The 144,179-nt window shown below is 40.4% G+C and overlaps 2 protein-coding genes across 7 annotated transcripts; one reads left to right on the forward strand and one right to left on the reverse strand.

Annotated features, from left to right (window-relative positions):
- Positions 1–23,166: 23,166 nt before the first annotated feature.
- On the forward strand, positions 23,167–111,072 carry RHOBTB3 (Rho related BTB domain containing 3). Of its 2 annotated transcripts, XM_025387002.1 has the most exons (13): positions 23,167–23,280; positions 45,815–46,040; positions 51,166–51,352; positions 62,386–62,540; positions 66,284–66,395; positions 69,098–69,463; positions 77,525–77,637; positions 82,380–82,500; positions 94,878–95,051; positions 98,370–98,536; positions 103,407–103,503; positions 107,773–107,884; positions 108,736–111,072. In XM_025387002.1, exons 1-13 carry the CDS (start codon positions 23,183–23,185, stop codon positions 108,752–108,754), a joined length of 1,947 nt encoding a protein of 648 aa, XP_025242787.1. In that variant the 5' UTR covers positions 23,167–23,182; the 3' UTR covers positions 108,755–111,072. The 2 variants fall into 2 exon arrangements, with proteins under 2 accessions (XP_025242787.1, XP_025242788.1); XM_025387003.1 differs by lacking the exon at positions 23,167–23,280 and adding an exon at positions 45,098–45,638 and having other exon boundaries at positions 107,773–111,065.
- Positions 111,073–129,114: 18,042 nt separating this feature from the next.
- GLRX (glutaredoxin) lies at positions 129,115–138,167 on the reverse strand. 5 transcript variants are annotated; one of them, XM_025387008.1, is made up of 3 exons: positions 137,618–138,167; positions 131,792–131,911; positions 129,115–129,656 (listed from the first exon to the last, which is right to left on the reverse strand). In XM_025387008.1, the coding sequence occupies exons 1-2, from the start codon at positions 137,822–137,824 to the stop codon at positions 131,798–131,800; spliced, it is 321 nt and encodes a 106-aa protein (XP_025242793.1). In that variant the 5' UTR covers positions 137,825–138,167; the 3' UTR covers positions 129,115–129,656; positions 131,792–131,797. The 5 variants fall into 5 exon arrangements, with proteins under 5 accessions (XP_025242793.1, XP_025242792.1, XP_025242789.1 ...); XM_025387007.1 differs by having other exon boundaries at positions 129,115–130,074; positions 137,618–138,035; XM_025387004.1 differs by having other exon boundaries at positions 129,115–130,227; positions 137,618–138,035.
- Between the last annotated feature and the right edge of the window lie 6,012 nt (positions 138,168–144,179).

The following is a 144,179-nucleotide window of genomic DNA, read 5'->3' on the forward strand; positions in this document are numbered from 1 at the left end:
TTTCCTGGATCAAATATGGGAAGAACTTGATACCATGCAGACTTGATTGACTGCCTAGTTATATATATACACACACATATATATTATACATATATATTTAATTTAACTTAATTTAATTTAATTTTTTTGAGACGGAGTCTCGCTCTGTCACCCAGGCTGGAGTACAGTGGCGCGATCTCGGCTCACTGCAACCTTCACCTCCTGGGTTCACACCATTCTCTTGCCTCAGCCTCCAGAGTAGCTGGGACTACAGGCACCCGCCACCACGCCCAGCTAAGTTTTTGTATTTTTAGTAGAGACGGGGTTTCACCGTGTTAGCCAGGATGGTCTCCATCTCCTGACCTCGTGATCCACCAGCCTCGGCCTCCCAAAGTGCTGGGATTACAGGCGTGAGCCACCGTGCCCAGCCGACAGCCTAGTTATATTTTAGTGTGAATGAAATAGTTGGCTAATCTGAATCCCATTCTAATTTGAAGCCCTCATATTTAATTGCAGCTAGACCACTTTCTTCAGCAAGCATAAAGCCATGGCTGCTGAAAGTTTCTTCATGGGAACAGTTTGGGAAAGAGAAATCTTCATCCCAGGATTCCTCTAGCATGGGAAGCCTGTCAAATCCCCAGCTCTCATGGTGTTCTTAGTCCACCATCTACCTTAGAACACCCTCCACCATACCATATCCACCTCTCCTAACCAAAATAGAACCTGCTTGCCTCTCATGACTCTCATGCTTAAGATAACTATGCCCTTAACATTTGGAAAGTGCAATCCGTTGGTAGAAAGAAAATCATATTAGGCAATGATGAATACACACGCTGGGAGTCTATGAGATAATGAAATACTTTATCTGTCCTAGCAAGATAGTTGGTCATCATTGTCCACTGCAGCGGAACACCTGGCAGATTCTTCTCTTTCTGGTCTTCTTCCCTGTTCTCCATTCTCCTCCCTTCCACCATCCCCTAGTTCTTTTTATCCACTGATTCTGATGTCCTTGCCCAACTGGTTTTACCCAATTTTCTTCTCTTTTCATCAGTCCTCTCCCTCCTAGGCATCCTACAAAATTAACAAATCTAGAGGAAGAGCATTTCTCAGGCTAATGTTTACCACACTTAAAGCATAACCAACTCTTTGTGTTTGCTAACAACGTCGTTTTTGTCTTTTCTTACTTAAGAGCCCTCTCCCCGGAACTAGAGTGGTGAAAAATGACAGAGGGTGATGGAATAAGAAAATCTCACCCTGCAACACTTATATTATGATCTTAAAATATTTTGGTTTGTGTTTAATTGTCTTCTTATGCCAATAACCTTATGCATCTTACGCTATTTCAGATAATAAACTTAGACAAAATAAATAAGTGTCTGTTTTTTCCTTGTTAATTCTTCATTATGTTATTCTTTAGAGTTCATAAAAGAGTACCCCATAATTATAAAATAAATTAGGAAACAATTAAAAGTATCTCCAAATAATTTTTATAACAGCTCTACAGATTTATCTGTATTTAAAAGGCGTTAATACAGAAGAACAGAACTTTTGTGTTTTGCACACAGCTTTGAGGAAAATGAACATTTTACATAATTCACATAAAGACAGTATAAACTTAGTGATAGAAATATAGAAATCTAGGGGTCAGTCAGACCTGGGTTTGAATTCCAATTCTATCACTTACCAGGTTTCATTAAATATGCACTGACCTTTTGGTTTTGGAAATTTTGCAAAACTTGGGTAACAGTCAATGCTGGGTTTGCCCGATTCACCTGGGTTTCAGCATTTTGATTTGCACCAAACTGGCTGGAACCCTGAACACCTTCCTAATTGGATCCTTCCCTCAAACCTACTTCAAATTCAACAGAGATGAAGTCATACTCCTCACTTCATGTATTACCTACCAATCCTCAAAACCCATCTGCCATATGAGACTTCTTTAAGAATTGTTGTTGGCCCTAGATCAAGGATTTGGACTCGAAGTAACCCCCTTTGGATGTCAACCCGATAAACGGAGCAGTTCTATTGGTCCCAGTACTATGTCCTCCAGCTCACAGCATGCTTTGTGACTATGCACATCTAAATGAGTGGCAAATGTTTAAAAATGTCAAAGTAATTTTAAAACTTATTATCTGGAGTAAGAGAACCGATATAGATTAAGGTCCAACTGAGTTCTAGTAACTGTGCTGGGGCTAAGTTAACATCATTTATGTTTTTTAATTCACTTAACAACCCTATGAGGTAGGAATGTTTTGAAAGCAATCTAAAAGTATCAATACAAACACTTTAGTATTACCAATATCAATTGTCAATCCTCAATAATAGTTTCTTCATTTGTTTGTTTGTTTCTTTTGAGATGGAGTCTTGCTCTGTCACCCAAGCCTGAGTGCAGTGGTGCAATATTGGCTCACTGCAACCTCTGCCTCCCAGGTTCAAGCGATTCTCCTGCCTCAGCCTCCTGAGTAGCTGGGACTAAAGGCATCTGCTACCATACCCGGCTAATTTTTGTATTTTTAGTAGAGGTGGGTCACCATGTTGGCCAGGCTGTTCTTGAACTCCTGACCTCAGGTGATCCACCCACTTCAGCCTCCCAAAGTGCTGGTATTACAGATGTGAGTCACCGTGCCCGGCCAATAATAGTTTTTATAGTGATAGCTATGTCATTACATGATACATGCAGGGCTATTCTGAATGGTATAGAATGGAAATAATTCAAATACCCAACATTCATTAAATGATTGCTACCTCAAGACTATGGAAAAGTTTCTGTTCATTTGTTTGTAAAATGTGGATTCTATATTTAACTATGTAGGTAAAACAAATTTACAAAACATTATGTAAAACAATATAGTTTATAACCATCCAAAATTATATGTACACAAACGAGACTTAGAAAGGAATCTAGTAGTAAAAAGTCCCCAAAACCTCCAAGTTAAAAAAAAACTAGGAAATATTAATTCCATAGGATTGTTCACTTATGTTTAATTAATTAATTACCAAGTTTATGACATGAATTGAAAGTATGATTGTGTATCACCTTGCTTAGAGACTAGTGAAAAGTTTTATATAAATCGAGTGTGCAGAAGAAGTCTCAACATCTACTATTGAAGGCTCAAACAGGTCCTGATGTTGGAGAACTGATGTGGCAACCTGATGAAATCCTACATGCATGAGACTACAGGACCCTCCTGGGGGGTAACTCCAATTCAGTAAGGCATCCTACTCTGACAAATCCAATCTGGTAGCAATGCCTTAATAATCAGGGGAGAGGTGTAATTCTGAGCACAGCCTGGGGTATGTCCTTCAGAGCTATCCTTGATCTCAACATTCCATAGGGATTAGGAGTAGATGGGATGAAAAGATAAGCCTTAAGTAGTCTTCCTAAACTTTCTAAGGCAGTGGACACAAATTAGCTATACAACTAGGCTATTCCTTTCACAGAGAGCAAAACAAAAAAGGGAAAAGAGGCATTCTCTCAGGCTTTGCCAAAGATCTCTGGCTCTTTGAAAGTGTGGTACCTATTGTGTCCAGAAAATAGCCAAAACCAAAGCAGATCCCAAAGGAAACATGATGGTACTCATAGAAATACATAGAAATACATCAGTAGTGGTACCTATTGTGTCCAGAAAATAGCCAAAACCAAAGCAGATCCCAAAGGAAACATGATGGTATTCATAGAAATAGTTGAAAGGGCCAAGCAGATGCCACTTGCCAGGCTGCTTACCAGATTGGTTCCTGATAATTAGACACCCCGTGGGAATTCCCAAAAATACTTAGGGAGGAGACAGCAGATTCAGGCCTTTGGAGAGACTTGAAGTTTTGCAGATGGGGTAAGGCCAATGAAATCCAGGTTATCATTATTCTTGTGATCCCACTTTCAATCATAGGTTAGCCAAGCTTGGGAAATCCTGGGTCACAAGAGAAAATGTATAGACCTTCTTATTCCATTAAGAATTTGAAGACTTGTGTGTGTAAATAGGAAGTTTGTAAATTGAATCATTTAAAATGTATTAGGGGAGTGTATTCTTTAAAAGTAGCCCTAGATAAAATTCTCCTGTAAGGCACATAATCATTTTAATAGCAAAAATAAATACCTGCTACATAGCTCGTAAATATGTTTCAAAACAGATATATTGATAACATTTTGTTTCTTCTTAAAAACTCTTTACTTACGATATTTTACAATTCCAGTTGGGTACCATTAATAAGGAGCAAGCGATGGGAAAGACTAATGGATGTCTTCAAATAGTTATAGTAAAGTAACAGGCTACATAGAAGAGAGAATCGACAACATTAGCATTGTTACCCATGTTTGGGAGTTGCCTAGGGTTGGTTAGATGTTAGGATGGCCAGATTTATTTGTTGTCTGCTTCCCCTATCAGAATATAAATTCCCTAAGTTCTGGGTCTTTGTTTTGTTCAAGGGTGTATTCCCAATACCTAGACAGTAGTTTTACATGATAGGCACTCAATAAATCTTTCAGATGTTGGTGAGAATGCAGAGAAAATGGAACACTTATATATGGTTGGTGATAATGTAAATTAATGCAGCTATGGACAACAGTATGGAGATTTCGCAAAGAACTAAAAATAGAACTACTACTCGATCTGGCAATCCCACTACCGTGTGTCCACCCAAAGAAAAAGAAATTATTATATCAGAAAGACACCTGCATTCTTACATTTATTGCAGCACTTTTTTACAATAGCAAAGACATCATCCTAAGTGTGCATCAATGTGTAATTGAATAAAGAAAATATGATGTGTATATACCATGGAATACTATTCAGTCATAAAAAAAGAATGAAATCTTGTCTCTTTTTGTGAGACAGTATCTCTCTCTGTCACCCAAGCTGGAGTGCAGCGGTGTGATCAAAACTCACTGCAGCCCCAAACTCCTGCTTTCAAATGATCTTCCCACCTCAGCCTCCTAAGTAGCTAACTACAGGCATGTGCCCTCATGCCTGGCTAATTTTCTAAAATTTTTATAGAGATGGGGTCTGGCTATGTTGCCCAGGCTGGTGTTGAACTCCTGACCTCAAGCAGTCCTCCCACCTTCGTCTCCTAATGTGCTTAGATTATAGGTATTAGCCACCACACCTGGCCAGAAATCATGTATTTTTATGCAATGTAGATGGAACTGGAGGCCATTATATTAAGTGTAATAACTCAGAAGCAGAAAGTCAATTACTGCATGTTCTCACTTGTAAGTGGGAGCTAAATAATGCATAAACATGGACATAGAGAGTGGAATAATAGACACTGGAAACTCAGAAAGGTGAGAAGGTAGAAGGGAATGAGGGATGAGAAATTACCTAATGGGTACAATGTACCCATTATTACATTATTACAATGTACAATGATTGCACCCATAGCTTAATCTTCACCACTTCACAATATATCCATATAACAAAACTGTACTTGTACTCCCTAAATATATAAAAATAATAATTTAAAAAATCTTCCTGAATGAATACAATAAAATCTGTTAGTTATATCTCAGCCAAGCTGAAAATTTTTGTCATTAAAAAATTCATTAGGGAGTCAACTAACATATATGTAAATGCAAGCACCTAAGACCCATAAGACACACATATAAATACACATAGACACACATGTTTTATCAAACATTATAGAAAGAAAACTTTTCCCCCACAAAGCACTATGTTTGAAAAACTGTAGCCCGTTTTAGTGAATACTGGCTCATGTGACACATCCCAACAAGACAATATGAGCTCCATAAGACCAGAAAACAGACACAATAAGAACATTTCCCTTTCTGCTGTTTTCTGGTAAATAATACTGAGTACATTAATTGGGAACTGTCCATTATTATATATAATTAATTGCAGACAGTCTATTATTGTATATCTCTGAGACTAGAAAATAAAAGTATAGCAGGTTTATGGGGGTAGTATTGATAAATATATGAGTAAGGTAAATGTAGATATGTAATGCAGTAGAGATCAAAAGAATATACATGTAAACAATTTCAAAATACTTATTTTTAAAAAACAATCCCTAAAATGTTTTTAAAACTGTATATCAAATTGGTTACATAATAACACCATGAAAGGATTTATTTGGAGTGAATTTAAAACACAGTACAACACATTCCAAGGACAATAAACCAAAAAGACATGTTAAGTCTCATTCAGTCATTTTCTTGTTAGTATTAATATTGGTTTCGTTATTTGAAATTATTTTTCTTATAGTACAGGACAAACACATTATTAGGTTAATAATGTTAGGGATCAACAATTTCAGTGTAAGAGAAGAAAAGACCCAATTAGAAGACATACTTGCAGCCACGAAGCCTATGAAAGTCTGTTCAACATCACTAATAATTAGAGAAATGCAAATCAAAAACACAATGAGGTACCAGATAAAGGAAATGTGGTATATACCCACCATGGAATACTATGCAGCCATAAAAAAAGAATGAGATCATGTTTTTTGCAGCAGCATGGATAGAGCTGAAGGCCATTATCCTAAGCAAAATAATGCAGGAACAGAAAACCAAATTCTACATGTTCTTACTTATAAATGGGCACTAAACAACGAGAATACATAGACACAAAGAGGGGAACAACAGACACTGGAGCTTTCTTGAGGGTGAAAGTTGGAAGGAGGGAGAGGATGAGAAAAAATATTGGGTACTATGCTTAATACCTGGATAATGAAATAATCTGTACACGGAACCCCCATGACATGGGTTTATCTATATAACAATCCTACACATAAACAGCTAAAATAAAAGTTTTTTAAAAAAAGAAAGAAAATCAAAGAACAATGTAAAATGCTGTAATGTTAAATAGAATTGGAAATATCATCGTCAACTCATGATTTTTAAGAATATATTTTTCCTAGATGTACAGGCTGAAATGGCTAGAATCATGGCCAACCCAGTAGAAAAGAGCACCCTGGTATCTAAATTCTGGGCTCTGATACCATTTCTTAGTACAATGAACCAGGACTCCTTAAAGAAATATGTGATACCAAGTCTGGGGCAGGGGAAGCACAAGGTAAGCCAGGGAGATCTCATGCCAAAAAGTTAGAATAATTTTTAAGATCAATGAAGTCCTTTTTAAAGGAAACTCAGGCCAGCTTGAACTGGTTCCTGCTGGTCTTAGTTGTGATGATTTGGGCTTTGCAATGGAAGAATCAGGCCATCATCATGCTAATCTAGTGGTCAATATTGACATCACTAATATGAGACAGATATTATGGGTTTCCTAATGTAATGCAATATGAAGTATGTACCATCTATGATATATTCCAGTCAAAAAAGTTCCAGCATGATCTAACTTTTAGATTTATCTTCCAGTTTCCCAGAAATAGAGGAGATAGATGAACAGCCTAAATAAGAACTTCTCAAACTATAGTAAAGCCAAAACTTTTATAGATTAAAAGCAAATTACCTTTCAAAAAACACATTTTTAAAAGACAAACAATATTTCTGGTTTATTTTTAAATCTGTATATAGTCAAATAAAACTGTCTTTTCTTTTTAAAGCTTCTGATTTTCCTTTTAAGAAGTTTTTTCGTAGGCCCTCAGTTATACATGTAGTCTCTCTAATTTTCTTCTGTTGCTTTTCTTTAAAAATTCATTTATTATTTAAACATTTCCATGCATTAGCGCTTTATTTTTAATAAGCTGTTACTTTCATCTATCTGAATATCCAATTGTTTTAGTATCACAGATTAAATAAACTATTGTTTTCTCATTGATATGAAATACCACTTTTGTCATATATGTGTATATATAAACACATACCCATATATGTTGGGAACTGTTTCTGGGATTTCTATGCTATCTCACTGATCCATTTGTCTCCTTCTATGTCATTAAAATACTGATTTGACTACAGTGGCTTAATAGTATGTTTTACTTTCTGTTAAGGCAAGATTCTCACTCTTTCATTCTTTGTAGTAGTGTTTTTTTTTCCTTATGCTAATCTCAGTTTTTCTGGTAATCTCTCAGATGTTCTACATATTCAGTATCTTCAAGGGGTTAAAAAAGATAATTTTATCTCTTCTTTTTCCATGTTAATGTCAATTACTTTATTATCCTATTTGATTGTGTTTGCTAGAACTTCTAAAACAATTCTGAATAATTATTACAGCAGGATCACCTATGTTGTTCCTGTTTTCAATTCAAATGTCTTCAATATTATACTGTTTACTGAAGCTAACACCAAACGTTATTCTAAATAATCTTTATCATATTTAGTTTCTGTCTATGCCCATTTTGGTTTTGTTTGTTTCTGCTGGGAATGATAGAATTTCATCAACTTCCATTCCATAATCTATGGATATGATCACTTTTTCCCCTCAATTTGTTGACATAGCAAAGTATGTATTGGCTTTCCTGATATTTAAACTATCTTTACATTTTTGGAAAAAAGAATTTGTAAGTGATTACAGTGTATTCCTTTGATATCTTGCTAAATTTCATTTGCTAAGATTTCATTTATAATTTTTGCCACTATATTCATAAGTGAGATTGGTCTATGGCTTTTTTTTTGTACTTAACAGATTGGTACTAAATTTTTGTGAATATGAATGGAAGAGGTCTGCATCTTTCAGTGGTGCCTGAAACAATAACATCAGAATATTTCAAATTTCTTTTTCTTTCTTAAAAACAGAGGCATAATTTATATATTTTTAAAAAATATTAGTTAGAACTCAGCTGTAGAAATATTTGGTCCTGATATCTTTTTAGAAGCTAGCATCACCAACTTTCAAATTTTCATACGTGGCAATTTGTAGATTACAATTTTCTTCTTTGGGGACCGGTTTTGGTGATTTATGTCTTACTAAGAAATACTCATGCAAAAATTTCAACTATGTTGCCACAGAACTGCATTTAATTTTTAGTTTTCTGGATCTATATTATTTATAATCTTGTATATTTTTTCCTTTTTCTTTAATCTATGCTCAGGAAGAATTTAAGGTTAAGTATAAAGTTCCCTTACTTTTAGTTTTTCTTCTTTAATAATGAAAGTACTCTAAATATGCCTTTCACTATATCCCATTCAACTCTTTGAAATAAGAGTTCTTTTCAATGCTTCCTTTGATTTCTTTTTGCTCCAAGGACTATCTTAATTACATTTTATAACTTCCCAGTAATTAAGGTTTAATATTATATTATTATTTCTTTCTACTTGATTGGCTTTTAGATCTGAGAATATGGTCTATAAAATCTCCAGTTTTTCTGATTTTAAGGTTTTCTTTGTGGCCAACTACATACCAGTTTTTTCATAAATGTTCTAAATCATACAAAGGAGACTTATTACTCTAGTCAAATAATGCAAGAATACAATACGTTGAATTTATTGATTGTACTATCCAATTCTTTTATAGCCCACTAATTTTTGCCTACTAGACATGTTACTGAAAAGGAAATGTTAAAATCTTCCACAAATTGTATTTTCATCAAGTTTTCCTTGCATTCTTCATTTTCTTCATTGTTTTTGTATTACACTAAGGGCTAGCAATAATGGAGAGCTCAGGAATTCTCATGCACTGGTAGTGAGAATGTAAATTGGCATGCTTACTTTAAAAAACAATTAGTATCATCAAGTACAACTGAAGATACCCATAGCTGTGATCACTGCTTCCAAACATAGAAATATCCCCGCCAGCACCAGGAGACCTAGATACGAGAATGTTCACTGCTACAATTGAAATATTAATAAGTTTAAGCAACCCAAATATTCATCAACTGTAGAATTAATAAAGCATAATACATGCATAATAGCTGCCATACAGCAATAAAAATGAATGAATTATAACTACATGCAACATAATGAATAAATTTCAGGGATGTAATAATTTTGAATGAGAAAAAGCAAGGTACAGAAAAAAAGCACAACAGGATTTTATTTATATGAAGTTCAAAAACATTTTAAACTAAACAGCATATTAGGAGTACACACACATGTTGTAAAACTATAAAGAAAACCTTGAAAAACCATTTCTTTCATTAGTAACTTGTTCACATTTTGAGATGAATGTTGGATACCTGCATTCTATAACACTTGAAAAAGTTAACTATATATAATATTAAATATTCCCCTGATTAAAATATAGGTCTTATTTTAGCCTTAGAAAACTTTGTGTTATAAACATATTTTGAACTGACATCTTTCTCTTTTTTGGATCTTAACAATCTGTAGTCATTACCATCCAGCTGAGTATCTCCTGATAGAATCTTCCATTTAGGAAATAGGCAAACTATAATTGAAGCATTTCAAGAAAAGCAAAGTCCAGACCAGGTGGCTCGCACCTGTAAATTCCAGAACTTTGGGAGGCCAAGGGAGAAGGATTGCTTGAGCCCAGGATTCTGAGACCAGCCTGGGTAACACAGCAAGACCCCGTCTCTTCAAAACATAAAAAAATTGGCCTGGTGTGGTGTCACACACCTGTAGTCCTAGCTACTCTGGAGGCTGAGGTGGGAGGAACACTTGAGCCCAGGAGGTCAAGGCTGCAGTGACCCAGGCTCACACCACTACACTCCAGCCTGGGAAAGACAGCAAGACTTTGTCTCAAAAAAGGGCAAATAAATAAGTATTACATACATTTTAAGTACATATAGTCCATATATATGGTGTGTGTGTATATATATGTATATGTATATATAAGCGCCATATATTGTTATGATCTTTAGTTAGAAGTCTACTAAGATGGTAACCTCTGCAGAGCATGACTTAAAGTATAGATTTTGTATTTTAATCCCTTCAGCTATGGTCATAGAGTATATTACTTAATTACCTAACTACTTAAGCAAATTTCCTTGGTCAAACCAACAATGTTCAAACATAATGAAAAAGAAAACTGGTCATTTTATGTAACTCTACGTAACTATAGAAAAGTGTCATGTTCACTCAGCAGTGCTAAAAATAAAAATGAAAAAGGATGCATCCCACCCTTTGTTTTAAACCCAACACTGCCAGCAAGTTGATGATGATACCTCTTTAGGAGGGAGCCCGGACATGACATAATTCACTATGTGTGAATTTATCTAAATTTTCCATGAAACTAAATTTATTTTCAGCCAATACCAACAAATCATCTTAGAGACTTCTAAATTACTTTGTACAAAAATAATTCTTATATGCGAAAGATTGAAGAATACACCACTTCAAAATATGCCACTTTGACATAATTATTTTGAGCTGAAGTCAATTAAAAAGAAATACACACAAGAACAGCTCTCTGCCCTCCCCTTTCTACCAGGGAGGGCAGGATAATTCTTATTTGTCCAAGACAACTCTAGATGTAGCCCAGAGATGGCACCAGAGGAAGCTACATAACACACCAATCCAACAAAATAATAAAATAATAAAATCACAAATTATTGAATGCTACCAATCTAAGTATTTAATATATGGAATAGGCATCATTTTTAAAAATTTAAATGATGTGTTTTCAAATGTGAAAAAATATACAGTTCATACAGTATGAAGTCTTCATACCACATCTACTGTATACATGCCTGTGACATAGGCTACTATATTTCAATATGAATTTCTATATCTCATAGTGCTATTATAAATACTGCTTTGTAAGTAAGGGTTTATAGTTATGAATAATAATAAAAGTAAGGCATATATTATCAACTCCTGAATAATGTCCTGCAGCTTTACCATGTCAAGTCAATATTTGTATTTCTAAAGCAGTAGTTCTCAAACTTTTTAGTATTAAAAACATGTTTGGCCAGGCATGGTGGCTCACGCCTGTAATCCCAGCACTTGGGGAGGCTGAGGCGAGCAGATCACTTGAGGTCAGGAGTTTCAGACCAGCCTGGCCAGCGTGGTGAAACCCTATCTCTACTACAAATGCAAACGTTAGCTGGGTGTGGTGGCATGCACCTGTACTCCCAGCTACTTGAGAGGTGGAGGCAGGAGAATCGCTTGGACCCGGGAGGTGGAGGTTACAGTGAGCCGAGATCACGCCACTGCACTCCAGCCTAGGCGATAAGAGTGAAACCCTGACTCAAAAACAAACAAACAAACCCGTTTACACTCTTATGTATTGTTGAGAACTCCCTAATAGCTTCTGTTTATGTGAGTTATATCTATTACAATTATCTTATTAGAAACAAACACTGAGAAATGTAAGAAATATTTGTTAAATCATATGATATACAGCTTCTTAGGTGGCCACTGATCCCTGCCTCCTGGTCTTCATGCCCTGGTGTAATCCACTTCCCTTATTAATTCCCTTGAATAGAGCAGAAGCAATGGAATGTTACTTCAGATAACAGGTTACAAAAAGGCCATGGCTTCTGTCTTGCTTGCTCTTTCTCTCTCTGAATCCCCATCTCTCTCTGAGGAAAACCAGCTACCATGTTGAGAGTTGTCCTATGGAAAGATCCATGTGGCAAGGAACCAATGTCTCTGGCCAACAGCAATGAGGACCTGGGTCCTGTCAATAGCCATATAGTGAGCTTAAAAACAGATCCTCACTCAGTCAAGCCTTAAGATGACTGTCACCCCACTAACACTTAATTATAGCTTTGTGAGAGATCCTGAGCCAGAGATACCCAACTAAGCACCTGGACTCCTGACCCATAGAAACAATAAGATAATAAATATCAACTGTTTTAAGCTGCTAAATCTTGTGGTAATTTTTTGTTGTTGTTGTTTTGAGATCGAGTATCGCTCTGTCGCCCAGACTGGAGTGCAGTGGCATGATCTTGACTCACTGCAACCTCCACCTCCCGGGTTCATGCCAGTCTCCTGCCTCAGCCTCCTGAGTAGCTGGGACTAAAGGTGCCCGCCACCGCTCCTGGCTAATTTTTGTATTTTTAGTAGAGACGGGATTTCACTGTGTTAGCCAGGATGGTCTCGATCTCCTGACCTCGTGATCCACCCACCTTAGCCTCCCAAAGTGCTGAGGTTACAGGCGTGAGCCACCGCACCCGGTCATATCATGGTAATTTTTACATAGCAAAATAAAACTAATACAATTCATTTAAAAACTAGCAAAATAATAACATTTTCTATGAAAAATAACTATTTTCTAAAATAAAAAATGCAGTAAGCTGACTGGTACTGTTTGCATTTTTACAAATCTCTTCAAAGTCTAGTACCATAGAAAACATTTGTTTCTCCTATCTGCTTCTGAATTTAAGCTGTTGCAGTACGTTGTTTTTGGTGAAATACATAAAGAAAATCCTGCTTCACACTGATATGTAATTGTAAAAGAAAGGAGTATTGTAATAGTTTTTCCAGATAACAGTGGGCATTACTCTTTGATCCTACAGCAGCACTCAACAAATGATGCCTTGGCACGGTGGCTCATGCCTGTAATCCCAGCACTTTGGTAGATCGAGGCAAGAGGACTGCTTGGGGTCAGGAGTTCCAGACCACCCTGAGCAACATAGCGAGACCCTGTCTTTACAACAAATTTTAAAAATTAGTCTGTTGTGCAGGTGGCTGAGATGGGAGCAGCACTGAGTCTAGGAGTTCAAAGTTGCAGTAAACTCACAGCTAGGATTGCACCACTGCACTCCAAGTCAGGGGACAGAGTAAGACCCTGTCTCCAAACAAAACAAAACAAAACAAAATGGTAATTTCTTAAAGATTAGGTGCAACCTAAATACCATATCAATGAACTTTTTATGCTCTGTTACATTAAAATTTATAGATCTATCCTCCACTTTGAGTGGCTCATTTACTAATGCATAATTTTATAACATCATGCATTGATTATTTGAATAATATTGGTTCTCTCAAGATCTTTTATTGACATGTTTAATTTTATAATAAGCGCCCCCAAAAAAGTCCCAAAACAAAAGATAAATCTTTGCTAACATCACCACTGCTCTTATCAGAAAAGCTTTAAATATTAGAAACCTGTTGTATTAATTATCTATTGCTGCATAGCAAATTACCCCAACTCAGCAACTTAAAACAATAAGGTTTTATTATCTCACAGTTTCTCCGGGTAAGGAATTTAAGAGTGGCTTAGCTAGGTGGTTCTGGCTTGAAATCACTCGAGAGGTTACAGTCAAGCTGTTGGCTGGGCTGTGGTCATCTTAGGACTCAACTGAGGGATGGTCCAATTCCAAGCTCACTCATGTACCTTTTGGCTGCTTCAGAAGATCTACTCCCAAGTTCATTCCCATGGTTGCTGGGAACCTTCAGTTCCTTACCATGTGGCCTCTCCATAGGCTGCTTGAGTCTGTTCTCAGCTGGCTTCCCTCTCTCAGGGCCACCTCACAACGTGGCGGATTGTCCCATGGTGAGCAGTGCAAAAGAAAGAGGAGTGGCAAGGAGAGAGAGAGACACAGAGAGAGAACAAGACAGTCTGCTCAAGATGGGAGCCACAGTCATTTTATAACTAATCTCAATATGATAGCTCATCACTAGAAACAATCAACTCCACAATCAAGGGGAGGGAAGGTAACCTCTGCCTCTTGAAGGGCACAGTATTGAAGAATGTGTAGCCACAGCTACAAAACCACCACAAATTGTCAAGCTCATCATTCTGGATGCAAGTTTTCCCAAGTTCTAATTTTTGCTTTAAAGCTCAATTTATTATTGGCAATAAACACTGTCAATTGTTTTCCTTCAAATGACAGACATGCTTCTTTTACATTCGAGAAAATACCTGCCAAATACCCAGCTCCCTATAACCATAGTTGGGTGTTTTTGTCTGTCATTCTTTCAAGTGAAAATGACATTCCAAGAAAAAAAAAAAAAGCAGCTCACAGCTCAAACAATTATACAAGTGCATTTCTTTGAGGCAATCATGTGTTTCAGTAAGCAGCAGAAGTGCCTATGCTTACTTCATATTTAATTACATGGAATGTTAAAAATGATGTGTACCCTGGGGTCCATATTTAATATATGTACTCAAGCTTCTTAAGTAAAACTGATTTCTTCTTTTTTCTTTTGGTACAGACTAGAGAGCTTGGGACTTTCGTCCGGGAAAATCACTGTGGGAAGGAATAAATAAGGAAATACTTCATGGAAAAAGGTATGCACTGCGATTAGATGGGAATTACATTGAGATTGGCAGAGAGGAGGAAACGTGGGAGAGGAAAGTAAGCAGACAGTGGGGCTGGAATGAAATGAACATGTTGTGGTCTAGAGTAAAGAGAGAGAAGGCTAAGTTCACAGCAAGCTGTGGACTTGATGCAAGCATAAGTGAAGGGAGCCAGTCTGAAATTCTCACAGCAGGCTCCATCTGAAGAGGCAGTGTCAGGCCGACTCCTAGATGCTCAGGGACTAGATTGTTATCTGGCCAGAAATGCTGTAGAGGCTCCCAGAAGGCTTCCAAGAGACAAAATCTTGGGTTATTTGCCACTCCTAAGGGCACTAATGTCAGTCATAACTATGCAGTTAAGTAAGAACTTTTCCCATCTTACCTTTTCTCCTTCCCTCTTGCAGCTTTGAAGAGGCCAAAAACAGAAACCGATGAGGGAGAAGGGGAGCTGAGGAGAGGAAAAGCAGCTGACCAAAGTTCCCTCACTTCTCCACTGTAGACTTCCAAGCCTGGAGCAAAACTCAACTGGGAATGGGAAGAAGTTTTAAATGAAATGAGATTAACATTTGGTTTATTACACCGAACTGGATTCAGTTACAAAAATCAAAAGACTACTCATTTATTACCTGAGAGCAACAACAAAATTATTATTATTTATTTATTTATTACAGCAAACTCAACTCAATTACTTTAAAAAAGACTATTCATTTATTACCTGAGGGCAACAACAATAACTATAAAATCTCCCCGAGATTTGAAAGGGGTGGGAGTGGGGCACTGTGAGCTGGAACAAATGGAAGGTGCAGGCTTGAAGGTCAGTGGGAGCTTTCAGCATGCACCCTGCTCAGTTCAACTCATTTAATAAAGTGCTTTCAATACCTGCGATTCATTGAGCTTCTATTTTTGCCAGGTTGAGGTTCTGCTGGGTATATTTTAATGAAGGAACAAAATGTATTTATATTTAGGAGAATGGTGTTTCATAATGATTGTAAACAGGCTAACTTGAGTTCATATCCTGGCTCTGCTACTTAAACAATGTGGCACATTTGTAAATCTCTTGGACCCTCAGTTTTCTCATTTATAAAATGGGGATAAATGATGCCTGCTTCACAGGGCTGTCATAAAGAGTAAATGAGATAATATATGTACAGTAAGTATCACAGTGCCTGGTATACAGTGAGCACTCTATAGGTAGCATCAAGGATTATGATCACACTCTTAGTGTGGTGACCTGGCCAATGGGAAACATTTACCAGAAGTTAGTATACCAAATAGACTAAAGAGGAATCACGACTAAGAGCAGGGAGAAAAATGAGAAACATTTAGCAACAACAACAAAAACACAGTAGCCATAGAAATGAAATAGAAGGGACGAATATAAAGGATATTTGAGAGGAAAACGGACACAAGAGATAACTGCTTAGACATATATGGTAAATAAAAGTGAAGGAAGAGTCCGAGGCAGCTTACATTTTAAAGGCTTGGTTGGATTAGAAAATAGTAGAAATGGGAGAAATACGGAAATTGCCAGAGTGAGCAAGTTTGGTGGGTGAGCTTAGTGGGAAGAAATTCTGGTTTTGTTTTGCTATATTTTGAATTTAGAAGACTGTGAGACTTTCAAGTATAAATATCGTATAGCTATTTGAAAAGTTATTTATTCATTCATTCATTCATTCATCTAATATTTCTTGAAAGCCTACTGTTTGTGTCAGACACCATGCAAAGATATAGCAAGAGCAATCTAGTAAAGAGTTGGAGTTTGAATGGGACTTCTGGGCCAGACAGAAAGATCTGGGGACTTCAACATGGAGCTGGCCCCTGAAACCATGGATATTAATCAGTTTTCTATGAAGAGCGTCAAGAAGAAAAAACTTGTGAAAATATTAACAGTTAGGGAGTCATGAGGAATGATCAAAGGGGTGAAAGCTAAAGCAGTATCTCATGTGGTAATTATTTTTATATTAAATTCTAACCACCTATAGTTTATAAATATTTAATCGTGTCAAAAAAGCAATTTCATAGTAGCTATCTATATTTTTTAATTTTTGTTTTAGTTAGCAGTGAGTTCCTGTTTGCCCTTCATGCAGTTTCCCCCAATAACTACATTTAAATTTTTTTTTTAGACGGAGTCTTGCTCCATCACCCAGGCTGGAGTGCAGTGGTGCAATCTCAGCTCAATGCAACCTCTACCTCCCAGGTTCAAGTGATTCTTCTGCCTCAGGCTCCAGAGCAGCTGGGATTACAGGCGTGTGCCACCATGGCTGGCTAATTTTTGTATTTTTAGAAGAGACGGGGTTCCACCATGTTGGTCAGGCTGGTCTCGATCTCCTGACCCCTTGATCTGCCTGCCTCAGCCTCTCAAAGTGCTGGGATTACAGACTTGAGCCACCGCGCCTGGCCAAAAATTTTTTTTAGAGATGGGATTTCACCATGTTGGCCAGGCTGCTCTCAAATTCCTGGCCTCAGTGATCTGCCCAGCTCGGTCTCCCAAAATGCTGGGATTACAGGCCTGAGCCACCGTGCCCAGCCCCAGTACTACATCTTATATAACTGTAGTACAATATCAAAACCAGGAACTTGACATTGTTCTAAACCACTGACTTGATTCAGATTTCACCAGTTTTATATGTACTAGTGTATGGTATGAGTATAGTTCTAAGCCATGTTATCACATATATGGATTCATATAATTTTCATCTTTATTTCTTAAAGTATTTTCCTTTTTATCACTTCAGTTACTTAGATGAGGTGAAGAATCCACACCACAAGAATTTGAAAAAACAATTTTTGTAGTTTACTGATACTCCCTAATGTTCAAACAGCCAAATATAGCAAAGGCCACAAAGATTCTTAAAATAGTTAATTAACAAGTAACATGTATGTATTTTACACTATTTAACAGTGCTTTATCTGTAAAATGTGAGTTATGATTTCTAAAGTCCTTTATAACTCTGAAATTCTATAATTCTAGAATTCTAATTCCTAGGTCACTTAACCTCTTGATATAAAGCAGAAAATTGTGGCAACTGCAATAATTCTTTGGAGGCAGGGTTAGTCTCTTACCTTATCAGGCCAGTGCCCAGTGGGACACAATTAATCACTGTCTTATTGTAGTACAAACACTCTGCTAGCTTGGGAGATTTAACCACATTCCCACAGGAACCTGCTTCTCCAAGAGGGCTTTGTAAACCTTTGATAAGGAGAGAATAAACTAATCAATAGTTGTTCTAACAAAAAAAATCTACTATTTTTTGTAATAAAAATATTTTTATCATTATTGTTTTAATAATATTTTAACTAAAACATCTATACTGGTAGCATACAGTATATTAGTATTGAGCTTCATTCCCACTCACTTAAATCCAAATCTATAGTATTCTGATCTTGGCTAGACAAAGAGAAAGCATCTTCAGTTTAGGAAGAAAATAGTATTAAGCTAGTTGTCAAGAAAATCATTTGTAAACTAGATCCCCCCAACAGGTCTATAATTAATTTCATGAAAATAGTGAAAGCTTTTGTGCTTAGACAAAATGTTAGAAGATTCCTATAAGTGAGAGCAGTGTCAGAACAAATATTTGCAGGCTGAGAAGACACCACTTTGTGAAAGTTGCCATGAGATGTAGACTTTGTACAACGGTTACATTTGAGAGCTTGACAGACTTCATATGTTTTACAGATTGATGACAATACACAGCAATCATAAAGCTAGATTTCTAATTCAGTGATGTTCTAGAAAAATACAGTAACAACAATAGTGGATTACACCATTTGATGATATTACTTTTACTGAACAAAAGTTAATGGAGTATATTTAAATCCTGAAAGGATTGTTCAGTAGCTTTTTCCATTTTAAACTGTACTAGTACTTCCATTTCATGATACCAAAATTCTCTCAAGGGGAAACTTAAGAGCACATAGTACTTGCTTTCAGTCAACAGAGTCAGTAGAGGAAAAAAACCAAAAACCTTCTCACTAAGAGGAGTAAAACATGACACCATAAAACCCAGGTGTTAAAAAAAATTATGGCAAAACCAAAACACACATACACACGCACAATTTTTCATGTTATCTTCAAGTTTTTGGCAGAGAACCACAGCACATCCTGGGGTTCAAAAAGTAGTTTGTCCTCATATTTAAACATATGTATCCAATTTGGAAATATTCATCAAGGGATAGAATTCACACAGAGACAGAGACCATTTGCAGAGCACTTCCAGGCACAACTCTGGGAGAGAGGCCTGAGCGTCCCCAATTTACAGATGCTCAGAGGCATCAAGTGACTCTACCCTATCACTCAGCTGCCCAGGGGCAGAAATAAAATAAGAACCAATTTGTCTAACTCAAAAATTTGCTGCTCTTAGATATATTCTACATTACCATCTATGAGTCATTCCTGTATCTTTATTTAAATAGTCAGAGGCCAGACACAGTGGCTCACACCTGTAATCCCAGCACTTTCAGAGGCCAAGGCAGGACCACCACTTGAGACCAGAAGTTCCAGACAAGCCTGGGCAACATAGTATGACCCCATTCCTACAAAAAAAAAGTTTTATAAATGAACTGGGCATGTTGGCACACACCTATAGTCTAGCTACTTTGGAAGTTTAAGAAGGAGGTTTGCTTGAGCCCATGAGTTTGAGGCTGCAGTGAGCAATTATTGCACCACTACACTCCAGCCTGGGTGATAGAGGAAGACTCAACTTCAAAAAAATAAAAAGAAAAAAAGAAATAGAGCAAAAATTCTACTGAGGAACATTCAGCACTTCGCTCGTGTACTTTGCATTTACTTCATTTATTTCTTTAAAATTTCCTATAAAGTACCATTTGCATTAAATCTGACGTCTTTTTCATTTGACTAAGTCTAACTATATGTTTGAGTATTATTTTCTGTTCTTTTGGTAAAGAAAAGTTTAAGTATAAGCAAGGGAAAACAGTATTTGGAACATATTTAGCAAAGGGCTAAAATCCTCACTTCATGTGGAATTCATAAATAAGTACAAAAATATTCGAAATTAGGGAAAATGGCAAAGAACTTATACAGATGATCACAAAGTATTTCTCTATTTCTTTAACAGATACTTTCTGAATGTCTACCATGTACTCTATGCTGTGCTATGTATTAGGGATAGAGTGAAAAAGTATTTATTGACTTCTTGCTACATTGTTTAAAAAATGGTTTATTTAGGGCCAGGCACGGTGGTTCATGCCTGTAATCCCAGCACTTTTCGAGGCCGAGCCAGGTGGATCCCTTGAGGTCATGAGTTCGAGACCAGCCTGGCCAACATGGTGAAACCTCATCTCCACTAAAAATACAGAAATTAGCTGGACCTGGTGGCACATGACAGTAGTCCCAGCTACTTGGGAGGGTGAGGCAGAAGAATTGCTTTAATCCAGGAGGTGGAGGCTGCAGTGGGCCGAGACTGCACCACTGCACTCCAGCCTGGGCAACCAGAGTGAGAGCCCATCTCAAAAAAAAAAAAAAAAACAGTAAAAAAAAAAATTTTCATTTTTCAAAAATATGTATGCATAATTCATAAAAATGTCTGGAAGGATATATATCATATATTCACAAAAATATCTGGAAAGGTATATATCAAGTGATTATCAATGGTTGGTTGGATTTGTTTATTTGAAACAAAATAATAAACATTTATTTTGTAATAAAATAGCTTCATAAAAATTAAAAACCTATAGACATTAAATCACTCAATTATTTCACATATTGTTCAGAGTTTTTGGTAATAAAAACATATTCTTTTTTCTTATACAATGGAAGATAGACTCCAATAGAAATGGACTTTCTTCCTTTTATAACATTATCATCCCACTTCCTGTATTCTACGTTCAAGACCCAACAGACACACAAACACTGACAAATATGCATGCAGATACACAAATACACAGACAGAAGAAGATTGTCTCCCTCACAGTGCATACACACACACACACACTCACAGAGACAGAGAGAGACAAAGTCTCACTTTGATGTAAGTGAAAAAAGAGTTTGGCAGAGATCTGATGGTCTTGACCTTGGAAATACTTTTTATTATTCTCTACATTTCTCTAGACTTTTCTTTCATTTGCAACCCCTGAATGCAGTATTTTTCATGTTTGTGTATTATAAAATGTATAAATTCTTTCATTGGAAAAATAGCTCTCTGTCTGACCCCTCTGTTTGTTTTTGTGCCTAAATAATCCATTCTATTAGCTCTGAGTATTAGACAGTCTAAGGACATGTGGCAGACACATGACTATAGCAGCTGCTAGTCTAAGGAGGTGGCAAATCTTTCTGTGGAATCAAAACAGATTAATATGAAATAGTTGATAGGAGGAAGCAATTTTTTCCACTTAACTTTTAAAATTATTTTATTTAGACTCATGTATAAAATGTTACATGTCAATCTATAAAAATAGTTTTAAATAAAATATAGGTCTCCTTTAAATGATTAATAAAATAAAGTCTTAATTAAAGAGTTAAAACCAGCCCCATAATATGTTCCTTATAAATATATTGCCTTAAAAAATAAATAAATATATATATATATATATTGCCTTAGTCCATCTGTGCTGCTATAACATAGTACCTGAGACTGGGTAATTCATAAAGAACAGAAATTTATTTCTCACGGTTTTAGAGGCTGGGAAGTCTAAGACTGAGGCACGGACATTTGGTGAGGATCAGTCTCCATTTCCAAGATGGTGCCTTATTGCTGCATCCTCTGGAAGGGAAGAATGCTGCATCCTTACATGGTGGAAGGGACAGAGGGTCAAGACAGTGTACCCTTCAAACTTGAGCCCTTTTATAGGGGTATTAATCCCATACATGAGGATAGAGTACTTTTTTTTTTTTTTTTTTTGAGACAGAGTCTCCCTCTGTCACCCAGACTGGAGTGCAATGGCAAGATCTCAGCTCACTGCAGCCTCAACCTCCCAGGCTCAAGTGATCCTCCCACCTTCGCTTCCTGAGTAGCTAGGACTACAGGCACATACCACCGCACCTGGCTATTTTATTCATTTATTTATTTTTATTTTTTGTATTTTTTGCAGAGATGGGTTTTGCCATGTTGCCCAAGCTGGTCTCGAACTCCTGGACTCAAGTATTCGCCCACCTCAGCCTCCTAAAGTGCTGGGATTACAGGTGTGAGCCACCAAGCCCAGCCAGGATGGAGTATTTATGACTTAATCACCTGCCAAAGGCCATATCCCTTAATATGGTTGCATTGGGGATAAACTTTCAACATGAATTTTGGAAGGGACACCATAATTTCAACCATAGCATATATAATTAAGTATTTCATTCAAGAAATTCAAGAATTCCATGTTACTAGCAGGTCAATGACCATTTAAAAATACATTAATGGTTTAATCACAATGAAAGGTTATCTGATTTTCAACTTTTTCAGTTTTATGTACAGAGCTCAGTGACTAAAATTTTTCTTTAAAAATACAATAAAGTTCAGCTGGTAATAATGTGTATGAAGTACACTCCTCTAATATAACTTTGTAAAAAGAAAATGAATTGAGTGTTTGTGGGGAGCTCGCTTTAAACCCAACTCTATGATGATTATAAACTAGATTAAATTTTTTCTGTAATCTAATAGTTACCCAGTTTTTTACTTCATTGTGAGAAGTCTTTTCATTTTCAATGATTATTTTCCAGCTAACAACTGTCAAGAAACACACAAACATTAATTGACATCTCAACAAGAGTTGGTCAAAATCTATCTCAATAGAATTATATCTCTAGTGTTTTTCCATGGGTTTTTATTACTCAGAAACATTCCCAGATTTTCTTTTTTGATATTCCAAAAGGAAGTTAGCTATCTCTTTACTTTTCCTCCCTCTCCCAGCAGCGAAACAAAAACCCATGTCGCAGACCTTCTTTTAGACTGATTAGTAACAGATCCTTTAATGGCCCACTTGATTCTATTAGGCTGTGAAGTCTTCCTGAATAAGGAGAGGATTCACTCACTTCCTAGAGGAACTGCCCAGTTGATATGGTTAGGATTTGTGTCCCCACCCAAATCTCATGTCGAATTGTAATTCCCGGTGTTGGAGGAGGGGCGGGCAGGAAGTGATTGGATCATGGGGGCGGATTTCCCCCTTGCTGATCTTCTGATAGTGAGTGAGTTCTCACGAGATCTGGTTGGTTAAAAGTGTGCAGTACCTCCCACTTCCCTCCCTTCCTCCTACCCCAGCCACTAATGGGTGGAGACGTGCCTGCTTCCCTTTCACCTTCTGCCATGCTTGGAAATTTCCTGAGGCTTCCCCAGAAGCAGAATCCTGTACAGCCTGCAGAATTGTGAGCCAATTAAATCTCTTTTCTTTATAAATTACCTAGTCTCAGGTATGTCTTTATAGTGTGTGAGAACAGACTAATACACCAGTAGATAATCTAAGATAGATCTCCTTTACATCAGACAGGTAAATTAAGTTGTTTCTCTCCCTTCTCATTCCTTTCATCATTTATGTAAATTCTTACATTCTAATGTTTTTTTTCTTCAGTAACTAGAAAAGAGGACAATTTCTCCCCTTCTCAGTCTTATCTAAACAGAAACTCTGAATACATTATCCAAACCTTCAACAATATTTATTTGTTTTAAAGTCACACAAATACACATGTGCATATATATACATAATTTTTATGCAAAGTATACCTTTATTAATATTTGTTTAATATTTCTGCTTTAATGTTAAAGAGACAATAAGATCCCTGCTATCAGAAACAAGTCTTATCAAGTCACTTGTATAATATAACAGGGCAATGTAGAGTTTGATTTTGCCATTTTGACCCTACTGTTTTTGACCCTGAGGGTATTTTGATGCGAAAGTATTTTTTAATAAAAATATGTAAATCAGAAGCTAACATTAGTGAATCTTAGAATTCTATAGTCAGCTAAATTATCATTCAAGAAAAAAAGTTAAATGAAAGCTTATTTTCAGACAGAAATCAGAAGAATTTACCATGAATAGGCCCTAGCTGTGAAAGAACTACTAAAGGAGGAATTTTAGGAACAAGGAAATCCTGGAGGAAGAACGAATGTGAGAAGGAAAGATAAGAAAAGAGAGTGATTAACACATGGATTCGTTCAAACAGACACGGACCTTTAGAACAAGAATAATGACTAAGTTTTACAGTTAAAAAAAAAAGAATGCTGAAGTATTGGACAACAATTACATGTAAGTTGGGCATGGGGACATTCACATAAAATTTATATATTAACTAATTAAGAATTGAGATTCAAATGATGGCATCCAAGAACATGTATCTCAGATTACATTTTCCAAAGATGCTGCACCAGTATTTCCCATCCCACAATGTGACCTTGACACTCCTCTCATCAAGAAATGGGGTCTACGTCCTCGCCCCTTTAACCTGAGCTATCTTGTCTCTGAGTTGTAACCAGTAGAATGCAGCTGAAGTGACACTGTGTGAATTCTAAGACTAGGTTATAAAAAGTGATGTAATTTTCTCCTTGTTCACTGGCACACCCACTTCTGTACCCTGGCGCCACCACTTCTGTACCCCGGCGCCACCATGTAAGATGTCCAACTACCCTGAAGCCTCTATGCTGTGAGGAATGCAAGGGCAGGGTACATGTCGGGCAACTGGTTATCAGCCCCAGCTGAAGTCCTAGCCAACAACAAGCATCACCTGTCAGACATGAAAGTGAAGGTGCCTCCGGATGATTCCAGCCTCGAGTCACTGGGCCACTTAAGGATGTTAAATCACCGCAAGTCATTTGAGTTTTCCCACCTGAGGCCCCAGACATCATGGAGCAGATACAAGCCATTCCTATTGTGTTCTGTCTAACCTCTGACCCACGGAATTTGTCAGTAAAATGAAATGGCTGTTTTAAGCCCCTAAACTCTAGGATAATTTTATTTGTTATCCTAATAGTAACTAGAGCAAACAGGGAAAGGCTTTTCCATGTTGTTTTTTTAATTGCTTTTCTTATTAATGTTTAAAGTTTTCTTCATATAGATCTCATGCATTTCCAGTTAGTTGCATTCCAAGAGATTTTATCCTTTTTGTTATTACTGTCAGTGAAATATTTTCTCCTATTAAGTTTATAAGTGGGTGTTGTTTACATATATAGATTATGCATGCATACATTTGTTCCCAGACAATTTACTTAATTTTTCAATTTGTTTTAGTTCGTTTTCTTGTTGATTCTCTTGGGACTTCCAGGCATACAATCGTATCATCTGAAAATGATGACTTTATCCCTTTTCTCTAATTTTTTATATCTCTATTTTATTTTTCTTTTATATTTGCCTTGGGTAATTTAAATTCTATACATGTTGAGTTTGCATAGATATATTATTTTAGATAAAGTTAGTGAATTTTTATTATTAAGCTTGCTGGGGAAGATCAACTGGGGATGACTAGGCAATTGGATATACAGGCTCAAGGCCCAAGAGAGTAATATGGGATCTGAGAATTTGAAATCTGAGAATCATCAATGTAGGGGCAATCACTGAAGTCATGAGAGCAGATGAAAGGGCTCCAGGAGGAACAATGTATAGCAAGAGGAGAGAAAAGAATCTAGAACAGAACCCTAAGAAACATCAACATGTAAGAGACTGACTGAACAAGTAATCCTACAGCAGAGAAGTTGGAAAAACAAGAGCATTTTGCAATAGAAGGAAAAAAAGATGGCATTTCAAAAAGGGGGAAAGGTCTGTAAGCTCTTGAGAAAGCTAAGGATGTCCTTCGGATTGGGCAATTTGAGGGCTGTTGGTGACCTTGAAATAGCAGTGTGACTGGAGTGGTGGAGGAGGAAACAGTTTGTAGTGAGTTGAGAAATGAATGGCATGTAAGAAAGAGAGAATCATTTTTAACAAACTTTGAGGAAGTTTGTCTTAATTATTAGAATTAATAATGGGACTTAGCAGAGTTATGAAGGCAAATCAATTTCAAAAAATCAACGGTATTTTTATATACCAGTAAGAAAGAGGTAGATGATGAAACAGGAAATGATTCCCTTTATATTCACTTTATAATAACATCTAAAAATATCCAGTATGTAGGAATAAAACATTACTGAAAAACATTAAAGAAGACTTAAATAAGTGAAGAGATACATACTATGTTTATAAATTGGAAAACTGAATCCCATATTAATTCATAAACTTAATACAATCCCAATTAAAATCTTAACTTCTTTCCTTTGTGTAACTTGATAGTCTGATTATAAAATTTATGTAAGATTATGGCCCGGTGTGGTGGCTAATACCTGTAATCCCAGCACTTTGGGAGGCCAAGGCAGGTAGTTCACAAGGTCAGGAGATCAAGACCATCCTGGCCAACACGGTAAAACCCTGTCTCTACTGAAAATACAAAAATTAGCTGGGCGTGGTGGTGCGTGCCTGTAGCCTCAGCTACTCGGGAGGCTGAGGCAGGAGAATGGCATGAACCTGGGAGGCAGAGGTGGTAGTGAGCCGAGATCGCGCCACTGCACTCCAGCCTGGGGAACAGAGAGAGATTCCATCTCAAAAAAAAAAAAAAAATATGTAAGATTGCAAAGGGCCAAGACGAGACATATTTTTCAAAGGTGAAATAATTAAGGCAGCATAGTATTGACAGGATAACCAAGTAGACGAATAGAAAAGCACAGACATATGAAGTAGATGGCACTGCAGAGCAATAGGGAAAGGAAACTTCAAAAAATGAAATTCAAACAATAGAATATCTATATGGAGAAAAAGAAAATTGTTTTCCTGTTTTGTGTTATGTATAAAAATTATTTGCAGGTAGCTTAAATACCTACATGTGAGAGGCAAAATATAACACTACTAAAAATAATATAGAAAAAATTTTACGATCTCAGGGTAGGGAAGAATTTCTTCAACAAGACAGAAAAAAATCCTACTTATAAAGGAAAATATTGATAAATTTGATTTCATTAAACTAAAGAACTTCAGTTCAGCAAAACAAAGAAAAGATAAACTACAGAATGAGAAGCCATAAGTAACAGATATAGCTAACAAAAACTAAAATCTAGAATACAGAAAGAATTTGTTCAGATCTAGAACAAAAACCACTCAATGTAAAATATGGACAAGAGTTCAACAGATACCACATAAAAAGACAAACCCAAATGGCTAATAAAGTCAATCTTATTGTTGTCAAGGAAATGCAAATGAAAATCACGATGACTCACTGCCCACCAGAACTGGCAAAAATACAAAAGTGTGAAAATAACAGGATGGTTACTTTGGTGAGGATAGAGAGTAACAGAATCGCTGTGTACTATGGGTGCAGTGTAAATTGAAGCTACCACTTTGGAAAATTGTCTGGCATTCTCTCATAAAATTAAATATATGTATATTTTATGATGTGGTAATTCCAATCCTACATATATACCATAGAGAAAAATGTGTATATAGATGCATATATCAAAATGTTCCTAGATGCACTGTTTATGATAGCTTAAATCAGGAAACAACACACATAGTCATCAACACTAGAATGGATACATAAACCATGGTATATTCATGTATTAGAATTCCATACAGCAACAAAGATGAAAGAACTGTTATATACAACAATATGGATGAAGCTTCTATAAATAACACGGAACAAAGGGAGCACAACACAGGAAAATATACACCATGACTCCATTTATATCAAATTCAAAAGCAGGTAATTATATGATTTAGGATTGCATGCTTGGAAAGTGTATTGGCATACTTAAGCTGAATAATTAAGGACTGTTTAATAAAAGGTGTGGGCAGAGTTTAGGAAAAACTGCACGCCCTCGGGCTCATAACAGCCAGAGCCATAACCAATCCTAGGCCTGAGAGAGGTGCATGGAAAGGTAAGTCTCATAAAAAATGTGGCCTTTTGGGCTGAGCGCAGTGGCTCATGCCTGTAATCCCAAATAGCAAACAACCACAAATAAATAATAGTTGTAATGTCAAAATACTTGAATAAGGGGTCCAGATATTAGCTACTTTAAGCCATTTTAGTTAGGGAGAAGATTTGTAAAAAATGCAAAGCTCTCAGGACCCTAAATTAGGAGTGAGTGTGTGTGTGTGTGTGTGTGTGTGTATTTTTAAAATAAAAGGCAGAATTCTCTATTTCTAAAAAGGCCTATTAAATTTTTAATTGGGCCAGGTGTGGTGGCTCATGCCTGTAATCCCAACACTTTGGGCGGCTGAGGCAGGCAGATCACCTGAGGTCAAGAGTTCAAGACAAGCCTGCCCAACATGGCAAAACCCCATCTCTACTAAAAATACAAAAAAAAAAAAAAAAATTAGCTGGGCATGGTGATGATGTACTCCAGTAGTCTGAGTTACTTGGGAGGCTGAGGCAGGAGAATTGGTTGAACCCGGGAGGCAGAGGTTGCAGAGAGCTGAGATCGCACCACTGCACTCCAGCCTGGGCAACAGAGCGAGGCTCCATCTCAAAAAAATAGAAATGTGGCCTTTGTTTGGTGTGACAGTTAATTTTATGTGTCAGCTTGGCTGGTGATATGGTTTGGCTATGTCCCCACCCAAATCTCACCTTGAATTGTAGCTCCCATAATCCCCATGTGTCATGGGAGGGACCTGGTGGAAGGTAATTGACTCATGGGGGCAGGTTTTTCCTGGGCTGTTCTCATGATAGTGAATGAGACTCATGAGATCTGATGGTTTTATAAAAGGCAGTTCCCCGTGTATGTTCTCTTGTCTGCTGCCATGTAAGACATGCCTTTGCTCCTCCTTGCCTTCTGCCATGATTGTGAGGCCTCCCCAGCCATGTGAAACTGTGTGTCCATTAAACATCTTTTTATTTATACATTACACAGTCTCAGGTATGTCTTTATTAGCAGTCTAAGAACAGACTAATACAATAAATTGGTACCAGTAGAGCAGGGTGCTGCTGTAAAGATACATGAAAATGTGGAAGCGACTTTGCAACTGAGTAACAAGCAGAGGTTGAAACAGTTTGGAGGGCTCAGAAGAAGACAGGAAGATGTGGGGAAGTTTAGAACTTCCAAGAAACTTGTTGAATGGCTTTGACCAAAATGCTGATAATGATATGGACAGTAAAGTTCAGGCTGAGGTGGTCTCAGATGGAGATGAGGAACTTGTTGGGAACTGGAGTAAAAGTCACTCTTGCTATGCTGAGACTGACAGCATTTTGCCTCTGCCCTAGAGATCTGTGGAACATTGAACTTGAGAGAGATGATTTAGGGTATCTGGCAAAAGAAATTTCTAAGCAGCAAAGTGTTCAAGAGGAAGCAGAGCATAAAAGTTTGAAAAATTTGCAGTCTAACAATGCAACAGAAAAGAAAAACCCATTTTCTGGGGAGAAATTCAAGCCAGCTGCAGAAAATTGCATAAGTAAGGAGGAGTCAAATGTTAATCTGGTGATTAGCAAAGACAATGGGCAAAATGTCTCCAGGGCACGTCAGAGACCTTGCAGCATCCCCTCCCATCACAGGCGCAAGGACTAGAAGGGAAAAATGGTTTCCTGGGCCAGGCCCAGGGCCCCCCTGCTGTGTGCAGCCTATGGACTTGGTGCCCTGCATCCCAGCTGCTCCAGCCGTGGCTAAAAGGGGCCAAAGCTCAGGCCGTGGCTTAGAGTGTGCAAGCCCCAACCCCTGGCAGCTTCCATGTGGTGCTGAGCCTGCAGGTGCACAGAAGACAAGAATTGAGGTTTGGGAACCTCTACCTAGATTTCAGAGGATGTATGGAAATGCCTAGATGTCCAGGCAAAAGTTTACTGCAGGGGCAGAGCACTCATGGAGAACCTCTGCTAGGGCAGTGCAGAGGGAAATGTGGGGTGGGAGCCCCCACACAGAGTCCCCACTGGGGCACTGCCTAGTGGAGGTGTGAGAAGAGGGCTGCCGTCCTCCAAACCCCAGAATGGTAGATTCACCTACAGCTTGCACTGTGCACCTGGAAAAGCCGCAGACACTCAATACCAGCCCATGAAAGCAGCCAGGAGGGGAGGTTATACCCTGCAAAGCCATATGGGCAGAGCCATGAGAGCCCACCTCTTGCATCAGTGTGACCTGCATGTGAGACATGGAGTCAAAAGAGATGATTTTAGAGTTTTAAGATTTGACTGCCCCACGGGATTTAGGACTTGCATGGAGCCTGTAGTCCCTTCATTTTGGCCAATTTCTCCCATTTGGAATAGTATATTTACCCAATGTCTGTACCCCCATTGTATCTAGGAAGTAACTAACTTGCTTTTGATTTTACAGGCTCCTAGGTGGAAGGTACTTGCCTTATCTCAGATGAGACTTTGGACTGGTGGACTTTTGAGTTAATGCTAAAATGAGTGAAGACTTTGGGGAACTGTTGGGAAGGCATGATTGGTGCTGAAGTGTGAGGACATGGGATTTGGGAGGTGCCAGGGGTGGAATGATATGATTTGGCTATGTCCTCATGAAAATTTCATCTTGAATTGCAGCTCCCATAATCCCCACGTGTCATGAGAGGGACCCAGTGGGAGGTAACTGAATCATGGGGGTGAGTTTTTCCCATGCTGTTCTCATGATAGTGAATGTCTTATGAGATCCGATGGTTTTATAAAGGGCAATTCTCCTGCACACGTTCTCTTGCCTGCCACCATGTAAGACATGCCTTTGCTCCTCCTTCACCTTCTGCCATGATCGTGAGTCCATTAAACCTCTTTCCTTTATAAATTATGCAGTCTCAGGTATGTCTTTATTAGCAGTGTGAGAACAGACTAATACGGCTGGGTCATGGGGTCCATATACTTGGTTGCTTCTGTGAAGGTATTTTTTGGATGAGATTGACATTTAAATTGTTGGACTTTGAATAAAGCAGATTACCCTCTGTAATGTGGATGGGACTTATCAAATCACTCGAAGGCCTTAATAGAAAAAAGATTGTCCTCCCTCAACCAAGAAGGATTTCAGCCAGCAGACTGCCTTTGAACTCAAACTGCAACTTTTCCCTAGGTCTCCAGCCTGCCAGCCTACCCTGTAGATTGTGGATTTATTTGAGTCTCCACAATTGCATGAGCCAATTCCTTAAAATAAACATCTCTCTCTCTCTCTCTCAATATATAGATATGTGTGTGTATATGTGTGCATATGTGTGTGGGTACACATTATATACATATATGTATATGTTTGTATATACAAACACACACAACACACACATATATATACAAACATCATGTTGGTTCTATTACTCCAGATAACTCAACTAATACAGTGGTGACAAAGGAGACTCTGCAGGGGAGGAGCCAGGGGAAGGAAATATCCTGTCTCATTCTGCTCCCTCTGATCTCTGCATTGACTAAACCTAACTAGAAGCCAGAGGCCAAAGGAATCTGTTGATATACAAGTTAGCTTCCCAGTGGATGGAGCAGGATGGAGAAGGGGAAGAATGGGCCTGGAGGGACAAAGAAAGGGTTAAATCCATAAAGAGTGGAATCATTATAATAAAATTCAGGATGGTGGTTATCTCTAGAAGGGTGAGATCAATTTAGAAGGGACATATAGGATGGGGTTATTTCCTTGATCTAAATGACAGTTAAGTGGGTATTTGTTTTATAGTTATTCATTAAACTATACATTTATGTTTTATACCTTTTGTATATTTTGTAATTTAAAAGTTTAAAGAAGAAAACAATACTGAGCAATTAAGAACTTATAAAATATTTGAATTCTAAGTGGTAAATAATTTTCCAGGTGAGCAATTTTGTAGCATTTAAAACCAGTTTGCTTTAAACACTAGAAAATATGTTATAGACCATTATACGAGTCATAACAAGCAAAAAAGTTAAATAACCCTAAAGTAAAAGATACTTTCTTGGCCGGGCGCGGTGGCTCAAGCCTGTAATCCCAGCACTTTGGGAGGCCGAGACAGGCGGATCACGAGGTCAGGAGATCGAGACCATCCTGGCTAACACGGTGAAACCCCGTCTCTACTAAAAAAATACAAGAAACTAGGCGGGCGAGGTGGCGGGCGCCTGTAGTCCCAGCTACTCGGGAGGCTGAGGCAGGAGAATGGCAGGAACCCGGGAGGCGGAGCTTGCAGTGAGCTGAGACCTGGCCACAGCACTCCAGCCTGGGCGACAGAGCGAGACTCCGTCTCAAAAAAAAAAAAAAAGATACTTTCTCTCTTTTTTTTTCTTTAAAAAAAAATGTTGCTTCTAGTCATATGGGGAAGAAAGAATAATAGCTAGAGACTTGCATATGTTTAAACTCTAACAGCGAAGAGCAGTAGAGAGATAAAAGTTGAAGGCGGGGGAGAAGAAAAGGGAAATAGATGCCGTGCAGTCCCTCCAAGTTAAAAGGTCTACACACAGCACTATCAGAGGGATCAGCCTGAGATCAGATAACGCATTCTTATTGCATTTTGACTGGAGGAAAAAGTAAAGGACGGATGTGGCTACATGCACATTTGTTAGCTAATTGTGGGAAGCTGAGGGAAGTTCCCCAGTTGATGCCTCCGTTTTCTCTGTGACAGAAAACATGAGACTGAGGGAAGAGATATCAAAGTTACAGACAGGGGAAAGTGAGAAGACTTGAACCACTTTGGAGAGCCAGGCAATACCAAATGCTCAATTGAAGTTGGAGGCCATGAATTTATAATGCCATCAATATGCACTATTTTGAGATTTTCTATAGCAATATTTTACAACCCAGATATGGGTATTGAAAAATCACACACTAAGGTTGATCCAGGGTTTGGGTTTTAGACTAAAAAACAATAGAAAGAAGCTATGAGAACAGAGACAAGAGATGCAGCATGAAATCTCAGTCGGATAGGGAAGAAAATGAAGACAGAAGAGGACTAGCAGAGAGGAAGAAAGCAGGAGGATCAAGAGTTAGCAGGTCCCAGGAGAGCAAAAGCGGGGAGCAACTGGATGATGGAAACAGGGTAGAAGGCTGCTTGTCCAAGTTGTTGGATAACTGAATGTGTTGTTTTAGATGTGGAGCTGTTGCAGGCAGTGACATTATTTAGGGTCTGGCCATGGTAAGGAGGTATAAAGTGGAAGGGAGGTGAAGGTCATCATGGAAAAAGAGGCTGAGATGTTGAAAAGGAGTTCATGAGGCCATTGAGATCATAGAGGACCACGGACATATCTGGGGTCGAGAGAAAGACAGAGGCTAGATACTGAGCATTTAATGAACAATGTGTGTGTTGAGGGGAATGAGGTTAGGTGGTTGACTGGGAGGTTGCTAAATGACAGCAACAGGAGAGAAAGACGGGAGTATAGTAAATGTCTTCCTTGAATCTCAGAAGAACAGAAGTGGTTCAGCAGGATGAAAGAGTAATTAACTGGTTCTCCCTCTCTACCCAGATTGGAATTCCAGAAGGTGAACTAGAAAGACTCGACAGGAAGCAAAGCATGGGTAAACCTAGATGGGTAAACCTAGATGGCCAAGATAAATTACAGCTGGGCCTGTAATAAGGCTATCAGGGAATAGGGCAAGTTAGGTTAAACTGGCTATAAAATTTTCAAGAATTCATTTTAGTAATACCCTGATACTGGGTAGTGAGCAGTATTGGTCTAGCTCTGGAGATTCCAAGTTTTTACATCACTACTTGATACGAGAATCTAATAGTAAAACACATATATGCATTACATGCAATTATTTGCATACCTGTTCAGTTATAAGATTTCTTTGAGGAACCATATTCAGAGACTGGCTTTGTGACTGTGGCTCTTGGATGATCTTTGTAGTTAATGCCATCATGCAGAAAGGTCACCGGTCTTTCCTAAATGGCTGAACCTGCCAATCAGAAGAGAAAATTTTAGAAAATTGGTCAAGGCATAAATTGACTTAATGCAGTTTGCTCTGGAAATGGTATCTCTCTGTGATAACTCGGTGTTGGTATAGTTCTAATAAAAGTGTTTATAGACACAAAACATCCTTGGGATAAAATGTACAGGTCATATTGATCCAGGTGCTTAAAAAATGTCTGTTGAACTGAAAAGATAATGATAATGATGGGCTTCCCATGTAGACTTTCCTATAAGGGAAGACAGTATTTGCTACCTATTATAAGTTTCTACCCCTTTAATAGTCGAGAGTCCCATTACAAATGAGCAAATAAGTATTCTAGTTTACACATTGGCCTCTGTGCTTTGGATTGGGACAAACCTAGTCCCCTGAGTGTGATCAACCCTGGGCACCTTGACAAAATAAAGTTTGTGGACTTGCAAAACTGAAGAATGAGCCTTGGACAATGTGACTTAACAGGCAATGTCATCCTGAGGCCAGCCTGAGCAGCCCAGCTGGCCTCTCCCCATGACATTTCTAGCTCAGTTGTTTAGAATAGTGACTCTATTTAGATCAGTTTCACTTCCTGCAATAAAAATCTTTGAGATCATGATGGGGATCATTAGCAAAACATTGTTGTAATCATAGTTAATGCAAAAGGACTGAGGAATTTATATTAGATCATAGTGAGTTAATAAAATGCACTGGCTGAAAATGTCTCCTAATTCTAGAGTCTAGCATGGAGAGTTACTAATAGTGTACAATTTGTGGCTGTTTGTGGGTGGTGGCCTAGTAACAGACTGTTCCATTTCAAGGCTACAGCTAGTGAGCACTAAAATGCTTGTGCTGAAACAAAACAAAGCAAAGTAAACTCTGCTTTTTTTTTTTTGTCTGTTTTGTTTTGTTTGTATTACATTATACTTCACTGCTGCTTATGTTATACCAGGGCTGCACATTTCTGAGTGTCTCATTCTTTTTATTCATAGATAGACTCATAGACTTTTCCCATGATTCTGAAGAGTTAGATATAATGATCAGTAAAAACAGATTTTTGCCAATATGACAAACATTCTAGTAACAATGACTGATTATTCTTTTGTTTTTGTTCACCTACAAAAAGAATTGTGCACTAATTTGTTCAACAAAATGTCATTTGTTGCCATGTTTTACTGAAGAAAAGGATTTTCTGGCTCCTTAGAATTTAATAGGTTCTTCTTATGATTTGTCAATTTCTATGGTGGTAAACAAAACTATCTAAAAGAAAAGTCAGTCTAAACATGGCACATCCCTTAATTTTACCTGGTGGTTAAGTAATCCTTATTTTTATATTAAATCAATAAGGATACACTATGACTTAAAGGCAAAAAAAACTCTGGGAAGACTTTGAAGAAATCAGGGCCTGCACTGCACTATTTACGTTGCAGCCTGAATGAGAGTTTAGGGATGGGAATAGTGGAGGCTCTGCTCGGGTATCTCTAACTTAGTGGAGAAGTTTGAAAAGCTCTGCTTGCCACTGAGATTAGTCCAGAAGGACCTTTGCTTGGCTATCCATATTTATCACATCACTGAGAAAGGTCTAAATGCCTTTTAATGTAATTGGAGAGTGCCCTTGTCCTACCCAGGTCCTAGAACTGGAGGGAGCTGGTAACACAAGAACATGTTGAAGATGAACACTGAAAACACTCCTTCATTAGCAGAAACAGAACGGGCCTTGTCGGAGTTGTGACAGTTACTGACGGGGCAGGGGGTTTGGATCTGGCTAAATATAGCCAGGGGAAAGAAACTAGTAGTATAACTGGAAGGATGGGAATGATTACACGAGTGCATATGTTTTAATTTGAAGGTGAAAGAGGAGAGAATATCAATCAGAGATATTACTGAAGTCCCAGCTTAATATTTTAAATATTTAAGGAGCTCTAAAGAGGAATATCTGATTCTGCTTGAGAGACAGCATTTGAAAAAAAAAAAAAAGGAACATGAAGATCAAAATAAGTAAGAATGTGTCCAAGGGAATCTCAGGAAAGAGTAAATGAGCAGGAAAAAAAAAAAAAAAAGTGAAAAAATGTCTGTAAGATAAGCCAAAATTGTTAAATGTTTCAGCTAGGTGATCTATTAGAATGCCAAAAGGACTATTCATGAGGGGTAGAGCTGCCAACCTAATATATAATGGCATTAGCAGGACTTTTCTCAAACAAAGAAAAATCTCTAAGAAAATTTTAATTACTATTAACTGTAAAATCAAATTTTTAACTGCAGACAGGATTATAGAGTGAGAAGTGAAAAGTTATAAACAAGTTGAGAAAAATGAGGACCAAATGTATTGTGTGAGGGCAGACGAAGTCAGGGGAAATGATCTGTGACAGCTTCTGAATAAAAAAGGAGAACATTTCAAAGCATGTTTGTAAAATGTGCCAGCTGGGATAGTACCCAATGGATGGCCATAGCAGAGATGCATGTAAACAACACAGCAAGCAAAGGGAGTGCAGGAGATGGGAAAGGCTTTTAGTACAGTTAAAACATGAGCCAAATTATAGCAATACTGAACAAAATCTATTTTTTAACATATTAGAGTTCATTGAAAAGAAGACATGCCAGCAAAGTATTATACCACTTAACTCTAACATACTATATTTCTGTATGACTACAAATGGAAAACTTCAAAAAAATTATGCATAACTACATAATACACAATCAATGGTGCTTGATAACAATACTTATATTTATTTATATACATCCCTGGGGGTGGTATTTTATAATTTAAAAGAGGTTTTTTTTTTTTTTTGAGATGGAGTCTCGCTCTGTCACCCAGGCTTCAGTTCAGTGGTGCGATCTCAGCTCACTGCCACCTCTGCCTCCCAAGTTCAAGCGATTCTCCTGCCTCAGCCTCCCAAGTAAGTGGGACTACAGACTCCCGCCACCACGCCCGGCTATTTTTTGTATTTGCAGTAGAGGTGGGGTTTCACCTTGTTGGCCAGGCTGGTCTTGAAATCCTGTTGATCCTCCCACCTCGGCTTCCCAAAGTGCTGGGATTATAGGAGTGAGCCACTGTGCCTGGCCTAAAAGAGTCTTATCACTTTTCAAGAGCTAAATAACAGAGCAGGCATATTAAAGGCCAGATTACCAGACTTCTTTGGAGTTCAACCCTTTGAAAAATGCTAGTAGAAAAAGGGAGCTCTGATTCAAAGAAACGTATGTTCTGCTATTTTTAAGTAATATTTTAACTGTAAAACCAAACAGTTGTTTTAAAAACATCACTGAGCACAATGATAGAGGTGGGTAGATAACCGAAGTTCAAACAAAGAAACAAACATCGACATTTTCTGAAAGAGTTTAGGATAGCTGGATTTCACATGTACATAACATTCTAGATCAGGGCTTCCCTGGGCCACACTGGAAGAAGAAGAATTGTCTTGAGCCACACATAAAATACACTAACACTAATGATAGCTGGTGAACTTAAAAAAAAAAAAAAAAAAGATAGCAAAAAAAAAAAAAAGAAAATCTCATAATGTTTTAAGAAAGTTTAAAAATTTGTGTTGAGCCACATTCAAAGCCATCCTGGGCCACATGCGGCCCTTAGGCCGCAGGTTGGACAAGCTTGTTCTAGATTCTCACTTTGACTTTTCCAAACACAACTGAGATTACAGCCTCACAATTTAAAAGAAATCGACAATTTAGAAGAAGACTGTAGGCTCGTTCTCTGGGAAGAATGACCCAGGGAATAAAATAAGTAAAGTCAACTTTGCTGAAGACTGACTAAATGGTCATTGGTCTTGGTGAATTACTTTGCTTAAGTTACTGTCATGAAGTACATGCAAACTCTTGTTGTTGTTGTTGTTTTTAAAAAAAGCCAATCTTGAATTTTATAAATTTTGTGTAAATTTGCACACTTTATCTCTCATTAGTTAAAACAATACAAATACATTTTTCGCGGAGCTGATTGCTAGGCAAATGGGTCTGCAGTTTATCTGTGTTGCTTTTCCCTATCTCTCCTTTACTTCCTGTGTCGCAGCCTCCCTTACCACAGTAGCCAGCCCCAGTGCTGTGTTCTGCATCCTGGCAGGCCCAGCTTCACTGTGGTATCTCTAAGCTTGTCCTTCAGAGCACAGCCCAAAACACCAGCCAGGAGTCTCCAAACTTTTTTGACCGAGCACCCCATCAGAAAACAATGTGAGCACACTCCCAAGGGCTATAAATTACATGCATATATTACTATGAATACAATATAACACAAACAGAAAATTTTTAATAGATGAGATGAAGATCAAGTCAATCGTAGTTTAATGTATTGTGATACATTATTTGATAATGATACATACATTATGAAATTTTCCTCTCAAAAGTTATTGTGAATAAAGCTTTACAGGGAGAAGGACAATTGAATATGTCTCATTTTAAAATCTTGGTTTACATTTTATGACACAGCAATACAGTTATCTGGTTTTATGTTCAGTTTATTTAAAGGCTCTCTGAAAAGAACTTAAAAAGATCTGTGGAATTTATCAATGAAGAACTGCTTCATGATTCTCATTTTTCAGTCCCATTATGCAAAAGTTTTAGTTGATATTTGATGAATATATTTCTTGCTTGCAAAATGTTACTCATCTGTTTCTGAAACTAATCAGAAGTGTAATACGTTTTTACATGTTTAACACATAGTTTCAGAACTGATTGAAATTATATTTGGAAAACGTTTAGGGAGTTACAAAATTCTATAATATGGAAGAGTTTTTATAGGTTACCTGCCTTGTTTTCAATCACAAACATTACATAATGAAGGAGGCAGTTTCAAACACTGGGTAAGGGCACAGACCCTGGGGCCAATTGTCTGAATTGGAATCCCAGCTCCTCTGCCCCCTACTTGGGTAACTGGGATTACTTGCCTTAGCCTCCCAAGTAGCTGGGACTACAGGCTCCCGCCACCATGCCCAACTAACTTTTGTAATTTTAGTAGAGATGGGGTTTCAACACGTTGGCCAGGCTGGTTTCTATCACCTGACCACAGGTGATCCACAAGTTTCTTGCCTCTTTTTTTCATGTGGCCAAGTTTCTTAACCTCTTTGTGCCCCATTTTCTCTCCAGTAAATTAGGATAATAATAGAACCTACTCCATAAGGTGGCTGTGAGAATTAAATGAGTCAGTATTTGCAAAGCACTTAATGTAATGCCTGGTACATGGTAAGTATATTTAAGTGTATAAAGAATTATGGAGCTGGGCATGGTGGCATGCACCTGTAGTCCCAGCTACTTGGGAGGCTGAGGTGGGAGAATCAATTGAGTCTAGCCTGGTCAACAAAGTGAAACCCCATGTCTTAAAAAACAAAATTATGTGTAGAACCCTGGACATACACATGCCATGTGACCTAGCACACCCACAAATATACTATATTTTGAAGCAAAAGTGATCCTAGCAACTTTGTTTATAATAGGCAGAAACTGGAAATAGCCCACGAGTCTATCTACAATGGGATGGATAAATAAATGGTGGCATATATTTGCATTGGATGCTATTCAGCAATGAAAAGGAGAAAAACAAACCACAGCTACAGCAACACCATTTAATCTTACAAATGATGATGAATAAAAGAATCAAGGCACAAATACATACAGTGTGATCCCACTTAGAAAGCGTTCAAAAGGAAGCAAAACCAAAATATCTGTTTAGGAATGCACATAGAGGTAGTAAAAGTCTAACGAAAAATGAATAATCATTACAAAAGCCAGGCTTATTATAATCTCTGAGGGAAAGAAGAAGAGGGCTGTAGCTGAAGAGGGGCGCCGTGCGTGCACACACACAAGCACACGCCTTTCCGTGAGCACTGAGACTGCTCTCACTTTTGACCTGAGAGATTTTAGGAATGTTTATTTTATAATTATTTATTAAATCATGCGCATAGCTTTTCTGCACTTTTCTTTATGTGTGTTGTATTGCACAACAAAAACTTTTTCAAGCTGCTATAAAATTCTTGTTTCTACAAAATTAACTACTTGTATAACCTCTTACAGTGTTGTGTATTCTGGCTCCAGCTTCTTTGTTAGAATAAATTGCATAGGAGATATGCTGTGAATGAATTTCATGTGGTTGCTCTCATTGTAATGTTAGCTTGGAATTCTTCTTTTCTATTCTTTTTTTTTTTTTTAATATTTAGTCAAAACAACTAATCTGTCAGTGGTTACATGTAAAGAAGTTTTGCATAAAACACAGTTTTTATTTTTAAACAGTCAATTATTGTTTACAGTATTGTCAAAAGATGTAGAAGAGAAAATATGTCTTCTCTACTACAGCTTTTCTTTAGTGGATCACAAAAAAAGTTATTTCAAAATGTATTTCATTTGTTGGAACACAATGTAGTAAATACTAAACTGAAACAGAATTTCTCAAATACCATAAAGTGGAACATATTAAAAACATCTGTCCTTTCAGTTTAACCTTATAGTAAACTTTCCACATTGTTTAACTTGTTCAGATACTTATGACTGGATGTTTAGCAAAACTTCAGGTGAAGATTCTCAAGGTATTTGCTAACAAAGGAATGCAGTTGTTTTTTTCCATTTGTGTTCTATGTATTATTTTAGATATTTTTATCTTGGCAAGAAGAAAACTATTTCCCCAAGAGTGTGCTGCTTTTTGACTTTCATTTTTAAGAAAGCTCAGAAGAGACTTTGTAGCATTTATTCTTGGTGACTTTTCTTGAAAGTATTGACTTGTATATAGTACACTACTTAAACATGCTAGAAACTTTATTGAGTTTGCCTTCAATACTTTGATGTTTAGTTTTTAAGTTGCTAGCGAATTGTAATCAGTTTAGAATATCATTATCTATTAACTATAATATGCACTTAGGGTGAAATCAATGTTCCCAAAAATGGCTGTAAATTCATACTTAAAACAGTGTTTTTTATAATCTATTATTACGGTCAACTTCTTGGCAAATCTGATTAGTCGTTGGTTTTTTACCTTGCAATGTGGCTCCCAAAGAGTGTCAGAAACATCAGCTTGGCTGGGTGTTTTTGCTTCTTCTTGCATTTTTAACACTGTCTCCCTTGGTTCCTGCTGTAACATTAGTTTATTTAAATATCATTCATAAGTCCCCTTAGAAACAGAAACTGCAACATGTGGCAGTACGTTGAAAGTGAACATACAGCCCTCCTGCTACCCCTCACTGTGCATCCTATTGCTGCCGTGCCCCCAACACTCCTTGTGTCTGCCCACTTACTGGTCAGCCTGGGGTACCAGCAACAATCCTGACATTAACTAGTAGTAAAGCTTAATTTTTTTCTCCTCCCTTTTTTTTTCGGTAGAAAAACAATGGGTGTGATTAGAAGTTTATTCTGGAATTTCAGGGATCATCTTCTGTACCCCACCTTGAAGACTCAGGCTCTAGATAAGTGGTCTTAAAAATTGTGTTGGTTTTTAACCTTGCAAAACCCATCTTTTTAATGAAAATGAATACGAAACTTTTTTTTATAAAGATAGCAATAAGACCGCCCTGATTGACTTTAAGATGCAGTGTCAGAGTTCAGATCTCACTGCTTACTCTTTTTCTGCCACCTCCTCAAGCTGATTTGAAGATTCTTCTATGGAAACCTAGTTTTCCTTGAAACATAGTTGGAAAAAATCTTCTGCCAAGCCTAGATCTCTAGGCCGGACCTCACCAATGCTTACTTCCTCTCCAGCTGTTAAGGAACCAACATGTTTTTCAAAAACCAGTATATGAATATTCACAATTTGGGGACTAGTAATAGCCCACCCAATTACTTTACATGTCCTCACTGTACCTTATGCTACATCTTCTTTAGGGATAAGAACATCTAATAGAGTAAATATGAAATGGTGGCATTTCAGCCACTAAAATAGGAAAAAAATATTGTTTGGGTTGGAAGCCCTTCCTGTGTGTTCCCCAGTGACCTTGAGGTTGGAGGACATGTGATATCTGTTCTGTTAACACTGGTAAAATAAAATTTTTTAAATGTGCTAATGAGAGAAACTACAAATACATAAAACAAATAAAAATTTGAAATAAACGGGAAATAACTTTTAAAAAGTGATCATAAGAAAATTATGAAAAGATCTTTAAGATACCAGGAAATGGACCATCTGTGATATTCTTTTAGCCAAGATAAATAACACTTGCTGCTGTAATAATTGACCTCAAAATGTCTGGCTCAACTCACTGAAGATCTATTTATCACTCAAATCACAGTACAATGCATGCTGTGAGGAAGCTCTGCTCTAACTAGTCATTCAAGGACTGGTTCCACACTGCAGTCCCAATAGCTTCAAACACCTGGCTTCAAGGTTGACCTGACTTCATGTGGTTGAGACAGGAAGATAAAAGAGAATGGAGAGACACACTTCTCTACTGCTCAGCAGGGATCATATTCCGTTGATGAGAACTAATCATGTAGCTCTACCTATATGCACAAAATTTGAGAAATGTCATTTAGCTGTCTTGGAAGAGAAAACAGGTTTGGTGAGTATGTAGCCAGGCTTTGTACCAGATACTCAATTTGTAGCTTGAGTATCACCAGGTATGACTCCAGAAATCTCTTGGGAAGCCTCCACCATTCTTTTTTCTGCCTGCTTTAATATAGAAATCTTCATGCTAGCACTAACTTCATCTCTTGCTGTTCCTAGGACGAGTCATGATCTTCCATTTTTTTATACCTTTGCATGTGATGTCTGTCCAGATCTTTGAAATACTCCTTCCCTTCTAACCTCCTCTTCCTCCAAAGCTAACAAACTCTTAATCTTTTAAGATCTAAGACAATGTTTACTTCCTTTATGAACTTCTATCTGACACAGAAAGCACAGATCTCTTCCTAACATTCACTGAACTTATCTTTTACTTTGTACTTATCTCTTTTACTGACTGCCTAATCACTTAAGGAACTAGAATGTTTTCAAAAGGATTAAGTGTGCTAATATTCACAAACTAATTAATATGTCAGAGGCGTTTGAACCAGAGCAACTCCATCTTGAGTAGGGGCTGGGTACACCAAGGCTGAAACCTACTGGGCTGCATTCCTAGAAGGTTAGGCATTCTTAGCCACAGGATGAGATAGAAGGTCAGCGGAAGATACAGGTCACAAAGACCTTGCTGATAAAACAGAATGCGGTAAAGAAGCCGGCCCAAACCCACCAAAACCAAGATGGTGGTGACAGGGACCTCTGGTCAACCTCACTGCTCATTATATGCTAATTATAATGCGCTAGCATGCTAAAAGACACTCCACCAGCACAATGACAGTTTACAAATGTCATGGCAACGTCAGGAAGTTACCCTATATGGTCTAAAAAGCGGAGGAACTCTCAGTTCTGGGAATTGCCCACCCTTTCCAGAAAAACTCATGAATAATCCACCCCTTGTTTAGCATATAATCAAGAAATAACTATAAGTATACTCAGCTGAGCAGCCTATGACACTGCTCTGCCTACGGAGTAGGCATTATTTTATTCCTTTATTTTCTTAATCAACTTGCTTTCACTTTATGGACTCCCTGAATTCCTCACTGGAGGTCCAAGAACTCTCTTTTGGAGTCGGCATTGGGACCCCTTTCTGGTAACAAATTGCCTTAGCTTCTTAAGGTCAATGACCAAGTCTTATGTATCTTGGGATCTCCCATGCCTACCCAGCACAGGCTTGGCTCACATATTCAGTAACGAAGGAAAAAATGAATACTTTCCCCCTTTCTGACACTTCCCAGTTGTCAGCAACTTTGGTGTCTTTTTTTGTTTCATTTTTGTATTAATATTTTTATATTGTCATAAAATATAACAATATTTACCACGTTAATCATGTTCTAGTGTTTAGTTAATAATGTTCTAGTGTTCAGTCCTATAGTTCAGTATAGTATGAACTAAAGATGCACCTCATGCAACAGATATCTATAACTTTTTCTTCCTGCAAACCTGAAACACTATACCTGTTGAACAACGATTCCTTTTCCCCTCTCCCCAGCCCCTGGTAACCATTATTCTACTTTCTGTTTCTAAGAGTTTGACTACTTTAGATACTTCCTATAAATGGAATCACTTTTTGTGATTTGCAACTGGCTAATTCCACTTAGCCCAAGGTCCTCAAGGTTCATCCATGTTGTAGTTTATGAAGGAATTTTCTGCTTTTTTAAAGGCTAATCGTCCATTACATGTGTATACCACATTTTCTCTATCCATTCATCCATTCTAGTGTCTTTGTTTTTGACTTATGGGTTTCTGGAAGAGACTGATGAGAAAATATATTTTCCATTAACCCAAGAGAAAAAGTGATCCTGAATGCTGGAATTTTTAAGGATGGTTTAGGTTCCAGAGACTAAAAGAGAAATCATAGAAAATGCAAAGGGAAATTAGATTTAAAAAAATTAGTGACCACATAAAGAATGTCTCCTATGAGATCTTCTCTGAGCACCAGAAACTACTAAACTACTTTCAACCGAGCAAGAAGGGCCCATAATAAAAAGCTGTTACCCTAGTTTTTTACTACCCTACTCAATACCCCCTCTTTTATACCCTCAAAATAGCTCAGTTGAGAAAAGAAACAGTCCAATTTTACAGAAGGGAAAAATAAATAGATAAAAGGATAAGCAAGAACTCTTTTTAACACGGAGTAAGGTACTGGTTAGAATTTTAATACTGTATGGAGGAGTCTAACCCCAGAGTAATCCCTGGCCCATTTTGGTGTTAGTAAGTGGATCCCAGTGTTCGTTTGTATTGAGGTAGTTTGAAGCACGCTAGGGATATTCATAGCCTTTACTTCAGTGCATTATTATGAAAGAATCTAAAGTATCTTTGCATTTACATGATTATGTTTTCAGTTGGTCTGCGGAGCTATTATTAAATATGTGTCCATAATGTGTACAGAAAAATCTCCAAGTAAACTAGCATTTAACTCACCAACACATTAAACCCCCATACATAACTTCCTTTAAAAACGATCACACTAAAAAGCCCAGCATTTAAAATCCTGAAGTTTTCGCTAAAATACGCTAAATATAGCTCGAAATAGTAAATAATCCCCCCAAGGCGACATTAGCAAATTAATTGGTGTGCGAACAAAGAACCCTTTCTGCAGCGGCATGAATGTTGCCTTTATTTTTTCTCACAAGTATGATTTTAGAAAACAGCTGTAGCGCATGTTGACAAATGACAAAGCGGCAGTCGTGGTAAAGCACTTTCGGTCAAAGCCAAGAGGGGGGAAAAGCGGGTTGCTGGGGCGGCACTCGTGCTGGAATCCCTAGCTTCCCTAACCTCCTTTTTCCAGTCCGGAGCGAGCGGGGGCCCCATCGCCCCACCCCCCTTTCCTGGCTCTGGTTACGGCCTTGCGAGTTGAACAAACTTGCTGCAGGCGGATTGGCGGTCGGGAGCTCTCGGGCTGGGGCGTTGTATTTATTAATTTATATTCCGCGGCGCCTCGCGCGGGCCACTCCTTTGTGTCCGGCCGCCGCCGCGGGAGCTCCAGGGCCTCGGCGGGGAGCGCGTTCCCCGTGTCCGCTCGACCCCCGGGGCCAGCACGTGCTGCGCCCGGTCCGCCGAGGGGGCGGAGGCCCCGATCTCCCTGACCCCCCTTCTCTGCCTAGAGGAGGAGGAGGAGCAGCGGGAGCAGCAGCAGGAGGCGATAGCTGCCAGCCGAGGAGGCGCGGCGGAGAGGGGACTGCGGTCAGCTGCGTCCACTCGGGGCTGCGCGGCGGTCCCGCGCCCGGCGATGTTCCCGGGCAGTCTCTGAGTAGCAGCAGCTTGCCCCCCGCCCGCTAGCCCGCCCTGGTGTCCGGCTCGCTCGCTGGCTGGCGCGGCCCCGGCCCCGCTCTGCGTCGGCCCCGCCGCGGTGGAGGCGCGCGAGAGGGACGCGGCCGGGGATGAGCGGATTGCGGGTGAACTCGCCGCCCGGGAGCCCCGTGAGGCCGTAAGCCGCTGCTTTTCTCCGAGTCGCCGCCCTGCCCTTGGATTTGAGATCATGTACGTACGCGCCGCCGTCCTGCCATTGTCTCTCTCCAGCGCGTGCCGTGCGCCCCAGGGACGGGGGCTGGTACCCATCCTAGTAGCGCGCTGTCCCCTGCACTTCCTGTTCCGAGGAGAGACCCGCGCGCTGACCGTGCTTCCCTTCTCCCCTCGCCCCCTCTCTGTCCGTGCAGGTCCATCCACATCGTGGCGCTGGGGAACGAGGGGGACGCGTTCCACCAGGACAACCGGCCGTCGGGGCTCATCCGCACTTACCTGGGGAGAAGCCCTCTGGTCTCGGGGGATGAGAGCAGCTTGTTGCTGAACGCGGCCAGCACGGTCGCGCGTCCAGTGTTCACCGAGTATCAGGCCAGTGCGTTTGGGAATGTCAAGCTGGTGGTCCACGACTGTCCCGTCTGGGTAAGGAACAGCAGCTGCTCCACGCCAAGGCTGAAGAAGCTTTTCTTTCCTTTTTTGCCCCCTCCCCCTTCTGCCCACTTCCGTGAGTGTGGAGTGTCCGCGTTACATGGGTCAAATTTTTAAACATTTTTGAGAAAATATTCGGTCCTTTGTTTCACTGGGCAGGGCACAGCCCCGTCAGAGAAGACTCTTAGGAAGATAGAAGGCCCCAGTGGGAATGTGGAGCACTTACTGGTACACTTCACGACTGTGGGTTGTCCCTTGGTAGGCAGCTGACAGTTGAATGTGCCAACTCCAAGGGACGGGGTCACTAAGTTTCACCAGCAGAAAGCAGTGTTTTTTTATGCCTACCCTATGGGTGATAGTGTAATATTGGTGTTCTAAAAATACAGCCTTCTCAAAGCTCAACACAGGCAAAAATACTTTTCACTGGGACAGTTCAGAAATAGTTCCTCTGGAAAGCGGAGGAAAAGACAGGGACTGGGAGTTAATTTTAAATGACTCATTTATAGCACTATTAATTGATCTCTGAAAACTTTTAATTTTAATAATGCAAATACTCTTTATGTATTAGCCATTTGTCTTAGTGACTCAAATCAGAAATAATATTACTAATGTTGCTTGGAAAACTTAAAAAATTAAAATTTGTAATAATTGAACAAAATTGTAGTGAAGTGGATAAATTGTAGCCCGATTCTTGAGTGTTTGATTAAGGGAGAAAGGAATTTACTTTCTGACACATGTATTTTCAGTATACAATAACATCACGTTTGAATGTTTTCCTTTAGTCTTATTTGAAAATCTCTGATTCTTTACTGATATTGGAGTTACGTATGTTTCAGCTAAGTTTACATTTAATAACAAGAAAGTTTAGTGCCTGAAAAAATATGAATTGTCATTGTGTGAGATTTCACATTTAAACAGCAATTTTAAAAACTGAATCAGGGCTATAGGAAACTATCATGCCTTTCTAAAAAATGTGTAGAGTGTACTTGGAAAAATTTTTTATGCAAAATTCCATGTAACAGAAAGAAAAGATCACTTACTTGTGTAAGTTTTCAGTTAAAGAAGAAAGTTATGTTAATTTGGTAAAATAAAAAACAGGCCTTTTCAATTAAGAGATGCTATTAAACCCCTAGTTATGACAGTGATGACGCTGTTCATAAGAAGTATGATGGAGAGCTTACTGACCAGAGTCTATGCAGGCAAATGAAACACTTCTTTTACTTGGACTCTTTCATCGTGAAAGATCTTACAGCCTAAAAACATAACGGTTCAACATGCAGTTGAACAAATGTTTGGTGAATAGAGTAAACGTAGGGAAAATAAAATTAGCTACATTAGGATGTTAGGATTGCTTTCCCTATATTTAATTTGAGCTGTTAACACTTTCCTGTTTATATTGTTAATTTTGCAAACAGCAATGCTTGTGATCCCATACACTTTGTCTAGTAAAATGAAATCTTCCAAATGGAGAAAATCAGCCTCTATAGTACGGATTTTTCCCATATGCTGATTGTTATGGTTTATTTTGCTAATCACTTTTTGTTTGGTTAGACTCTGGCCCTATTTAAGGCACCAAGTTTGTAACCCGGTACAATTTGCTGGGTTATAATGATCTTCAGATATGAGATTCCATTTCTAGAGTTGCTTTTTATAAGGTGCTTTTCTTCACTTGGTGAAGAGATACTAAAGCTGATTGCATTAATCAACTGTTATTTGACATATTACGGAATCAGAATATTACATATAGCAGAGCAGATAAAGCACAGCCTTTGATATCAAAAGGATCTGATTTCAGATTCTCACATTGCCATTTCAGGTCTGCGTGTCCTTGTTAAATCACTTACCTTCTCAGCCTTATTTTCCCTATCTATAAAATAATCTGCCTCCTAGAGCTGTGCTGAGAAGTGAATGAGAAACTAGCACGCATCACGTTCTAAGTATAGAGGCTGACATTTAGTAGCTGCTCTATAAGTGGTAGCTAATATAAAAATAAAGTGTTTGTTATAACTTTAGTATAGTTATGTATCACTTGTATTAATACTAAGCAAAAGTAAGATTTTCGCAGGTTATTCAAGATGTATACAACTACAGTACCAGTACACTGGGGCAGCGATGTTCATTCTTCATACATGCAGCCCCACATTCAAGTAAAATAAAATAGTTTCACTGTAGAAATTCAGATTTTTTTTAAAAGATGAGTTCAATTCTCCAAATGTGGCTCCAAGCCTTGTGTTGCATAACCCCCTAGAGGAAATCCTGGAACTGATTTACAAGTGGTAGGAGAATTTGATTTCCTTCATAATTCTAGAAATCTTTGGAGTATTTTCTCTTTGACATAGTTTGAGAAGAGATGTGTTTTTGTTGCCTTGAAGTTTAAATGAGATATCTGTGTTTCTCTTCCTTAGTTCTCTTCTATGGATCCTTAGCCTTACCCTGGATCCTTGCCTTAAATACTTGGAACTTTTAAAACAAATGTGCTGCAGATTCATTAGACGTAGCACATTATTTAGTGTGTCTTTCTCTCTTTCCCATCCGTTTTTTTGGTGTGGTACGTTATTATTTCATTTCACGTTTCTATATCTTTTGCTATTTGTTAAAAATATTCCACAAAAAGCAGTGAGGTAGTTTAATAGATTTACAGTTTTCTTTGCAGGGTTTGAAGCTCTGTTTTGGATTACAAATAAAAGTATGTATAGTCTTCACATCCTCAATCCCACAGAGTTAAAGATGCCCAGACCCATTTTTTCATAACGTTTTCCCTTAAAGGTCCTCCTCTTGCCCGGATACTTCTCCAGTAACTCTGGAATTTTGAACTATTTGGAATTCGAAAAGCAGCTACTTTTGATTTATTCTCTCAGTTAAATGGCTGCTTAATATTGGCCCCACTTTTGTTTAGCTTTTTATCTCGTTTGTCTTCCTTGTTATACTAATGCACTCTGTTATACTTGTATACTTTGAACTTGAATGCTATAACAGATGCATTTGGAACTGAATAGGCTGTGTGGTTTGGGATTTGGCAGTTTGAGAGTTCTGCTGGGAAGCTTTCCCATTTTCTTGCACTGTGTCCCTCTTCCCTTCTTCCCCCTTGCACCCTCTACCAAGTTCCAGCCTTGCCTTTGTTGTTTATAGTCCATAGTTTGCCTTTTTTTTTTTTTTTAGTCCTTTTACCTTCCTTCAAAGATACTGTACGCATCTCAGTTTTGATAGGGTATTCATGACAAAAAATTCTGCAGTTCTTGTTACTCTGAGTGTACTTGTGGGAAATGAGTGGCTGGGAGGGTATGGGGAACTGGGGGAGGCACTGATGAGAAGAAGCTTTCTCTGCAGAAGGGCATTGCTGTGTGATACTCCTCCAGAATGTTCCATTGTAGGATAAAAGCTCTGTCACGTAGACCTTGGTTGGCTGATTCAAACACTGTTAACCCTGTTTTAGATTCATTATTTCAAAGTTTGAACTTTCTTAGCTCAACAGATTTTGGACCCGTTCGTCACACCTAGCTATTTTCTTAATCTAGCTTTATTACATCCTAGAAATATGTACCAAAGGCCACATAAAAGGACAAATGATTAATAGTTAACTAGAATGTGAGAAGAAAACTACTTGTACTTATTTGGTAGTGGAATTAAGATACCTAAAGATATTTTCCTTACATCACTATTCATACAAAAACTTTGAAAAATTATATTTAAAATATCAACCCAGGCCAGGCGTGGTGGCTCATGCCTGTAATCCTACCACTTTGGGAGATCGAAGTGGGCAGATTGCCTGAGCTCAGAAGTTCAAGACCAGCCTGAGCATCATGGTTGAAACCCCATCTCTGCTAAAGTACAAAAAATTAGCTGGAATGGTGGTGCACACCTGTAGTCCCAGCTACTCGGGAGGCTGAGGCACAGGAATTGCTTGAACCTGGGAGGCGGAGGCTGCAGTGAGCCAAGATCATGTCACTGAACTCCATCCTGGGTGACAGAGTGTAAGACCCTGTCTCCAAGAAAAAAAAAAAAAATCAAAACATTATATTTTTAAGGAATAGTGTTTGTCGTAAATTAGTTATGGCCCCAGTTCTAAATAAATATAAATGTTATTAGCTGTAGCACAAAAGTAAATATTTCAGAACTAGAAGGGTTTATCCTGAATTTTTAATTTATGTAAGCAAAATACATGAATTGAAAATATATTCCTTGGCCGGGCGCGGTGGCTCAAGCCTGTAATCCCAGCACTTTGGGAGGCCGAGAGGGGCGGATCACGAGGTCAGGAGATCGAGACCATCCTGGCTAACACGGTGAAACCCCGTCTCTATTAAGAAATACAAAAAACTAGCCGGGTGAGTTGGCGGCGCCTATAGTCCCAGCTACTCGGGAGGCTGAGGCAGGAGAATGGCGTGAACCCGGGAGGCGGAGCTTGCAGTGAGCTGAGATCCCGCCACTGCACTCCAGCCTGGGCGACAGAGCGAGACTCCGTCTCAAAAAAAAAAAAAAAAAAAAAAAAAAGAAAATATATTCCTTACCATGTTAACACCTTGTAATACACAGTATTTCTATTTTTATAAAGGAATTTCTCCCTCACCCCACATTCATACACTATATATACAGTACTGTCCAAAGGATGGATGAAGTTGAAAAGTATACATGAATTTTGAAAATACGAATAAAGTATATGGAACTTCACAGAATTTAAAATGTATTGCAGTTCAAAACACTGAAAATCCTGCAGTGTCTAACTGGGTCACAGGAAAACCTTTGAGGCTTCGTTACTCATACTGTTGCTCTTCCATCTAATGCCATAATGTTACACTCTTGAATTTATGAGGTGATAAAAATATAGTGTAATTTTAAAACAAAAGGCTTATTTTTAAGTGCAAATAGTGAAAGAGGTTGCTTATTTCATCTGACTCTCAAGAATTCTCAGGTTCTCCTGTTTAACCATTACATAATTGTCCAGGCTACATGAGTAAGTAAACATTTTCAAAAAGAGGGTTGGCAGACTGCAACACTTTTAATTTTATGTAGTTACTTATTTTAAAATAATTTTTTATGAATTCCAAAAATTAATGTCATAAATTATTTCAGCATTGATTGGAAGATAAGTAGACTAAAGATTGCTGTTTGCATTTTGGTTTAGGACATATTTGACAGTGATTGGTACACTTCTCGAAATCTAATTGGGGGCGCTGACATCATTGTGATCAAATACAACGTTAATGACAAGTTTTCATTCCATGAAGTAAAGGATAATTATATTCCAGTGATAAAAAGAGCATTAAATTCAGTTCCAGTAATTATTGCTGCTGTTGGTACCAGACAAAATGGTAAGTATTTAATATTCTCTTTTATAATGAGCATGCAAATATTGTATATTTTAAATAGTGCTAACTTTATTAATGAATAATAGGGTTTGTTTTTGAAAACCAGAGTGACTTTGGTTCAATGCCAGCTGCTATCACCTCATCATTTGATACAATAAAAAGGCAACAAAGGAGAGGATTATGAACTTCTGCTGTGATTCCACTGGGTGCAAATCCGTCTTCTAAATGTCTCTTCTACAGTAGTGATGGAAGTCAGCAATTGTGTTATTTTGACATATGAGAGGTATTAGGCTGATGCTGAGCCCTAGAAAACTCTTTTTGATGATCTGAAGGTCTACCCAATTGGGAAGAATAGATTGTTCACATGAAAATGTGGACTTGGGAGCAGGATTTTTAGGTAGATAATAATGAGTGAGCTGGAAACAGTGATAGTGCTGCCTAAGAGAAAGGATTGCTTATTCCATGACTGGTAGATTCACTGGGTTTGGGCTGCTTCAGCCATTACTGCTGTGCATATTATTGTCAGATACCTTTGGGCCAACTCAGGATTCAGTTTGATTTGGTGGTATTTTACAGATCTTCTTAGTGGAATTTCCTTAGTAAAGCTATTTTAAAATTTTTACTTTTACACATTATTCTAAAAACTTTGAAATTGAGATATTGCAAAGTAAAGGACATAAAATTTGGTTATCTTAGAGTGCAGCTAAATGCATTTTTACCTATGTATACAGCCACACAACCCACACAGATCAAGGCATGGAACATTTGCAGCACTTGAGAAGGATCCCTCATGCTCTTCCCAGTTAATACCTCTCCTCCTCAGAGGTAACTGCTATTCTGACTTCTAACAACATAGATTAGTTTTACCTATTTCTGAACTTGAGACCAATGAAATTATACAGTATGTGGTGGTGTCTTAGTTCAGGCTAATTTCAGTTGGCGTAATACTTTTGAGATTTGTCCATGTCGTGTTTATCTGTAGTTCGTTCTTTTTATTACTGTATATTATTCCATTGTATGAATATGCCATAATGTATCCATTCTTTTGAGGATGCTTAGGTGGTTACCCAGGAGTGGGATTGTTGGGTCAGAGGGCGGGTATCTATTTAGCATTAGTAGATACAAATAAGGCAGGCATGACCCACCCATGACCCCATATCCTCTCTAGTTCCTTATCTTTCTTTTTATTTCTGGTCATGATTCATAAAAGAGGTATCCACACTTCCCGAGTCCATTTCCTATTCAGTCCACTACAGTCTGACTCTGACTTTCACAAGTGCACCAAGTTTGTTCTCACTCAGAGTCTCCAGTTGCTGTGGTCTGAATGTGTTCCCCCAAGTTCATGTGATGGACACAGTGTTGGGCAGTGGGACTTTAGGAGGTAATTAGGGCAAGAGAACTCTGCCCTCGTAAATGGATTGATGCTATTATCTCTAGAGTGGGTTAATTATCACAGGAGTGGGCTCCTGATAAAAGGATGAGTTTGGCCCCCTTCTGCCCTCTGTCTTGTGAGCTCTCTTGGACTTCTGCCTTCCACCATGGGACGTTGCTGCAGGAAGGCCTCACCAGATGCTGGCACCTTGATATTGGACATCTCAGCCTCCAGAACTGTGAGAAATAAATTTTTTTTCTTTAGAAATTACCCAGTCTGTGGTGTTCCATTTTAGCAGCACAAAATGAACTAAGACACCATTTATATCCTCGTTAGCCAAATTTAATACACTTTAATAACAATTATCTCTTACTGAAGAGATAAGAGATAATAATAGTTATCTCTTATTGAAATTATTGAAACATACTTCTCCCTCCATTTAATAAAGCTACTGTTTCTTTCCTGGTTCTTCTAACTCTCTGTCTCCTTTACCTTTCTCCCATCTCCCACACACACAGCGGCACCAACATATCGTGGAATTGCTTCTCAGGGTTCCATCCTTTGACCTCACCTGTTCTTACTCTTCAACCAAACCATTAACCTGCTAATCTGTTACCCTGGCTTCTCCTGTATAAACACTGATGACTGTTCAGTCTGTCTCTCTGGCTTTAGTCTCACTCCTGACACATATCTCCATAGACATCATCTTCCTCTGGCCAAATTCCCTGTCTTAGTGAATGATGCCAATCCTATCCATTCACCCAAACAAGAATCATCCTAGACGCAGCCCAATTCCCCATATCCAGTTGATTAAGAAGCCCTTTTGCTTTTATATTTTAAATAAATCTCAAACTCATTACTTTCTCTTCATCTCCATTGGATTTCATATTTTGGTCATTTAATTATTTGTCATGGTGGCCTTATTTTTGGTCTCTTTAAGGGATGGTTTCAGATTTTGTAGGGCCTCAAACTTATACAATTTGGGAGGTCCTTTGTAAGGAAAAAACCCCACAAAATAACAGATACATACATGTACAAAAGTAAATATTTAGAATGATAAGTGAAAGCACAGCAAATTACAACTAAAAAAGCTGTTAAATACTATAAACATTTTAAAATACATATATATATTTTTGAGATAGGGTCTCGCTCTGTTGCCCAGGCTGGAGTGCAGTGGCGTGATCATAGCTCACTGCAGCCTCGACCTCCTGGGCTCGAATGATCCCCTCACCTCAGCCTCCTGAGTAGCAGGGACTATAGGCACATGCCACCACACCTGGCCGATTTTTTTGCAGAGACAGAATTCTGCCATGTTGCTCAGGCTAGTCTCCATCTCCTAGGCTCAAGCCATCTGCCCCCTTCAGCCTCCCAAAGTGCTGGGGTTATAGGCATGAGCCATCACATCTGGCAACACATCTTTTTAACAGCCTGATACTTCTTCAACTTTTCTTATATTTTTTGGGTGACCATAGTCTTTGGTCATCTCTTCGTATGATAACCACTGATAGGTTATGGCTGTGTCCCCACACAAATCTCACACTGAATTGTCATAATCCCTATATGTCATGGGAGGGACCTGGTGGGAGGTAGTTGAATCGTGGGAGCAGGTTTTTCCCGTGCTGTTCTTGTGATAGTTAATAAGTCTTGTGAGATCTGATGGTTTTATAAAAGGGCAGTTCTGCTCATGCTCTTTTGCCTGCTGCCATGTAAGATGTGATTTTGCCCCTCCTTCACTTTCCACCATGATCGTGAGACCTCCCCAGCCATATGGAACTATGAGTCCGTTAAACCTCTTTTTCTTTATAAATTAGCCAGTCTCTGGTATGTCTTTACTAGCAGCATGAGAACGGACTAATACAACCACTTTGTGATATTTTCTATAGAGAGAAGAGAATGATAATCAGTTTTTCTTTCTGCATGTTTCTTCTCTTTCCACATCTTTCTGGTCCTGGGCACCAGAGTTTGTGTTGTATTCCTATTTCAGCTCAGGATTCTTGTCGTAACACCAAATAAGTGTGCACTGTGGGTGGCAGAAGCATTTCTGAAAGTCATACGTGTATTAGGATAGTTATCACTCAACTATACATGGACACGACTATAAACCACAAACAGCTAACTAAGCCTAAAGTTAAATTCCCCTTAGCAGCATCCCCAAAATGCCCATAGTTACTCCAGAGCTGCCTGATACAAGATGAAGTGATTTGGAGTGGAGACAGTAGTCTTGACTAAATATCTTATTTTGCAAATTTTACAAAAGAATATGACCATGTGAAGATATATTGCTTAGGTTCTTCCTGGGGCTTGGAAAGGATCCATAAGAAAAGAGCCTTGAAGCTTGAGCTTCATCAGTTTCATGGTAAATTGGCCTCTGGTGTGCTATTCCTGGTTTGTCTCTTTCTGAAATAAATTCTCTCAGAATAGTCATCCTAGAATACAAGTCAGATCATGGTGCTCAATGCTTTGAATTATTTAGGAACTTTCTTCTTTGCCTCTTATTTTGCAAAATTTCAAACCTAAGAAAGTTGACAAGAATGAGACATTGAACCCTAGATTTTATAAGCAAGCACGCGCGACACACACACACACTATTTTTGGCTGAACTATTTGAGAGTAAATTGTAAACATTATGAGATTTCTTTATTCCTATTTACTTTAGCATGTATTATCTCATCATCAATCAAGAAATCTAACATACTATTATATTTTTACTATTATTTAAGATATAATCCATATTTACATTTCCCCAGTTGTTTGTTTATAATGTGCGTTAGAGCTGGGGTTTATTGTTGTTGTTGTTTAACCAATCCAGGATGCAGTTAAAAATTACACATTGCATTTAGTTGTTACATGTCTCTATTCTCTTTTTTTTCTTTTTTTTTTTTTTTTTTTGAGACGGAGTCTCGCTCTGTCGCCCAGGCTGGAGTGCAGTGGCCGGATCTCAGCTCACAGCAAGCTCCGCCTCCCGGGTTCACTCCATTCTCCTGCCTCAGCCTCCCGAGTGACTGGGACTACAGGCACCCGCCACTAGCCCGGCTAGTTTTTTGTATCTTTTAGTAGAGACGGGGTTTCCCAGGATGATCTCAATCTCCTGACCTCGTGATCCACCCATCTCGGCCTCCCAAAGTGCTGGGATTACAGGCTTGAGCCACCGCGCCCGGCCTATTCTCTTTTTTTTCTTTCTTTCTTTCTTTTTTTTTAGAGACAAGATCTTGCTGTGTTGCCTAGGCTGGTCTGGAACTCCAGCTTAAGCAGTTCACCTGCCGCAGACTGCCAAGTAGCTAAGATTATCGGCATACATTACCACATCTGCCTTCTAATCTCTTTTAATCTGGAGCAGTACTCCCAATGGTTTTTGAGGGGGAGGGACCGTGTCTTTTGTAAGGTTAACATTTTTAATGAACCCAGGCCCTTTAGTTTCATAATTCCTTCATTTATGATAAATGTGCTTGGAAAATAGTGATGTTTCTATCATTCCTCCACACTTATTAGTTGATACTCTTCTGTAAATGGAGCTTTCCTTTTTCTGTGCTCCCAGATTTTTCTCTTAGAATTATCATGATTCACGGATTTGTATATTAAATTCAGTATTTTATAATCTGTTCTGATTATTCTTTTGGATGCTCGCATTGTTCCATATTTGCCTAGAGGTAATCATTTCAAGCTACCTCTAATCAGTTTTTAGCCCCTTCCTTATTTTCTGCCACAAGATATTCCAGGCTCAGACTTCGCCTGTCCCAGTCCTAGAATCAGCCATTTCTTTAGGGAATTCTGGTTCCTTCTAGGGGGCAATGATATTTAGAAACCAAGGTCTGGACTCTTAGATGCTCATGACTTTAGGTGTCTTTACTTCTAAGCCCTTTAATTGGCTAGAGCCAGGGATTATACCTTTTCTTTAAATTATGGGCACCGATACCCTTATTTCAGTCCAGTATTTGTATCTCATTTCAATGACTTTTGCTTATAAAATCATTACCTAAAATGCAAGATCCTTCATGATGTAGCCTCTGACTGTTTCTAGAATCTTGCAAGGCACAATTCCCTGTCTTATGTAACAGTCACACTGAACTACTTGAAAAACTTTATGTTTTTATTTAGGTCTGGGAAAGTCTTAACTTTGTGACTTCAGATATTACCATCCCTCCATTTTCTCTATTCTCTTCTTTTGGAACTCTTGTTAGACTGATGTTGAAACTTCTGGATCTCTTCTCTGATTCTTTTATCTTTCTTTTATATTTCTTAATGCTTTGTTTCTTTGTGTTGCATTATGGTAGATTTCCTTGGCCTTTTCTTCTGGTTCACACATTAATTCTGCTGGGTCTGTTCTGCTATTCTGCCTTATTACATTTTTTGTTTCAAAAGCTTTTCATACAAGATCTGTAATGGCTGTTTTCATAATTTCTTGTTCCAGTCTTAAGGATGCAAACTTTTGCTTAAAAAAACTCTCAGGGTAATTAATGATACTTAATAATTTGATTTTGATTTGTCTATTAAGTTTGGTTTTAAGACGGCATTGTAAGTCATTCTACTTGATGAGATTTTATTTTATGGTATGGATGCTTCTTAAACATTGGGTAATTCTTAATTTGCCTACCTTTGCAGTTGACTTTCCTTGTTGGATTGATGCCTTCCTCTTTCTCTGCCCAGCTGCTGTCTGGGGATGGGGGTGTAAGTAGGAAAACACCCAGGATCAACAGACCTAGCTGTTTCCACAGGGGTTCTCCCACTCATCCCCAGTCGTTTGCCTTTGGGCCTCCTCCTCCTTCTTGCTCCCCGCATTGTTGAGCAGGGAGCGCTCTGGATGTGGCTGCAGTGTGAACCTGTACTCAGAGCTTCAGGAGGCCTCTTTTGTCCTGTGCTGCCTGCCTTCATTCTCTCAGGCACTGCTAGTTTCTGAGCTGATGAGGTTTCCCCTCTAGTTTTTGAGTGTTGCTGTCTATTCAGTCCTTCCTGCTTCCCTCCCTCTCTTTCTCCTTCCCTCCCTTCCTTCTTTCCTCCCCTCTTCCCTCCTTCCCTCACTTCTTCCCCTCCCCCCCCCTTTTTATTTTTGAGACAGAGTGTCACTCTGTCACCCAGGCTGGAGTGCAGTGGCACGATCTCAGCTCACTGCAACCTCCACCTCTCAGGTTCAAGTGATTTTCCTGCCTCAGCCTCCTAAGTAACTGCAATTATAGGTATGATCCACCATGCCTGGGTAATTTCTGTATTTTTAGTAGAGATGGAGTTTCATCATATTGCCCAGGCTGGTCTCAAACTCCTGACCTCAAGTTATCCACCTGCCTCAGCCTCCCAAAGTGCTGTGATTACAGGCGTGAGACAATGCACCTATCCTCTCTCCCCCTTCCTTCTTTCCTTCCTTCCTCCCTTCTTCCTTTCCCCCCTCCCTCTCTCCTTCTTCTCTCCCTCCTTCCCCCTTTATTTCACCATCTCTGTGATTTGGCAGGGAGGGAAGATCACAGTGTGAGCTTAGCTTTCCATCTTGAAACTGAAAATGAATGTTTTCCTTTCTTCTCACACCCCGTCCTCTGTATATGCTGTATTCTTAACTGTAGTACCCCTCTACACAGTCCCTGTCATATCAGCATAGCAAATTCACACTTAACCTTTTAAATCATTACACTTTCTGTGAAGCCTTCCGTAATCCGCCCCCAGACAGTTAACTTTCTTTCCTCTGTTCTGTGGTGGCTTTGGACACCTTTATTTCAGTGCTTATTACGTTATGTTATAACTTTTCTGTCATGTCTATCTTGTCTCAGTTGACTATGAGTTTTTTTATCATTTCATTTTTATATCCTTGGTACTTGATGTGTGGTAGGTGCTCACTAAACGTTTATTCAGTGAGTGAATGGTTTTATGGATGATCTAAGTAAACGAAAAAATCAGTTTCACTAACGATGAAATTAATTTGCCATACAAGATGTAATTATAGAGTAATTACAAAGCTAAATCTGGCTATTCAACTCAAGGACCTTTATTGGCTTCCCCCCATCCGTCCCTTGGAATACATGAAGCTGTGCTGGGTGCTCTCCTTATAATTCCCTTGGAATCCTTTTTACCTTCTTGTTTGTTTGTTTTTTGTGTTAAATAGAGATGGGGCTGGCCATGGTGACTCATACCTGCAGTCCCAGCACTTTGGGAGGCTGAGGTGGGAGGATCACTTGCGATCAAGAGTTCAGGACCAGCCTGGGCAACATGGTGAAACCCCATCTCTAGTAAAAATACGAAAATTAGCCAGGTGTGGTGATGCACACCAGTAGTTCCAGCTACTAGGTAGACTGAGGTGGGAGGATCACTTGAGCCAGAGATCATACCACTGCACTCCAGCCTGGGGACAGAGTGAGACCCTGTCTCAACATAAATAAATAAATACATAAAAATTTAAAAAATAAAAAAAATGGAGATGGGATTTCATAATGTCGACCAGGCTGGCCCCCAACTCCTGAGCTCAAGGGATCCTCCTACCTCAGCCTCCCAAGTAGCTGGAATTAAGCACATGCCATCATGCTCAGCTTCTTGAAATTCTTTTTAAAATTAAAAAGAATTCAGCAAATATAGTCCACTCTCATATCTTTCCTTTGTTACCCATGTTTTTGACAACCTTGACCCTATGGATATCTTCAACATATTTGGCTCGGAATAAATTTTCAGCTTGTACGAAATATTGAATCTATCTTGAAAAGAGATTTTTTTTTTCAGAATGTGCTTAGAATGTATGCATAGCTTTAAGCTCCCAAAGACAGTCATACTTTCAGTTATTTTTGAAACTCCAGTAGAGCCTGGTCCTTTACTAGGTTAGAATTTTTGAAAAGAATTTCTAAAACTTCCGAACAGTGGCAGTGTTGTAAGAATTAACTTACAGGTTCCCAAAGCCACTGCTTTTCAAAGAGATGTTACCCATTTGAATGTCAGAGTTACATTGTGCTTGCTTTAAAAAAAAAAAAATAGACAGCATTTTATGATAACATCTTAAACATGTAAGGGAAAAAAAGACTATAACGTTAGCTAGAAGTGTAGCACTGATTCAGTCACGTGACCATGTGGCACCACAGTTTAAAATTAGTTTGAGTCCTAACCATTAAATGGTTAATGTAAATTAATTTAATTCAGAATTGGTTCTCCTGCTATAACCAATGCAAGTCAGACTTCTACTTGGAATCTTAGATCATATAGCTGATTGATATTGAAGAATATAGGAATGGTTCAAAAGAGAACCACAAAGTAATTATTTAGAAACAAAAGCCTATGGAGAAGGTTTTAAGAAGTAAGATTTTAGAATCCAGATAAAGGGTAGGTAGCTAAGTTTCAACATAGTTACAGCATAATATGGTGTAGAATGACTAGACCTTTTTTTCCTTTCTGGTGAGTGAACGAAAACAAATGTCTTCAGTGACGTAGAAGAGTTACAGGGTGCTTTCTAGGAACCTGTGTAGGTAAGTTGCTTACCACCATGCACAGTGGAAAACCCAGCCCACTAGCATAAACCTGAAATTAGTTGTATTTTCTCCCTCAAATCAAGATTGTTAAAAATTATTTTATGTTATGTTCACTTCATTTTTCCACTTGAAACACTCCTGTCTCTGCTTGATTTCTGTCCAGAAATAAAGTTTAATAAGATGATCTGCCTACCCACTCCATTCCATCAACATAAGGAGACCTTTGTAAATATAAGAAGGCCTCTGTTTTCAGAAAACCAAAGGCACTGTTTAGGAAGGCTTTGTAAAGAATGTTAAACACCAACATATTATTTTTCAAGATAGGCTAAATTCTGTATGAAAGCTTTATTTGTTCCAAACTTAAAATGATCTTAGAAAAAGTAAAAGTAAAATCTCAAATTAGAACTTACGGCATAATTTAGAGAACTCAAGTTTAACGTTTAAATCACTGTATCTTTGGAATCAGTAATTCTTTACTAAAAGTATATCTTTATTTTTTCTTTTAGTGTCACTTTTCTTTTTAGGCGGAGCAAGTAGCAGTGTTATGTTGTTTATCTCTAACCCACAAAGAGACTTGGAAAAGTCACATAACCTCTCTGAGCCTCAGTTTCTTCCTCTGCAAAATGAGAATATGAATATATGGCTTCTGAGCTCCAAAATGCTTTCAGTGAAGCTAAAATTATCTAAGCCATGTGTGTCTGTGTGCATGTGTGTGTGCCTGTTTATGTGCATTTTTACATGTTATGCATATGCACTAAATATAATTCGCATATACCCAATATTTACATGTATCTGCTCCATCTGTATGCAGTTCATTCGCAGGGAAGTTGCTGCATATGTGATGGGGAGCTGCTCAAATGTCCTTTCAGGGCCAATGTACTTACTCCCTCAGTTATTGGGGCTTGCTGGCTGCTGGTGGTGCACATGTGAGCCACTTTCCATGCATTAGTCTGTGCCGATGGGAGCTGCCATGCCCAAGTTATGCCTGCTCCAGGGGTTTAGTCCTTGTGTGATTACTGGTCAATTTAGGGATAGGGTACAGCTCAGCGACCTCCTTTCCCCAAATGAGGAACAACTCTAAAAGGCCATCTAAGCTCCAGAGCCCCCTGTAGGATCAGCTTTGGTCCCTGTTCCAACAGGACTGCCATTCCGATTTTCCCTCTACCCAGTCCTGCATTCCTCACCCCTGAGAAGGGTTATTCCCAAGATCGCTCCCCAATTAACCTTCTCCACACCACTCTTCATATTAGAGTCTTCCTCCCCACGGGAAGCCAATCTACAACAACATGCATTTCTGGAAATGAATTTACCCTCTTTTGATCTGGCAGCCTTTTTGAATGGTGACACATCTGATGTGGTCATGACACATAACAAATCTGGCTGAGAAATACGGAGTTAAACATATATTTTTAGCCTTACTAGGGATGTTCTTAATAGATAGATTCTTCTCCCACCTTTCTAGCCATAGATCTATACATGATACAACTGTGAATCTTGGGACATTTCATTTTTTGAGTTAATACTTTTTATTCCTTCAGTTTTTAATCTTAAAGGAAAAGATAAAAAATGATTGAGTTAATACTTTTTATTTTTTGAGTTAATACTTTTTATTCCTTCAGTTTTTAATCTTAAAGGAAAAGATAAAGTTGAATGCTTTAGAGTTTAATGATTGAAATGTCTGAATTAATAGGAATGTACTTCATATGAAGTTTACAAATAGAGTGACAATTTTGTTGCCTGGAAAATCAGGTCAAATTGAAGGTTCTGTTACAATAGAAGTATAAGGTTTACTCAAACTTCGTAAATAGATTTAAAGTTTATTATATTAAAAAAGCAAATCCACTGTTTTCCATGCTCTCCATGGCAATTAAGTTGTTACATTTATCTTCTTTTCTACTGGCCTAGAAATATATTCAGGATGTCAAGGTTGTGTAAAAAGAAGCAGACCCACGAGTACTGGTTGTTTGTTAATATCCATTCACCTACTCTAAATTCTTCTATTTTCTAAAATGCTATTTTTTATTATTGCAGTGACTGCTTGTTTATTTAGGGACCTTTCTATGGTCATTGACGCTTTTTATTCAGGGTTTAGTGGGTAGTGGATATACTGAAGGCTTTTGAACTGTGGCTCTGGTATGAACTCTTAGTTTGTTGTTTAATGTTCAGATTGTCTGTGTACCATTTTTTTCCCTGTTTAATTCCAAAACTCTTGGTTTTAAAATTTGTTTTCTCAGAAGAATTACCTTGTACATGCCCACTATGTACGTCAGACAGAGGGAGCTGTGTTAGTACAACCGAAGGGATCCAACTTGCAAAAGAACTAGGAGCGACCTATCTTGAACTCCACAGCCTTGATGACTTCTACATAGGAAAGTATTTTGGAGGAGTGGTAAGTGGAAATTCCTATTAAGTATAAAGTTACTTGTCAGGTTGGCTCATTAGGTATTTTCTAGAACATCAGTTAGAACTTCAGATTTAAAAGCATGGTTTGTCTTACTTAACCTGGAGAAATAAAATGAGAGTGAGTGCAGAGGTTTTATCAGAATAAAATTATAATTTTATTTTTCTCTCCAAATGAAACCTTTTCTATTATCTGATATTTTGGAATTTTTCATTTGATGATCTTTAGTAGTCTTTATTGCATGTATCAAAAGCGTGTTTGCTTACCCAAACCTGTGATGCCAGTTTTAATAGTCATCTTTATACAGCTGAATGAGCCTGGCAGCCTGAGCCAGCAGGCCCTGAAAGTTCTCTTTCATTTCCATCTACTAGTTGAAAAAAATAATTTTTCTTCCTCTATGTGTGCTTTGGCAAAATTTTATGTACTCCTAATTTTGTTGTAGCTCAAACAGATTCAGAGGAGCTACTTATACAAATAGCTGCTTGTTGGATATGTGGGAGCAAGTCTGCTTGCTTGGTTGCAGTGGCGCATATTGGGTTCTGCAGTCATTTTGATACTGATCTTAACACACAGCACTTCCCATATAGTATTAGGACTGTAACGTCCTTGGAGAATACTGTGGAGTTGTATCATTTAAGAATTTGCTGACATAGAAACTACATTTCCAAACCTCTAAGAAGCAACTCCTCTCAACAGACAAATCTGATATACATGGATGAGAAGTTAAAAGCAAAGAAAACCTGCTTTACGCAGGAGCATCTTGGCATCCCTCATCGGTTCCCTAGCTCTTCACTATGTACTCTTTCCAATATGCCCCAGTATCATTATGTAAATTCACGTTGAAATGTTGAGGTTCCACAGATGACTACAGAAGTGTCATTTGTGTAAATGGGTAAAATAAAGACCAAATATAAATGCTGCTAATTTCCATCAAATATAAATGGCTTTTATTTACCCAATAATATAAAGAAACATTAATATTACAATGTTAAGGAAGATATACTCACAATATTGATATTATCGATGACTTTGAGATACTTTTGTTGCATTCATTTATACTGATGAGCAGTGAGTAGAAAGGTGGATAAGAGAGATTTAATCTTCCTGTCAAGCAGATTATATTCTAGTGGCTTTTTAAAAATCTTAATTTGGCGAAGAATGGTACGTTTCCTAAAATACCTGGGGAGCTGGAGAGCAAAACGATGGTTTGGTTTTGCTTGTTGTGAAGGTTCATTTGTCAGATAGTTTCATGCATTAGATTTGGTTTATTTGTTGAGGGGAGGCCGTTCCCGTGGAAGCCACAGGACTCCTTGCTCCCCGTTCCAGGATCCTGAACCTGAAATTCCCAGGATCACTCTTCCCACCTTCCCACTCCCATTTTCTCTCCTCTCTTTCTCTTCTTCTGGCTCCTTTTTTCTCTTTCTTCCTGATATCTAATGTTGCAATTAGGGTTAGAGGCATGATGAGGATTGATGTGGCCAAGGTTGGGAGAAAGACATGGCAGTTTCGTTTTTCCTTAACTTAAGACCTGATGAGAATATGGAAACAAGATCAGAATGATCTCTCTTTAGATGCTTTACTTTCTAGTAAAGTACAACTGGGATCTCAGGTGTAAAATAGAATGGCATTGGCAAGCATATGGATGGAGATGATAATGTTAGAATAAAAGGAGCATTGAAAATCTGCATTTAAGGGTCAGGGTTGAAGAGCTGTGCAGTACTACCGTTAGACCTAGGCCAGAGAGAAAGCCGCCTGCCTTCCAGCTTTAGAGAGCTCCATCTGTCCGTCCTCCAGTTGCACCCCTCCCCACAGGGTACAAGTCAGTGGAGCCAAGGGTTGTACCCACCTGGGGCTGGTGGACTTCATTCCTTTCTAGACCTGCGCTGTCCAGTATGGCAGCCACTGGCTACATGTGGCTATTTATATTTAAGTGAATTGAAATAAAACCAAGTAAAATTCAGTTCTTCAAGCATATGAACCATATTTTAGGTGCTCTAGGGCTACATGTGGCTAGTGGCTACTGTATTATATAATGCATATATTACAGAACATTTCCATCCACACAGAAGGGTCTGTGGAGTAGTGCTAGGACTATGCTCCCAAACCCAGTACCCCAGAATTCTCTGGCCACTGGTCTTAGGCCTGTTTCGACCTGTGCCAGCCGTTTTCCTGGGACAGTCCTCCTGATGGTGGACCACATGGCTGGTATATGCACCCCTAGGCCTGCCCGGTGACCCAAGGGTGAGTCTTTGTGGGGAATGGGGGAGGGGGCGGTGGACAGAGCTTGGATGTCCACTTCTGTGCACAGAGCTCTTTAAAGCATGAGTTAGAGCAGGAGGTGAGAAGAGAATGGGTGGTCTTAGGGCTCAGGAATTAGGGACCAGCTCTCCCTTTGCTGTATGAACCTCTGAAGAATCTGAGAATTTAAATATAAATCTTGCCTGTGAGGCTTTTATGATGATGTATTTGTCAAAGCAGAAGTATAGAATACCTTTTATATGTAACTGTTTGTTTTCTTTATTTACAGCATTTAAATATTTAGGTATGTGGTGGGTGGGCCTCCTTTTGGACTTTTGCCCCAGGCCTTGCAAGCTAGGGCACAGGCCTGAAGCTATGTAAATGCACCTGAGTGAGATTTTTAATTTGTAAAGGACAGATTTTAAAGAAATTTGTTCAAGAGAAGAAAGTGAAGTTTCCTGGCTCATAGGAACATCTGTAGACACAGAGGTAGATCTGTTCCTGCTTTGAATTTCACTAATATTAACTGTGGTGGTTGCCCACTGAGAAAATTATTAGCAGCGTCACAATTGTAGAGATTGACTTTCTTGAGTATTCAAGAGAGTAGCTGCGTGGGGTGGCATGTGCTTGTAATCCCAGTGACTTGGAAGGCTGAGGCGGGAGGATCCCTTGAGTCCAGGAGTTTGAGTCTAGCTTGCGCAACATAGCGATACTCCATTTCTAAAATTAAAATATATATATGTGTGTGTATATATACATATAAAATTTAAAAAAGAACCAACAATTCCTTCTTTTAAGAAAAAAAAAACTTTTAGAGTCAGGGGCACATGTTTGTTATATAGGTAAATTATGTGTCACAGGGGTTTGGTGTTCAGATTATTTCACCAACTAGGTAATAAGCATAGTACCTGGTAGGTAGTTTTCTGATCCTCACCCTCCTCCCTCCCACCACCCTCTCAAGTAGGCCTGGTGTCTGCTCGTCACTTCTTTGTGCCCATAGGTACTCAATGTTTAGCTCCCACTCACAAGTGAGAACATGTGGTATTTGGTTTCTTGTTCCTGTTAGTTCGTTTAGGATAATGGCCTCTGGCTCCATCCATTTTGCTGCAAAGGACATCGTTTCATTCTTTTTATGTCTGTGTAGTATTCCATCATGTGTATGCACCATGTTTTCTTTATCCAGTCTATCGTTGATGGACATTTAGGTTGATTCTATGTCTTTGCTGCTGTGAATAGTGCGTGTGTCTTTGTGGTAGAATGATTAATAACAACTCCTTCTTGAGTAGATAGTTTATTTATGTTCAGAGAAGGCACAGTCTGCTCCACTAGATTCATTTTTTTTAATAAAAAATTGTTTATATGTGTTTGCTAATGCATACATATAAATGGTACTGACATTTAAAACGTTTGACAGTTGTGACTTCGGATACAAATTTTCATGTTGGATATATAGTTTTGTTGGATCTTCAATTAAAATTCGATTCCTGTTTTAGTTGGAGTATTTTATGATTCAAGCCTTAAATCAGAAGACAAGTGAAAAAATGAAGAAAAGAAAAATGAGCAACTCGTTTCATGGAATTAGACCACCTCAACTTGAACAACCAGGTGCATTTCTTAGCCAATGTGTAGAGATTCATTAGACATTCATTACAGATCCTTTCTCACAGGTCTTAGAGCAGTTGTTCTCAAACTTGAGCATGCTCAGAGCTTACCTGACATTCTGATTCAGTCAACCTTGGATAGGGCCTAGAATCTGCGTTAATCAACTTCCCAGATGATGCAGAAGCAGATTGGTACTTGAATCACATTTTGAGAAATACTGCTTTAAAAATTGAGCCTATAGATTCTAAAAGTAATATGTGTCGTGGGTGGAGAGCTGTTCTAGATTAAAGTCTAATGCTAAATAACTACTAAATGCAATGCATGAACCTTGATTGGATACTGGTTTAATAAAAATATCTCGATGTTCCTGCAACATGGGTTAATTTTAATACAGACTGGAAATTAGATTATATCACGTAATTACTGTTAATTTTCTTATGTATCATAATGGTATTGTGATGAATAGGAGAATGTTCCTATTCCCAGGAGATGAAGGTGAAAGTATTTTAAAGCCGAAGCATCCTGATGACTGCAACTTTTAAATATTTCAGCTGTGTAGCTGTGTGTGTGTATGTGTTTGCGTGTGTGTGTGTCTTTCTGTCTTTCTAGAGATAAGGGGAAAATAAAATGTTAATAATTGCAAAATCCAGGTGACGGATATATGTGAAGGGTATATGTGTGTTCATTGCATCATTCTTTCAACTTTTTTGAATGTTTGAAAGTATTTTTAATACAAAGTTCAGGGCAAATAAACTTAAAAGTAAGTTATATCAACTGTTATCAGAATTTTCTGCATGATTTTGTAATAGAAATAGCGTAGCACTTTATTGGATCAATATCCTTTGGAATTTAAGAGACCCCATCTCTTTAAAAAAGTGCAGATATATAGACCACATATAAATCTAAATGATACACATTTGGCTTTGAATTTCCTGGTGTGCAAAGGGAAAGGGGAGACATGGTCTATTAGGTTGCAAACCCTTGGGCATTAAATCCTTTCTGGATTAGAAAATGAGTGGGAAATGACCAGATAAATAATGTAGATAGTTCTTAGTTCTCATTAATGAAGAAGACAAAACATACTACATCCTCAGAGAAAGCAAAACATTACATGTCATTTAGCTCTAAAAGAAATATCTGGGCCCAGGCGTGGTGGCTCATGCCTATAATCCCAGCACTTTGGGAGGCCAAAGTGGACAGATCAGCAGGGGTCAGGAGTTCCAGACCAGCCTGGCCAACATAGTGAAACCCTGTTTCTACTAAAAATACAAAAATTAGCGGGGCATGATGGTGATGCCTGTAGTCCCAGCTACTCACGAGGCTGAGGCAGGAGAACTGCGTGAACTGGGGAGGCAGAGGTTACAGTGAGCCGAGATCATACCACTGCACTCCGGTGAGACTCTGTCTCAAAAAAAAAAAACAAAAAAGAGAAAAAAGAAATCTCTTGTGTGGGTCTTCATGTGGGGGCACTAAGTGATATAGTGGACAGGGCCTTCAAAAGTGTCTCTTCAGGAAATGCAGCCTCAGCGTTCACAGAGCTGTTTCTTGTACTCTTCTGTTAGGACAGCTGTGTGTAAAACACTAAAGATATCCCAGGGGTTCAGAATAATACAGTCTGGGTACATATTTAGGGCTGATTTGTTCCAAGGACGGATCCTGGGCTCTGGGGCACATTGCATTTAGGGTTTTGTGAGGGCGCCACAGGCAGTGGAAGGGAGGAGGGTGGACTGGAATATAGTGCAGGGAGAGCCTGGCCTCCAAAGGACTTTGTTATTATCTGTTTTATAGGCTGGGGTTTGCTTTGGAAGCAAGGATTTTTATTGCTAAAGAAGTTTGAATTTCACTGATTTAGATGGTTCCTTATCCTTCAACACTGCACAAATATTACTTTCCTTAGCTCCTCTTTGGATAAAAATGAGATGGCAGATGTTTTACAGTTAGGGTCGGTGGAGAGGGCCTGGAGTGTAGGTATTCTGAGTTGATTGAGGGCTCATCTCTCTTTATTGGTGATCAAACTAGTAGACTGAAGGTTATATCCTCTATTAGAAATTAGGGAGCTGAGTCAGCACTTTCGCTGAAGCATTTTACTAGGAGGAAAAGTACTAGTTTTGGAATCCAAATAAAGGGTTCAAAATGTTTTCCAACAATAGCATTCAAGACAGTGAGCCTTGACTTTGAGAAGTTGCAGAATTTTAACAGCTCAGCCCTTTACCTCTGCTTCTGGTCCCAAGAGGAAAGGGACTTCAGATGTGAGGTTGGGTTCTTCGGAACTTACTCAGTACTCTGAACTTTTAAAATCGGGTAGAAGTAAAGAATGATGACTATGAAATACTAAAGTGCGGTATTTGGCGGGTTGTTCTATTTTGGGACACACAAGTAAGAAGAAATGTTATTTTATTGCTCTGTACGTAATTAGTAAGTTCTTCATTTGCTCTATAAAATGTAAATAAACATAGTATTTGTGTGTCTTGTTATAAAATTCTGTAGTCCCTGAATAATTAGTTTATATATGTTTGTAAATTAGGTTAAGCTGTACAAAATTGCTGTTTTTGTGCATCAAAAAATGGTTAAATATTGGCTGTTTCTTATGGTTTAACCTAATAATCTTTTAAAATATTATACAATTGTATTTAAAGTAAACATGAAATTATTGGGTCTGTAAACCTGAAAGGAGTTTATTATTTTTATTTTCTTTTTCAAAACAGAAAAAATGCCTGTCTTAAAGGCCGAAGCGTCACATTATAACTCTGACTTAAATAACTTGCTGTTCTGCTGCCAGTGTGTGGACGTGGTATTTTACAACCCCAATTTAAAGGAAGTTGTAGAGGCCCACAAGATCGTTCTCTGCGCTGTAAGCCATGTTTTCATGCTGCTTTTCAATGTGAAGAGTCCCACTGACATTCAGGATTCCAGTATCATCCGAACTACCCAGGATCTCTTTGCTATAAACAGAGATACTGCATTTCCAGGTGCTAGCCAGGAATCTTCAGGCAACCCACCATTACGAGTCATTGTTAAAGACGCCGTCTTCTGTTCTTGTTTATCAGACATCCTTCGCTTCATTTATTCAGGTATCTTGTCAAGTGGTTCTGGTTACTTACAATCTCATAAACTTTGCAAATGAAACGTGCCTGTGGTGCTCAAGGGTACTGGTTAGTTTTACAATGATCTTTTCCTACCATCTGGGATGAAGATTATACATGAAATATTATTTGCTTTATATATAGGAATTGGTCCAAGCTTTCTGTTTTCCTTAGAAACGTACTTGCCTCATCTTTTTCCTATCAATTTCATTTTACTGTGGTAAAATATATGGAACATAAATTTTACTATCTTAGCCATTTTTAAGAACACAGTTCAGTGGAATTAAACACATTCATAATGTTATGTAACTATCACCACCCTCCGTGTCCATAATTCTTTTCATCTTATAAAACTGAAACTCTCTACCCATTAAACAATGATTCCCCATTCCACCCTCTTTCCAGCCACTGACAGCCACCATTCTACTTTCTGTCTCTGTGATTTTAACTCTCCTAAGTGCCTCATGTAAGTGGAATTATACAGTATTTGTCATTTTGTGATTGACTTATTTTACTTAGCATAATGTCTTAAAGGTTCATCCAAGTTGTGGTGTGTATCAGGATTTTCTTCCTTTGAAGGTTGATCATATTCTGTAGTACCTATAGACCACATTTTGTTAACCCATTCATTCATCCATGGACACGTGGGTTGCTTCTGCTGTTGCAGCGATTGTGAATAATGCTGCTGTGAACATAGTGTACAAATACCTCTTTTGAGACTCTGCTTTTATTTTTTGTTTGCATATATACACAGAAGTGGAATTGCTGGATCACATGGTAATTCTATTTTTGATTTTTTACAGAACTGTCATACTGTTTTCCACAGTAGCTATACCACTTCACATGCCTGCAAACTGTGCACAAGGGTTCCGATTTCTCCACATCCTTGCCAACACTTGCTATTTATTTTTTTTAATGGTAGCCATCTTAATGGGTATGACGTGGTATCTAATTTTGGTATTGATTTGCATTTCCCTAGTGATTAGTGATATCAAGCATCTTTTCATATGTTTTTGTATTTGCCTTGGTTTTAAATCTACTTGTAAAAACAATAATCTACCAAACAGATATGTTAATATTTTATTTCCTTAACATCCAAAATATGAAATATGAGAATTTATTGTCCAATTTCGTTTTAAAGACATAAAATATTCCAAGAGTAAGTGAAATCAAATGTCTATACCTTAAAACCTAGCTATTCACTCTTCAGTTCGACTCTTAGATTTTGTAGGCCGTCAAAGAGAGAGTTGCATTCAGCTTAGGAACTGGAAATCAATATCCAGTGTTAGTTGAGGTCTGATTAACTTTGGCCATGACTATCATAGACGTTACTTTCTTTTTTCTTTACTGTGCCCTTTCTTTTTAAGATTCAGCTTATCAAGTATTTTTCTCTTTGCCCTTTTAAAAACTCAGCAGCAACTATATTTTAAAGATAGAAGTTCTATCTGAGTCATTTTAGCAAATGAATCGAAGGTCTTACATCTAAGTGTCCTGTGTAAGAATGGAAAAGAACAGATGTAAAATGAATTTTAATGTAAGCATCTACATATAAGTTTTCTGAGAACTCCTGTCTTTAATTTTCTTTACCCACTTCAAATCATGTACCGACGACCTGTTAGGCTAAGGTCACTCCTGCCCTGCAATGTGTCTGGAGAAACATTTATAATTAATTTGTTTTTAGGCTTCCAATAAAGCCTAATTGGGAACAGATAAAAAGTTTAAGGTTTGCAAAACAAGTATTTCCTACAGGTAGGGAAATTTGGGGCAGCCTTTATTTAAGTAATTGATTATAAAAATAAGGTATTACTTTGTTCATGTGGGTTGTGATCATGTAATTTTATAAGTTAAAACTTAAATTATGATTTTGAAAAGTACAATTGCAGCATGCAGATTTATGTGGATAAAAGATACATATTGGAGTAGAATGTGGTGCTAGGTTAGTGAAATAATGGCTTGGAAAAGGCATAAATTAAGCACCTGTACAGCACACACCCAGCACATTGCCTTCAACGGGTTCTCTCTAAGTTTTAGTTGAATTACGGGGAAGGCTACAGTAGCCAGGCATCATCATATCAGTAAGCCAAACTACTTAAAGACTTCATTTAGTACTATAGATTTTAACGTTTAAACTTAGAATGTCACAGTTCAGAATTTAAGATTTTGAAAAACTAACATGTTTACATGTTAAGAGAAAAAAAATATTTTTAATCGTATGTCTAAGGAACTGTGAGGGACATGACTTTTTTATGATAATTTTCTGTTGAAATTAAGTGAATTATTCAGCAGGTTTCCAAAATTACTACTGACTACTTTCAAAGACACATGAGCACTCTGAAGTCTTATATCCTTTTTAATACAGTAGCAGTAAAATAGCTAGATGTATCTCCAGTGGTTGATCCTGCCAGCTTTCTCCTAGGGGGAGTGCTTTATTTAATTGCAAAATTAATACAGGCAGATGGAAAAAAAGGGAAAGAAAAGAAAAAAGTTATCCTTTTAACCCAGACCCTTTCCCCAGAGTCATTTACCTGTTGTAAATTTTTTGTGCATTCATTCTGATACTGTTTGAAAGAGATTAATATACGGGGGACATTTGCATTAGTAAAAATGTAATCCTAGGTAGCTGCTGCTTTCCAGGGATCACAGGCCATTTCCCATGACTGAAGCATAGAGTGAAAGGTGATGGCTGGTGGGTGATGAGGTGGGCAAGGTCTGTGGAAGCTGTTCCTGCTGCTCTTAGACTTGTGTTAGAGTTTTAAGCATGATCAGTCTGGGCTTTAGAAAGCTCATCTCTGGTGATGGTTGGAGGGTGGAACAGTGCAGCCAAGACAGGCATTCAATCAGGAGGTCCCATTACTCTGGCGATCAGCCTCAGGAAGGCCAACATTCAGACAATGGATGGCCCTGCCCTTGGCCCTTCATCATCTAGACCAGTGCTTTTCAAACCTTCAAGTGTATGCAGATCATCTGAGGATCTTGTTCCTGTGGAGATTCTGATTCAGTTGCCTGGAGTGGGGCATGAGTTTCTGTGTTTCCAGTAGTCAGTCTCCCAGGTGGTGCTGGATCTCTGGACTACCAGAAGCAGCTGGAATACCTGCTTTTGGAAGAACTGGGAACCAGCCAAAGCCAGCACACTAGGGCCTAGAATTCAGTGCAGAGGCCTGAGAAGGCTACCAAGTTATCAGCTTAGGATTCAAAGTAAAAATGGGGTGAGCTGCAAGGCTGACTGAGGCAGGGCTATTTGGAACTGGGGCTCTCAGTGCCCTGTGTGTCCCCTGCCTGACATGAGGAAAAGTGGATGCCTAGTGGTTGGGTGGAAATTAAGTAAGGCTGGAATAGGGATCGGAGGGCAGGCAGGCATGATGGTGTGAAGAGCCTGCTGAGCTACAGGTCTTCAACCAGTTCAGAGTCCTGGCTTCTTAACCTGACACTCACCTGTTCCATTTCGGCTGTGATCTCTCCTTGTATGTCACGGCCAAAGCCGGAGATGCTGTCTGCTCTGAGCAGGAGCACGGGCCGTTGACCTGGGGCTGCAGAGACCCAGATACTGGTTAAGGAAAAGTGAAAATAACTGGTTCGGCAGGTACCTATTTATTATTCTTTAATTATTTACAGATTACAACCTCTGGCTCAAGGAAGGGTTTCATTTACATTATGTTAAAAAGAGATATCAAAGCTGTATTTGCACAGAAAAGACAATTTTGAAAAATGCTGAAAATTAAGAGAAAAAAATTTACCCAGATTCCACTATCAACAGAAAATGTCTAAACATTTACTGTTTTGTTTGATCCTCTGGTCGTTTGTGTATAAATAAGTGACACTGGTTTTGAAAGCATATATTTTGTAATCAAGTTAAACAAAAATTTTAAACCTACAGTTTTCTCAAAGACTTCAATAAATGGGCCAGGCTTGTTTTGTTGTTTGTTTGGTTTTTTTTTTTTTTTTTTTGAGACAGAGTCTCGCGCTGTGTCACCCAGGCTGGAGTGCAGTGGCGCGATCTCGGCTCACTGCGAGCTCCGCCTCTCAGGTTCACGCCATTCTCCTGCCTCAGCCTCCGAGTAGCTGGGACTACAGGCGCCCGCCACCACGCCCGGCTAGTTTTTTGTATTTTTAGTAGAGACGGGGTTTCACCATGTTAGCCAGGATGGTCTCTATCTCCTGACCTCGTGATCCACCCGCCTCGGCCTCCCAAAGTGCTGGGATTACAGGCTTGAGCCACCGCGCCCGGCCTGTTTGTTTGTTTTTTAACAGTTTTAAACCTGTGAGTAGAATACAAGTGTTAAGGCACAGTTTTGCAGTGGTTTTCCCACAGAAGTGCTGTGGTCTGCCCTTGGGTTATGCTAGAGAACCACTGAAGACAGGAGTTGTTTGTTTGTGTTCCCGTCAGATGAGTTGGTAAAGCAGAGGTTGAACTCCATCGTGGGCTCAGGAATATTTGCCTTGAGCAAACATGGGCTAGAAAATTGTAATAAGCCTATCTTGTGTCCTTTTTTTTTTTTTAAAGAACCAAATTACAAAGAATATCTTAATTCTTTTTAAATAACATGCTTTTTTTAACCTTTAGGAATTTGAATTTTGGTGTGTATTGTGTCACCATGAACATTTGGGTCGTTATTTAGGAGGGACCTGTTTAACAACAGTCCAGTTAACATTTTACACCTATATATTCCTATTGAAATTTTTGATTCAATAGACACAGTCAAAGTATGTCTGTTTTGTATATGTTAGTTTTCTATTGAATAACAACAAAACACCGCGTAACATGTAAGTACTTAACTACTAATCCTAAGGAACAAGGAGTAATGTGATAAGTGAAGCCAGCCCTTTCCTGGTCTTCAGGGAGAAATTCTTACATGGCATACAATTGTAACATTCTTATAATACTTGATACAGTCTTAATGCTTGCACATTCTTGAGTCACATGATCTCAGATGGTTAGGAAGTGAAGTAATTGTAAGAACCTCAAGAATTTAGCTTTGAGCTCTTCCTGCCACAGATGGCCCTTAGAGTTTCACATCACTTATTGAAATGCCATCAGAGTAAACAAATATGTAGAAGCAAGCTTTCATCTTCCGTTTGCATAGCATTCTCCAGTTCTTAGAATTATTCCATGGCATGCCCTTTTCTGTATTGCGTAAAAACACAGTGTAGCATATGTGAGTATACCATGCGCTCTAAAAGTCTAAGTGAATTCAGTGCTTTAAGAAGTTAACTAAAGAAAATCCCAGTCAGTGATACAAGATGTCATCCTGCCCTTGTCTGCAGTCAGTCAATCAGTAAAGTTATGCCAGATGAGTAAGTTCTGGAGACCTGCTGTATGACATTTTGCCTATTGTTAATGATACTGTAGTATATACTTAAAAGTTTGCTAAGAGGGTAAATCTGATGTTAAATGTTTTTACCACTGGAAAAATAAAAAGAAAGTCCCAGTCTTAGGACTATTGGCTTATTAGGACTTGAAAGTTTCAAAGATGACTTGATTAATGTTTCTAATTATGAAAACAGCCCAATCATCAGTGTGCTCTTGAGAATTAGTCTTACTTTCATTTTCAGTGATTGATTCTTCCTGTGTGTGTTCTTAGACAGTTCAGTGGCCTGTGGGGATTTACCTGCTACTAATTCCATCTACTTAGATTATTTGATGCTTGCTTGCTTGCTTTTAGATAGTCTTCTGAATGGAGATATTTTATAGGTATTTTTTAGTTAATATGCTTTTACTTAAATAACAGTGTAACTTTTACATATGTAAGTATGTAAGAGAACACAGAGACAGTACTTGTGTTCTTCTTTAGACTGGATGAGTGTAGACAATAAAAAATACCTACATGTTCCCTTTTTTCTGCATACCACTAACACTGGGTTTCGGTAATGGCTGAAATTTCTTTCCTTTTTCCTCTTTTTTTTTTTTTTTTTTTTTTTTGAGACAGGGTCTCACTCTGTTGCTCCCACTGGAGTGCAGTGGCATGATCACGGCTCACTGAAATCTCTGCCTTCCGGGTTCAAGCAGTTCTCCTGCCTCAGCCTCCCGAGTAGCTGGGATTACAGGCACATACCACCATGCCCAGCTAATTTTTGTAGTTTTAGTAGAGACGGGGCTTTCCCATGTTAGCCAGGCTGGTCTCAAACTCTGTGGCTGAAATTTCTAAAGGGAAAACAGTGGCCATCAGCAGCATACAATGCACATTAGGGTCACCAGGGAGGATTTTAAAACACTGATGCCAGGGGCTTCAGGCTCAGAAATTCTAATTTACTTGATCTGGAGATGAGACCTCCTCTGATGGTATTTTATAAAAGATCCCAGGTATTTATAATACACAGGTGTGGTTGATAGTCACTGGCATAGAGTAATTTTCTTGATCTGGGATCCATTGGCTTCTAAGGGGTTTTTATGCTCTGGCATTGTTATACTGACTTTAATGTTTGTATGCACATTAAATTTTCTGGTGATACAATCCAAAGAATTTATGAGATGGGAAAAGAGGATGTGGCCACAGAGTTAAAAAGCATTCATGCAGAAAGAGAGAAACAGAAATCATAGAGCTCTTCTACACTACACAGCTTTGGGAATTTGAGGAGGAAGAGGAGCAATCAGTGAAGGCATAAAAAGCGCTAGCAAAGGCAGAAAGAATCAGTGGTGTGCTGGAGCTGGCACCAGCTTGTGAGAGCCCAGTTGTGTTTATCATCCCCATTTCCTTGTTCTGTGATGTCATGTTGGTAGCATCACAGAAATGGCAAATGCTACATATCATTTGACTCCCTCCCTCAGGACACACTGTAAGTATTAGGAAGGCCAGGTGGGGAGAAGTTGAAAGGATGCGCAATAGTGCTCAGTGCTGCCAGGCTCAGCTGTAAAGAGCCTGAGAGCTTCTGGACTTGCAGTCTGCCCCTTCCGATTGGATTTGGTTCCAGACTGGCTGCAATTGCCTGATCTCATTGGTTTAATAAGTGTTTATGTGCCTGCCTCATACCCCAATATCCATGAAGGCATCTGGTGAGTGCTGAATACAGGAAGGAAAACATTAGAAGAAATAACTGAGAGCAGATTGAAAAGGATCTTGAATTACCCAGAGAGGTGAAGTGACTTGTCACACTAGTAGTCAATAGCTGAGGTAGAACTGGATCCTAACTATACTGCCCACACTAGGCTTCCTGAATTCTATTTTATGAAATAGGACCTTCTATAAATCATAGGATGGATGTGGGTAATCTCTTGGAATATCATGATCAGATTCGTGCTTTCGAAAACTCACCAACTTTGAGTAATAGGATGGGTTTGATGGGGAAAAGACTGTTAGGGAGCAGGGAGGTTGGATGGGAGGTTGCTGCAGGCCAAGTGAGAGAAGTCCTTGGGGAAAAGGTCAGCTTTTGCTGACCATAGAATAAGAATTTTGTAAGACATAGAGGAAAGGGAGCTGACAGAGTGGGAGAAGTGAAATGAGCTTGGGGAGAGTTTTGAAGTGAACTGGGGAAAGGCAAGGGATGGTGGGGTGATTTTGCTCCAATGACATGAGCTACATGGATGATGTAGCTCCCTTCCTCGGGCTGGTTTTGTAGAGTTGACTCTCAGACATCCCAGTCTGTCCCTGACAAAACATGAGACCTTCTGAATGCATTCTATGGCTGCTGCATGTTCCTCTACCTGATGATAGTCACTGCTGCCCATGATTAGTAAGATTTAATTCACCCTTGGGAAAGACCACATCTACCTTCTTACTCAGGACAAGTAAATAATTTGGATGCTGGACCACTTGTCATGGTAATTCATATTCAGACCATTGCTGTTATCACTAGCTGGCCACCTATTGCAGAGAGGTAGCAGCAGTCCGGGGAGGAAGAGTTCAGATTTTGAGAAATAATTTAGGGGAAGTTAAACTGTTTTTTCTAAATGTAAGTACTGTTTAAATGTTTTAGTATAGTTATAAGGATATATACATAGTAAAGAAAAATTAAAAGAAAGCACTAAAAAAAGGGAATGTTGTATTTAATAAGAGATTTACTTGAGTTACTTCCTCATTTAACAGAAAAATCCAGCATGTACTAATTTGTTTACAGGTGCTTTTCAGTGGGAAGAATTGGAAGAAGATATCAGGAAGAAGTTGAAAGATTCTGGGGATGTTTCAAATGTAATCGAGAAAGTTAAATGCATTTTAAAAACACCAGGAAAGGTAAATTAATTTGTTGTAAGTTAGTTAACTTTGACTCTCTGAATTATAACTCACATACTATGATGAATATAAAATTGAGTCCTTAGAAGAGTCAAATACTATATAAATGTAAATGTTTCCCTTAAGTATATTTTGCCATTTAAATACTGAAAACATAAGCATGGGTTATTTGTATCTTAGATTGTGTGTGTGTGTGTGTGTGTGTGTGTGTGTGTGTGTGTGTCAGGGTCTCACTGTGTTGCCCCGGTGGGAGTGCGGTGACATGATCTTGGCTCACTGCAGCCTCCACCTCCTGGGCTCAAGTGACATCTCCCACCTCAGCCCCACCAGGGGCTGGGACTACAGATATGCGTCACCACACCTGGCTAATTTTTATATTTTTTGTAGAGATGTGGTTTTTCCATGTTGCCCAGGCTAGTCTCAAACTCCTGGGCTCAAGCGATCTGCCCACCATAGCCTCCCAAGGTGCTGGGATTACAGGCATGAGCCACCACACTCGGCCCTATCTTAGACTTTATGTAAGAATTAAAATATGTGTGAGTCATGTCTTTAAAATGCTCGTTTGCGAATTCTGCCTTCTGAAACATTCCCCTGGAGCTCTGGGAACACACCATCTATATCAACAATAAAAGGCTGTTTAATTTGTCCAGCTACGGTTAAGGTTATTAGAGAGGCTGCCTTCTCACTCCTCACAGTTTTAAGTTTCAAATAGTTTCCGAGAGGAAGGCAGTTCTGTATGTCCCTTTTTCAAGTGTTCTGAGAAATCTATTCAATGAGGTGGACAGTTAAGGATTATCTCATCAATTATAGGTTCAAAATTATAAATTACATTCCAGTTTATAAAAACAGACTTTGTATATTGCCATAGACTGGTGCACATTAAAACTCTAGTAACTTGATATTGTATAGTCTGTAAGGGCTTTAAAAAACATTTCAAAACTTTAACACATTACACAGTTTCGCCAGTGTATTCTTTTTTCTGATTTTATGATAAACAAATTGGCTGCAGTATATAAATAAGGTAAGTTATATGCAATGCTTAGCGGAATAAAGATATATATTAACTATAAGAAAAATGATTATTCCTTTAATTTTTTAATACAGATGACTTTTCTGTTTTCTAAAACCTGTTAACATTTTAAAGTTAATGTTTTACAAATATAAAACTGTACTAGCTTTGAGTGAAGATTCTTGATTGTTCTTTAGTTGAGAAATAGTCTTTTTTGCAAACAAAATAACGTGGAATTAAGGAGTAAGTTTTTTTTGTTGTTTTTTTTTTAGTAACACATTGAAGCAGGTATACAGAAGCTGTCCAGTTTTACAAGTATATGGCAGGATGGTAGCTCTTGCAGTCTAATTCAACTAAATAATCCTTTGTAAAAATGTGCACATATGCCTATATTCTCATTTTCAAAACAGTTCATCTAGTTGTCTTGATTAACTTGTTTATGCACCAGTAAAAATGTACATCACATACATTTGTGTTCTCTCAAACTTCTGCCCTCCCATTTTTTTCAAATTCAAAACAATTGATGAGGGAATCTGTTTATAGATTCTCTCCCTCTGTCTCCAGTTCTCTCTCTCATACATTCATGTGTAATATACGTCTATAAAATATTCACATTATGAAAATTCATAACCTTTATATGGCTGACAAGTACAGAAATGTTGACTTTTCTTCTAACCCTGAACCTTTTCTTGAGTCTGATTCGGAACACATTCCTTTGAATACGGAGAATAAAATGAATTCTTGTTGGGGAAAGGGAAGGCTGGGTGATATGATTCCATGGTATTGCGCTGAATTCCCTCTGCACAGGGGGAAAGAAGAGTTCTTTCACCCCTTCTTCTTGTGCTTTCCCGGGGTAAGGGGCTGTCTCATTTACTCAGTACCGCACGGGGATGTAACCCTGAATTGGGACTCGGGGAAATGGTAGATTACAGTTGTGAATCTGCCACAAATCATCTCTGTGGCTTTGAGTGCGTCGGGGCTTCCTATAAAATGAGGAATAAATTGGATGGTTTTTGAAGACTCTGTGAGCTGTCCACTTTGGTGACGCTTTTTGTTTGTTGTTTTTTTGAGACGGAGTCTCGCTCAGTCACCCAGGCTGGAGTGTCGTGGCGTGATCTTGGCTCACTGCAAGCTCTGCCTCCCAGGTTCACGCCATTCTCCTACCTCAGCCTCTTGAGTAGCTGGGAATACAGGCGCCTGCCATCACCATGCCTGGCTAATTTTTTTGTATTTTTAGTAGAGACGGGGTTTCGCTGTGTTAGCCAGAATGGTCTCGATCTCCTGACCTCGTGATCCGCCCGCCTCGGCTTCCCAAAGTGCTGAGATTACAGGCATGAGCCACCGCACCCAGCCGGTGATGCTTTTTGACTGTTACTCTCCTTTACGCGTGGCAGGCACTTGACTCCCATCCCCGAATTCCTTGATGGTATGTTGTGTATAGGATCTTAGAGTGACTGTATAGGACCAGGATTTGTACGATCCTGTTTTGCCTATGGATGCCATTCTGGAATGTTTTCTGCTGTCTTAGGAGGAAGAATATTATCATTTCCCCGCCCCCCACCACCAAATATTTTAAACTTCCCACCATAGTAGATTAATTTAGAGTGAGAAGTAGATGTCATTTATTCTTATTACTGCTAATGTTGTGTGTTTATTTCTTAGGGATAAAGCTTTCAGAGTTCCCTAGCTAGCCGAGCAGAGGATTAGCATTCTGACCAGGGCTGGGGCTCTGAGATTCAGCAGGGGGAATGGGTGGAGACATCAGAATTTAAAATGAATAAAATATGATATTTCAATACAAATCCCAACTAAATCATTCCAAATTAGGGAACAACATAGACTTTAAGCAAGATTGCGGTCCTAATGAATCCTAGTATTTAAAATGACTTATTATTTCATCATCATTTGGGTAACATTACCTGAAAATATTCAGGCTTGTTTTGTTTACCCACTGTAAGTAGAGTAAAATTAAAAGAAAGAGAGAGAGAGAGAAAGGAAGAAAGGAAAAGAAAAGAAATGGGTGGAGGGTATGGAAAGGGAGGCTGGCCCTTGACTACCAGGAGGGTTGGCACAAAGGGAATGCCTGAAGACCACAGAAAGGATAAAGCACTGAAGCCTGAGTTAGACAGAGGGGCTGCTCCCAGAGCCACCAGCTCCAGCCAGGTGCATCAGGACAGACGAGTTATCAAGGGAGAGGGTCTCAGGAATGCCAGATCAGAAACCCAGGAAGGTCTTTGTAGGTTCTAGTGGGCTCTGCTGTGAGTAGGAAGGACAATTAGGATTATAAGATTGGACATGAAGATGGAGGTGAACCAGCTGGGCCTGGTGGCTCACACCTGTAATCCTAGCATTTTGGGAGACCGAGGCAGGCACATTGCCTGAGGTTAGGAGTTTGAGACCAGCCTGGGAAACATGGAAAAACCCTGTCTCTACAAAAAATTAGCTGGACGTGGTGGTGCACACTTGTAGTCCCAGCTTCTCGGGAGGCTGAGGCATGAGAAGCACTTGAGCCTGGGAGGTGGAGGTTGCAGTGAGCCAAGATCACGCCATTGCACTCTAGCCTGGACCACAGAGCAAGACTCCATCTCAAAAAAGATGGCGATGAACCAACTCTTCACTCTCGGTTATTTTTAAAATGTTCACTGCTTTAAGAGAAAGTGTTAAGCTAGTAAGCAGAAGAAGGATGTAGTGTGATAAGGGAAAGATGTATTTTTCTTTTTTTTTTTTTTCCTGGAGACAGGGTCTCACTCTGTCGCCCAGGCTGGAGTGCAGTGGCATAATCTCAGCTCACTACAGCCTCCACCTTCCGGGTTCAAGTGATTCTACTGCCTCAGCCACCCGAGTAGCTGTTATTACAGGCACGCACCACTACGTCCAGCTAATTTTTGTATTTTCAGTAGAAACGGGGTTTCGCTACATTGGCTAGGCTCATCTCAAACTCCAGACGTCAAGTGCCCACCTTGGCCTCCAAAGTGCTGGGATTATAGGCGTGAGCCACTGCGCCTGGCCAAAGAATGTATTTTTCTTTTTTTTTTTTTTTGAGACGGAGTCTTGCTCTGTCGCCCAGGCTGAAGTGCAGTGGCCGGATCTCAGCTCACTGCAAGCTCCGCCTCCCGGATTCTCGCCATTCTCCTGCCTTAGCCTCCCAAGTAGCTGGGACTACAGGCACCCGCCACCTCCCCTGGCTAGTTTTTTTGTATTTTTTTAGTAGAGACGGGGTTTCACTGTGTTAGCCAGGATGGTCTCGATCTCCTGACCTCATGATCCATCCGTCTCGGCCTCCCAAAGTGCTGGGATTACAGGCTTGAGCCACTGTGCCCGGCCTAAGAATGTATTTTTCTTAATTACAAATCAAGTACTATCCTAATGAACAAATTAGGTTGTACGTGTAAACATATTTTAGTTGTAGGCATTTGTGTGGGGTTGGACTACTGTTGTCTGTTTCCTGACAAAGACTCATAGGGGTTTTAGGACCTTGCAGCTTCTCAGCCATGGAGCTGAGTTTTCTCTTAGGCAATTCGTTTACTGCTGTGAATGCTGAAGAGAGCAGTGTTGTTCACTGAGAGGCAGCCCATATCGTTCTTGAAGGTAAGTTCCTTTGAAACCTATGATCAGAGATGCCATAGAGTATTTCTTTTGAGATTTAGCATAATTTTCCAAATTCTTAGCCTAGCCTGTATGTTATCAAAGCATATTAAACACCTTCCCCCTGTATTTTTGTTTTCTCTGATAGATTAATTGCCTAAGGAATTGCAAAACCTATCAAGCCAGAAAACCTCTGTGGTTTTATAACACTTCACTCAAGTTTTTCCTTAATAAGCCGATGCTTGCCGATGTTGTCTTCGAAATTCAAGGTATGGATGAACTTTTACAAAGTTTATGATTCATTTTTATTTCTTGTTTCTTTCCTTGCTGTCTACTTCAGATTGGAATGTTTGTTGTGAAGGAATGATTATTCCCTATTATTCCCTATTGAGGGATGTAGATTAATGCTACCTTAATGTCAACAAAATCTTACGGGTGAATAGGAAGTATTTTATTAAAATGAGAAGAGAAATTTATATTTCCCTTAGTATTTTTTTCCTTTGCCATATGCTTCATCAACTTTTAGGGCCTAGCAAGGGATGGGATGATCTGTAATATTTTATTATATATTTTTGTGTGTATTTCTTTAAGATCCTAGTGTTTGCTGCATCTGGAGCTAATCCCCTTAAAATTATATTATATCTAGCTTATTTTATCCAGTTCTCTTCCTTTTTATTTGAAAAAAGGAATTGACCGTTATTTTATTCAGTTGTCTTCTGTTTCTTTTGAGAAAAAGGATTGAGGGTTATGCCTGGCCCACCTCAGGCACCCATAGATATTGCTACATTTATTCCTCACAGCACTTTGAGAATTTTATCACCAGAGCAACTGAGAGCTGCTGCTTATCTCTCTAAGAAAGTAAGACTACCTAATTTTAATGAAGATGGGTTGTTTGAGTGCCCATTATTGATTACTTGCTTGGATAATTTTGTCACTTTAGTAGATTAAGATCTAAAGAATGTGGTGGGAGCTGCCAGCACACAAGGTGCCAACGGGCAGGGGAGAGGCAGAGGGAGGGGATGTGGGCTTATCGCCATGTGCGTCTTGCATTCTGTCCCTCACTGGCCGCTGACCTGCCTGACTGCACAAGCTCTGCTGCTGCCCCACAGAAATACTTGGATTACCCAGTCTTTCCGCACATGAGACCAGTGTCAGAATACTGGGCTCCTCATCTCATTTGGGCTTATGCCAAAGATGTAAAATTTGGTGCAGGTGCCTGAGCCTTAATGCTTCAAAGTGTCAACCTTTTAGTCAAAGCCATAGCTGCTACAGTGGGGCCGAAGGGAAGAACTGTGATTATTGAACAAAGCTAGGGAAGTCCCAGAGTAACAAAAGATGGTGTGACTGTTGCAAAGTCAATTGGCTTAAAGGATAAATATAAAAATATTGGAGCTAAGCTTGTTGCCAGTAACACTAAGATGTTGCCAATAACACAAATGAAGAGGCTGGGGGTGGCACCACCACTGCTACTGTACTCGCACACCCTATGGTCAAGAAAGGTTTTGAGAAGATTAGCAGAGGTGCTAATCCAGTGAAAATCAGAAAAGGTATGATGTTAGCTATTGATGCTCTAATTGCTGAACTTAAGAAGCAGCCTAACTCCAGCCTGGGTGACAGAGCGAGACTCCATCTCAAAAAAATAAAAAGCAGTCTAAACCTGTGACAACCCTTGAAGAAATTATTCAGGTTGCTACAATTTCTGCAAATAGAGACAAAAAAAGTCAGCAACATCATTTCTGAAGCAATGAAAGGGGTTGGAAGAAAGGCTGTCATTACAGTAAAGGATGGAAAAACACTGAATGGTGCATTAGAATCACCATATCTAATTTTTGCATACCTATTAATACATCGAAATTTTTGCATACTTTATTAATACATTGAATAATTAGGCTAAATTTTCACATAACTTATTAATACATCAAAAGGTCAGAAACATGAATTCAAGGATGCCTATGTTCCGCTGAGTGAAACAGAAATGTCTAGTACCCAGTCTGTTGTACCTACTCTTGAAATTGCCAGTGCTCGCTATAAGCCTTTGGTTGTCATTGCTGAAGATGTTGATGGAGAAGCTCTACAAACTTTCCTTTTGAATAGGCTGAAAGTTGATCTTCAGGTTATAGCAGTGAAAGCTCCAGGTTTGTTGACAATAGAAAGAACCAGCTTAAAAATATGGCTCTTGCTGCTGGTAGTGCAGTGTTTGCAGAAGAGGGGTTGGCCTCATAACACAGGAAAAGTTGGAGAGGTCATTGTGACCAAAGGTGACGCTGTGCTCTTTAAAGGAAATGGTGACAAGTCTTGAATTGAAAATTATATTCAAGAAATCAGTGAGCAGTTAGATATCACAGCTAGTGAATATGAAAAGGGAAAACTGAATGAATGGCAAAACTTTAAAATGGAGTAGCTGTGCTGAAGGTTGTTGTGGCAAGTGATGTCAAAATGAATGAAAAGAAAGAGTTACAGATGCCCTTAATGCTATAAGAGCTGCTATTGAAGAAAACATCATTCTGGGATGGGGTTGTGCCTTGCTTCAGTGCATTCCAGCCTTGGACTCATTAACTCCAACTAATAAAAATAAAAAATTGGTATAGAAATTATTAAAAGAATACTCAACATTCTGGCAGTGACCACTGCTAAGAATGCAGGTGTTGAAGGATCTTTGGTAGTTGAAGCAATTGTGCAGCGTTCCTCAGAAGTTGGTTATGGAGCTATGGTTGGGGATTTTGTGAATATGGTGGAAAAGAAATCATTGACCCAACAAAGGATGCGAGAACTGCTTTATTAGATGCTGCTGGGGTGCCTTCTCCATTAATTACAGCAGAAGTTGTAGTCACAGAAATTCCTAAAGAAGAGAAGGACCCTGGAATGGGTGCTGTAGGTGGGATGGGAGGTGGCATTTCTGATTCCTAGAATAGAGCTTAACCTTTATTCATGAACTTGTGATAGGAAGCTCAAGGCAGTATTTCTCACCAGTAACTGAAGAAAAGGCTGAGTGATGTTTTTAAAAAGTCACTATAACCATCAGTTACTGGTTTATGTTTTAAATCACTATAACCATCAGTTACTGATTTCAACTGACAATAAATAGCAGTTTACTGCTGTCATTGTCCATGCCTACAAATAATTATTTTGTACTTTTGGATAAAAACACATTTTATATTCCTGATACTGGGTGAAAGAGCCGCGTACCAATGTACTGCTTTCAGCTTAAATCACTGAGACATTTTTACTACTATGCTGTTAAAATCAGGATTTTAGTGCTTGCTAACAACAGATGAGAAGTTAAGAAGCAGCTTTTCTGTGGAGAGTAAGAATAATTGTGTACAAAGTAGAGGAATACCCAATTATGTGACAACCTTTATGTAATACAAATTTGTTTAAAGTTAAAACAGAATGAATTGTTAGATACCTTCAGTTATGCAAGAAAGATTGAATTCCACTATATTCACAGGATCCCCAACCATAGCTCATAACCAGCTTCTGAGGAACGCTGCGCAATTGCCTCAGCTACCAAAGATCCTTCAACACCTGCATTCTTAGCAGTGGTCACTGCCAGAATGTTGAGTATTCTTTTAATAATTTCTATACCAATTTTTTATTTTTATTAGTTGGAGTTAATGAGTCCAAGGCTGGAATGCACTACTGTTTTCCAATGAAAATCTAAGTAGAACTTTAGATGGGCAATTACTAAAAGGAAGATATAATCTAATTTAATGGTAGAATTGTGTAGCAGCTAACAATAGTCATTTACTTTTAAAAATATTTCCTCAGAAAGATGCATATTACTTGTAACTTTGGTCATCTGCCAAGACAGGGAAATGGAAACTTTCCAATGTACCTTCCGACAAGCCACGGCCAGCCCCGTGTGCAGTGTGAGCCTGGGACCCTGAAAGTAGGGCAGCGAGAGTGACCTTGAGATACAGAAAAACGACTGGGAAAAAAGCTAACAAGAGGACACAGACTTTATATCATGCTTTCGTCATTTTAGACCTAAAACTGGTTCTAAGCCCCTCATGTGATCACACCTTCATTTATTTGTTGCCTAAATAAAGATCCAAACTTTCTATCTAGAGACAGCTTTCATAAATTACTCATTATAGGTAGGGCACTCCTAGTCAGGGATAAAGCTCCTGGTGATTACAGAATTCTCTTATTAGCTTCTAGGAGAAAACTCTCTGTTGATGAAGACATTTACTAAAAGTGTTTGATATGCTCTATCCATACCAGAGAAACACAGGAATAGATCATTTTGTACAAATCATCTAAGAAGCTTCTCATTTCAACAGAAAAGACTACATCCATTGTTAAGAAGAAATATGATTAGTAAATTAAAAAGTATTTCCATCTTTCTAAAATTAGCTTTTTAAAAAAGTCTAGTTTATGGAGATTGAATCAGTTTCTGCATTCTGAAAGAAGGAGAATGATGCTGCTGGAGATGGCTGAATGCTGTCTTCCAGATGACTTCCTGGGGGGCACTGGGGTCACCCGTGATTTAGGGTTGACTGTGAGCAGACTCCGCAAGATGGAGATAAGGTGGGGGCAAACCATTCCAGTGACCATTATAGCAACCTAGGGCACTGCTTTTCACAACCGGAAAAAGAATTAGTAATCTGAAGGTTATATGGTGAACATATGAGAGTAGTGTCTAGTGGTGTTTGATCCGGGGCTTGGTGAGTTCTGGTAGATGTCTTCTGTCCTATAACATAGTGTTTGTATTAATCAGACCAAGCATCTCTGATCTTCCTGGATGTTCTAGCTACTGGTTCTATGGCCAGGGCTGACCAATCTCTTAGCATTTGCACAATATTTGATACAAATTAAGTACAGCGTACTCGATTAGGTATTTACTTCCTAAGTCCTGAGTATGTTTTAGTCCTTTGCTATATTTTTTTTTTTAACCTAGGTCCTCTTGATTGGAGTTTCGGATGTTCCCAAACCCCTCAGTCATCCCCTAAGACTCTGGAATTTTGGGTTATTCTCTAAATGACTAATCTCTGTCTTTGTGTGTGTGCTTTAGAAGTTTAACTATGAGAAGGAAGCCATAATTCCTGATCACAGGAGGAAACTTAAAATTTCCACTAATAAAGGATCTATGTTATTATGTTGCTGTGTCTCCTACAGTCCCTAGAACTGTGACTCGCCTTTAATAAATGGCTATTGATAGTAAGATTAATGGTCCTGAACTTGGGAATCCACCACCGAAGCATAAATGCGCTTGAAGAAGACTTTGCATTGTAATAAACTTGTGAAAGGAAAGAGGATCCATCTCTTTGCCAGGGACGTTCATTTTGCAGCACAGTTTGAGAGCAATCTTTTTCAAGTAAATTGAATATGAATGCCTGTCCCCATCATACATTAATGAATTAGGGATTGTCTCCCATCCCCACCTTTTCTCTTTTGCTGTGTTATAAAATAGTTACCAAATGTGCTTGTAATTTGCATAGAAGGCATTGGCATCAAACATGATGTCAGCGTAACTCACTGAAAAGATTTTCGAAAGGAATATGGAACACATGAAAATATATGTCATATTAAAAACAAGAGATAAGCAGTGATGTGGTGAACCCTTGCTCCTCCTAATCTTGTGCTTTTCTTCCATGATTCTACCTACTGCAGGCACCTGCTCCCCTTTCACCGTTCATGCAGGGGCTGGGGTCAGGAGGGCTGGCTGGATGATGATGTGCAGCGATTGCTGTGGTGCTCTTTATTGCTTCCCTAACTCTGAAACCAAGTCTTCTTAGGAGTTGGAAGCAGGGAACAGCAGGAATGGTGGAGGCAGGATCTGGCAGCAGCTTCTCTAAAGTCAGCTGTAGGCGAGGCACACCAGCTCCTGAGAACTGGGGTGGGGAGGGGAGCTGTAGACAGCAGCAGCAGTGTTGTTTCCTCAGGATGGGCCCCAATTCCAGCCTTGGCTTTGCGTCCTAACCAGTGTGTCTATGGGCAAGTCACCTGACATTTCTTGTCTTCAAGTCTCGTTTGTGAAGTGAAGAGGGTGACGAACCATACAGATTCTAAAAGGTTCTTTTTAGTTGTGTAACTAATAGCCATCCTTCTTTGATTCTCCTTGCACTACTTGCAGGGTAGCAGTGAGAAAACTAAGAAGAAATTTTGAGTTAGAAGTTGGGTGAATTCCTGCTCCTTTCATAGTTAAAATATGTGACCACCAGCCCGTTGAATGGAATGGAGTGTGTTTGAATTCTCCTCCCTGTGGTCACTCTGGCAGCAGGCTCAGCTTACTAGGGCCATTTCTCTAATATACTTTTGGAATTCTTCCAAAATGTATAGGGAGAAGTAGAAAAACCAGAGGCGTTCTGAGTGAAGAAAGAAGCAGATGACTCAGCAAATCACCAATCTCCTTCATTTCCTTGAACAGCAGATAGTTGAATTTCATAAAGAAACTTTAATTTTTTTCTGATTATGAAAGTCTTATATGATTGTTTTAACCAAGTGTGCAGAGAATGATCGTACTTATAGACAATGTCTGTTTTGTTCATAAGTGAATTAAAAAGGTCGGGAAAGATATATTCCATATTGTGAACAGTGGTCATGTTTAGAAACTGAAATGGGCATGGTGATTAGAAAAATGTTATAAGTGCTTATTGTAGGACAGTCAGATAATATATAAAGGTGCAAAAAGTAAAAAATAAAAATCACCCATAATCCTATGCCTCAATAACAATCCCAGTTTGATTCTGGCAAAATTCCCTCAAGTCAGTTTTCCTCTGCTTAGAAAAAAAGGGCTGGGAAAATAGATACTACTGTCTACCCAATTGTGTGTCTTTTATTTTTGAACTTATGTCTTAAGCATTTTATGCTGGATTAAAAATTGCTTGTTAACATTTTTAATATAGGTATAAATTTTAACTATTTTAACTATAGGTGTAAATTTAGGTATCTCCTTTATTTTCACTATTAGAAATAAGAGCTGCATTGAAGATTTAATGTAAATATCTCACTCTGAAATTGGGATTATGTCGTTAGAATAGATTCCTTGTCAAAGAATAGGAACATCTGTAAGACATCATAAATGCTATGAAATTGTATATGTCCAGAATACTAATTTACATTCTAATGTAAATTCTGTACTAATTTACATTCCCATTGGCAGTGTGTGAAAGCACTTGTTTTCATACAAACAAATCCTTGTCAGCATGAAGTGTGCTTACATCTTAATTTTTCTTGCAAATTTGATACAACTGTGTGTTTTTAATATTCTACTCTAGAATCAAGAAGTTCAGACTGTGCAAATCAAAATCCAAATCTCCTCTGATCCATTGGATCTTTTAGTATTGAGACATTTGTATTACATATATATGATAGCATTGACTCTGGCAGCAACTCTACTAGAGATTATATATGTAAATCTCAAGTCTTGAAACAGTGTTGTATTTTGGTATTGGTATTCACAACCCTACTTGCCACATGATGGTGGAGCAGAGATTTGCACCTTAACTCAAAGGCGAGCATGAGAGTGCTTAAAACACCTGGTTAGTGCACCTAGAAAAATTAGATTGATTTCAGAATGGCACAGTCATAACTGCTGCTTTATTTAAAGTCAAATTGCATTCTCTCATGTATCCTATTTTACATTCTTGTCATTACCTGAAAATTTATAAAGGTTGAGTACCCTTAATCTAAAACCCTAAAATCCAAAATATCCTAAAATCCAAGATTTTTTGAGTGCTGATGTGTGCTCAAAGAAAATGCTCATTGGAGCATTTTGGATTTTGGATTTTTTGGATTAGAGATGCTAAACTATTAAGGAGATTAGAAATGCTAAACTATTAAGAATGTGTGTATATATATATGTACTATTAAACATTCTTAATATATATATACACACACATATATATTTATCAAATTTTCCAAAATCTAAAATAAAATGGAAGCGTTGAAACATCTCTGGTCCCAAGCATTTCAGATAAGGGATACTCAACCTATGCCAGGCCTGAAGGTTTGCTTTGTAGATCATGTTAATGCCTCTCAGTGTGACAGCCTTTGGGCTCTATGGTTTTGAATTGTAGTTAAATTATTAACAGACAGCTAAATTTTAATGTCACTCTGAAAAATGAATGTCTAATTTTGGGGGCTATAAATAGGAATAGCAATTGGAAGTGTGAAAGTACTTCTAACTTTATCAGTGATGTGTAATTCAAATGTTTTACACCAAACCAAAAAAAAAAATTGGAAAGGAAAATATTTTTATGTTTTAAATTTATTTATGTCGAACTTAAGACAGACCCTGAAAGTAAGGATTGGGTAACCAGTCTCAAATCTTAATTATAAACTTTGTTTTAAGTTACAGTGCAGTCTTCAGATAAATTTACAATTTTTTTTTTTTGCTATACACTTTACTTAAAATATTTATGATGCAAAATACACACTTCAAAAGATTCATAGTTGTGAAATAATTCACACTGGAATGTAACTTTGATATCAATACAAATTTATGTGAAGTAATTGGAATAATAATTTAAAAATTAGATGAGTATCCATTTAAATGTAATGTTTTGGCTGGGCATGGTGACTCATGGCTGTAATCCCAGCACTTTTGGAGGCCAAGGTGGGCAGATCACCTGAGGTCGGGAGTTCAAGACCAGCCTGGCCAACGTGGTGAAACCCCATCTCTAATAAAAATACAAAAATCAGCCGGGCAAGGCAGCACATGCCTATAATCCCAGTTACCCGGAAGGCTGAGACACAAGAATCGCTTGAACCCGGGAAGCAGAGGAAGCTGTGAGCTAAGGTCACACCACTGTACTCTAGCCAGAAGACAGTGAGACTCTGTCTCAAAAAGTAAAATTTTTTAAAAATGTAATTTATTTTATAATTATATTTTGTAATTATTTCACACAATAATCATCTGAAGTCACACGTATTAAGTTTTTGGCTTCTTTACTCCACTTTTGAGCATGAATATTAATCTCATGAGAGGTTTAAGGAAAACTAAATAAGAATGGAATCTATGGAACAATTTACACCAGAACTGATATACTGAGGGACCTTGAGGTGGTGGTAGTGCCATGGGTCAGAAAGACCTGGTTAAGATCTTTGCTTGGATGCATACTTACTATGTAGGTTTGACTATGTTACTTTACATTTCTGCCTTTTTTTTTTTTTTGCCTATAAAATAGGGATACTAATTTCTACCTTGTGGCGTGGTCATGGGGGTTGAGATAGTGCATACAAAGGACAAGCAGAGGCTTCACCTGCGAACTCCACTCCCCTTCACCTGCAATGGCAGCTAGTTTAGTACTGGTGGATCGCTGTACTTTTTCCTGCTGAACCCACGTTCCGCAGCCAGTCTTTCTTTTAAAGTGTCCCAGGCCTTCCCCAAAAACTGGCTGAAATTAGCCTACGATAGAAAGTGGGATACCATCCCTCTAATAGGTGATCATCAAATATATATATTTTCTTTACCACTCCCAACTTATTGTTTTGGCATGTGAAGAAAAAAAAAAAAAAACAGTTACTATAGCAGTTCTAAAGTCAGTATTGGTAAATATTTAGAGAGGTACGGATGTCCTTTTGACATGAGTCTGTGTCACATGAAGAGTTCTTTAGAAAATTACATTCCTTCCCCATTTACTCAGCTAGTATATATTCTGAATCTCCCTTGAGCTAGATAGGTATCCTTTTTTAGCAATAAAACCAAAAACAGTTCTAAAAATTTCACTTTTGAAACCTGGAAAGTAGTATGAAGAAAGTGTGACAAATGTAGTATTTTATTTTAGTAAACAGTGGAAACAAAGATTTTTTATAATCTCTGTAAAGTGACTAGAAAACTTGAGCTTTTCATTTTTATTTCACTCTTGTTGTTCTTTTCCTTAGAAAAAAATTCTTAAAATTGTAACATCAAATGAATACTACAAAGAGAAGATAGTTTGGCCTTGACAGGTTAAAGGAACATGATTATCTTTTAACTAGAAAATGCTGTCTTCCATTTCCTTAAGTAATTTCTTTACCTGTATCCTATTGCCAGTTAGTACATAAACCACATTATGTTCCTTCAGCATATTTTTATATACAGTGTTGAAAGATCTAACCGTAATAAGGTATTGTATTACAGTTTCACAACAGAACAATTTATAACATCAAAACAGTAGTTTAAAGGTGAAAAACTGAAGTTGATGTTTTCTTAACAGGAAGTGTAATCGTTTTCCAAACTAAATTCCAATATTGAAATAGGCTTAAAAATGCTTTAAGGTACAGTTGTCGGCCAGGTGCAGGGGCTCACTCAGGTAATGCCAGCACTTTGAGAGGCTGAAGTGGGCGCATCACTTGAAGCCAGGAGTTCAAGACCAGCCTGGCCACCACAGCAAAACCCTGTCTCTAGTGAAAATACAAAAAAAAAATTAGCCAGGCATAGTAACGCAGGCCTGTAATCTCAGCTACTGGGGAGGCTGAGGCATGAGAATCATTTGAACCAGGGAGGTGGAGGTTGTGGTGAGAGATTGTGCTAGTGTACTCTAGCCTGGACAACAAAGCAAGACTCTGTCTCCAAAAAAAAAAAAAAAAAAAGAAAAAAGAAAAGGTACAGTCGTTCCTTAATGTCCATGGGGGATTGGTTGCAAGGACCTCCTGCAGACACCCAGATCTGCTGTGCTCAAGTTCGTGATATTAAATGGCTTAGTATTTACATGTAACCTATGCATATCCTCTTGCATACCTAAAATCGTGTCTAGATTACTTATAATATCTAACACAATGTAAATGTTATATAAATAGTTGTTATACTGTATTGTTTAGGGAATAATGACAATTTTTTAAAAATTTTGTGTATGTTCAATACAGTTGCAGGGTTTTTTTCTGAATATTTTCCACTCTCTGTTGGTTCAGTCTGTGGATGTGGAACCCATGGATTCAGAGAGCTAACTGTACTGAGTGTTTTGTTGCTGGGTTTTGCAACTCTGTTATAACCCCATTATCAACAGAAAATTTCTGTTAAAATTTCAAGGTTACTTATCAAATTCTACCCCCATCAACTATCTACTTGGTATTTTTTGGTAGATCTTAAATCCCTGTGCTTACCCCAAGTTATAGATCATCCAGTTTATTGAAGTCATGCTTCTAATTATTAAAAAAATAGTGCCCTATTTATCTTTAACATTTTAAAACCTTACAATTACAAGTCAAATGGCATTACCTGTTTGTATTCTTTATTAACTGCTGCATACAGATATAGCCGGCATGCTTTAATTATGGAAACTGGTCCTTCCCGGTGGAGGGACACTGTCACAGTGAGGCAAGGAGGGGTGTGCCTGCCGGGAGGTGAGTGTTGACTGGGTGGGAGGGCTTCACAAGTTACTTCCCTGCTCCTCGGGTAGGTGTAGCTGTGCAAATCGCAGTGCCAAGCAGTAGACGCAAAGCTGGCAGTGCCAGATGTTGCTTGTAGATCCTCAGTGATTATTGGCTTTGGAAAAAGCCACTGGGCTTAGATGTAACTCTTTTTCTTCTTTCCTGAGTCAGGAAATGGTTTGCTTGGATTTAAAAGGCATGAAGAACCCAATAATTGTAAATGCTTTAGGGAAGACTATATAACCCTGATAAGTACTAGATTTTAGAGATATGTAGGTAAACTCTTGGGCAGGGCTGAGTGGTTTGGTTTGGTTGGAGAGTTACTTTCTGGAATGCGACAGCTTTGTCACCCACACTGGCTGTGGTGTCTTCCACGAAAGTAAAAACTGCTCCAAAGCAGAGGTAGCTTTGTCTTCCTCCTCTTTGTATCTTCAATTCCAAATGCAGTGATTGGCACATGCTGATGCTCAGTAATAATCTGTTGAAGTGATCCAGGCTGAAATGAAGACTGGCAGTGTGTATTCGTGGTTTCCTAAGGTGGTGGAAGTGGAGAGCCCTGGCCACCTGTGGCCCTATCCAGCGCTGCCTTTGTGTGGTGCAGCAGTAGCTAGAAAGCCTAGCAAGCTTTTCCTAAAGAGTCAGTTCAGTTCAGTGTGTTCAGTGAGCAGTATGGGCTGAGAGGGCCCTCAAAATTCAATATAGCGCTGGCTCTCCCAGCAGCAGGCATTGTTCATGTGAGACAGAATGGTTGCCTGGGGAAGTAGTGTGCTCGGGAGACTGCAGGGATTAAGGTCACCCTCTTCCAGATTTTCATTAAGTCTGAAATGCTGTCCTTGGCTCCACGAGAGATCCTCTTGCTGTTCCTACTGTGGTGTGTGGACTGCTTATGGTTTACTTCTTACAGTTTCCCGTTTCAGATAAGGGGAAGCGTGGCCAAGATGGTTCTGTGAGTCAGGCCCAGAAGGGTAGTGGGGTTGTTTTCTTGGGAAGCACATGGGCACGGGTGGTATTATTAATATTTCAAGCCAATTAGAAAGGATTGATGTTTCATTATAAAAATATGAAGCAAAATATTTCATTTCAGTGTTTCTATTTCTGGAAATACAAACCAAGTGACAAATAGTTGTCTGACTTGCAAATTGTTGGTTTCAAGGTCAACATCTGAACTTTCTTTATTGCTCCCTTTAAAATTAAGAAGTTTCTGGATTAATGGTACTTATCACTCCCAAATTTAGATTCTGCATATCAGCCTAGCTGTCCCTAATGTAGTAGTCTAATTAGAAGGAAAATTGCTGGAATAACCCTGCGGGTTTATCTCACTTATTTCTTGTTTCCCTTTTGAACCTTTCAGGTACGACAGTGCCAGCCCACAGGGCCATCCTGGTGGCCCGTTGTGAAGTGATGGCAGCCATGTTTAATGGTAATTACATGGAAGCAAAGAGTGTCCTGATTCCCGTTTATGGTGTTTCCAAAGAGACTTTCTTGTCATTTTTAGAATACCTGTACACAGACTCCTGCTGCCCAGGTTAGCAATACAAATGTTGGTAGTATCTTATAATTCTTTCTTTCCTTGCCACTCATTTTGTTAAATTGCATTCTGTGAAATCTATTTTCATTTAAGATTTATTAGTTGACATCATGGAATGTACTAAGCAGTTAGAGGTGGTGCTGGAACAACAACCAATTTTCATTCAGTTCAAGTGGAGGTTCAGTGATTGGGTGCCTTTTATGGATCTCCAATGCCGGCCCAAGTTCACATGTCCCAGCCAGCACCTACAGCATGGGGATCACTGTAGGCACCCGGAAATGAAGGTGTCTTGTGGTACCCATGGCTACTGTAATTCTAGAGATTGGGGCAGATTGTTACTTGAAGCACTGTCTCGTCCACAAGAAGAGGAGGGTTGTGCAACTGCTTTGATGGCTGTGACTTCTGATTGGGTCACTTTTAAGGACTTTCAATATTCTGAGACTTTTTTGGTCTTCTTTCTGGCCCAGAGGATGTGGGATTTGTAAAGGCCTCCTTCTGACTTCTGCTAAAGTCAGAAACTCCTCAAACTGACTTCTCTGAAAACTTTTCTTGAGATGTTTAGAATGCCCAGTGGACTATAGGATTCATTTCCAAATTCACTGACCAAGGACTGTCTTTGACCAGGAACCAAACATCTGTGGCAGCTCTAGGCTGGAACAGATCCAGCAGGGTTCTTCTAGCTGGAGGCGCTTGAAGAAATAGCAAAATTTTTTCTACAGGCCTGGAGCCTTGCTTGGGATGCTCGCAGGGAAGCCCTCTGTGAGTAGTCTTCAGCCTTTGGCCACCAGGGGGCTCCCATCACAAGCACAACTAGATTCGGCCCCGTGGAGCTCAGTTCTGGAGCCTGAGACCTTGATTAGAAAATCTGGTCAAGCACCCTAATAAAAATAAAAAGCACACACACATTTCAGGCCAGACCTCTCTTCAGATTCACTGCTTTAATTTTTAGAATGGAAAGGTTTCTTACATTAGGTATTGAAATACGTTTTAAACAAGTCATGAGCCCTCTAGTGAAAGATTTTAGTTCAAAAAGAAGCAAATTTATTTGTTTTCATTAAATTAATTCTGGTCTTGCAGCTTGCTGTAGAGTATTTTGGAGCCAGTTGCAGTTGTTTCTGTCAGTGTTAAAGACTGACTTATCGCCAGGTGCGGTGGCTCATGCCTGTAATCCTAGCACTTTGGAAGGCTGAGATGAGCAGATCACCTGAAGTCAGGAGTTCAAGAACAGCCTGACTAACATGGTGAAACCCCGTCTCTACTAAAAATACAAAAATTAGCTGGGTGTTGCGATGTGCGCCTGTAATCCCAGCTACGCGGGAGGCAGAGGCAGGAGAATCGCCTGAACCTGCGAGGCAGTGGTTGCAGTGAGCCAAGATGGTGCCACCACACTCCAGCCTGGGTGACAGAGTGAGACTCCGTCTTAAAAAAAGACTGACTTATTATTTTTGCCTAATAAAAGTGAAAGCATTGGTTCTTTTTGGTAATAAAACTTATTGTTTATTATTTCATTGTTGGCAAATTTGTATATTAAATTTTAAAATTGACCAGATTTGAAATAATAGGAAAATCTGATTTTCAGTCATCCTCTCACTCAAGTAATAGAAACTGCTAATATTAAGTTTTACCTTTTGCTAATTAGAAAAAAATACAGAGGAAAGCAGTAATAATGATAGGATTTTTTTTAAATTGGCAAAAATGTGTTAGGGAAAAATGAGTCACAATGAATAATCGAAAAGTTAAGCCGGATACTGGAATCTATGCATTGGGAAGATCACAGAAGACAGGTAATGTTGTTATGTTAAATATTCACCATACACAGTGTTCCTGGTTCCACAGCTACAAAAGAATGTAAGAAATGTAAGAATGTAAGGTGGGATAAGAACGAGAATTACATGAAAAACCAGATTTCTAGGGAAGTATTGAATTGGGTGGTTGCCAGGGGCTGGGGAAAGGGGAAAACAAGGAGTTAGTGTTTAATGGGTACAGAGTTTCAGTTTGGGAAGAAGAAACATGTTCTGGAGATAGTGGTGGTGATGACTGCACAGCAGTGTGAATATGCTTCATGCCAATGAATCATATACTTAAAAATGGTTAAAATGGGCCGGGTGTGGTGGGTCACGCCTGTAATCCTAGCACTTTGGGAGGCCGAGGCAGGTGGATCACAAGGTCAGGAGATCGAGACCATCCTGGCTAACACGGTGAAACCCTGTCTTTACTAAGAATACAAAAAAATTAGCTGGGCGTGTTGGCGGGCGCCTGTAGTCCCGGCTACCCGGGAGGCTGAGGCAGGAGAGTGGTGTGAACCCGGGAGGCGGAGCTTGCAGTGAGCCAAGATCGCGCCACTGCACTCCAGCCTGGGCAACAGAGCAAGACTCCGTCTCAAAAAAAAAAAAAAAAAAAAAGGCTAAAATGGTAAATTTCATGTTATGTTTATTTTATCACAATAAAAGCAAAACAACAAACCAACCAACCACCCTGAAGACTAAAGTCAAGAAAAAAAAATGGCAAAGATCTAGTCCTGGAATTAATTTTTAAGGGCAATTATAGAGTCACCTTTTCTGAAGAATTAAAAAAAAAAAAAGAAGAAGAATAGGTTCCCTTCTGAGTATGAAGGCTTAAAAATGGATTCTTTTTATTATTTTATTTTTATTTTTATTTTTATTTTCTTGAGATGGAGTATCGCTCTGTCACCCAGGCTGCAGTGCAGTGGCACAATGTCTGCTCACTGCGACCTTCGCCTCCCAGGTTCTAGTGATTCTCCTGCCTCAGCCTCCCTAGTAGCTGGGACTACAGGAACCCGCCACCACACCTGGCTAATTTTTTTGTATTTTTAGTAGAGACAGGGTTTCACCATGTTGGCCAGAATGGTCTTGATCTCGACCTCATGATCTGCCCACCTCGGCCTCTCAAAGTGCTGGGATTACAGGCGTGAACCACTGAGCCCGGCCTTCTTTTTAAAATGGAATAATAGGCTGGGTGTGATGGCTCACATATGTAATCCCAGCACTTTGGGAGGCCAAGGTGGGAGGATCATTTGAGCTCAGGAGTTCAAGACCAACCTGGGCAACATAGTGAGACCTGTCTCTACAAAGAAAAAAAGATAAAATGGAGTAAACGTGCAGAATGCTGGCTCCCTTGAGGCTTTTCCTAAGTATTCTATTCTATGGCGGATGATACGGCCAGCATGTTTTTTTAATTGTTGTTTTTTTGGGTGTGTGTATGTGTGTGTGTGTGTGTGTGTGTGTGTGTGTGTGTTTAGGTCATTAAAGAAATGGTTTTATCATCCACTTTCTCTCATGCCCCTTTTCTCATCAGCTGGCATATTCCAGGCCATGTGTCTCCTGATCTGTGCCGAGATGTACCAAGTGTCCAGACTGCAGCACATCTGTGAGCTGTTCATCATTACCCAGCTGCAGAGCATGCCAAGCAGGGAACTGGCATCCATGAACCTTGATATAGTTGACCTGCTCAAAAAGGCCAAGGTAATTGACTCTGTGTATCTGACAGCCTAATTTCTTATAAAATAGTTTTTAAATTATACTATTTTAAAATTTCTCCTTTTTAATCATACATTAATACTAGTCTTAGTTTGGAAGTTTCGCGAATGAGGCTAAAGTGCCTTCACAACAGTTTATCTGGCTAGATAATTTTGAAGCATTAGGGTTTGTGCGCAGTCCCTTTATAAGGAGGCAAAATGTCCAGACATGGAATTTTTTTAACTAAATAGTGGCCCGTAGCAAAGTCATTTGAATGTGTGGCTATACTGTGTCACATAGGCATTGTAGGAAATAGAATTTACATTGAATTTCCCCAAACAATCACATCTTCAGGTTCCTAAAAGGAAAATGACAGAATTGGCCCATATATGCTGATAGCGATGGTTAAGTTAAACTCATTTACTTCTTCATTTTTTCATCATATAATGAACATGTTTTGAAGTTTCAGTTGTATGTAGGAGATACTGGTGTGCCTCATTTATCCTTGCAGAATGCCTTTTGTTTTCATGTCTCACTGTATTAGCAATCACTGCTGTATATATACATGCTGCTTCTGGGCCTCTTATAAGCTCAGAGTCTTTTGTTTTCAGTAATTGTGTCATTACTGATTTTAGAGAACGGGGGTCGGGGGGTTACATAATTAAGTTAATTTTAAGTAACTGCAGTTACAGAGACCCTAAATTATGAATCGGAGCCAGGTCTGTAAATAAACTAGGACTACTGTGTTGAAATCTACTTCCCAAACCCCTAGATATGCTCACGGTCAGAAACCTGCCAAATCCTCATTCCCACTTTCTTTCATTCCTGGAAGCAGAAAGCTTATTCAGATGGGCCATCCTACCGTTGGCCATTCTGCCATTCCATCCACTGCCCCAGACAGTTTCAGGACTTGTGGTGGTTATGGCATTCTCTTGTGTACTCAACTTGTGGTAAGCTGAGCCCTCCAGATTTTTTTCACAGGAATATATTTGTTCAGTCACTACAGAGTGTCAGTAATTCTTGAAATATTTTCTGGCATCCAACATATCTATACCTATGAACTTTGACATCCAGGGTTACAAAAGCATGACAGCTTTTGTCTCCATCTCCATTGCTAAAATGGAGCCACATGATGGGGCAAATTCCAGATCTGTGACAGCTGAATGCTTGCCTCCAAGCTGAGATGAATTCATTCATCAACACTTCTGTTTATAGAAGGGAATTTATTTAAAGCATTTAGGTCTTCTCCTACTATCTCCTTAACTATTTTGGACTTCATTTCTCTCATAATCAAGTCTTATGATCACTTGTATTTAATATTAGGGCTAAAAACAAATTTAAAAATTGAGTAACACTGATCTCTCTTTGTAATATATTTACATTCATCTCATGATAAATAAATAGCTCCCCTCCAAATTTAGTTTACAAGTTTTTAAATTCTTTCTACTAGTTTCACAATCTCAGTTCATTTTTGATGTATCATTTTCATACTATACTAACAAGTTGTTCATACTTTTTAAAAAATTGGACACAAGTTTCTTTTTCCTTATCTTTTAGTATCCTCTTAAATTGTTTATGTATAAGAGAACTTCCCGTGTGGTCCCATTGATTTCTTGAGGTGCCTCTCCTCTCTGCCCCTCTACATTTGGTTCCTCATCAGAATCATTTTTCATTGCACTGTCAGAAATTCTTCCCTTGTTTTCCCTGATTCTGTGGTTTCTGACTCTGTGATTATCTTTATCTTTTCCCCTTGACTTTAAAACAATCTAAGATACCAGCTCATTTTGAATTTGGTTTCTGAAGACTTTTTATTTTCTAAGATTACGCCTAAATTTACCAGTTTTCCTTTATTCTTTTCCCGGTGGTTCCTAATTTGGCAGTTGTGAATTCCAGATAACAGAAGTTTTCTTCCCAAGTTTTCTTTGAAGTTCCTAGTTTGAGGTTTCACCTCACCAGCCAGTTCACCCTGTTGGTCAGAATTTGGTCAACTTTTCTCTTGCCATTTCTATGACTTTTAGGAGTGAAATTGTCTTTTAGCAGAATTAGACTCCCAGTAGCTCTCCAAATAATCAAAATTTCTGATCACTCTGCGAGTTTTGTGCTGTGTGTCAGGAAACATCTTTCATACTTTCTTAGATAGATGAGCAGTGTGGGTATTCTCTCACTTCTCTGTCCGTTTTCCCCTAACCTCTCTCAGATCTCTACTATGATTTACCTTCAGGTTTCCATCAAGGAGGACTCTTAAAATTCAAGAGTTGAGATGCAGATTCCTTATCTCTACTCCTGTTTAAACCCTGTTTAAACTTTGGTGATTCCTATGAAGTTGTATTTATTCTCGTATTAAAAATTTTAATGCATCTTCTTATTTATAATCTATATATTAATATTTGGCTACCTGAAGCTACAAGTTGTACTTCTGAGAGTTTCTGGGTACTTTCTTTTGAGTTTATGGGTGTTTTCTCCACATTCTCCTTGTAGCTGTTACGTTCTATTGCATTTGGCTTATGGCTTTTTAATGCCTTTTTAACAATTCTGTTGCTTATTTCAGTTTGAACCCATTTTCTTACATCAACACATATCCTTCTAAAACCTAGTTTTTACAGTGAGACATATTCCATTCCTGTTACAGAGGCCCTAGATTATGAATCTGGGCCAGGTCTGTACATCAGCTAGGACTGCTGTGTTGAAATCTACTTCCCAAACTTCTACATGTGCTACCAATTCCTCATTCCTTAATTCTTTCATTCCTGAAAGCAGAAAGCTTATTCAGTTGTGTCATCCATCCTACTGTATTTAAGATATTTTGGATAATATAATAAGATTTAAGATATTATAATTGTGGACTCTTTGCAAAAGAGTTACAAAAGCATGACAACTTTTATCTTCCATCCACATTGCTAAAATGGAGCCACATGACGGGGCAGATTCCAGATCTGTGACAGCTGAATACTTGCCTCCAAGCTGAGATGAATTCATTCATCAACACTTCTGTTTATAGAAGGGAATGTATTTAAAGTCTCTAGGTCTTCTCCTACTATCTCCTTAACCATTTTGGACTTCATTTCTCTCATAATCAAGTCTTGCGATCACCTGTATTTAATATTAGGGATTAAAAACAAATTTAAAAATTGAGTGTGGACTGTTTGCAAAAGAGTCCACAATTGTAATATCTTAAAATTAATATTAAATATTGTTCAAAAAGAAAATTCTTCATTTTTAAGCATGCTTTTGTGGCCAGCTGTTTATTTCTGTGACCTCCCTTTTCCTTCTCAATCACAGCCCTTAAGGCAATGTCCTAACTTCCTGGTGTTTTGTTATCTGCTCTGGGTTAATCATCTAATAGTAGTGGTGGCTTCTTGAAAAAGCTGAAGGGTCTTACTCTGTTCCCTTGAGATTGCACACATTCATCTGCTAAAAGATAAGGGGAGAAAAAACTGTTAAAATGTTACGTGGGATTAGATAAACTATAAAGTTATTTCCAGTTCAAAAATTCTGATTTTATGTAATGAAAATAACAGGGACCTGTGAATATATGTGTTTAAATACTCTCACACTATACAGCTTTAAAAAAAAAAAAAAAAAGCAAATCCTTGAGTTGTTTTCATTAAGGTATGAGACTACTAATCACTCTTCAATTTAGCATTACTTGTTGCTTACGTAATATTTTTGCATCTCCTTAGAAGAGCTATATTTAGCCAAAAGGTAGCGGCAACCTGAATGTCCATTGACAGGTGAAGAGATAAACACAATGTGGTATATATGTACAATGGGATATCATTCAGCCTTAAGAAGGAATGAAATTTTGGTATCTGCTACAACATGGATGAAACTTGGAAAATATTACCGTAAATGAGCCAATCATAAAAGGACAAATATTTTACAATTTCCCTTATATGAGGTACCTAGAATAGTGAAATTCACAGAGACAGAAAGTAAAGCAGTGGGTGCTAGGACCTGGTAGGGATAGGGAGAAAACTGTTTAATGGTACAGAGTTTCATTTTGGGGTGATAGAAAAGGTCTGGAAATGGATAGTGGTGTTGGGTTGCCCCACCATGTGTATGTACTTATTAATGACACTTAACTGTACACTTAAGAATTGTTAAAATGGTAAATTTTGTGTTATACATATTATACCACAATAATAATAAAAAAAAGAGTTCTATACTCATGTACCCAAGTTGCCTGCCAGCAAGTTACTGTCATCTGTGTTGGTGGTTGGATGGATCAGTGAGTGCCAGTGCATGGACACCAAGGTGATGATGTCGGTGGCCTGCTTGCTTGGAGTTTTCCCTCCATTAGCAGCTGTTGGAACTCTGAATGAGGAGAATGGAGCTGGAAATCCTGCTCAGTTTACTGTACATCTCATTAGAAGCAAATATTTAGACACAGCTCTCTCTTAGAAACATTTACACATTGAAACCCATGCCTTCGACCGATGGTGTTTCCTCCTCAAAATATGTTTTGACTTGCTCCTCAGGTGAACTTGTTTCAACATTGCTCACCATCATCTGCTACACAGATACAGGTGCAGTTAGTGACGTCCGTGGCTTTAGATTAAAAGCTTAAATTAAATCGTCAAGAACCTCAAACAGATGCAGCCATGCATTGCTTAAAGATGTTTGGCCACTCCAGCAGCCATAGATTGTTATTCGCTGTTGGTTTGGCTTCTTCCAAGAATGTACTTTTAACATTATCTGTTAATAGTGCTCCCTCATCCTGTCTGCTGTCACAGTAGACTGAAAGCTGCATCAGGTAAAGGCACATGAAACATGAATATGGGCTCTCCGTGATTGCTCCCAGGCCGTTCTCTTGATCTGATCATCACACTGGTGGCCATTATGTGCAATGTTGTTTCACTTTTCATTTTTCTTGCAGTTTCACCACTCTGATTGCCTTTCAACCTGGCTACTTCATTTCATTGCTACTAACTACCTCATCTTCAGTCAGAAGCCTGAATTTCAGGATCTTTCAGGTAGATTGCCAATTTCTATTTTGAAAAGAAAACTTTATGTTCTTTGTTCTTAGATTTGAGACATAAGTTGTAGAAGTAGTGCTTTTAGCAAAATAAGAATAGTCAATGTAATAAATTTCTTGTAAATTATGCAGTGTGGTAATTATGGAAACAATTTATAGTCACCTGTGTTACATAAGCGGCTTAACCTGTGTTACACAAGAAGTTTTCTAATGATTATTTTATAGCTCCCATCCATTTTTAAACACATTTTCTTTCCCTGAAATAGATAAGGTGACAAAATGTGTCCTCAGGTGGCATTTGCTTGTGAAAAATGATACCTTAGTTGTGACTACCTAAGTTAGTAGCAAAGTTTAGACAGTACAGATTTAAAAATTTAACTCTTGTTAACTATATGATATATAGCTTTATTGTACTGGATATCTGTATTTACTGAGTATATCTATATGGGAGTCCATTATATTTGCAATAATGGTTTTTCATATATAAAAGAATGTTGTGAAACTTCCTGAGAGTACATGTAATATGCTTTCTAAGGTAAATTATAAAGATTAAAACCAAAGTGTGAACTACTGAGTACTGCATAAAAAGAAAAAAATGAAAATATAGTAGTTGTCAGAATTGACAGTTTAGATGCAATGGTTTGCTCATGTTATTTTCTAGCATAGACTCAAGGAAAATTTGAGCTAAAAAGAAAAGGAAGTGAAAGATTACCTTTTCGAGGAGTTTCACACTCTGGACAAACAAATCTCCGTGCAGATAACTGAAGTGACTTCTAGGGTGGGGGGCAGAAGGTAGGGAGTGGGTGAGGAGAAGAGAGAGAGGGAGTAAGGGAAAGGGAAAGAGAACGCTAAAATGTAAGCTCTTGGACTCTTCCCTTCCTTCTTCAGTCAGAGTACTTCCACTTTATCTGTTTCATATCTTGAGTTCTACCTAAAATTATACATCCTAAAAAAGACTTTGCTGGTAAAAGACATAAAAATCATGTGGTCAAGATGGTAATTCTACCTCGGTGTAATCTCAGCCAACTTGGGAGGCTGAGGCTGAAGGATCACTTGAACCCAGGAGTTTGAGTCCAGCCTGAGCAACATAACGAGACCCCGTCTCTAAAAGAAAAAAAAAGTAAAAATCTCTTGTTTGTATTCAGCTACTTGTTGTACAGTTAAAGGAAACCCAGGAACACACAATCAGTTTTTAGGAGATGTATTCAGCCAGTCAGCAAACATTATATGTCTATTGGGAGCCTCCTTACATAAGTCAACTATTAGTACAGTAGAGAAGCATAATCACATCAAAACAAAACAACAAGTATTAATTAGCTAGGTACTTTGTGCAAGGAAAAAACAAAGTTGGTTCATAAAAAGATAAGGCTTGTGTATGCTTGCTGTCAGAAGGAACATTCTTCTACAGTTATTCTTTTTTTTTTTTTTTGAGACGGAGTCTTGCTCTGTTGTCCAGGTTGGAGTGCACTGGCGCCATCTCGGCTCACTGCAAGCTCCGCCTCCCTGGCTCACGCCATTCTCCTGCCTCAGCCTCCCGAGTAGCTGAGACTACAGGCGCCCACCACCATGCTCAGCTAATTTTTTTTTTTGTATTTTTCGTAGAGACAGGGTTTCACCGTGTTAGCCAGGATGGTCTTGATCTCCTGACCTTGTGATCCGTCCACCTCGGCCTCCCAAAGTGCTGGGATTACAGGCGTGAGCCACCGCGCCCCGTCCAGTTATTCTTTAAGTAGCTGCTTCTATAGTTATTTAAGAAACTAGCTAAAAGTTAAATGAATTGCACTGTAGTCCTGGATCCACTTTCATTATGCTACCTTAGGTCACTCTTATTTGTAAAAGAAGAATAAGATTATTTTCTACTCACTATCTTGTATAGATATGTGGTATATATGGAGTACTATTACAACTTTGGGAGAAAGATGCTCTATAAATCCTTTTAGTTATGAATTTTCATTATGTGGTATTCCTCAATTGCCTATAAAGTATGTTATGACATCTGGCATGGTGCAAAGCAGGGCTTCCAGTGTGATGTGAGGTGGCAGGCTAAGGAGGAGAGGCTGTGTTGATGTTGCCTTCTGTTCCTTTGATGGGAATTAAAAGGGAATCATGAGAACTCTCATTTTGCAGTGCCTCTTCCTGTCCAGGGACCTGCTATGAGGTGTCATCCTCTTGGGCAGAGGAAAAAGGCGCCTTTTGGATAAGGGAGAATTTAATTGTCTAAATCAATAGTTACTCACTGGCTGTCTATGGTTTAGGTGTAGCCTGCCAACGTGTTTTATTTGGACCCCACAGTTAAAAATATATAGTGCTGGTATTTTAAAATGCCATATTTATGGCTTCTTTTGAAAAACTGGAAGATCTGGCTACCCCAGGCCCATCTTCCTAGTGGCAACATGTGGCTTGGCACTGGCGGCCCACCTAAAGAAGTATGCCCTCTCCAGAGGGTCACAGTCACTTCTCTCCAGTGCTTTACACTTGGCCTGCTGCACACGGTGACTTGAAGTTGGGAAAGGTTCTTGTCACAGTCACTCTACGGCTTCCTTATAGAACAGCCCATCTTCAGTTTCAAAAGTTCTCAAATTATTATTGGAATTCTACAACTTGTTTTCTGTTGACTGAGAATTTTTCATTTTTAGACATGTTTAGAAATCAAAAAGTGAGACTGGAAAAGATGTCATGTCAGTACAGGCACAGATACATCAGAACACAGTTAAAACGTCATTAAGTATTAGGTTTTTATATACTGGACTCATGAACACAAACAGCAGTGCACAGGAATATGTTACCCTTGGCATTTACGGATTCATTATTCTCACAGTTTAATTTAGCTCAATATTATGTGTTCTGTATTATGGGGTTGTTTGTTTTGTTTTGTTTTGCTGGCTGCCAGAGCTCATCTGTAATAACTTTTCTCTGGTTTTTGATATTTACTGAGGGAGTAGCCTCACGTCACCTTTGCTTCCTGTTGAAACTTAGAGCTGAGCAGCTAGTTTGTATGATCCTGCAGCCTGAATCAAGACCTTATTAATCTGAATTATAATAGATGAGGTTAAACAGTAGATGGAGAATCAAGAGATTCTCCTGCCTCATCCTCCTCAGTAGCTGGGATTATAGGTGTGCACCACCACACCCAGCTAATTTTTTTTTTTTTTTTTTTGGTAGAGACGGGGGTTGTGCCATGTTGGCCAGGCTGGTCTCGAACTCCTGACCTCAAATAATACGCCCACTTTGGCCTCCCAAAGTGGTGGGATTACAGACATGAGCCATCACGCCTGATCTCCAGCAAGGTCTTTATGATCTGTATCTTGTGTCAATCTCTTATCTCATTCTGTAACCTAGAATGCCTAACTGTCTGGGAATGCAGCCCAGTAGGTTTCAGCCTCATTGTCCCCAGCCCTTATTCAAGATGCAGTTGCTGTGGTTCAAATGCCTCTGACAGTTGTGCTTCACCAAAACTAGAGAATGAACAAAGCGAAGGACCTGGAGTTCAAGAATGGGGGGATCCAATCCCAAGGCAGGAAGCAGGTCCAGAAAGCAGGCAGGGCAACAGCAACAGGAAAGAACAGCTTATCTGATGACTGGCTGGGTGGGAAGCACAACTGAGAAGACTTGAAGGATTTTGGAAGACTAAGTTAGCTACAAAGAAAACTAAGTATTATAAATTGAAAAAAAAAAAATCTGTCATATCCAGGAAAAACAAACATTTTATTGAAAAAGAAAAGCCAGGCATATGGTGGCTCATGCCTGTAATCCCAGCACTTTGGGAGGCTGAGGCGGGCGGACCACGAGGTCAGGAGATCTACCATCCTGGCTAACAAGGTGAAACCCCATCTCTACTAAAAATACAAAAAATTAGCTGGGTGTGGTGACACACACCTGTAGTCCCAGCTACTCGGGAGGCTGAGGTGGGATAATTGCTTGAAACATGGAGGCAGAGGTTGCAGTGAGCTGAGATTATGCCATTGCACTCCAGCCTGGGTGACAGAGGGAGACTCCATCTCAAAAAAAAAAGAAAAAGAAAAGGAAAATAATCAACTACTACTCAAAGTAGTGGACAAAATGTGTATAATTGTAAGTCACATCATAACTTAAATCCTGATACTAATTTAACCAAAATGGTAGTAAATTGTTTGGGAAAGCTTGCGAGAATGGTAGGAGGTGTATCACAGAGCTTGAATCTCATCTATTAAAGAGGAAATCAATAGCTGATATCTTAATTGATCCACAATAAAACATTCAATTAACATTCTTTTTCTTAACACTTCAGTGGAGGAACGCAGTTTTGTTGAAAAGCACAGATGGCCGTCGAATATGTACTTGAAGCAGCTTGCGGAATACAGGAAGTATATTCACTCCCGGAAATGTCGTTGCTTAGTAATGTAACCTGGAGCTTTTATATACTGCATTTCTTTTTTATTATTATGAAGAATGGGATACTTCCAGATTCCAGTAAAACTCTTCCGACTGAAACCAATGTGGGTGTTAGAAAAATTACCATATAGCTTAATATGTTCATCAGTTCTCTTTGGGAAAAAACTACCATTGTGGTCTTAAAAAGGGAACAAAATATACCATAGGCTAAAACTAAGGCTTTCACTCTAGCATGCAAAGCTGTTTTGCAGCTATGTTTTCCCTTAAAGATGTCCTGTTGCTTTAGTGATATTTAGACCCCTCTCAGTTAAGAAGTGCTTAAGTTTAAAAAAAAAAAATTATATAGGATTAATACAGAAATTTTATCATATCTGATTAATTGCTGTATTAAAATAAGGGGCATTTAAAGACCCAGCATAACTATTTGTATAATGAGAAATCTGGGGGAAAACCAATCAGTCCAACATGAGATTTTAGGAATAGTAATTTACCTGCCCCTTGGAAAGTGAAATGCCACTTGGTTCCCAATTGGTGACAGTGTTTGAATCATCATAAAAAAACTTCTGCTTTTCACCTGGACAACCCAACTGAGCCACTTTGTCTCCTTTTGGCAATCTGAGTAGGCAGGGAACCTAGGCAGGGCTGGCTTTCTTAGCATGTAACTTGTGTAGCAGCACAGGGCCCACACTTAGAAGGACCCCGCACTTGGTTCAAGGCTCTGCTATGGCGGAAATTCTTAATGATGTTTGAAGAAGGGTCCCATGATTTCATTTTGTGCTGAGCCCTCAAAATTATGTCTATTTCCTGGCAGGAAATATCCTATGTTTTCTTGCTCAAACAGCTTTCTCTGTTTGAGCAGAAAAGAGGCACTGATATAAAGGGAAGAGAAGGAGGCTCACCGGAGGGAAGAGAACATAGTAAAAATTCCTGCCTTTGGGGAGGTCTGAACCACCCCGGGCCCCCACTGCCACCTCGGCTGGCAAGGGAGAAATGTGTTGTGTTGTCTTAGCTTTAAAACAGTCACAGTTCTTGCTCTATCATAGATGAACAAATACTTTCTTGATCATTTTGTAAGACCAGGAGGTTGGTAAGAGTGACTAACCAGCCTAACTTTAATACACATATATAAAGATGCTCTCAGAGAAAGATGCTCTGTAGAGAATTGGCTACTGAAGTTGGCTCAAGAATTTTTTTTAGTGTTATTTACCAAGATTAGGACGTCAGTGGCTTAAATTCTTTGAATTCTTCTCAAGGACTACAAGATTATTTGATAAAGAGTAGCATGAATGTTGTCCTCTAAGATTACACAGTAAGTTCAAAGAAAGGATATAAGTCAAAGGCTTGTTATGTAGAGGGAGAATGGACTGGGATAGAGGACAGAATGATAGTTTCTTTCTTTCATATCACATGTATAGAGAAATAATTATATCAGAAACTCACAAACCTAGAGATGGAAAAACAGATTACTGTCTATTGTCAGCATCATTTTAATCTGTAAGTCAGTACTGGAATATGTTTTTCTTTTAATTTCCAGTGACTTTAGAATACACACAGTTTTTCCAACTTTTCAAAATTTTGACTAAATGGTTTTATAGTATATTGTTGGGACCCCATACCGTTAGCCCTTGTGTGTATACCAACACTGCCAAAGTGAAACATTAGGCCAGGCATGGTGGCTGAGGCCTGTAATAACAGCATTTTGGGAGTCTTGAGACAGGTGGATAACTTGAGGTCAGGAGTTCAAAACCAGCCTGGCCAACATAGTGAAACCCTGTCTCTACTAAAAATACAAAATTAGCCGGGTGTGGTGGCACACACCTGTAATCCCAGCTACTCAGGAAGCTGAGGCAGGAAAATCGCTTGAATCCGGGAGGTGGATGTTGTAGTGAGCCGAGATCGTACTACTGCACTCCAGCCTGGATGATGAGCGAAACTCCATCTCAAAAAAAAAAAAAAAAAAAAAGAAAAAGAAACCAAAGTGAAACATTAAAAATTCCCTATAGATATATTCCAGGAAACATTTTAATTGGGCAGATTTTAATAAGGGTGTATCAGTGAAGATTACTGAAATTGATTTTATGTCTTTTGTATTTTAATCACTTGAGTTAATCAACCACCGGCAAATCCCATTTGACAAGGATTAGCATTGTAAAAAATAGATACTGTGGTAGATTTCTCGAAATTCATTCACATTTAAGACTTTTAAAATGCAATAATAGCCTTTTGTTTTTCATGAGCATATTCTCACCTATATAAATTACGGCATTTAAAGTTCAAACTCAGTAACTTTTAATCTAGGAAATTGAAAAATGTAAGTTGCAAAGCAAAAAAAGGTATTTTGAAAATACTATTTAATGTTTAACTAGACTATAGGTAGTTCCTTAAGGTTGTTTGACCTGAAGTGGAGTTGGGTTTGGAAGCTGGTGCCCAGTTGGTGCGGAGCGTGTAGTTTTGTTATGAAAGTTCTTTACCACCTGTGTAAGTGACACCAACACCCAGATGTCACGGCTCTCCAGAGCTAGTCAGAAGAGAAATCAAATTAGTGTTTAAACCCATTTGCATATAGACTCGTCAGTACATTTAACTCAATATAACAAGAAATTGTAAAATACTTGTATCTTAGAGAAATGAGTGCTGGTTTTGAGCGTTGTTTTTTAACTGAAAGATTATTTCTAGATGGGTATGTGCTTTGTGGTGGTTTCTGCTTCCATCTATTTCCCAGGCATTTTAATTAGAGAAGACACTGTGGTAGAACTTTCCTTTCCTTTCTTGGCCAGAGTCTTTACCCTATTTAACCCTTTGTGTATTTCTGACTGCTCACTGTTCATATTATAGGAGACTAGATTTGTAATGTAGAACTCTCCATAACATGAATGAAATTAATCCCGTCCAAGCCAGCATGGTGGCTTCATATTGAGTAGTAACAGAAGTCTGAACAATTGGATAAATTTGACTTCCAAGACAGCTAAACTTTTCAACTGCAATTTTAAAAACTACACTACACTGTTATAGTTAATCTGACAAAAATGTCCTCAAAGAGTACTTTATTTTATTTAAAGCATCTGTTTAATTCAACCTTTAATAATTTTGCAAAGAAGGGTATGTGTGTATTTTAATATAGCCTGACCTGAATTTATATGTTTTTAGCTTTAGTATTTAACATTTTGTAACAAATAAACCTTTTTTAAAACAAGTTCGATGAAGCGTCCTGTGGTTATTTTACCTTGGATGTTGAAATACTGAAATGATTTGGAGAATGCTGCCTTGTATTTCTCAAGCGTAATTATGCTTCACAGGTAATTTTCACTATGTATAAAATATTTAGAATGTGGCTGATACTATAGATGACTCATATGTGTCATGAGATAAAGAAATTTATATTGTCTTTAACAGTCAAGACCAGAATTTATCTCAGCAAAATAACTGCCTTTGTTTAGAAAAGTGCTTTGATAATTAAACATAGAGGTGAGCCCCTTATAGGCTTGAGTGTTGTCTGGGACCAAGGCTTGGGAAGTGGAGAAGCTGCTCTGCATAATAGATGGAAAAGAATCTGGAATTTCCCAGGGCTGAGGAGCCCAGGCAGGGAGGGGAAAGAGATGAGACAGCCATACCATGAGAATGGATGGTGCATGGAATGATGTGGCTCCTCCCTAGCAGGTTCCCAAATTTTCAGTAAAGCCTACTAAACTCACGAAGGGCTCCACAGTTCCTTTGGAATTATGTTCCTCACACAGATCTTATCTGGACACACATCTTCATAGAAGAGCCCTATTGCCTTTAGTTACCTCCATAGTCCTCTTTGCCATGAGGCCTTTTATAACTTAGCCCTGTCTTTTCTGCTTGAGCACTCCTCCCGCAGGCAGAAAAGGTGCTGCCATCTTGACACACTGGACTGTCCATTAAGATTGTGTACTGGCAGACTTTAAACTCTTCCTATGGCTTGAGGTGGGTTGCCATTCCCTGTCTACTTTGCAAACCCCTGCGTATCCTGAAAAGCCCGTCTTAAATATCATTTCTCTTTTGTGTTCTGTCACTTTCCCAGAAAGAATTTGTTGCTTTTGTGTGTGTCTTTCCTTAGCTCTTTGTTCATACCTTTGTTATGGTGCTTATGGCATTTCTAGGTATTTGTGTATTGGTGGTCTTTACTGGGCTATTACTTGAGGGGCAGGGACTGTGTCTTGAATTTTCTTCATGACCTGCTTCCCAACCCTCCATCTAGCATAGGGCCTGGCATAACCTGTGTAATGCATGGGACTGAAAAGGCCAGATTGCTTCAGTTGGAACAATAATTGGAAGCTTGCAAATGAAAATGAAAAGCATGCTAACACTTGAAACTGTTTGCTCAATGTCAGGAGTAGCCAGTATCAGCCAGCATGTAGGACCAGGGTGATCAGCGAGGCCAAGTGTATGGGGAGTTGATGAACATAGAATGGAAAAGTGATAAGTGATGGACCACTGAGGAGATACAGAACATGAACAAAATAGTCCTTGGAGACGTCTTTGCCTGGGAGTCTTCACTGGAGTTTGGGCAGTAAGATGAGATGGGGAGACAGAAGAGTTTTTGTTGGGCATAACAAAGTTGGAAATGCTCTTGGTGCTATACACAGTGTTTGACTGTATGCAGATGTTCCTTTAACTGCATGTACTTAATTGTCCATGTCCTGAGGCAGGCTGTGTCTCAAAATCTCAGTTGTCCTCTACTGTTACAGCTTAATGTTCAACAGTAAACTAATGATCAGCATTAGCATAAAAGTGTCTGGCATTCTCTCACATGTTCAGAGCAAAGAGCTCTCTTATTTATAATTATTTAAGAAAATAGCATGCAATTTATGTCACAGCTTGACAAGTTCTTCCTGCCTGCTGCCTCCCAAAAAACCAATGCATTGAGAGCAGCAAGTGTTGTAGCAAAGAAACAACACTTGCAGGGCCAGCCAGGTGAGGAGAATGGGAGACTTTTCTTAATCCACCTCCCTAACAATTCAGCTACTAGGGTTTTCAGGGGTACTTTGGTGGGTAGGGAGCTGGGGAACTGAAATAATTGATTGGCTGGGGATGGAATTACAGGGGTGTGTGTCTAAACTGCCTTCATGCATCTGAGTCAGTTCTGAGGAGGGGGTCTCAGGACCAGGTGGTATCTCTTGGTCTACCAAAATGCTAAATCTGAAAAATACCTGAAAAACCAGTTCTCTAGGTTTCAAAATAGTGATATTATCCGTAGGAGTAGTTGGGGAAATTACAAATTTTGCAGCCTTCGGTTGTATAACTCGGGGGCAGTAAGCAACTTACAGAAAAGCAAGTTAAGCAAACAATGGATGGTTATTGTTCACCCATGCCTATTCTTTAGCAAAGTTCAGGCCCCTATCATAATTCTAACCTTGTGACCTCGTGTTGGTATTTACAAATATGGTTTCAATTTTTGAACAAGGAGATCAGTTCAAGGAGGGAAAGGACTGTTATGATTTCCACACAAGAATGAGCAAAAGCACTTTAGCCTGTTAGAAGCAAGATGGAATCAGTTATGTTAAACTTCCCTGACTACTATAATTTTTGCAAAGGCAGTTTCATTTAATGGACGGGATATATTATTATTTTTTAATTAAGGAGAAAGGAATGGGGATCTCAACCCCTCTTCCTTTGTTGGGCACTTGGAAGATCTGAAGAACTTTTTAACTTAAAAACATATGAACAAAATCCAAAACATTAACTTGCCTTGAAGGTCAAGCCCAGTCCCTCATCTTTGACTTAGTGCCTATCCTGTTTTGTTCATGCCCAAGCAAGATTCTGTTTCTTCCCCTACTGCCTACATCACCACTAACATGCTTTTGCTTTCAATACTTGTAACCTCTAGGACTCCAAAGGTCCCAGTGGTTTGATCTCTGATATATCATATTCAGACTGAATGGTTCAACACTCAGAACTATTACTAAAAGGGGTCTCATTCTCTTTATTTTTTGATGGTTAACGTTGTGTAAAAGGTAATATATTTGCCTGGCTCTGTTGGAACCGAACTCTCGATTCCCTCCTGGGTAGGGGTCGCCGCGAAGGATCACCGACACGAGGTTCACAGCAGAGAGTTATTTATTGCTAGCGCGCTAGGGTCCCAAGCTCTAAGTTGGCCCTGGGACCCCGACTGCTTGTTACAGGCTGTTTATATAGGCAAACACAAGTTCAAACACAGCTTATGGCGCGAAATTCAAACAAAGCTTAAGGCGTAAAATGATTGGGTCTAGCTATAGCCTGAGCAAGGGGTCTTGGTTTAATTGGTTAGAGCAGGACCTTATGAGGTTCTTTCCTGGAGTTGTTGATTCCGGGAACTTCGAGGCAGGGTGAGACCCCTGGAATTGGCAGGGTGGGACCTCATGAGGTTGTTTCCCGGAATTGGCAGGGTGGGACCCTATCAGGGTGGGACCCTATCGAGGCAGGGTGGGACCCTATCGAGGCAGGGTGGGACCCTATCTAGGGCCACCTGGTGCTAACTTTTTAGGTTTTGTGAGGCCTAGTTTCAGCTCAAAGCTCAAAATAATATAAAAAGTCAACTTTGAGAAGAAAGTGCTAGCTCCCATTCCTTCCCCTCGTGCCCTGCATCCTTCACAGGTACTCAGATTTATTAGTGTCTTGTGCATGAAAACTGTTTATTTATGTGAATACAAGCAAACGAAAGTGCATATTTCTCATCTTCCTCCCTGTAGGAAACTATAGCCTCCTCCAAAATGTCCATATTCCTAATCCCCAGAACCTGTGAATAGGTTGCCTTTCATGGCAAAAGGGATTTTGCTGATTTGATTAAGTTAAGGATCTTGAGATACAGAGATTGTTCCGAGAGGGTTCATTGTAATCATGAGGGCCTTTATAGGAGGGTGGCAGTAGAATGAGCATTAGAGGAGAAGGCAGTGTGATGGCAAGAGATTTGAAGTGGCTGCCCTTTGCCCTCAGGGGCCCTGAGCCAAGGAATAAAGATGGGTTCTAGAAGCTGGAAATGCCAAGGGGATGGAGTCTTTCCTCAGTGCCCCCAGAAGGAACCAACCTTGCTGAGACCTGGACTTCAGTCCAGTCATTCTGATTTTGGACTTCTGACCTCCAAAGCTATAAAGAGAATAAGTCCTTTTTTTTTGTTTTATTTTTTTTGAGACGGAGTCTCACTCTGTCACCGGGATAGGAGTGCAGTGGCCGGATCTCAGCTCACTGCAAGCTCTGCCTCCCGGGTTTACGCCATTCTCCTGCCTCAGCCTCCCGAGTGGCTGGGACTACAGGTGCCCGCCACCTCGCGTGGCTAGTTGTTGTTTTTGGGGGTTTTTTGTATTTTTTAGTAGAGACGGGGTTTCACTGTGTTAGCCAGGATGGTCTCGATCTCCTGACCTCGTGATCCGCCCGTCTCGGCCTCCCGAAGTGCTGGGATTACAGGCTTGAGCCACCGCGCCTGGCCCCCCCATATTGTTTTAAGCCACTGTGTTTGGAATAATTTGTTACAGCAGCTCAGTCAGTCCAGTAAACAGCTGGTTTAATGAATTGTTTTGTGAGGTCTTAATACCTGAAACACAGCATTTTGTTAAACAAGTTGTTCTCAAACTGTGGCAGTCATCAGAATCCCCTGAAGGGCTAATTAAAACGGGCTGGGTGTGGTGGAATGTGCCTGTAGGCCCAGTTACTTTGTAGGCTGAGGTGAAGGATTGCTTGAGCCTGGGAGTTGGAGTACAGCCTGAGGAACACAGCGATAGCTTGTCTCCTAAAAAATAAAATTAAGGCTGGGCACAGCTGGCTCAAGCCTGTAATCCCAGCACTTTGGGAAGTCGAGGCTGGCAGATCACTTGAGGTCGGGAGTTCAAGACCAGTCTGACCAACATGAAGAAACCCCGTCTCTACAAAAAAATGCAAAATTAGCCACGTGTGGTGGCGCATGCCTGTAATCCCAGCTACTCGGGAGGCTGAGGCAGAAGAATCACTTAAACCCAGGAGGCGGAGGTTGCAGTGAGCTGAGATCGTTCCATTGCACTCCAGCCTGGGTAAGAGCAAAACCCTGTCTCAAAAAATAAATAAAAATTAAATTAAAATACAATTAAAAAACCCAGAAACAATGCTGGGCCTCAGTCGCAGAGTTCTGATTTTGTCCATCTGGGGTGGGACCTGAGAATTTGCATTTATAAGAAGTTCCCAGGTGATGCTTATATGTCACTGGTCCACAGATCATGCTTTGAGAACCCATAAGACAATTAATTCCAGTTTTCAGGTCTGGAGCAGCACCAGCTCCTTGAGGGCCGTTCCTTCTCCTCCACTCTGCCCCAGCCCACAGGAGCTTCCCTTGCCCTTCCACCACCAGTGTGACCTTTGACCTCTAGGACCAGGCTCCTCCTTTCTCCTTGATAGTTTTTCCAGTTCCATCACTCAACCCCCATTTTTCTAATTATATTTCATAAACATTTGACCGAAAGACCAGACTTTTCCCTGAGGCATAGGGTAGCCTAGCGGCTACTGCCTCCCAAAAATGATCTCTCTTTGTGGGAGGGTGGGTGGGAGCTGGGAGCTAATCTAGACCTTCTCAGGATCACACATTCAGCCCTGTGCCCTCCTTTCACATTTTGTTGACCTTATAATCTCTCCTGCTCAGGGTTTCTCTGGGCTTATACTGAGCGCTGTGTCCTGGACCCTTTGGACCAATCAAAGACCCAGGACTGTGAATTCGTATGGAGTTGATACAGAAGTTATTAAGAAATAATTTGTAGGCAGATAGTAAGGTTTTTGGTGGAATTTTTCCTGTAATAAGAATCCCTGAACCATCTCTTTCCTAACAGAAAGGGTGGCTTGAACGGCCAGGCCAGCAAGCTTTGATATGCCAATACAGGCCCATAAAAACTGGGTTCACTCAATATGGTGATTCCCACCATCTTTTCCTTGTCACCAGGTGTACCAAATGTCATGGCCACCTCCAGATAACACCATGGGTTCAGAACATCATGGTGACCCGTATTTGCATACCAAAGGGCTAAGGTGGGAGGGCCAGGCTTTTTGCCGGCTAGGTGAATGACACACCTGGTCAAACCAATCCCCTGGGCCCTATGCAAACCAGACACCACCTCCTCCAGCATCCAAATATAAGCAGCCACTTTTTGGTGCACACAGGGTTTTCTCTTTGTTCGAATCCCCCTCCCTCTGTCTCTGTCCTGGGGAGGTACTTTCTTCTTCCTTCCTTGTTTCTTGCCTATTAAACTTTTTGATCCTTAAAATCACTACACGTGTGTTCATATCATTACTCCTATTGGCTCGAGGCCAAGAACCCTGGTGTTCCTCCAGCCATCAGAGCCGTATCAGAGTTAATGTAAAATTAAATTCTGAAAAAACTTAGCAACAGTCTTATATGAATTTTTAAAGCATTTTAAACAAAAAATTTGAGTCCCTCAATATTTTTTGTTTACAATGATAGAATTTTCTACTGTCTCAGAATATATATTTTTTACCTGAGTTGTCTACCTTTTTGTTAATTTCTGATTTTTAAAAAATATTCAGCCACCTTGTAAGAATGAGAAGAAATATTGGAGCACAATCATAAATAAATAATCTTTTTAAGCCTAAGAGCCTTGCAACACCAAATTTGGCTAAGCAAGTTCTAAAGAGAGTTACTGAGTAACCGCTATCCTCAGGCAGGCTGGCTTGGAACGGGAGGGTGCTTTTTCCTTCCTCCTCCCAAGTGGAAGCAAGCATCTTGCTTTTGCCTTTACTTTTCATAAATTTAAGGCTGAGGAAAAATGCAACATCCTCAGTTTCAGTTTCCATAAAATTAAAATTTATGTAGGCAATTTTCATTTTCCTCAAAATCTCTTGTCTAATTCTCTCCCTATTGTCAAGCCTCAGTCACTGAACACACCATTGTTCTGGGGACTTCTGTACCATTGGTTGGAAGAGGACTAGGGTTGGTTTTCTAAATTTAGTGACTTCCTCTGAGGAATGGATGGCCTCTGAGGCAATAAAGCCGTTCTAGTTTAAAGTCACTACATACCAAAATCCCTGAGAGGCCACCTGCTAGAACCCTGCTTGCAATGCTGCAGTGCCCAGGCAAGGTTAAAATGCTTTCTTTAACTAGACAGAAAGCAAAAGTTAAGAAAATTCCTTAGCAAGAACTCAGATATAAAGATTATGCACAAAAGCTAACAGGTGCTATTAAGTATACCTGGGCATTTTTCTAAGCTGTACATCACCAACAATAACAACAAAACCTTCTCTTTTACAACCCTCACAATTTTTTTTTGTTTTGAGATGGAGTCTCATTCCATTGCCCAGGTGATCTCCGTTCACTTCAGCCTCTGCCTCCCGGGTTCAAGTGATTCTTTTGCCTCAATCTCCCAAGTAGCTGGGGTTACAGGCACCCGCCATCACACTCCGCTAATTTTTGTATTTTTAGTAGAGACACGGTTTCACCATGTTGGCCAGACTGGTCTCGAACTCCTGGCCTCAAATGATCCACCTGCCTTGGCCTCCCAAAGTGCTAGAATTACAGGTATGAGCCACAGCTCCCAGCCTGACCCTCATGACTTTTAATGAATGTGATAAGAAAGACTGATTTTGTATAGCACCTTAGTAGGCATTGGGTGGTCCTACGCTGCTAGAGGGTGTCCTTGTAAACATATTTGTTGCTTGTAACTTACTTTTTTTTTTATTTGTTGTTCACAAATGTCATTTGCTCAGACATCCAAGGAAGATGGGCTACCATTAGCTCTTACTTTTTGTGTGTCTTCTAACACTTTCTCCAAAATATAATAGTTGCTTAGGAAATGTCTGTTGAATGTAACAGAACACAGCAGGGAACACAATGTCACTGGTCTCCAAGTGGATGGTATTGACTGTTTCGGTCCAGATACCCATTTGTGCTTGGGGCCCAGGGAACTTGGCCAGAGGGCTCAGGGGAGAGGCGTAGGGGACACCAACATCAGTGGAAGGGTGAGACGCCACCTCAAGGGACTTCACAGGCAGGACCTCAGGGAGGGGCAAGTGTGGAAGGACAGGAGGTCAATGGGAGGCACCCCAAGAATAACTTCAGGAGACAGTGGGGCCTGGTTTTGGAGCAGGCAAGAGGTGTTTGCATGAATTCCATAAGCTGGTGAGGCCTGAGGAAATGGAAGTATTAGTTATTTCAGTATCACCATTTATTGTGCTCTTACTGAGGGCCAGACATTCTGCGTACATGATTTCCTTCAGAAGAGCTGATATGGCACAGGAAAGTGGTCTGGTGGGGTGGCTGAGCATGTGATGAAGCCAGACTGCGCAGGCAAATTCACATCCCAGCTCCAACCCTTACTGTGTGACCTCAGACAGGTAAGGTGACCTCTCTCTGGACTTTAGCTGCTCATTGTAACATGCAGCTAATGGACTACTAACCCCATAGTGTCACTGGGAGGAGTAAATGAGGTCATACACATTAAGTGCTGAAACCAGTGCCTTGCACAGAGTTAGCACTCTGCAAGTATAACCACTCTCATTATCTCTATCATTTTATTGTCCCAGCAATCCAGTGGCCAGGGGCTGTCAGTATCTCTATTCTAAAATGAGCACAGTGAGTCACCGCCTAAGGCCATGTGGTTAATAAGTCGCAGAGCTGGGAAGAACTGGGACCTGACTCCAAAGCTCGCATACTTCACCGACTAGCAAACAGCCTCCATAAGCATTCTAAGAAAAATGTACAATAATCCAGCAAACACGGACGTCAATGTCCTCCTTTGAGGATGCTGTTGCATTGCTGTCTTTGGGCAATGTGAGGGAGGCTGGGCATGTTGCTGGGAGACACATTCTTTTTTTTTTTTTTTTTTTTTGAGACGGAGTTTCGCTCTATCGCCCAGGCTGGAGTGCAGTGGCCAGATCTCAGCTCACTACAAGCTCTGCCTCCCGGGTTCACGCCATTCTCCTGCCTCAGCCTCCCAAGTAGCTGGGACTACAGGCGCCCGCCACCTTGCCCGGCTAGTTTTTTTTTTTTGTACTTTTTAGTAGAGACGGGGTTTCACCATATTAACCAGGATGGTCTCGATCTCCTGACCTCGTGATCCGCCCGTCTCGGCCTCCCAAAGTGCTGGGATTACAGGCTTGAGCCACCGCGCCCGGCCGACACATTCTTTTAGTTGACTTGCAAGGCTGACTCCAAGGTCAAGGAGTTATTAAGGTCATCCTCCCTCCCCACTTTCCTTCCCACCCACCTCTGAGGAAAGTATTCCAAAGTCTGACCTGATTAGGATTCTTCAAATGTTGTGACTTGTTAACACACCAACCTTGTGGTTAATATTTGACTTAACCCAAAACGGATAATAGGAAAAAACAGCATGCTTGGTAGGAAGTGTTTGGGGAGAATGGAGAGCTGCTTGCAGGGCTCATTCAGCCGCGGGGAAGCCAGACGGTGAGGTTTCTCTGTGAATAACCTTTAATTTTAATTTAATTAGTTAATTTAATGTTCTTTATCCTTAATTCTTATAATAAGAAGCCAAACTGGAGAGATTTGCTAACCTGTAGTCACACAGTTGGGAAATCGCCTAACCAGGATTTGAATTCAGTCCACATGGCTTCTAATCCGTGAAAGGAGCAGGAATATGAGATTCTGGGGCCAGTTCCCGTTAGGAGCTGAGCAACTTAAACATTTTCTCATTAAAGAAAATATACTTCAATAAAGTTGTAGAAAAAGGAAGAAAGAGAGAAGAGAGAAAAGAAAGGAGGAAGGAGGAAGGGAGGGCAGGAGAGAAGGAAGGGAGGAAGAAAAGTATAGGTAGCTAGAAAAATGTGTTCTGACTGGGTCTGTAACCACTGTAGACCAGTGACATGTTCAAAGCAAGGCCAGCAAAACTGGATAAAAATGGAAAAATTTTGTTTCTGGGCAAATGCTTCTCACACCTTCTTGTGATCTTCTTCTGAATTTAATTACCCACCATGACACCCACAATACAGCCTTGTGACCATGGAATTATACAATCCATGAAGAGCAAGTGCACCTTTTTGTGTTTGTTTTTGCTAACTGCTTGCTGCAGTTAACAGAGTCCTAGAATTTATGATTTTCCAGGAGAGTTCAGTCTTAACGATGCCTTTTATACACTTGTTGATGCTTGGGACTGTATTGATAAATCAGCTCTAACAGCTCTTGGCACAGACTTTGGTCTATAATGATGCTTGAATTGAACCAGGAGATGAAGACTTTGATGGACTCTGTGTCATTATTAAGTAACTTGGGAATTATGCCAGATTATCAGCTGAAAGTGTAAATAAGTTACAGAATGCTGACATAGAAGAAATGCCAAACATTGACATGATGCACCCATTCAGCATCTGTCTCAGGCTGTCAGAGCTGCTATAACAAAATACCATAGACTGGGTAGCTTATATACAACAGAAATATATTTCTCATAGTCCTGAAGGCTGGGAAGTCCAAGACCAAGCTCCTGGCTGCTTCAGTGTCTGAAGAGAACACATTTCCTGGCTTGTAGATGGTGCCTTCTCACTGTGTCCTCACATGGTGGAAAGGACAAGCTAGCCCTCTGGGTCCTCTTTAAAAGGGCACTAATCCCATTCATGAGGGCTCCACCATTATGACCTAATCACCTCCCACAAGGTCCCACTTCCTAATACCATCACCTTAGGGGTTAGGATTTCAACACATGAATTTAGGAGGGGCAGAAACATTCAGACCATAAGAGCATTCCTTGCATGAAATGGTGTTAACTGTGGAAAAGCAAGTGAGAGCAGCAAAGGGAAGAGAAGTGAAAGGGCAAAATATTAGCATTTCCAGTGCTTGTGACCCATAAAATGAATTCTGAGAGAGGTGCTTCTTGAAAAAAGGGCAGGTAAAAACTTTGAAATATAATGGGTACTTAGTTACTACTTTGGAAATTCACAATGCATGTAACATATTAAAGGCTCTGGCAAGTCCCAAGGTCAAGCTTCCAGCCCGTCTGTCTTCACAAGCCTGTGTGAATGTCTGCTAAGTAAATTTACCAAGCTTGGAGTCTTGCCAGTGCTACCCCCTTGCTCTGCCGCTAATGTCCTGGACAAATGAAACATCTACTTCTTTCTTTCTTTTTTTTTTTTTTTTTTTTTTTTGAAATGAAGTCTTACTCTGCCAGCCAGGCTGGAGTACAGTGGCACAATCTCTGCTTTCGCTCACTGCAACCTCCACCTCCCAGGTTCAAGCGATTCTTCTGCCTCAGCCTCCCGAGGAGCTGGGAGTACAGGTGCACACCACCATGCCCGGCTTTTTTTTTTTTTTTTTTTTTTTGAGATGGAGTCTCACTCTGTTACCCAGGCTGGAGTGCAATGCCGCGATCTCGGCTCACTGCAACCTACACCTCCTGGGTTCAAGTGATTCCCCTGCCTCTGCCTCCTGAGTAGCTGGGATTACAAGTGCCCATGACCACACCCAGCTAATTTTTGTATTTTTAGTAGAGATGGGGTTTCCCCATATTGGCCAGGCTGGTTTCGAACTCCTGACCTTAGGTGGTCCACCCACATCAGCCTCCCAAAGTGTTGGGATTACAGGCGTGAGCCACCGCGTTTGGCCTAATTTTTGTATTTTTAGTAGAGACAGGGTCTCACCATGTCGATCAGCATAGTCTAGAACTCCTGACCTCAAGTGATCCACCCGTCTCGGCCTCCCAAAGTGCTGGGATTACAGGCATGAGCCACCGTGCCCAGCTGAAACATCTAACATGTTGCAGATACTAATTCCACAGTACTTCCGGAGTGTCTCAAGGGTAAGACTGAATTAGGAGCCCTGACTGAGCTCACCTGCTGTATTACTCCACATGACTCATCCTCTCATCATCCCTCTAAGCTGGAGGTGCCTCTCAGGGAGGCTGTTTTCCATCCATCCTCTGTTGCCCTTTCCTATATCTCAGCAAAGGGAAAGAGGTAAATATTTTATATGCTTGTGGGGTTTAATGAGGCTAAGAGTATCTGTTTTTAAAGTTTATCAGATAAAAGGCATAGACTCTCAAAATGGGCACAAGTCCTGCAGGCCAGCACTGTATAGCCCAGCATTTCCAAACTCATGGAACCCATTTTTTCATGTAACATTTGCTGATGTGCCATGGAACCAGTGTTCTGAGACAGCTGCTCTGGAGACTCTGAGCTCAAGTAGCTGGGATTACAGGCATGTGCCACCATGCCAGCTAATTTCTGTATTTTTAGTAGAGATGGGTCTTCACCATGTTAGCCAGGCTGGTCTTGAATTCCTGACGTAAAGCGACCTCAAGCGATACACCTGCCTTGGCCTCCCAAAGTGCTGTATACAGCCTCTTTGAATGCCTGGGAGACACTGCTGAAGATTCCTTATACCCTGACCTTGGTAAGAGTACACCATTATTTGGTACTACCCTCACATGGCAGCAATTTGCTAGATTCTCTGTAAGTAGGAAATTTCCGAACTACCAGTGTCAGCCACCTCTTTGGTTCAGAGCAGTAATTTTCAACATTTCCAAGTTTGTAGACCCCCCCTTTTTTTTTTTGCTATAGTAAAAGATGGGGCAGACCACAGCCTCTCCATATATACTGGTGAGTTTTGCCATCAACTGAAAAAGCAGAATTGGTCAAAAGCTACTATGAATGCTGGGATTTTTTTTTTAAAGTAAATTAAATATTTTGAATAGATAATTATATGTACATGGCAGTTATCCTTGAACTGAGTTTATATTGTATTCCTTGCTGCTTCCGCCATACAGAAAATAAACCAGGAAAAACTTCTAACTGGGTAAATCAGCTGTTCACCTTTATTGAAATATTGGAAAAGGGCCAGGCATGGTGGCTCATGCCTGTAATTCCAACACTTTGGAAGGCCGAGGTAGGCAGAGCTCATGCTCCTTAGTGGGGATCACTTATCCCTCACTTATCAAATTCCTATAAAGGAGGAGGGATTTTTCTTCTCCTTCCAGCTCAGGGAGGGTTGGAGGAGCACTTTGCATCCTTTGCTCCTTTTCTCACTTGGAGGAGGAGGAGTCCTCTGGTTAGATTAAGGACAGTCTATCTGCCATTGGACCACACCTTCACACAGGGGTGGGGAAACTGACTCAAAAATAACCTAAGGTGTGGCCGCCCCTCCCTTGTGCTGCCAGCTAAAGGCTTCCTGGATGGGGAGGAGACCTAGGGCTCCTTGGTTTTCCTGTGGTTTACCTGTCTGGAGATGCCTACACTGTTCCCTTTGTGGGGGCAGCCGTCCCTGCCACCCCCTGCATTTTTTAATTGTACAGTGACTGCTTTGGTGAGGCTAAAGGAGATCTTCTATGCAAGGGGCTGGATAAAGGCACCCAGAGTCAGCTCTACACAAGGGTTGCATTCTAGATGTCAGGGGACAGCCCCCATGGCCACAGGTTCCAGCTGTGCTCTTTAATTCTGTCTTCCCAGGAGTTGCTGGTCCTCCATTCCCAGAGTGGGTCCTTTGGTCCCCATTTAACACATCTGGCTAGAACCCTGGGCAGACTGTGTTAAAGGTCATCCACACTCAGTTCTCAAGGATGACTTAATAATGGGAGGAAGCACAAAATCTCCACCCCATAAACAGCTGTAATTTTACATATGAAGTGTCTTAAGTTTTACAAGGCACACAAGAGAATAGGAAGGAGGCATCTCTGCTTGCTTTTGAGAAAGCTCAGCTGCAGGTCCCCAGAGGCTTGAGCCCAGTCAACTAGGAGGGAGGAGTTGAGCACGCAGGAAGAGCCAGTAAAAAACCCCAGAGCCTCGGGTTGCCTCTGTGCTCTCACGTTCTGTGCCGTCATTGACTCTCCTAGTTACCCCTCTCTCCCACTTTCAGCTCCGCACAGCTCACCAGAAAAGTCACCTGGGGACAGGAAGTATAAACTTGTGCATAAAAATAGACCCATTTTAAACATCACTTGTGCTTAAAGGGACCAGACCAGAATTCTCTTCCCCTAATGAGCAAGATTAAATTCTGCCCCTTCAAACATTCGGTGTATTTAAGAAGAAGACCCCTATTAAGGCCGGGTGTGGTGGCTCACGCCCATAATCCCAGCACTTTGGGAGGCCGAGTGGGTGGATCTCTTGAGGTCAGGAGTTTGAGACCAGCCTGGCCAACATGGTGAAATCCTGTCTTTACTAAAAATACAAAATAGCCAGGTGTGGTGGTGTGCATCTGTAATTCCAGCTACTCAGGAGGCTGAGGCAGGATAATCACTTGAACCCAGGAGGCGGAGGTTGTAGTGAGCCAAGATCACGCCACTGCACTCCAGCCTGGGCGACAGAGTGACTCGTCTCAAAAAAAAAAAAAAAAAAGACCCCTATTAATATAAGAAAGGAATTCTAAGTAAAATATCTCAGGAGCCCAGTTCTTTACAATATTATGGTATAGTCAATTAGGGAGCATGGCTTTCTCTGGCAACCAAATGTCAAGATAACGATCTAACAATACTCACGGGGGATATAAATATTGTGGTCTGGGCCACATAGATCCATTTATCACCAGTTTAAGAATTTACCATCGGTTTAAGAATTTACCAGTTCTTTCTCCCTCCTTAAGGGGCATCTTTGGACAGCCTTGAATTGGAAGAAATGGCTGTCTGGAGTCCAGCCCAAAGAGTCAGGCTGGAGGAAGCAGAGAAGGTGGTTATTAAAATCAGCAACATTCGCAGGAGATTGGATCACTTACTTTCTTCAGTAAACAGAAAGAGTAGAGCTTTGGCTGTGAATTTTTTGGTTGGTAATTTTTGGTTTTTGTTTTGTTTTGTTTGCCAGCCCCTAGTGCCAGTCTCTCCATACTCTTTGAAAGATCATTCTTTCTATCCTTGCATATCACACAGAATTACTCAGCAAGGAGCAGGGCAGAAAACAGGAGGTTACATGAGGTGTCCACACACCGGCCAGGGAGCTGCCAAGTCCCTTTTCCCTGCTTGGCAGCCAGAACCCTGACGATGAGGCGCAACCCCCAGCTGTGAAGCTGGAGACACTGAATGACTCAAAAGAAAAGGTGTCCAGGAACCAATAATTGGGGGAGCTCCCAATGAGACAGCCAGATCCACACCTGTTCGTTTATTTTTTATTTTTTTTTTTTTTTGAGACGGAGTCTTGCTCTGTCCCCCAGGCTGGAGTGCAGTGGCGCGATCTCAGCTCACTGCAAGCTCCGCCTCCTGGGTTTACGCCATTCTCCTGCCTCAGCCTCCCGAGTAGCTGGGACTACAGGCGCCCGCCACCTCACCCGGCTACTTTTTTGTGTTTTTAGTAGAGACGGGGTTTCACCATGGTCTCGATCTCCTGACCTTGTGATCCGCCCGCCTCGGCCTCCCAAAGTGCTGGGATTACAGGCTTGAGCCACCGCGCCCGGCCCGTTTATTCTTTAATCTGATCACTCAAGAAAGAGCCTACTATCTGCCAAACAGTCTTGATGCTGCAGATACAGCAGTAAATAGACACCAATCCCTGACTTCAAGGCACTTATATTCTAGTAGGGAAGAGACAGTAAACTAAATAAATCATACCAAATATTAAAAGATAGACTGGGTGTGGGGCCTCACACCTGTAATCTCAGCACTTTGGGAGGCCAAGGCAGGTGGATCACTTGAGCTCAGGAGTTCGAGATCAGCCTGGGCAATAAGATGAAACCCTGTCTCTACCAAAAATACAAAAAATTAGGTGAGCTTCCATGGAGGCATGTGTCTGTGATCCCATCTACTCAGGAGGCTGAGGTGGGAGAATCACTTGAGCGTCGGAGGATTGCTTGAGCCCAGGAAGCAGAGGTTGCAGTGAGCTAAGATCGTGCCACTGCACTCCAGCCTGGATGACAGAGTAAGACCACATCTCAAAAAAAAAAAAAAAAAAGATAAATGCTATAGAAAAAAATAAACTGATAAAGAGGGATAGGGAATGCTAAGTGAAAGTGGAAGGGAGAGTGTTAGATAGGGGGATGGGGGAGCCCTTGCTGAGAGGGTGAGATTTGAACAAAGACTCCATCTATGGTGAAGCTATCAGTTGGCAAGCCTAACCTATGTACGCAAGTCTTCCAATCAGTTTTTTAGTGCCTCATTCTTTAAATATTTACAGATAGTCACATCTCCAGACATTTGAGGAAGGCTTTCAGATGTAAAAGAGAAAGAAAATTGGGGCTCAGAGGAAAAACAATAAAAAAGAGAAAGACGCAGTTTGCTAATTTTCTTTCCATAGCCATTCTCCCCTTCTTCTTGTATAGATCTTCTTCTTTTTGTATAGTTTTAGTGACTTTTAGTTGGGCAAGAGGCTTCCCAGGCAGGGACCCCTCTGTCTAGCCTGCCCTGCAGCTGGTGGGGCTATCACACTAAGTTCTGGCCAATGGGATGTGAGCAGAAGTGGTACATACAACCCCTGGGTCAGTCATGACCCCTTGGAGCAAATGCCACCTGCCTGCCTCTGGACTTTTTTGATAAAGAAGCTTCTATCAGGCATTATATCTTCGTTATAGCAGCCTAGCATGTATTCTGACTCATACATGTGGGTCAAAGGAAAGAGGAGATCCAACATAGGAGAGAAAAAGAGAATCCCCAGAATGACAGTGAAGGGAGATCCCAGATAGAGAACCCTGTCTGCCTCAGGACAGAGGGCAGCAGTCCAGATTGGAGCAGTGTAATTTTCCATGTTGAGGGTTCTCTGTAGTTGTACAGTTTTCAACTTGAGGACAGAAAGCTGAAATGGGCCTGAAGCAGATCTTTGTCTGTACTTAGCTTGCCTGGTGGTGATGACATTTCTGTTCTCCCTGCTACACAGCTGGCCAGCTGAAGAGGTGTGGGTGTGCTTTGAGCTCCTCCTGAAAGCTGGGGGCAGGGACATACTGAGCTTAGAAGCAGAAAATGCAGAGCAGCCCTCTGCCATTATCACATTTCTGGGGGACACTCCACGCTTGGTTCACACAATAGCCTCCCTGATCATGGCGTGCTGTGTTTCCAGGGACTCACTCAGCACCACTTCTGCTTCCCCAGAAAAGGCTCTGGAAAACTTGCAAGGGATACTGAAGCCAGTCTATAACTCAGTCAGTGTTCAGTTTACCTGTTCTTAGGATTGTTTGTCTAATTGTGATATCACCTTTTTCTTACATAGCTAGGTCGGTGTTACTGTTTTTCAAAAGTAAAATGTATTGCTTAGAGATATTATAAGGAGTAAAACTATAAAGTATCAGAATGATTACAACAAAAATGAACTAGTGGTTACCTCTATGGAGGGATGGAGAGAGGGAATACCCTTGGGGAGGGGCACACGGCCCTGTAAGGTACTTTATCAGGAGCTGGGTTTGAGGCAGTTAGAGCAGAAAAGACTTTTAGTACTATTGGCTTTTTAAACCATATGCATACATTGCTTTGATAAAATAGCTCTTCTATGCTGGGAACTGGGTTTCCATAGTTAAGTCTAGGTTCTTGCCTTTGGGTACTTCTTTTTTTTTTTTTTTTTTTTTTGAGACAGAGTCTCGCTCTGTTACCCACGCTGGAGTGCAATGGCATGATCTCAGCTCACTGCAACCTCCGCCTCCCAGGTTCTAGCAATTCTTCTGCCTCAGCCTCCCGAGTGGCTGTGACTACAGGCATGTGCCACCACACCCGGGTAATTTTTGTATTTTTAGTAGAGATGGGGTTTCACCATATTGGCTAGGCTGGTCTCGAACTCCCAACCTCGTGATCCACCTGCCTGGGCCTCCCAACGTGCTGGGATTACAGGCATGAGCCACTGTGCCCAGTCGCCTTCAGGTACTTCTGAATTTGGCAAGAAACCAATACAGATGATTAACTACAGCGTAGCCTGATAACAGCCGTACGGTATCTATATGCAGTGTTTTTGAATTCCAGAAGAGGAAACGATGATTTTCAGTCAAAAGGCCATGAGAGGAGAGAGAAAAGATAGGGGAACAGTCTAAATCAGGCCTTGAACAAGGAGGAGTTTCAAAGGAAAACAGGAGAAGAAAAGGCATCTCAGGAGAAAGAAACACAACGAGCATGGACAAAGAAGTGTGAAAGTGCAGGGAAGTGGTCCAGAGCCGATCAGGCACTGTAACCTCTGGCGGGGGAGGGGAGGGGCGGCATTCATATTGTGCAGTGTGTAACCTGAACAATCATCCGTAGCGATCCTGGTTGAAGGGAGCGGTTAGGGCCCACAAAAGAAAGAAGCGAGAAGTACACGGGCCTTAAGTGGGAAATGGCAAAAAGGAATATGAAATGAAAAAAGACTGTTATTAAACCCTAAGCATTATTCAGTAAGCTGGAGCTGGCATTTATTTCAATATGAAATTTCAAAATTATATCAACCATTTGTACCCAATGAGTGACAGCAGCACATGTCTTTATTTATATTGGCATGGCCAAACATAAACACAGTTTTAAGTTAGTATATTTCGCCTAACATTCCTTAATGTCTTGAGAACATGGAAACGAATTGGACAAAAATCACTGAATCATCTACAGGTATTTTTTTATTAGAAAAGAAATTAAGTGTTGTCACTAGAGACTGAAGAAGGAAATTAACAATCTTACAATTCTAGAACAGGCAAACTTCATAAGGGATTCTTAAGTTTTCAAAGGGTGGGGGCTCTTTCATAGATACACTCTTGGTGTAGGGGGGCTGTAGTTTTCTCAGATGTTCTATACTTCATGCTTTAATCGTTGCTGGTAGTCTAAACCAAACAAATACACAGTGTTCAGGATTATCTGGACAGCCATCTTAAATAACAGAGTGTTCCGCATGACCACAGCCTCTGCACTTGTGCCTCCGATCCATGTGACGCCAAGACCAACTATGCTTTTCATATGATTTCTCCAATTGGGTCCTGTGACCTTTCACAGAATTGTTGAACATTTCCTGCGAGATCTATGGAGGACAAGGTGGAGAACACTGGTTCGGAGCAGTGATTTTCAAGGTGGGATGGGATGGGGTGGGGTTGAGTGGAGAGATGCATGTAGTTTGAAAGAACACATTCAAAATACCCACTGATATCATAATACAAACTCCATAAAGTCAAGCAGCAAAATGATTTCAGCTAATGGACAGTAGCAGATAACCAACTATGGATTCATCATTGTGGAGAAGGAGTCTGGATAAACATAGTTGAAAAACACTGGCTTAGAGGTAGAGACATGCCGACACGTGGAGAACAGTAAGAAACGTGTGCCAAAGAGAACCGTTGAGGGTCAGTGAGGGAATCCTGGGCCAGAACTTGTCACAGTCTTCTGAAAACCAAAGAGCGCATCCAGAAGAAAACCAAGATGGCCCGTCAACCTTCTTGGCCCTGTGGTTAAGAGCAAGTTGATTCACTTTTAAATACGGAGCCAAAAGAGGAAAAAAGCTGTTTGTGCCCCCAAATTCATCCACCAGGAAGTGCTGTCATCATTTGCAATTCCATCCAGCTCTTGAGGACAGATGTCAGCATGGGGGGCCTGCTCTGCCAGGAAAGAAAGAATGGGATCTCCTTGTAAGGCAAAATCCTTCCTTTGTCTTATTACCAGAACACTTACACCTGCCATTTCAACACACTCTGTTGCAGATGGCCTTGAGATGCAGCTGCCAGTAAAATAATGACAGCATAGAACACTGAAGGAAAAGGCCAAATGCAAGAAAGGAGACTTTCTGAATATGGGGGACTCTAATGCCCACACCAAAATAGAAGCAGTTTGAGAAATGACATTTCCCATCTTCTCCCATTCTTAATCTAAGCCTAAATTGCTAAACATGTCCCAGAATAGGAAACATTTGGTACCACCATTAATTGGATTTGAGTGCTTTTAGTACCAGTGGTAAGGCTAGGAAGTGAACTCAGACAGACATAGGGTGCACCTGCTGTGATGATATTGTAGAATTACGATTAGAAGATTTCTAGCATTGACTATTTCATTTCAGGGAAATCAGTTGTATTTTTTCAGATCTTTTTCCCCCTTCTGTTGCTATGTGGAGTAACTATCACAAATTATGTATACTCATTGCCGAAGAGATGAGTTATTAATTAGCAGGCAATAGATACCCCTCCAAGAACATTTTGGTTAAAGAACCATTCATTTCTCCCTCAACTAAAGCAGCCCTTACGTCTCTCTGTGTACAGGTCTCTGAATTGGCCTGCTTGGGAGCTGGCTAGCGCTAGCTGTGCTGGGGAACTGGGGGAAGGAGGAGCTCAGACTCCAAAACCATCATGGTTTCTTTCTAAAATGTTCATCGCCCTGTGGTTTTCCACAGAGCCAAAGATCTCCTTTAGGTTACTGATTTTAGAAAACTTTGTTTTGGCTTTTGGGAAGCCAATTAATAATTAGAGTTGATCTGCCAAATGAACACAGGTAAAGCCAAAATGACCTCAGTTTCACATCGCATTTTGAATAAATCCAAATTGTTTACCACAGCCTGGGTACTCTGGCCCCTGCTCACCTTTCTCTCTATTCTTCCTTCTTACTGCACTTCATTTACTCTATTCCTGGTTTTTTTCTGTTCCATGAACATCCCTTACCTGTTGCCACCTCAGAGTCTTTGTACTTGCTATTCTCTCTGCCTGAAAAGCTCTTCTGCTTCATCTCTGCTTAGCAGTCTCCTTGTCAATCAGGTCTCAGCTCAACCCTTCCTGAGAAAGGCCCTTCCTTACCATGTTAGCTCAATTTTCTCCCCACCCCCTGACATATTCTATCACATTATTCTATTCTATTTAAGGATTTGCTTGTTTTTGATTGGTCTACCTCTCTGGAATATAAGTTCCAGGTTATCATTTTATGCATCATTATATTCTCATGCATCTGGCACATGCTCAATAAATATTTGTTAAATGAAGGTGGAGTGAAAGAATTTCTCCCATTGACACAATCTCTTTGTAAAGTGTGAAATTCATTAAGTAATTGATATCACCATTCCTCAACTCACCCCAAATCATTTTTCCCCAGCCAGAATGCTGTCCTACAGTATAACAAACCATGACAGAAGAATTCCACGGTGTCCCATGTTCCTGGCCTAGCACCTCACCTGCCACTCACCTGTGGTTACTGTAGAGCTCCAATCTGCTTTAGCCGCGTCAGCAGTTCCCCACTCTGTTGCATAGAGACTAGATCACTGCATCCGCCTATACAATCTTTACCGATAAAGACTCGAGGAACCTAAAGAAGCACACAACCCAGGACATTACTACATTACTAGACTAGAAAGAACATATCCCACCATGAAATATTTCCCATGATTCCAAATTTTTAAAATCACTTTACAACCTCCTCATGTATATGTTTATAGGACAGGACTTCCTTACTGTTATAAAGGGTAACATTATAAACCCAAGAATGTTTTTAAGCCAGAAGAGTTTTCAAGTTGAGTGTGCTATGCATGAGCTTGTCCAACTTGCCAAAGGGATTTTAAAATTTCACCTCTACAGAAACATGTTTCAGGAGAATTCTAATTGGCTGCAGTCAGACCACCTAGACTGAACTCTACTTTCTCTGCATCAGGGATTGTAAACTGGGTCACAGCAATCAGGAAGGAAGGAATTCATTTCTAAATACAGCTGGAAAAGTATTTGCATTAGGTCTCTGATTTTTCAGGTCCACAGTTTATTAAATACAATCATCTCTCTGTGTTGTTAAAACACAGGTGAGGGCCAGGCACAGTGGCTCTTGACTGTAATCCTACTACTTTTGTGAGGCTGAGGTGGGAGGGTCACTTGAGCCCGAGTTCAAGACCAGCCTAGGTAACATAGTGAGACCCCCATCTCTACAAAAAATACAAAAATTAGCCAGGCATGGTGGTGCATGCCTATAGTCCCAGCTACTCAGGAAGCTGAAGTGGGAGGATCGCTTTGGCCCGGGAGGTCGAGGCTGCAGTAAGCTGTGATGGTGCCATTGCACTTACACCTGTATGACAGAGCAAAACAAACAAAACAAAACAACACAGGCAAGCTCTGTCCTCAACCAGGGGGGTGTAGTGGTATTTGAGTCTCCTTTAATCACTGGTCCACCATAAGATGGTTAAGTCACCCCGGATGTGGGTGAGTCACCCATGCCAAGCCACAGTCATGACACCTGCTAAATAGGCTTCTCTCTAGTTCCATGCTTCCTCCCTGCTGCTAGGAGCAGACACATTACAGAATTCCAGAGGGCTTTTAGAATCGCGAGGGAGGAGGAAACACCCTCAACGTGGCTGAATTTCCAGGCCAAGGGTGTTCCACCAAGGCTGCCTGGCAGTGAAGAAACAAGCCCCATGGAGGTCACCATGTCATCAGAGCCAGCGGGCCTTTCCCCGAGTACTAGGAACGCACTGGAGGGGAGGGAGAGGTGGAGGCAGAAAGCAGTGAGACTATTTTTCAAAGCTTTGGGCTTTCCTCAGAAAGCACAGTAATTGGAGCAAATTGTCCAAAAAGTGAGAAAGATGAGAAAAGGGGCTTAATGATTGTGGGTAAGTTCTTACAGCACTTTTATTAAAAAGGGGATCTGGGTGAAGGTAGGCATTAAAAATAAAGTCTAAAAATTAAAAACAAATCTTGCACATTTCCATGGCTATTTCCTGTGCTCTCACAGGATAACTGAGGCTTTGAAAACCCACAGCCCTGGAGCTGCCCCCCAGCCTCCTGAGACGACCCTGAAATGTGACCAGGCTGCCCCCAGTGTGGACTTTTGCGCTCAGTGTCTGGCAAAGAAGCGAAAGGCTCCTTTACCCTCATACCCATCCTCTAGTCTGGACAACTGCAAAACTGCCTTAAATCATATCAGTGAATGGTACCCCTAATGGGAGATGAACGGCCGGCTGTACAGGACTGCATGGAGGGCTGTGGCAGTGAAACCGAAGCAAGTACTGTTGACAAAGCTGAGCAAAGAAGAGGAACCAGCCTGTGCTGCCTCCCCTCCTGTCCCGTCCCAGCCTCCTCCTTAGAGGAACTTGAGAGTCCACTACTGTCAAGGAGAGGAAAGAACTGCCACCCCAAAATGAGTTTGGTAATCCTGTGGTTCTTACTCTCCTGGAGTAGGTTCCCCCAGCCTCAGCCAGGCAGCGTCTTCTGCACACTAGCTAGGGTTACACAGATGCAACTACTCAAAAGCGATTTCTCAACACTTCCTCAGCTTCCTCCCTGGTACAAGCCACCTTCATTTGTCACTCGAATAACTGCTATAGCCTCCCAATGTCTCCCAGCTTCAACCTTCACTCTTGCCCTACTGTCTCTTTTCCCCGCAGTTGCCAGGGTGGCCCTTTCTTTCTTTTTTTTGTTTTCAGACAGAGTCTCGCTCTGTTGCCCAGGCTGGAGTGCAGTGGCGTGATCTCAGCTCACTGCAAGCTCCGCCTCCTGGGTTCACACCATTCTCCTGCCTCAACCTCCCGAGTAGCTGGGACTACAGGCGCCCGCCACCACACCCAGCTAATTTTTTGTATTTTTATAGAGATGAGGTTTCACTGTGTTAGCCAGGATGGTCTCGATCTCCTGCCCTTGTGATCCGCCCACCTTGGCCTCCCGAAGTGCTGGGATTACAGGCGTGAGCCACCGCGCCCGGCCCAGAGTGGCCCTTTCAAAATGGGGTCAGATCAAGTGACTCGTCTGCTCAGCACCCACCAAGGGCATCTCATCTCACACCGAGTACCAGTCACAGTTCTTCCAAGCTCCCATTAGGTCTCAGACCTCACCTCCACTAACTCTCCTACTGGCTCACAGTGCTGCAACCATACTGGCCTCCTTACTATTCCACAAACCTGCCACGCAAACATCTACCCTGGGAACTTTGCATTCACGCTGCCTGTAAATTGTGTATGCCCATCTCCCTCAGCTCCTATAGATATCTGCTCGAATGTTCCCTTCTCAGTGAGACCCAATGGCTCCATTTAAAACTGGACCCTGCTGCTTCTTCCCTACCTTTTCTACTTTTCCTCATAGCACGTGCCACTTACCACCTCTCAACATACTGTTTTATTATTGTATTTGTTTGTCTCCCCCACTAAAATATAGGTTCAACAAAGGCAGAAGGTTTTTTTTTTTTCATGGCAGAAAAGACAGATATTTTTCCCCACTGTCCATAAAAGTGCCTGGTACATAGTAGGTGCTTAAAAGTATTTGTTGCATGCAGTAAAATCGTCATTCAAATGTGAAGGAGAAATACTTTCTAAAATAAACAAAACTTGAGGAAATGTGTTACCAATGGAATCACCTTGCAAGAAATGCCCAAAGAAGTTCTTCAGAGAGAAGGGAAATGATATAGGTCAGAAACTCAGATCTATGTAAAGAAAAGTGCATTACAGGAGAAATAAATGAAGGCACTAATTTAGGAGCTGTGACTATAGCAAAACAAAAACAGGTTTCACCAAGTACATGGCTTGATTGAAGGCACTAACTTTCCATAATCATGTCCTGCTGATTACCTACTAGATACTTTACAGAATAATTAAGACCGCAGGTTCAGGCCGGGTGCTGTGGCTCACGCCTGTAATCCCAGCACTTTGGGAGGCTGAGGCAGATGGATCATGAGGTCAGGAGATCGAGACTATCCTGGCTAACACAGTGAAAACCCCATCTCTACTAAACATACAAAAAATTAGCTGCGCGTGGTGGCGGGTGCCTGTATTCCCAGCTACTCGGGAGGCTGAGGCAGGAGAATGGCGTGAACCCGGACACGGAGCTTGCAGTGAGCCAAGATCTCGCCACTGCACTCCAGCCTAGGGGACAGAGCAAGACTCTGTCTCAAAAAAACAAACAAACAAGCAAAAAACCCACAGGAGCTTTCAGAGCCTTTGAATACAAACACTTACCTGTTGGGGATCAAACAAGCAGCTTTAAAAGATTTGTTCTTCCCCTAGGAGGAATGCATTCAGAATTCAAGAATCTGTGAAAAACATTTTTCTAAAAATGAAAAACAGGCTTGTTGAGGTGGATCATGTCTGTAATCCCAGCAGTTTGGGAGGCCAAGGTGGAAGGATAGCTGGAGGCCAGGAGTTCAAGACCAGCCTGGGCAACATAACAAGACCCTCATCTGTACAAAAACCTTAAAAAATTAGCTGGGTACGATGGCTCATGCCTGTAGTCACAGCCACGGGAGACTGAGGTGGGAGGGTCACTTCAGCCCAGGAGTTCGAGGCTGCAGTCAGCTATCATTGCACCCCTGCACTCCAGCCTGGGTGACAGAGCAAGACACTGTCTCTTAAAAAACAAACAAACAAAAACCTTAAAAGATCACTACAAGAAATATTGTTGTTCTACAAAGAAATGAAAAAGCAATTGTTGGCCAGGTGTGGTGGCTCACGCTTACACTTTGGGAGGCTGAGGTGGGTGGATCACCTGAGGTCAGGAGTTCGAGACCAGCCTGGCCAATATGGTGAAACCCCATCTCTACTAAAAATACAAAAATTAGCTGGGCGTGGTGGCATGCGGTTGTAATCCCAGCTACTTGGGAGGCTGAGGGAGGAGAACCCAGGAGGCAGAGGTTGCAGTGAGCCAAGATTGCGCCATTGCACTCCAGCCTGGGTGACGAGTGAAACTCTGTCTCAAAAAAAAAAAAAAAAAAACCAAACTAAAAACTAATACTTGGCTCCCACCTCTGACATCTGTGATTTAGTTATTGAGGGGCATAATTTGGGCATAAGGATTGTTTTACAAGCTCTCTAGGTGATCCTAATGTGCAGCAAAGTTTGGGAACCAATGGCTGAAAGGTCCTCAGGGTGGCAGCCACAGTGGGGCCCGCAGTAGTGTTTGCACTGCCCTTTACACCTCTCAGGGCCTGGGCATCCTATGCAGCTGTGGTCCCAGTAGGCAGCAATAGCCTCTGTCCTCATTGTGTACACTCCAGGACCTCAGCACACAGCAGTAGGGTAACACACTAAGCCCTCTCTGCACCAAAATGCTGACTTCTTATTAGAGAGGAGAGAAACAACCTCCAATGCTTTACACTCAGAACCCAGTAACAACCTTGTAAGTCAAACTAAAACTAAAATAGCATATGTGCTTGGCCCAACACTGTGCTGTAGAATGTGCATCCCAAAAGGGAACTTAGCTGAACTGGTGGGACATTTCTCATCCCACCTCGCAGCGGAACTGATACAGGTGATGTGGTTGGCATCCCTCCTGAAGCCCAGGACGCAAAGCCAAGGATACTAAAGACAGGGAAGTCTTTCAGATGGAGAAGAGCAATTTTTAGAGGGTCCCACAGCCTATTCATAGCAAATGAGACTTTGAGGTCACCTAATCTGGTCTTGCAGCTGGGATCTTTGAGGACTACAGGAGTGGTGACTTGCCCAGGATCACACAGCCAGCCATTATAAGAGCCAGGCCAGAACTCCAGGCTATGATTCCCTACAATGTGGGGCCTGGAAACATCCATAATTAATTTAGAACAAGGGGCAGATAATGGTACATTAGATTTTTCCAGTGAGAGGAATTAAATAAGGAAGAATGAGCCAATTAGAAAAAGAAAGCCTAGAGAAGAGAATGAAGAACATGACTCTCATGTTAAATAACCAACACATCACACCCGGCCCTCCACGCCAGCTTCCACCTCCAGCCCTGCCAGCTGAAAACTGTCATTTTGGCAGTGCTTAAAACAAAGACGCTAGATAATTCCCCGGGGACTCCCCGGCAAGCTGCTGGGCCCACTTACCCTGTCGCACAGCAGACATCAGCTGTACTTCCTCTTCGGCTGTGAGAGGACCTTTGGCTGCAGTGCCGCCGCTGATTCAAGTGACCGAGATCCTCTCTAAGGCGCCCTCCCCCACACCCCCCGCCCCGCACAGCCCTCTGGACGCCTTGAAGGACGGCGCCGCAGCCTTGTCCTAAAGAAAGACACAGCTCTGACAAGAAAAGGCAATCCGGGAGCCTTTCCCTAGCCGTTTAAAATGAAACTCACCGTTCTTGCTCCCGTGAGCTGTTGCAAATAATCTTGAATCTCGTTAGTGTGGTTGGTGGCTGTGATATCGACAAATTCCAGAAGCCCTTGTTTGATGGGCAATTGACTGAGGATCTCTTGGGCCCTCCTGCAGTATGGGCAGGTGGGCTTGATGAACACAACCACCTTCCCAGGCTGGATTTTGCCGTTCACAAACTCTTGAGCCATGCCGATGGGCTGCGGTCTCCCCGGGAAGAATCCTCAGTTGCAGGTATTGCTTGGGGTATTGAGCCCCGACCCAGCCAGTTGGCTCCTATTTAATAAGGAACCTCCCTGGAGGCGGAGTTTGCCTGGTAGCTTGCTCGAGTTTTAAAGGGACAGCTTCAAAGACATTTCCATCTGGTATACTTCACTAGTTAGCAATGCCTAGGAACGCAATACTTGCTATTTAATCGTTGGTAGCTATGAAAGACACTCTGGGTATCTTTATTGTCCCTGGACATTTGGGGAGTGCCTGCCCATCGGCAATGATCAGAGTTTAGTCACCTCTGGGGAAGCATACATTGCTTACTCACAAAGGGGCTGAGGAAGCAGTGACTTCTTAGAGTAAATTATTGTTTTACCTCTCGGAGATACAGTTGTATTTTAAAATGCAAACAGAATCACTTAAGAAACAGAACACTTTGAAATCTCTTTAGAGGAAGTGAAATTGAAACTGTGACTTTGCACTCCTTATGAAGGTCGCTCTCAGAGCGTTTTGCTTGGACTGTATGGTGGGTGTTTGTTGTTGTGATCTTTTTATTGAAATTATTCTCAGTATTTAAAAATCTGGAGGTCTCACAAAACAATGTGGACTTACAACTTCTCTCTGAAAAGTCAGGTCGGGCAATACAGAGCTTGCGTCTTTTAGTGGAAGCTGCTGGGGCTGACAGCTGATGTCCCCTTTGTATAGGGCAAGTAGTGGCCTTGGTTTGCCACAGGTAGCAACGACAGGCCCATGCCTGAGACACCGACTTCACTCCATAACCATCTGAGTTGGTAACCCTTGAACAGCAGTTTAATATGGAGGCAAATTCCAACACAATCCCTGATACAAAACTACAGATGAAATGAGAATCTTTTTTTTCTGGTTGACCCTCTGTTTGTGACCCTTTGCTTTTACTGTTTGTGAGGGGAAGTAGTGTTGTCACTCAGACACCACATTCACTTCAGGTGTTATTAAGACACGGGTTGTACCAGTAGGAAATCTTTCGCTCTTCGCCAGGGTGCCCGTTCTCCTTACCCCGCGGAGCACAGTCTTCTACTCTTGGGTCTAGTTCCGGCCCCCTCTAGCGTATGGTAGCTTACATAAACAAATCATGGAAAAACCACGTCCTTTAAACGTGAATCATCCTTTCCCCAGGAAGCTAGCTTTACGGTGAAACCGGAGTATCTTCAAAGAGTTGGGGCCAAGGCCACAGCTGGACACCGCCACTGCCACGTGCGAGGAATCCCAAGCAAACTGCGATCAAGGGAAGGGAAGAAAATCCACTCCCGGAAGCAGCTTTTTACTGTGACTCTCATCGTTAATAAAATTAAAATAGTAAAATGAAAGTCAGATTCTGAGTCACGGAGGGGGAGCTAAGTGACAGCTCTGTCCAGAGAAAAGGATGTGGCTGGGAGGCCCCCCGGCGCGGTCAGGGCCCCGGACTTCCCACTTCCCTCCAGAGGAGGCCCCGCCACAGAGTCTGACTCGCCTCTCTTTTTTTAGTCTTTTACCTCCGAACCCTGTGGCCAGGCTCCTTCCAGAGACCCCCTCCAGGAGGTCCAGGGTCTCTTTCAGGGTCCTCAGGGCTGCTGCCTTAGGTTCCCTCAGCCTGAGGTTTATCCGCATGACTTGCACCTGCTACTCACTCAGAGCCTTTCTCTTCTCCCGTCTGTGGTTGGCTCCTCCCTTCCTGCTGCCTCTTCCTCAGCCTGCCACTGTGTTCAAGTTAAAAGCCACCACCACCACCACCACCACTCTCCATTTCCTGCTTTCCTGCCTCTGCCCTTTCGTGAAATTTACTGTCTGTACCTTTCTCACCTCCATTCTCTCATTTTGTTGCAATCTGACCTTGTCAACCATTCTGCTGAATTGTTGGCCGACACCAATCATGGCCTCTATGTCACCAAATAACCATTTAGCTAGGTATCCTGACCTTTTGCAATTAGTCACCTGCCCCAAACCTGGGGTAGAGGCTGGGGTCCAGGGAGACTATTGTCTGCCTCTCACTCAGTCCCAGGGACTGCCTGGTGTCTGAAGCATTAGGACATAAGGCACAAGCTAAAGAAGGCATTTTTTTTTATTTTTTATTTTTTTGTGAGGCATCATGTGGAACACAGGTGACAAAGAGATGGCAAAGAGGGGGTGTCCTCTCCATTTCTCAGAAAATGCTGTGGCTTCAACTCAGTGAAAAATGATGAGCCTAGAAGCCTCTGCTGCATTGTAGAGCAGGAGCTGAAACCCAGCATGGACCTCAGGGCATCTCAGTGGGAAGCCGCCATGGGGGCTGCAGATGCCTCAAGTGCTGTAGATGGAAAGAGGGTGTGCGCGTGGACTAACACATGTGGACTCTCCTTCGGCTTGTGTGAGACACCCCCAGGCACTCCCAGAAAATACATCTTGGAGGGTGAGAAGTGAGGGCATTTTTTAGGGGAGAATCAGTCCTGCTGTGCAGATGGTTGGCAACAAGCTAGTGAAATATGTGTGGTTACTCTTAATGTGACTTCATCTGTACTCACAGGCTGATGAGGGCTGCAAAAAATGTGGCCACAAATGAACGTTCTTTAGGTTTTTTCCTTACTTACTCACTGTGCAGGGTTTGACCTTGTACATCCCTGCAGGCCCCTGGAAGTTTTCCTCTTCCCAATGCCCATTGCAGCATGATCTTTTTGCTCTTTCTATCTGGATATTGTCTCAGTCTCTTTGTTAAAAATTTTACCTACACGTATGGTCTGTCTTGGGGCTTGATCTTCCCGCTGTGTACACACCCACTCCTTGAGAGGTTGTAGCTCCACACATGGCTCCAGCTGTCAGTTTTTACTTACGAGCATCACATATTTTTCTTTATCTGGACCTCTCTCCTAAGCTTCAGGGATGGCTATCTCATTGCCTACTGAAAAGACCCACCTGTGGATTCCTTAAGCCTCTCAGCCTCTAGGGAACCAAAACTGAATCTCCCCTGAAGCCACCCTCTTTCCTCCATAACTGCTCAGTGAGCCTGCATGCACCTTCATGTACCTTTTTGGCCAGGGCGGAAACCTGGCAGACATCTGTGCTACCCTCTGCTTTTACTTATGCACAGTGGCCAAACCCTACCAAGTTTGCCCCCTGAGTGCCTCCCTGGTCTGAACACCTGACTGCTCCCATTGGTCCAGCCCTCATTAGTTCTTCACTCCCTCTTGTAGCACCTCCACCCTCGCCTCGCTGCCTACTCCACACTGCTGCTGGGGCAATCTTTAAAAATGCACACCCTATCTTGTTCCATCTTAAAACTAGTCCATGGGCTGGGCGTGGTGGCTCATGCCTGTAATCCCAACACTTTGGGAGGCCAAGGTGGGCAGATCACGAGGTCAGGAGTTTGAGACCAGTCTGGCCAATATGGTGAAACCCCATCTCTACTAAAAGTACAAAAGTTAGCTGGGTGTGGTGGCATGCGCCTGTAGTCCCAGCTCTTCGGGAGGCTGAGGCAGGAGAATCTCTTGAACCCGGGAGGCAGAAGTTGCAGTGAGCCGAGATCGTGCCACCACACTGGGCGACAGAACAAGACTCCATCTCAAAAAACAAACAAACAAAAAACTAGTCCATGTTTCCCCAGGACAAAATCCAGATTTCCTTGTGGGGATGTGGCCCTATGTGATGGGTCCTCCCTGCCCTGTTCACCATATCCCAGCCTCCCCTCAACATCTTAGAGACAGGAGGCAGCCAGTGGTCCCTGGTAAAACCCTGCCTCCAAGTCTAAAACAACCTGAAGGCTGAAAAACTGGATTGCTGTCCTAGCACTTTGGGAGGCCGAGGCGGGTGGATCACCTGAGGTCAGGAGTTAAAGACCAGCCTGGCCAACATGGTGAAACCCCATCTCTACTAAAAATACAAAAAAATTAGCTGGGCGTGGTGGCGGGTGCCTGTAATCCCAGCTACTTGGAAGGCTGAGGCAGGAGAATTGCTTCAACCCAGGAGGCGGAGGTTGCAGTGAGCGAGATCTTGCCATTGCACTCTGGCCTGGGCTACAAGAGCAAAAGTCTGTCTCAAAAAATACCGGAAGCAAAGACAAAACACTGGACAGCTGGTCCCAGATGAGGCCTGCCTTTTCCCGACTGATTCTTTCTGAATAATGTCCACCTGTGCACTGGGAAGATGGAGTGAAACCTTGGGAAGTTTGCACCGTTTGCAGCGAGGAGGAGCCTGGCCTTTCCTGTTCCTGTGTGCTGACCCGGAACTCAATCTGTGAGCTGGGAAACCTGCTATCAGGACTCTCTCTTGTTTTGCTGAGAGTTATTTTTCCTTTTTTCTTTTCATCCAATAAATTCCATTTTCCTCACCCTTCTATGTGTCCGCAAGCCTCATCTTTCCTGGTCGTGTGACAAGAGCCCAGTTTTACCTGAACTAAGGGGAACGTTCTGCAACAATTTCTCCTTTGCTCCAACTGTGTGGACTCTGAGCCATGTCCTCACTGCTGCCACTCACACTTGGGACCTGTTGCTCCCTGTGCCCAGGGTGCCCTTCCTCTTGTTTCTGTGTGGCTGACTCCCGCTGGCCCAAAGGGATCCAGATCAGGATAGTGTGTTAGCACCTCTAAGAAGTACCCAAAAACACTCACCTCTTTCCCCCATGGGATGGGTGCTCCTCCATGGGGCTCACGTGTCATACTGTGCTCTGACTCATCACGTGTCATTGTTCCTTTGTATTACTTTTCTGTGATCTATAGTGAGTTCCTTGAGGGCAGGGAAAGGGCTTTTATCTCTGCATTACCACAGCCCACACTGGTTATTATCCATCCATCCATCCCATCCATCCAACAGACATTTATTAATCAACTACTCTCAGCCAAACACAAACATCCATCATACAGCCCCAGGTCTTAGGAGTTTATAGTTTAGTGGGCGATATAAACACGGAAAATGGACTGTTAGAAAGTATTCTGGTTAACAGAAATGTGTATGGGCATTAGGTTAACCAAAGGGAGTAATCATTCCCACCTGGAGGTTGGCTGGGGAAAGGGCCCATATCAAAGGAGAGCCAGGCTGAATCTTGAGGGATAAGAAGAAGCTTGTGAGTGTACAAGGAAGGGAAGGGCATTGCAGGCAGAGGGAGTAGGAAGAAGAAGAACAACATAAACAGTGCTCAACATTGAACATGAATAGAGCATTGGGGTTTGAGTGGGGAGAGGAGAGAGAGACAACTGGAGAGCAGGCAGAGGACAGGGGAACTTTACCACATTGCAGAGAGAGGACTTCACACACAGGCACCGAGGAGCTGGAACAGGTATACTTTACACATGGATAGATTTGTAGTCAAATGTTTGATGTATTAGTGACGGTGTCACATCTCCCAAGTCACACAGTGAGTACCTAAATGCAGTTTGATCACAGAAAGGCTGTAATGAGTGACAGGAATGCTCTGGAGCTGGCAAAACTTTCAGGGTCCCTCTGTGTTCACCCTGGGACCAGTTCTGGCTTCCACAAGGCTTGAAGTGTACAAAGGGGCGGTTCAGGGGGTGGTGGGCTGCCATTGCTCCAGCTGCCCTCAAGGCTGCTACACTAAGCATGGCTGCCCACGTGGCCCCCTAGGCATGCTGCTGTGGAGGCTCAGGTGAGAGAGCCTTAGTACCAGCCGCCCTTTTCAACCTCAGACAATGAAGGTTCTGGTTTGGGGCCATGCCTTGTTTTCAGAGTCTAATTCTTTAGAAAGCTCTCTCTGGCTCTCTCCAGATTTGACTGTGGGGGTCACTGGCTCTGGGTCTAACTGCAGTCTCTCTGGCCAGATGTTTCCTTGCCTTCTACCTCTATGTGGGGCTGTGTGATACTGAACTCGGTAACACTGACAGCTGCCATTTTCTATGTACCTACTGTGTGCTGGGCTCAGTGCTAAGAGCTTTATATGCTTGATCTCTAATCATCACAGCAACTTTGAAAAGTTGATATTTTGGATCCCAAACTGACTGGAAGAATAAGGAAAGTCTTCCTAACTTGAGGGACTTGAAGTCCAACCAAGGTCAGGAGTAGAGGCCGCCTCCCTACAGGCCACCTCCCTACAGGCTCTGCCATACATTTGGAAAGTCTCTCTTGTTGCCCAATCTCTGCAAACAACCATGTCCAGAGGAAATGGGAAAGTGTTATTCTAAAGTTTTCCCACAGGAAACCTCACCTTGTGTTATTGGTTAAATTGCATCACAGGCTAATTCCTGACCCAGAGACTAGCAAAAGGAATGAAGTGACCACCACTTTTGGAGAAAATGAGGCCCATTGCTGGATTGGAACTGGTTTGACTTCTAAAGGGAGAGCTCTGATGGGGAGAAGTAGATTCCTTAACAAACAGGAATTCCCTAGGAAGGAAGAAGAG

Source organism: Theropithecus gelada, chromosome 6 (assembly GCF_003255815.1).
Source record: "Theropithecus gelada isolate Dixy chromosome 6, Tgel_1.0, whole genome shotgun sequence".
In the NCBI taxonomy this organism is placed as follows: domain Eukaryota; kingdom Metazoa; phylum Chordata; class Mammalia; order Primates; family Cercopithecidae; genus Theropithecus; species Theropithecus gelada.

Excerpts from the sequence above, each read along its gene's own strand:
- RHOBTB3 (XM_025387002.1), top strand. The coding sequence starts at position 23,183 with ATGGGTGGAGACGTGCCTGCTTCCCTTTCACCTTCTGCCATGCTTGGA. Across the intron at positions 23,281-45,814 it reads CCTGTACAGCCTGCAGAATT|GTCCATCCACATCGTGGCGC; the intron begins GTGAGCCAATTA and ends CTGTCCGTGCAG. Across the intron at positions 103,504-107,772 it reads TGAATTTCAGGATCTTTCAG|TGGAGGAACGCAGTTTTGTT; the intron begins GTAGATTGCCAA and ends TTAACACTTCAG.
- GLRX (XM_025387008.1), bottom strand. The coding sequence starts at position 137,824 with ATGGCTCAAGAGTTTGTGAACGGCAAAATCCAGCCTGGGAAGGTGGTT. Across the intron at positions 131,912-137,617 it reads AGCTCACGGGAGCAAGAACG|GTTCCTCGAGTCTTTATCGG; the intron begins GTGAGTTTCATT and ends GTGCTTCTTTAG.